The sequence below is a fragment of the Microchirus variegatus genome (assembly GCF_963457635.1).
Source record: "Microchirus variegatus genome assembly, chromosome: 11".
NCBI lineage: Eukaryota > Metazoa > Chordata > Actinopteri > Pleuronectiformes > Soleidae > Microchirus > Microchirus variegatus.
The window spans coordinates 6317480-6420970 of record NC_139812.1 but is presented as its reverse complement, the minus strand read 5'-3'; the positions used below and the strand labels follow the sequence as shown (position 1 = coordinate 6420970).

General features: G+C 41.9%; 2 protein-coding genes across 2 annotated transcripts in view; both read left to right on the top strand.

The window, feature by feature from the left end:
* Nucleotides 1-3707: 3707 nt before the first annotated feature.
* On the top strand, nucleotides 3708-54458 carry zswim8 (zinc finger, SWIM-type containing 8; the record flags this gene model as incomplete). Its single annotated transcript, XM_083898227.1, has 27 exons — nucleotides 3708-3885; nucleotides 22901-23054; nucleotides 23803-23897; nucleotides 24939-25111; nucleotides 25755-25862; nucleotides 25946-26027; nucleotides 26416-26536; nucleotides 29331-29532; nucleotides 30431-30606; nucleotides 31178-32501; nucleotides 32959-33090; nucleotides 33437-33616; nucleotides 34277-34460; nucleotides 36009-36107; nucleotides 36230-36354; nucleotides 36882-37194; nucleotides 40740-40895; nucleotides 42321-42543; nucleotides 43571-43860; nucleotides 43944-44167; nucleotides 44374-44871; nucleotides 46249-46359; nucleotides 47443-47620; nucleotides 48387-48560; nucleotides 50283-50402; nucleotides 50913-51091; nucleotides 52312-54458. The coding sequence occupies 27 exons, from the start codon at nucleotides 3708-3710 to the stop codon at nucleotides 52513-52515; spliced, it is 6003 nt and encodes a 2000-aa protein (XP_083754353.1). The 3' UTR covers nucleotides 52516-54458.
* Nucleotides 54459-85141: 30683 nt separating this feature from the next.
* LOC310934444 (bifunctional heparan sulfate N-deacetylase/N-sulfotransferase 2-like) overlaps nucleotides 85142-103491 on the top strand; it is a gene marked incomplete at its 5' end in the record, with an annotated part of 22914 nt that continues 4564 nt past the window's right edge. Inside the window, 12 exons of the mRNA XM_083898172.1 lie at nucleotides 85142-86215; nucleotides 88257-88344; nucleotides 92211-92365; nucleotides 93413-93598; nucleotides 94306-94434; nucleotides 96628-96810; nucleotides 97496-97592; nucleotides 97688-97811; nucleotides 98768-98942; nucleotides 99034-99204; nucleotides 100718-100827; nucleotides 102393-102495. Coding sequence (XP_083754298.1) covers nucleotides 85142-86215; nucleotides 88257-88344; nucleotides 92211-92365; nucleotides 93413-93598; nucleotides 94306-94434; nucleotides 96628-96810; nucleotides 97496-97592; nucleotides 97688-97811; nucleotides 98768-98942; nucleotides 99034-99204; nucleotides 100718-100827; nucleotides 102393-102495 — 2595 coding nt within the window. The remainder of the gene's footprint in view (nucleotides 86216-88256; nucleotides 88345-92210; nucleotides 92366-93412; nucleotides 93599-94305; nucleotides 94435-96627; nucleotides 96811-97495; nucleotides 97593-97687; nucleotides 97812-98767; nucleotides 98943-99033; nucleotides 99205-100717; nucleotides 100828-102392; nucleotides 102496-103491) is intronic.

Sequence of the window (103491 nt, the reverse complement as noted above, 5' to 3'; positions counted from 1 at the left end):
CTTAAAACTGCGTTCCGTGACACAGAAAGGTGTTTCAACAACAACAGTCTTTCTCTCTCGGACGCCATTGCTCACTGTTGCCAAAAGCACAGTTACCTTGCGCAGCGACCCCCTACTGATCGGGCAGGAAATTGCAGCGTGTATCCGTCCACGACGCAGAAGTATGAAGGCTCGAGGGGTCTCCGTGGTTACGCAGTCGGAGAAGTATAATTTATATTGTGGTTTGAACTGTAGAGTTCTGTTTTGAACTGTTCCCTCGGTTTTGGAGATCCGTGCTCTCGGATTTGACCACATTCTAACATATGGCGCCTTTAAACTTAAGAGCAGGAGAATCTCAGCGTTAGTTGAAGAAAACCTGCCAGCGAGCAGGTTAGGTTCACAGAGTATGTAACCAGGGTAACTGACTCTTAAGTTGACTGTTAAGCTGAACTGGCTTTTTGAAACCGAAAAACCAGAGTTTCCCTCATCTCAGGGTTAAAGGTGCATTATGTAATACATCTAAAGCAACTGGCCATAAAATCCTCCTAATATGTTGCGGAGACTGAGGAATAATGTTCAGATAACTGAACTCACCAACAACAACAGTACAGCCAAAATAAAATAAAAATATTTTGCAGACTGCAAATCATGTTTATGTTATGAAATCATGTTTTGGCATGAGGCGCCACCTACCGCTGTCCACCAGTCATTGCAGTCAGTAGAGTCTCAGCTGCCGAGCAACCACGGATTGCCAGTTACGTAAGAAAACGAAACCTAAAAGACCTCAGTATTTTGAATTTGAATGTAGTAACCGTTTTTGGCCACATTCTTACATATGGCACCTTTAACTAATTCAGAGTTTTCACTAAACCTGCTTTCTGAAACAGGCCCCAGTTCAATGACTAGAAAATAAGACTTAAGCGCAACACAATTTAGATATCTAAATATATCTAAAGATATCTAGATCTATTTCATATGTTTAAATGTTTTTTCTCCACACATTATTGGCACGGTTGGTGTGGTTAGCACTTTTGCCTTTGCAGCAAGAAGACCCGGGTTCCTGGGTTCGAGCCCCGTTTGGAACAACTTCGGAACAACTTCTGAACAAGGGCCTTTCTGCAAGGAGTTTGCATGTTCTCCCCGCGTGTGCGTGGGTTTTCTCCGGGTTCTCCGGCTTCCTCCCACAGTCCAAAAACATGCGATATGGGGATTAGGTCAATTGGTCACTCTAAATTGACCGTAGATGTGTGTGTGAGTGAATGGTTGTTTGTCTCTATATGTGGCCCTGTGATGGACTGGCGAACTGTCCAGGGTGTACCCCGCCTGTCGCCCAATGTCTGCTAAGATAGGCACAACACCCCCGCCACCCTCTGGTGGAGGATAAAGCGGTAGATAATGGATGGATGGATGGACACTATTGGGGGCCTCCTGGTGATGGGAACATAAAAGGGTTGGTTTTTCCCAGTACGTATTATTTTGTTTTAATATTCTGTATAAACTTTTCTCTCTCTCGCTCTCTATCTCTCCCTCTGTGTGTGTGTGTGTGTGTGTGTGTTCTTGTACTTGCGGCATCCTGGGGACCAGTGAGGGTTTTTAACCGACAAAGTGAGGTCATTTTTACGGAGTGAGGACATTTTGGCCGGTCCTCACTTTGTTTTCATTGAAATCACTTCCTAAGGTTGCAATAACAATGCTATACTCAATTTGTCAAAAAATATTCAAATTTGAGGCGACATAGTATAGTATGACTTTTTTGTCAAATTTTGGATCAAATTTTTTTTTTCACATTTTTTTTCAACTTTTGGATGACATAGTATATAGTATGACGTTTTTGTCAAATTTTGGACCAAACATTTTTTGTCAAAGATTTTTCCAAATTTTGGACGACATAGTATAATATGACATTTTTGTAAAATTTTGGACCAAAAAAAAAAAAAAAAAAAAAATCGAAAAAGTTTTCCAGCCCTTTTTTCTCTGGGGCTCTACCTGGTACTGCAACCAGTAGATCTTTGTAGATGTCATTCATGAAGTAGATATTTGTAATTGTGTTGATTTATAAAGTGGAAATGCTGGTCCTCACTAGCAACCCAGTCCTCAGTATGCAGCAAGTACAAGAGTGTGTGTGTGTGTGTGTGTGTGTGTGTGTGTGTGTGTGTGTGTGTGTGTGTGTGTGTGTGTGTGTGTGTGTGTGTGTGTGTGTGTGTACGTGTGTGTGTGTGTGTGTGTGTGTGTGTGTGTGTGTAGGGTTGGCAGCCGGAAGCTGTGATCAGCTGATGGAGGAGGAGCTGGAACAGAGGTGAGCCATCTTCCCCCGGCAGATTGATCCACTGTGTGTGTGTGTGTGAGAGAGAGAGAGCCTGGGTAACAAAGATAAGGGACATTATCGGGAGAATCCCGGTGTCACTTGTAGGCAGAGACGGGTGGAGGACAACCAGGACAGCGGGTGTCAGTGTGACAGGATTATACATGCGAATGACTCAGCAGAGCTGACGGAGGACATCAGCAGCAGCGGCGGCGGCTTTTACCGTTCCACACAGGACTACGATACAAAGAAGGGGGAAACACTGAACTGGCACTGATGATTAATATCAGCATGTAAAGCGTCTGTGGGCTGAGGTCATTTCAAAGTGGAGAAGGTAGAAACACGTAGAGACACGCGCGTTATTTCTCCAGACAGAGTGGAAGCTTCTCATATCTCAGTCAATGTAAACAAACAGCTATTCAAGCTAGCCCAAGTTGGCCGATACAGGGGTTAGCTTTCCACCGTTAGTACGTGCAGCTAGCGTCAAGTAGTGCGTAAAAGCGGACGTAAACCAAACTGAAGTGTTAATATATCGACTTGAAATCGACATTTAAATGAAATATAGCACTGTTGAGCGAATGACAGCTATATTTACTCCCTAAGTATGCAGCTAGCCTCCATGCTAACATCGGCTAGATGTTATTTGCGTTAGCATGTACAACCTTATAACATTACAAGTAGCACGGTTCGTGTGAGTTGAACGTGGATGATGTTCGTGGATGATGTTCGTGAATAGCGACACAGCGTGTCTTTGTCCCGACTGTGGAGGTGATTAAACACTTGAATTCAACAATAGAGACATCATCTTGTATCCAGCTTTAGAGCAGCTGATTGGCTGAACACACGAGGACGTAGGGATGAAGGGAAACAACTTGGTGGATTATTCTTGTTCTTTCTTCAAGAAGTGATCGCATCGCTGCTCCACAGCCTGCTTTGCTGTAAAGTCGGTACTGTCCTGCGTCTCTCACCCTCGGTGTGTGCTGGACAATAGCTCTGTTGTCCCCTCAGCAGTTGGTGGAAAATACAACCAAGCTGAGGAACAGGATCTTAACACTACACATAAAGCACAGCTCAGCATGGACTGGCTTGTTTCATCGATTTAGTTGGTAGTTTGACTTACATGTGGGGGGGGGGGGTAGTAGTTTATGGACACCTGTTAAATTTAGAATATTTGTGAATATTTTTCACCTCGTCAGGGTTTGTATCAGATTATCCCGGGTGTAAATAACTAAGTCAGTAAGAAAGGTTCTCAGCTGTGTTTTGGTTGCTCCCCTCCCCCAGTCCAGCAGTCATCTTTTCAAGAGTCCCTCAATTCTCTGTCGACTGTTTGGACGACGATCGTAGGTTTTTTCTCCCCACTGCGAGCAAGAGCCGTGGGCCCTTGTCACAGTCCAGTGGACCCCGGAGCAACTCAACATTGGATGTAATGGAACTGATGTTCGCCGAGTGGGAGGACGGGGAGAGGTTCTCATTCGAAGACTCGGACCGGTTCGAGGAAGACTCTCTGTGCTCCTTCATCTCAGAGGCCGAGAGCCTCTGTCAGAACTGGAGAGGATGGAGAAAGCAGTCTGCTGGACCCAACTCACCCACTGTCAAAATTAAAGGTGAGAAACCACACTCTGAAAGTCCCATTCACTTTCAATACTTTGATTTTTCCATAATGCTCGTGGAAATAATAGCAACAAAGTGTATTGACATTAGCAGAGCTACATGTTGATGGGGACCTGTAGCCAATCATGAAACAGTGCAAACTTGTTTTAATTCTATACAATATCAAAACTTTGTAATGAGATAATGTCGCTGTAGCAAAACCATGATACTAAGGTGACATGACTGATAAATAATATATCTGGGCTCATGAAAAGTTTGTGCTTCTCAAAGGAAAGTGACAGTACACTGTAAATACACTCAAAAATACAATATAATCTGCAGTATTATGTGTATTACGTGATCTTAAAATACACATTACATTGAATTTCAGAGAACATTATTTATTTGTTTTTTTAATGTTAAATGAAGGATACTGACATGTATTAGAAACAACAAAATTGCCTATAAATGTGGTCAAATTCTGCTACAACAAATAATTAGGCTTAAAAATGTGTTATTTTGTGACTTTTAATCAACATATAATAGTTAGTATATTTAACAAATGTTTTCTTTTAAACCAGGAAAAGTCATCACAGATACTTTATCACGATATGATGATGTCCAAAATCCAAGATTTTGAAGTCTAATCCAGTAGAGTCTAGTAGAAGTCTACTATAGTGAAGCTTCTTTACTAAAGCACAACTCAAATCTTTCAAAGCCATCCAAACAAAGCAAATCAGCACAAATAGGGAATTTTACTGGCCACATTATACTTATCCGTCTGCGTAACCACGGAGACACCTCAAGCCTTCACACCTCTGCATCGTGGTGACAGATATGTGCTGCAATTTCCCGCCCAATCAGTAGGGGTCGCTGCACAAGGTTGTTGTGCTTTTGGCAACAATGAGCAATGGCGTCCGAGAGAGAAAGACTGTTGTTGTTGAAACAGTGACTGTTTCTAACTTTTCTGTGTCACAGAACGCAGTTTTAAGATAATTTGAGGTGAGAAATTGGCCATTTAGAGTCTAAACATGTGCTGTGTGTGTTAAGATATGACATATTTATAGTTTGGCAGCGACGTTGTCGGCGGTGATCAGCTCCGCCTCTGTGGACAATCGGTGCACACTGTGAGCCGGCACAGTGCAGCGTTATCTCGGCCTGTCCTCAGGACCAATCGCAGCTCTTGCCGTCTCCGTTGTCCCTTGACGGAGTGACGGACACTTAAAAAATATTTTGTGCAGTCGGAGACGACGCAGAGGCTCTCTGACGGCCTCTGCGTCGACGCAGAGCATGTTACGCAGGAGTATAAATTGGGCTTAATGGCAATGTTCCTGTACTTAACTGTAAATGGTAAATGGTTTGTATTTATATAGCGCTTTTCTAGTCTTGATGACCAATCAAAGCTGTGTAACCGTGTACACATATTTGTTCTTTATTTAAACTATAAGTCAATATGTTTGTAACTGTGTGTACCATATATCAACCATCTACTTTTCTTAATACCAATAACTGTGTTGTTCCTAAACTCATAATATCACAAAATAATATTTTTCTAAAAAATCTAAAATATTACTAGTAGTATTACTGACCACTTATAAAAGTAGTTAGTACTTATAAAAATAATGTCACAATGACGCATGGCAGTTGTTATCAGACTGTTTGTCCATAAAGCTAGGGGTGCTTAATGCTGGACTTTTTGTCGATATGCTGATACATGTTTTCTCTGTGCTGTGAGTATATTTATACACTCATTGACATGTCTTAGCAACTGTATAATGTATATACATTTTCTTCTTTGTGCAAAATACATAAACATGTAAAAATTTCTGGTGGAGGGGATGGCAACATGAAGATTCAAGGAGGTAGCAGCCAATCCGCAGTAGCAGCCTTACAACCGATAACGTAAATAAACCAATCATATTGTGCATTGCTACACAAAACCACAGTCAAGTGGTAGTGAGATGATCACTGTTTATCAAGTGAACGTTAGTCTCTATGTACAAAGCTGATCATAACGGTGAAAGCCAACAGGAAGCAGCAAATATATTCCCAAGATATTAAAGATTTATACTTGTATAGATTTTAGAAAGGTGACATTTTTTGTTAAGTGGTTGAAAGTTTTTTTTGCTGTGTCCCTACTGGCATTCATGTTGTCACTGAGAATGTGTCTCACACGGTGCCTATGGTTCTCTGCCCCAGGGGTCAGCATGTGTCAGTGCCTCATACAACCATACTTGAACTATTCCTTTAACATTTGTTAGAGTTTTCTCTCTCCATTTTCTCAAAATTCTTGCAGATCTGCTGTTTACTTGGTGCTTAACACTTAAAAGGAAAATACAGTTGCAGTCATTTCTGCATACCTGTTGAATAATTATGTGTGACGTCATGACTGATCAACTCCGTACAGTAGCTGAAAAAACAAATTTAAGTTCACGTCTCACTGTCATAGGTTTAAATTGATTGCTACCCCACCACTGGGCTTAGGGTTAGCTGCCTATGTTTCAAAGAAACCTAAAAAGGGAAGGGTCTGAAAGAGAGTCAGACAATAAATACACAGTAAAACACATATTGTTGTGTATGAATCAAGTGTCTGTTGAGTGATAGTAAAATCTAAACCATGGCTCAGATGCACTGTATATTATAATTCCTAAAATGCAGCTTGAAAGTGGGATGGACATTTAAAGCTTTTGGCTTCATACACTTCAAACTAGTAATCTATGTCAAGTAGAAGTGAAATGTATGGAAAAAAAACAATTTTAGAGATAATCAACGTTTGTAATTTGCAAGGACAGGTGTGTGAAGAGCCTTTCAGCCATCTGCTGAGCAGCTGCAAAGCGCTTTTTTTAAAATAAGGTTTGTGTTTGGACAGTGGGGACACGTCCCATATTTGGAGAAAGCCAACTTGTCCCTACCAAGATTAGGAGCGAGGACAAGTGTCTATGTGTGTGCAATTCTGTGAGAGGAGACGAGAGTGAGCAAGTCGACCATCGGTGAACGTATCACAGCCGAACAGAAAAGTCACTGCGAGACACAGAGGAGACGAGAGAGAGCGAACACAGGTGTTCTGACAACTTTTTACGACTGTCAGTCCAGACTTTAAGCACACAGACACATCTTTTTGGCCAACATGATCAGGCAACCATTGTATTGGTTTAGCTGGAATTGGAATTAGGAAAACATCCCTTTTTACCGCCACCTTCTTTGGGCCTAATGAGAGCGATTCTAAAGTTCAATACTGTGGAGTTTCATCAGGTGAAATGCATCATATATATATAAAAAGATGTTCTCATTCCAATTCCGACAAAACCAGCTGGTGCCTGAACTGGTACTTTTTAAAGTACAGTACACATTCCAACAGTATTAAAGTATGTCTTCTTCATTTCAAGGGGAAATTTGAACTTTAAATATCATGACAGTCTATATTAACTTTTTAAGTCCATAAAACGTACTGGCCTGGCCATGTTTAACCACATTTGTTGTCTTTTTTCTGTTGTCTTCTTCTTCTTCTCTGTACAGGCTTATTTTATTATTCCCAAGTCAGTGATCCAAAACTATTCAGTTTTGATGATTTATTTTTTATATGGAGCAAAGAAAGCAGAAAATAATCAATGGAAAGTACTTGATGATTCATTAAATAGTAAATAGCAGCCTTGTATTACATAACATTAAAATTGCCTGTGTTCAAGTTGCATAAAATTCCAATAATCTGTTAATTTTCATTAATAAAGAAGCACTCATTCTCACTTTACCATTTGTAATACCACATTTATACTGCAGTATTGCAATTTGACCATTCCTCCAAAATCATGCAGCTCAAGTAACTTCAGAGCACACATATCCACTTAATTGATTCATTGGTCGATTGATCAGTATTTATCACACTGCACAAACACTTAACTTGTATTGTCCTTATATTTTATGGAACTAAATCTACATGCCACATAAAGAAAGCAGAGGATCTGGGGAAGATTATACACTGAGCAGAGCACCACAGGTACATCAGCTTACTCATGGTGTGCACCCTGTGGAGAGGCATGGGCAGTGACTGAGCTGCTGATCCACTAATAAAAGAGGAGTCCTTTAAGCTGAGCTAGCTACAAAGGAACAGCTTTTGTAATGGCCGTCCCCCTGTGCTTGGAGCTTATTGGTGGATAGCTAGCTGTCATTCTCCCGCAACAGCCAATCCTACAATGGCCACATGAACTCTGTTACTACCCAGCCTCCTCTCTTTCCTCAGGCTCTAGCTCTTGGAATAATAACCCTGTGCACAACCTACAAATGATGGTAGCACATGTTTCTGTTTTTAATGCATAGGATTTAGCAGTGTAGAGGCTAAGCCAAATACTTGAAGTCTCTCAGGGGTTGCTAGACAAGCACCTGCCTGACGCGCTTAACTTTATCCACTTTGTACTTGTTTACGGAAATAAAACAGTCTTCATGGCTTATACTTCGGTATATTTATTGCAGCTCACCGTGATAATCCACTTATCCACTGTTCACATTGGTTTACTCGTATTCATTCACATTATACCACGACAGCAACAACGCGCAACAAAGCAAAGTTAAAGGGACAATGTGTAGTATTTATGGGTTTATATAACCCAAAATCCACTGTTTTATGCATATTATGTGCTCCTGCATTGTCTAGTCACTGTATAATAGTTTTTGTTTAATTTTTGTAGTGTTTCAGAAAGTCATGTAAAATAACATGGTCGCGGGCCACGGTTGCATAGCCACTGTTAGCAGCGAGACGCCATGTTTCTACCCGGAGCCTGTAAGGACAAACGTGAGAGAACAAAACAAGCGTCTCTTTACTTGTAGCGGAAGTCCCGCCTCCACTCTCTCGGTCTCTCACTCTCTGTGCTCCCCTCCGTCCAGCAACACCAGTTACCTGAACGGCAGTTCCCACCTATATTGACATGACCCACAGTTACCTCATTATGCCACCTAGCGGCCATAAAAAGCTAAACAGGGAAGAGGCCAAATGGCTCCTAAAAAGCAGTATTAGCAGGAACTTCATTAAGACATCTGGCGATGCATGGAAGTCAAATTAATGTTTACAATAATATCATCAGTTTCCTAAGACTGCACATCGTCACGTAATTTCAGCAGTTTCCACCTCTGACCTGTTGCAAAAAAGATTTCCCTGCCGTCATTGGCAGTTCAGACCTGGCATTAACATCCATCCTGAGAGATCTGATCACATGCAGTGAACACTAAGTATAACTGTTCACACCTGGCATTAACATCCTGCCTGGATGTGTCTGCTGTGTTGTATTAAGACAACAACTTAATGAGTCTTACTTTACAGATGTGTCCGTTATCAATATGTGCAGTGTGTGTTTAAAAACAGTGTAGAAATGCTTATGAATATGTTGTTACCTGTATGTATGTTATTAGCACTATGATGGCAAGACTAGTTATCAGACTTGGTTACAAGTCTTTAGCCTTAAGACAGGAATCTCTAACTCGAATGACCTTGGGACCACTGAGTATCAACACTGCTCAGTAGGTTTCTGGTAAAGTGGAAAAAAGCAATTGTTCAGTAGGGGTGGGCGATAAGACTGGGCGCACACATGCATATGCATCAGCCATTTCAGTGGGGAAACAGACGTAATATTATACATGCATTAAGTAAGTTACTGTTAAATGCACTCCTTTCGTATTTGTTTCACAATCAGTCATACACATAGTACTTTTTATCCGTGGACTCTGTATTGCATTTTTTCAGAACGTGATAGAACCAGGGGTCCGTTAACCGTGAAATGAGGGAAACTCAGAGTTTTCCGTTTCACAAACGGAAGTAAGTCAAACCAGAGAAAGAGGGGTAACTCTAGCCTGTTTCACAGAGAGAGGTAAGTTAAGCTCTCAGTCAGTTACCATGGTAGCATACGCTATGAACCTAACCTGGTCGGGACCATGTTTTCTCAACAAAACTCGAGTTTCTCTCCATCTCCGCCCTCTTTCAGCCACACACAGCATTTGATTTCCTCATTCATTCAGTCAGCAGGCGAGTTTTGGCGAAGTATAGTTCTGCTGTCTGTTCTGCGGTCTACATTAGAAGTTATATTAGGTGGCGACTATTTTCACTACCATGGCATGTCCTTTTGACAATGATCCCGTGGATGAAGGTGCAGCATTACTGCGCAGAGAATTCAATATTCGTCAGGAGATGGTTATCAGACCGCGCATAAAGGTTCTTGTATTTCCAGACACTTATCTTTTTTTGAGTGGTACCGTTTCACGTCACAGTCCATCATTTACATACACATCCTATCCTAATCCGTCCTTACATTTCCAACATTACCAACCAAAGTCATGCTCTCACATCCCAGCAGAAGAAGCAGAGCGTTTCTTTGCAAATGAGGGTTTTTGATACAATGTCGGAGGTGCAGAGCACTTGAACATGATTAAATGAGAAGTCATTTATGTGTGTGACGATACAACTGTACAGTCCAACAGCCACTTAATATTTACTTTACAATGTAAAACATAATCAAAATGAGTTAATCCCATGAGATTATACCGAGATCTTACCTGTTTGAACAATGTTTTTATGTTTCATCTTAAACAGCAATGTTCTCCCACGCTGTCTCCCTCTCTTTTGCTGCTGCAGCGGTGTTACACTTCCTTCTAAAAACATGCTCAAACTCACCGTATTAATATTTCCAACTCCAGTGGGGTGAAGAACGTTGCCCTCCGCTTCCCCATTGCCATGGTGATTCGTTTAATCGGGGCTCCATTGATGCTGTCTTTTTATACTTGTGGTGCACGCGCTGAACTTGAGGTGAAACTACTCCGAGTTGAACAAACTAACTCAAATCAGCTGTTCTGAAACCAAAACAGTTTCCTATCTCAGAGTAGATTAACTCTGAGTTAACGGTTAGACTCAGTTTGTTGAACCTGCTTTGTGAAACGGACCCCTGGTGCTTTATTTAGTACCTTCTTTGATGAGATTCCAAGCGAGCTGAGCCGATACTAAAATGTGACGTCACCGACCACTGATTGGTCAGTCAGAGATGATGTCACTGGAAGAGTCATGAGTGCAACTACACCCCGGGTCTGAGGCTAACTCTTGCGAAGCCAGAGTGCTCTGCGTAGTTCATTCATACAGCCATCTTGAATTAGCAACCGATCAGAAAGTAACACTCGCTGTTGCTAGGTAAATACACTGGTTGCAGTATGGACGTGCAATGCACGATGAAATATGATGTGGTGTCGACACGGGATCTTTTATTCTGAAAAGTAAACTGGATGTTTTATTTATTCAATTCCGCTGAATTTATGCGGCTCTGCTGCAGCATCCACCAGAAATAGAAGTTCTGAGGATCCACTCCGACCCCTCATATACTGGGGGTGTGGCTAGAGGAGGACGGTTGGTGATGAAGCACCCCCACATCAAGGAGGTATTATAAAGCAATGGAAAACTATGTGCCTGATACTAAACGGTGTAGAGTGGAGTCGAGCCGAGTAGTGCTCATACTCCACTCTACACCGTCTAGTATCAGGCAGTATAATGGAAAAGAACAATTACTATACTCACCCTTAAGCCCAATTTATACTCCTGCGTAAATTGCTCTGCGTAGGTTATGCAGAGCCTGTCGCAGAGCCTCTGCGTTGTCTCCTACTGCACAAAATATTTTTTAGGGGTCCGTTACTCCGTCAAGGGACAACGGAGACGGCAAGAGCTGCGATTGGTCCTCAGGACAGGCCGAGCTAACGCTGCTCTGTGCCGGCTCACAGTGCGCACCGATTGTCCACAGAGGCAGAGCTGATCACCGCCAACAACGTCGCTGCCAAACTATAAATACGTCATATCTTAATACACACACCACATGTTTAGACTCTAAATGTCGCTCGCTTCAATTTATCTTAAAACTGCGTTCTGTGACACAGAAAAGTGAGAAACGGCCACTGTTTCAACAACAACAGTCTTTCTCTCTCGGGCACCATTGCTCACTGTAGCCAAAAACACAACAACCTTGTGCAGTGACTCCTACTGACCGGGCAGGAAATTGCAGTGCGTATCCGTCACCACGACGGAGAAGTATGAAGTGTCGAGGTGTCTCCGTGGTTACGCAGTCAGATAACGCATTGCGCAGTCGGAGAAGTATAATGTGGCCTTTACTTTAAAGAGGGCAGTCTCTATGCTGTGATGAAGGGATGAAAAAGACGCACTTGATTCTGCATAAAGGCTTTTGAGCATACACAGAACTCACTGTTTTGTACTGTATTAGCCAAATGTATCCTTTTTATTAAATCTTTTTGTTTAATACACTTAAAGGTAGCACCCAAAACTTTTTTGTGCCTTCACTCACACTATAGATTGTTTCACTGATTTTACACACATAAAATGTGAGTGATGCCTTGACAGATTTCCCATGACCTATAGCCATCCACCGCTGAGCCACCACACGAGTGATGGCATATGAACATAGCTCTTCCTCCATATATGGTAAACAGCAGCATAAGTAGTGGTTTGGAAATGGGCTCTGTAATCTGAGACCCATCACTTTTCTTCTCTCTGTGGCACACCACTGTACACTCAATAACAGTCCTGTTTTTGTGCTTATGCTGCCCTTTGTTTCACTACACACACGTATACACACAAACACACCTTCTTCATTGGTCACAGTTCTTGTATTATAATGGCAGCAGTAGACAGGAGTTCCAGATGTTATCATTTTTTTTACTGACAAAAATGGATAATCGATGAAATATGTCATTGATAAACTATGCTCACTGGCCCCGTCTAGTTTTGTTTTACTCTGGGTCACTTTCCCTATAAATCTTTTATTTCAAACTTGATTTTTGTTTTTGTTGTTTTTCAACCCAGAATATTTATCTAGAGGCAAACTGTGGAAATTCTTTGCCCAACAGACCATACTTGATGTGCATATAAATATCAAAAATGTTTTACCTATTAACAGATGAGCTGAACCCCAATGCCATTGTTGCGGCTTTCCAATCCCTTAAAGTCGCTTGAGAGGTAGAGAATAGGTCCTGTATATTTGTATGACGCGCTGCTGCCTAACATAGAAGCACGCTGAGTCCAGGTACGTTTTCACTTGTATTTATTAAACGAAAAGAGCTACAGCGGCCTTCCTATTGCACTCGCAAACGTGTACACTGTTGGCGTGTGTATTTAGACAATCATCTTTTGAATTGACGGTCAACAAAAATTACGGCTACCTCCCTTCCTCTCTCCTCTCCCGCTGCAGGTGAATCAGCCCTTCTAAGTAACTTCCCGTGACCATGTGACCCAAACCCCACATATCACCGTGGCAACCAGACCAAACAAATCGAAACCCGAACAATCCTCAGCAAAGCAATGTGGCTCCTACAACACCAGCCCCTAATTATGAAGTTCATCTAAATAATTACTCACATACCAAATAGGACACATAAATGTATGAAAAGACTTTCAACAATAAAGTTCAACAATTAATGTCCATCAATAATCCACACTCAACTCTTCTTTCTTCTTGAATCATATCAATATGACTCAAAGGTCCACAGTGTCACTGGTCAAAAACAGTCAAAATCCAGCAAGGTGAGGCTGGTAACACTCTAGAAATAAAAGTCAAAGAAGACACAACTGAAGTCAGTATGTCCTCAAACTGCTTCAGCCTCCTGCAGCAGGCAAACCTTTGTGATAGGCCGGTCCAGGCAGCTGCTCCGGGTTTTAATCCGCACCTGACGAACAAATCCTCTTCGGTCTGGGAAGGTTTGTACCACTCGTCCCACAGGCCAAGAATTTCGAGGTGCCGTGCTGTCCATAATGATGACAAGGTCTCCCACAACAAGATTCCTCTTCACTCCTGTCCATTTCTGACGCTCCTGTAGCTGAGGTAAGTATTCCTTAACCCATCTCCTCCAAAACAAGTCAGACATATATTGAACCTGTTTCCACCTCCTGCGTGCATACATGTCTGATGGTTCAAATATTCCTGGTGACAATATAGGTGAGGTCTTCAGCAGTAGCAGGTGGTTTGGTGTCAACGCTTCCAGGTCGTTTGGATCCATGGAGGCTTGAGTGATTGGTCTGCTGTTTATTGTAGCTTCAATCTCACAAAGCACTGTGTGAAGACCTTCCTCATCCAAGTTTTGTACCTTTAGGGTTGAGTTAAGAACCTTTCGAATAGACCGTATCAACCGTTCCCAAGCTCCCCCATGATGTGAGCCAGCAGGTGGATTAAAACTCCATTGGATCCCCTTCTGAAGCATGACATCGTGAATCCGCACCTGATTCCACTGATCGATGGCCTTCCTCAACTCTCGTTCTGCTCCTACAAAGTTCGTTCCATTGTCAGAGCGTAGCTCCCGAACTTGTCCTCTTCTGGCAGTGAAACGCCTGAGTGCGTTAATAAAAGAGTCGGTGTCCAACGATGATGCAACTTCGATGTGAACTGCTCTAACTGCAAGGCAAGTAAATAGAACACCATACCTCTTTACCATGCTCCTTCTACTCTTTACCTCAAAAGGTCCAAACAAGTCGACTCCCACCCGGGTGAAAGGTGGTTCATCTGGAACAATTCTTTCACGAGGCAAATCTGCCATCTGCTGGTGAACTGGCAGAGCGTTTAGACGGCGACAGGTGATACACCTGGCTAGCACTCTCCTGATGGCTGAACCCACACCGCCTATCCAGTATCTCTCTCTCAACTTAGACAACATATGGTTACGACCACCATGTCCCACTTTCTGATGTACATGTCTAAGTAAGAGCTCTGAGATGTGGAGATCTTTTGCTAGGATAATAGGATGTTTCTCTTCCACAGGCATAGACAATCTACTGAGCCGACCACCAACTCTCAGGATTCCGTCTTGCAGCTGTGGACAGAGCTTATGGAGGTGACTGGACTTCTTAACAGGCTGCCCTTTCCCCAAATTGAATAGCTCTTCAGGAAATCTCTTTCCCTGGCAGAACTTGATGACAGCTAGCTCAGCCTGGTCCAGGTCTTTCACTGTTAGACTCCTATGCACCGCTGTCCTCTTAAAATCCTTCATCTGTCTTTTCACAGAGGATGCCTGTTGTTCCTTACTGATGTCAGACTGTGCAAAGGTCAGATGTAGCTGTCTTCTTTTCTTTACACAGGACATGAGCCATCTTCTAATCCTCAAGAGCCATGCCACTGATTTCTTTAGACTTGTCCAGGAGGAAAAGTACTTAATCAGAAGAGTTACAGGTTCTTCCCTAATCTGGACAACATTCACTGCAACTCTTTTGATCTCAAGGTCATCCAGCGAAAGGTGATTGAGGTTTTCCTGCTCAATGAGCCATTCACTCTCGGGCTGCAAAAGAAAGTGAGGCCCTGACACCCATGTAGCATCCGTGATGAACACCTCAACTTTCACACCTCTGGAGGCTATATCTGCTGGATTGCTGCTGGTGTCCACATACCTCCATTGAGCAGAACGGGAAACCTTGAGGATTTGTGAAACCCGGTTTGCTACAAAGACTTTGAACCGTGAAGTCTCGTTCCTGAGATATTTCAGAACAGATGTGCTGTCCGTCCAGAACACAGAGTCCAAAAGATCCATCTGTAATTCCTTCCTCCACAGCATGTCAATGCGGCTGGCCATAGTTGCAGCGACAAGCTCCATCCTGGGGATGGTAACACATTTCAAAGGAGCTACTCGAGCCTTTCCCATCACAAATGCACTATGTACTTCAGAGTTCTTGGTTTTCAACAGTAGGTAAGTCACTGATCCATATCCGTGCTCGCTGGCATCACAGAAGTGATGTAATTGGGCTGAAGTAACTTCTCCAAAGCCTGGTGGCTTCATACATCTGCTAACCTCGAATCTGTCCAACAGGTGCAGCTGCTGCAGCCACTCCAGCCATTTTTTAGAGACTGACTCAGGCACGGTGTCATCCCAGCCTATACCTCTCCTGCATAGGTCTCTCAGCATCTTCTTTGCTGTTAAGACCACAGGGCTCAGCATTCCAAGGGGATCGTAGATGGAACTGACAGTCGAGAGGATTCCTCTTCTGGTGAGTGGTCTATCCTTAAGCAAAATCCTGAACTTAAAGGAGTCTGATTTAATGCTCCATTCCACACCCAGCACTCTCTCTACACATAGTGAGTCCAGCTCCATATCCAACCCTTCAATGCCTTTTGCTCTGTGATTCTCTGGGATGACTTCCAGCACTCCAGGCCTGTTACTCATCCACTTTGTGAGAGAAAATCCTCCCTTGGCACACAAAGAGACCAGATTCCTGTAAAGCATCACTGCTTCCTTCTCCGTGGCCACTGACACAAGGCAATCATCCACATAAAAACAGTGCAATAATTTATCCACCGTTTCCTCACTGAAGCGGTTCCCATAGTCCTCTGCACACTTCCTGAGTGCGAAATTGGCACAACTGGGAGATGATGTTGCCCCGAACAAATGCACCTTCATCCGATGCTCCGTGGGTAATTGTTTCATATCCCCCTTTGGCCACCAGAGGAATCTGAGGAGGTCTCTGTCATCAGGAGGGACCTGTACCTGGTGGAACATGGATTCGATGTCAGCCATGATCACAATTGGTTCCTTTCTAAATCGGGTCACCACTCCAATCAGAGAGCTGGTAAGATCAGGGCCCTGCATAAGTTGAGCATTCAGTGATGTTCCTTGATATCTTGCTCCACAGTCAAACACAACTCTGATCTTCCTTTTGGTGGGATGGTAGACTCCATGGTGTGGTATGTACCACACTTTTCCATCTCCACGGTCCAGCTCCTCTTGTGGCACCTTCTCAGCATAGCCTTTAGCCAGAAGGTCATTTATAAAGAGATTGTATTCAGTATGAAAAGTTGAATCCTTCTGAAATCTTCTTTTCAAACAACACAAGCGCTGTTCAACAATTCTCTTATTATTTGGCATGCTGATGTCGATGTTCCTCACAGGTAATGCAATTTGGTAATGCCCATCCACCTGTTTCACTGAGCTAGCGACAAACTCCAGGAACCTTTGATCTTCTTTTGACATCGCTGGTTGCTCATCAATGCTGCTTTCGGGGAAGTCATTCTTGAACTGTTGCTGCCAGAGGTCATCCAGGTTCACGACTGAAACTCTGTTAACAGTTATTTGTGAATGCTCCCAGTTAACAGTGTTGACATGGTTTCCTGTCAGTGGACCATTAACAGTCCAGCCCAGCAAGGTTCGGATAGCATATGGTCCATCATTCACACTACACACCACCTCCAGTGGTTCCAGTGCTTTAGGAACATTTGTTCCTATAAGTAGCTCTATCCCGGCATCAATCTGAGGTAAGTGAATGTGTTTCAGATATGACCATTGTTTAATATCTCTTTCAGTAGGGATATTTCCTCTGTGCACAGGCATAGTCTCTTGTGTGTAAGCTTTTGGCAGCTCGAGGAAATAATCCCCCTCCAGTGCTGCAACCTCCAGTCCTGACACAATGTTACTGCTTACTACTTTCTCCTGGCCCATAGTTCGAAGGAGAATGCGCCCCTTCCTCCCTGTGAGGTGGAGCTTTCGCATCAAACTATCGGTGCAAAACACTGCAGTACTCCCTTGATCCAAGAAAGCATAAGTGATGATGGTTCTGGTTCCTTTATTGGATTTAACTTTGACCGGAACAATTGGCAGTTTGCAGTCCTGGTCTCCAGCCCCTGTAAGAACACTTGACATCAGTGTGTTGTCGACATGTAGCTCTGGCCTCCTCTCCGTCTGCTCAGAATCATAAACGAGATCCTTGTGAAGTACAGTGGGATGTTTAAGGCTACACCTTGAGCAGGAAATCCTTTTCCGGCAATCTTTACTGATGTGTCCTGTACACAAGCAGCCAAAACAGATGCCATTTTCCTTTAAGAAGCCTATTTTCCTCTCATGAGGCATCCTTCCCATCTGTACACATACATCTAATGCGTGTTCTCCTCCACAGCAGATGCATGATTTCCTTCCCGTTTGTTTAATTTCCTTTTCTTTCCTTGCAGACTGATGTTTGTTCTCCATAGGGCCTACAGTGGTAGCAAAGCTGCTCCCTCTATTTCCAGGACGAAGCTGTGGCTTGGGTTTAATTGTTCCTCTATTTATGGTTATTGGTTGAGAGTCTTGTATGTTGCCAAACACCGGATCTGTCATGATTTTCACTTGCCTTTCAATGAAGTCAGCAATATCTGAGAACTTAGCTCTCCGGTTGTGTCGTTCCTGCAACTCACAGGCACGGTTTCTCCATTTGTCTCTAAGCTTGTATGGAAGTTTTTTTATGATGCTCCACATGTTGGAAGGTACATCCATATCCCCAAGATACTGCACCTCCTCCATGGCGTTACAGCAGGCTCTAAGGAACAGACTGTAATCTTGCAGAACTTTTACATCCTCTGCTTTAATTTGGGGCCATGAGAGGGCTTTATCCATGTAAGCAGAGGTGATCTTGTGTTCGTTCCCGAACTGCTCCTTTAATAAAGCTTTTGCTTTTACATATCCTCGTTGTGGATTTATGTGTTGACAGCTTCTCACAAGCTCTTTGGCATGACCTTTTGTGTATTGTTCTAAAAAGTATAAACGATCACAGCTGTTAGTTGTGTTCCTTTCAACTCCATTCTCAAACGCTTTCATGAATGTGTGATATTTCAATGGATCACCATCATAAATTGGGATCTCTCTCTTAGGTAGAGCTGAGAGGCATTGCTGTTGCATTAGTAATGTTGTTATTTCGTTTTGTTTTCTCATGAGGCCAAGAACGTCATTTCTGGTTTCAGGATCCACTGTGTTAAGTCCTTGTTGTCCATGTGAATCTTGTGTGTCAAATTGGTTCATATGAAATTGCATTTGGTCTTGTTCATATGAAGTTGTATTTATATTGGTTTCAATTTTACGAATGAATTCGTTGGCATTGACATTGAGTACCTGTTTAGATTGTGCCTTTCCCAAATATGAGTTCATTCCATCCGAGGCTTTTGATGTCCTTTTTCCACTTGTTGTGCTTGTTATCTTGAGAATTTCAAGTTTTGCCATTTTTTCTGCAATTTCAGTGTTCAGTTGGAGCTCTTCTCTTCTTTTGCGCAGGCGTTGCTCCTCTTCTTCCAAAGCATGCTTTTCCTTTAATAATTTGTGCCTCATAGCTAAAGCTGCCAGCTCAGCTTCTGCCTTTAAACGTGCAGAAGAAGTTGAAGAGCATTGTGACTGAGATGTTTTATGGCTTTCAATATTTGAAACACTGTCACTTGGGTTAATGTCGTCCTCAATTTGATTTGCTTCATTAACTTCCACAGAGTGCAATGGGATTTCTGGTGAATCTTGTTGCTCCTTAGAGATGTTTTGTCCAGCTTCAACAATCCATTTTTGAATGTCCCTTTGAAATGTATTGCTGTAGTTCATTACGCTTGAAAACCATTCCTTTTGTTTATTGAGTTCATCCACAGGGAGTAGAGGCAATAATTCATTATGTGCGTTTATGGCATTTTCACATAATGTGTTTAAATTCTCCAAACATTTTTTCACCTGAGACACATTTTCCCTTTGTTTCATGAGCTCTTTTATTCTTGGTATCAAACTTTTAATTTTATCAACAGCATGTTTGCGTTCACTTTGCAGTTTTTCCATTTTATTCACCAGAGCCTTTTCAGTGAGTTTCCTCTCCCTTTTCCCAGACTCCATGTCATAGCACGAGGCAGCGTCATTTGTTTGACTCATTTTAACCCCTTTTCATTCAGTTTTCAGTGAACCGCAGCATTTAAATCCATCCTCAAAGCACAGCAGCATCAGCATTCCTCCGTAAAGCTTCGCATATACAAGCGACAAAGTGCAGACGTCATTTAGTGCACAGCGCAAACATAAAGCACAGACAATGCATATCCGACCAGCATTCCTTTATTCAAATGTTCCAAACGGAGACACTTCTACAATGCAATCCGGATTCCTTCTCCACACACATACATGAGCAGGTAAGCTTACCTGTCCTCCATGACAGATGTATGGCGTACGCCTTGTCTTACTTTTGCGTGTCACCGCTGCACTTACTGGACGTCTCCCCGATTCCTTTGCGCTGCGAGCGATCGCTTTCGTTAATGCCTTTTTTGTTGACAAATTGTTGCGGCTTTCCAATCCCTTAAAGTCGCTTGAGAGGTAGAGAATAGGTCCTGTGTATTTGTATGACGCGCTGCTGCCTAACATAGAAGCACGCTGAGTCCAGGTACGTTTTCACTTGTATTTATTAAACGAAAAGAGCTACAGCGGCCTTCCTATTGCACTCGCAAACGTGTACACTGTTGGCGTGTGTATTTAGACAATCATCTTTTGAATTGACGGTCAACAAAAATTACGGCTACCTCCCTTCCTCTCTCCTCTCCCGCTGCAGGTGAATCAGCCCTTCTAAGTAACTTCCCGTGACCATGTGACCCAAACCCCACATATCACCGTGGCAACCAGACCAAACAAATCGAAACCCGAACAATCCTCAGCAAAGCAATGTGGCTCCTACAGCCATGAAAGCAGGCAATAGCCCAGAAATGGCACAGTACCTAAAGCTGCTTACAGATCTGCAATGAAGTCTGGATATTTTCCTGAACCTGCTCTCAGGGGTTGTATAATTCTCAATAAATTATAATACCTTGGAAAAGTTAATTTATTTCAGTAGTTCAACTCAAATGAAGTGAAACCCTTTATTATATAAATTATATACACCCAGACTGGGGTAGTTCAAGTCTTTGATTCTTTTAATTGTGATGATTTTGGCTCACATTTAACAAGAAAGCAACATTCAGTATCTCAAAAAATTAGAACCATAAGATTGGATTCAATTGGTTTTACACAATACCAATTGAAAAAACAACAACAGTTGATTGTGCATCTTTTTCCTTCCACTCAACTTTCTGTTAACATGCTTGGATACAGCACTCTGTGAACAGCCAGCTTCTTTGGCGATTAATTTTTGTGGCTTAGCCTCCTTGTGAAGGGTGTCAATGATTGTTCTGGACAACTGTCAGATCAGCAGTCTTCCCCATGATTGTGTAGCCTTTGTTTTGAATTGATTAGTTGATTGGCATGTGAACGTTTTCACCACCATATTCAAGTTTTTTGAGATACTGAATTTTGGGTTCTTGCTAAATGTGAGACAAAATCATCACAATTAAAAGAACCAAAGACTTAACTACTTCAATCTGTGTGTATTGATTGTATATAATACACAAGTTTCACTATTTGAGTTGAATTACTGAAATTAATGAACTTTTTTTTTTATTCTAATGTATGTTCTGTATGTGAGATCACAAGTGTCAACAAAAGTGGTCCTGGGCCTTTACAGGCACTCTAGATAGAAAGATGGATTTCTGGACACTCTCTCACACTCTCTGTGAATGTCCTGCTACATTCATCATATGTAAGCAGGAAACTTCTTTTTGTCATAATCTCAGGAAAATATCTTAACATGATAGTTTGTCTAAATCAGGGGTCTCAAACCTGGGGACCACATGAGTTTAAAGTCAAGTAAAAAGCATCTGTTGGGTGATATATTCCACCATGATGTAGCAAAAACCAAATTTTTGATGATATTTTGCATAATTTTTAGAGCTGTCAAAAGATTAAAATTTTTAATCAGATTAATCACAGGGTAGCTGTGGATTAATCACGATTAATCACGATTAATTACCATTGGTAAATATGCCAAAAAAATTCTAATTTATTCTTTATATTGTTGTAGGAACGGAGACATAAATAAAGTATGTGAAAATAAAAATGTAAAGAACAATAAAATACTGTAAATAACTTGTAAAACCTGTACAAACTTAGTAAAAAATAAACATTAAATTGTAAAAAAAAAAAAAACACATTATAAGACAATATAAATAAATAGAAAAAAAATAAAATGCTGTAAAAAACTTTAAAAAAAAACTATACATTGCACTGTAAATAACTCACATTATAAACAAAATATAAAGTATAGAAGTTAAATAGTTTTCTTGGGGGAACTAAACCCACAGCAGGAGAAGCACTGTTAGCTGCGGTCTGTGTCCCCGTTAGTTAGACAGTGACTGTTAATGTTATGATTATATCATTATCTACGCCAGCAGCGCCACTTACAACTTTGTGTCTTTCTTTTTTCTTCATCCTCTTTTTTTCTTCCTCTTCTAACTACCTGATTGATAACTCCTCTTCATTTTCCTTCAGCTTCACACAGGTTAACGTGAGGAGACGTGGGGCCCCTTTAGGGAGGTTTCCTACTGAGATGTCATTGCAAATCAACCCTTGTTGTTTAAGGGAGACGGGGATGTGGCTGGTCACTGATGCATTTAGGCTCCGAGTGTCGGGAGCCCCCCTATCGGCTCGGGGCCTCAAGCAGTTGCCTTGTCTTGCCTGTTCATAAACTGCACGTCTACCCGTAGCGCGATGAAAGTGAGACAGTGCGTTAATGCGTTAAAAAAAATGAACGTGTTAATTCCACAAATTAATCATCCTGCGTTAACGCGTTAATTTTGACAGCCCTAATAATTTTTTTAATAAAAGTGGTAATATTCATACATATTGTTCACAATAAAACTCCATAAAACCAGCCAGGGGGCCACATGGCCCATGGGCCATGAGTTTGAGAGATAGGTACAGCACCCCCCGCGACCCTCTGGTGGAGGATAAAGCGGTAGATAATGGATGGATTAAATGCATGAACAGCAAAATATGGATTATTGCTTTCCATTTTGGAGTCACATGGGGGTTGGGTCTCCACAGGACTTCTTTGGTCTTTGGCCCCCAAACCTGATTGAAAGAGACTACAGCATGTCAACTGTGGTGGATCTGCACATATTCAAATAGGGGGAAAATTGCTTGAGCAACACAATTCTAAGCCCATTTGTGCACTGTTTGCCTCCTGGTTGTGGTGATGGTGATGCAACATGAGATCAAATTTGAGAAATCTACATAGGTGCACTGAGATGTTACTGCATTTAATTTATTTTCAAATTCTTTGTCAGTGATATAATGTTGGTGAACCTGTGGGTTTACTGTATGTAAGACTATCCCATGAATGAACACAAGTACTTAACCGTTCTGACTAATCCTCCATTCTGTTTCCCTCCTCAGATGGTCAGGTCATTCCTCTGGTGGAGTTGTCAGCTAAACAGGTGGCGTTCCACATACCATTTGAGGTGGTGGAGAAAGTCTATCCCCCAGTCCCTGAACAGCTTCAGCTACGCATCGCCTACTGGAGTTTCCCTGAAAATGAGGAAGACATCAGGTGAGATCACTGATCACTGAAGTATGCTTATCACCTTCTGCAATATTTTTTCCCCATTTACCAAAAAAAGGGATGGTTGGGTTTTTGAAGTGTACTGACCACAACTTACTGCCATGTGCGTGTGCCCCCCTGTGCCGTGAACCCAAAAGGCTTGCTCTTAGTGAAAACATGGCTGTCAAATATAGGGATGAGCCGATACGATACTCAGTATCCGATACTGGTCAGAATCACTGAATGGGATATCGGCAGCAGAGATTGTTGATAAAATGCTATGCTGATATCAACTTTAATTATAGCCTCTGGGTGGATCCAGTGTGTTTGATTTAAGGTTTTGCTGGTATAAAAGGTAATATAATATGCTCTCTTTTGCTGCAAAAAATATATTGAGTGTAGTGCAGTGGATTAATGAGAGCTGGTTCCTTTGGAATTGCTTACAAATATTCTACATAACAAAGTAGACCAGTGGTATGTTTGCTGACTGTGACGTCCTGTAACGTTCTGTTGAAATGACGTGTGTTCTGTTTTGTGTGGTGTGTTCTTGTAAAATGGAAAAAAAACCTAGTTTTAAGTCTACGCTATCTTAAGAATATGTTTGATGCTTTATCACACTATAAGACAAGTTTTTCCAGCAGGAAACTGAAGTTTATGTTGCTTTGTAAACCACTTTGTTTAAATATATTCAATATAATGATCACTAATTAAGTCATCTGCCCCTTTTTCTCTCTCTTTCGTCTTCCTTCTGTCTCAGGTTATATTCCTGCCTGGCGAATGGGAGTCCAGATGAATTTCAACGTGGAGAGCAACTCTACAGGATCAGAGCTGTCAAAGACCCCCTTCAGATTGGTGGGTTTAAAGGCAGTTTCGCAGCATAGGTGGCTTAGTATGATATAACAGTCAAATAGAAGCTTCAGGTGTGTGACGACGTCCACAATACAACTATAACAACACTGGCAAATGATATTGCTCAGATCACATTCAGAGTGATTTGGTCAATGATAGACACACTGACAGCCAACAGACTTCCATCCAAAATATGGTGCATCACTTCTGTGAAGGTTCTTCTTCTGTCATTGTCAGGAGTTAGCTGTAGGCAACTGGAATTTCTTGAGTTAAGTTGAAGACGTTTCACCTCTCATTTAAAGCTGTGTTTCTAGTGAGTGAAAAGATACGGTTTGGTACAGTATAGTACACATTTTTTGCACTTCCATTGAGAATAATACCAGAATAACCAGCTTCAACCGTTCCATTTTTGGCACCTTTCTCTTGTGGTACCAGAGTAAAATAGTACGGTACAGTCTGAGTGGAGCTATACCGGCTTCACCTACAACAATCAGCTGATTGGGCGACTCTCTTTTGACACCAGTGTTTTTCAACTCAGCTCACTGTCTGTTCTCGTACCAAAGTATGTTGAGACAAACAGCCACAAACCGAGCAGGAAGAAAGAGCTGCTGGATGATTGATGTCTGTTGTGTTGTCATCTTTCATTGACGTCACACTACCATACCAAGTAAAGGTACTGGTCTGAGTTGTTCATGTAGAGGCAGAGGATGTTTCCCACTCCTCAGAAGTGAGCCTGCAGAGCTTTATGAAAGGCTTCTGCCATCCCTCTGTCAGTCGTGATGTAAAACATATCACTCTGTGGGCAGTGTGGAAATATCACCAGGCGACACAAAAACAACCAGTGCTAATGTTGAGAAACTTTCGTCAAAATAGAAATGGTTGTGTGGCGGTGACAGACTTGATCAGCATTACTTTGGCAAAGGTTTGAATGTGACACAAATTTGTTTGTATCTAAAAGGTACATACCATAGCTTTAAAGGTAGTACCTTTGATTAATAGAACATAAATATCTCTTCTCTAAATATTCTCCTCTCATTTACCCAGGCTTCCATCTCAGTGCCACAGTGGTGACCAGTCAGGCCGGTCAGTCAAAAGGGGCCTACAATGTGGCTGTTATGTTTGACCGGTGCCGCATCACTTCCTGTAGTTGCACATGTGGTGCAGGAGCCAAATGGTGTGCCCATGTTGTAGCACTGTGCCTCTTCAGGATCCACAATGTGAGTGTTTGTATCCACACTAAGCGATTCTATCAGATCTGTCAGTCACATAATAAAAATATAAATAATCTGACAACCTCTACATACATTCACACTACAAATATTTTCTACCCTGATGTGGACGAAGTTTTAATAAACATGCTGAAGACTCTGGGACTTTCTTATCAACAATATTTATTATATTTTATCTAGATGATTTTTGAAAAGGTTTTTAATGGTAATGGAAGTTTTACATTGTTTATGTTAAGTAGTGGGGATGTATTGGAAAACAGATTTTAGCCAACTGACAAAGGGCTTGCACTTATATTAGATTATGTTTGCTGCTTTATCTCACCTTTTAAAACAACCTTTTGTAACTACAAGCTGAAGATTGCCTCACAATGGTGTAAAGCACCATCTCCATCCACACAAAGGATGAAGAGAATGGAGAGAATCTGTAATTTTACATCACGTCACACAAGAGTTGTTGATCCGCTCCATCACTAGATCCAAATGTGTTATTTTTGTTACTTCAGTGTTAGACCAGCAACTCATGGGTCCCTACCTCATGAGTTCCCCTGCCACTAACACAACACTAACTTATTTTTGTGTGCGTGCGCGTGTCTGTGTGTGTGTCTGTGTGTCTGTGTCTGTGTCTGTGTAGGCATCAGCAGTTTGTCTTAGGGCTCCGGTCTCTGAGTCTTTATCCAGACTGCAGAGGGACCAGCTCCAGAAGTTTGCCCAGTACCTCATCAGTGAACTGCCTCAGCAGGTGAAATTCTCGCTCCTGATGGCAATTTAAGTACATTATATTTCTATGATTTAGATTGATAAATGGTGACTTTGTATCTTCAGATCCTACCCACTGCTCAAAGGTTGCTGGATGAGCTGTTGTCTTCTCAGTCCACTGCCATCAACACTGTGTGTGGAGCTCCAGGTACAGTAGATTTTAGTTTACACTGAGAAAACAAACTTTGAATTGTCATGATATTACAACCAGAGACTACATAACTTCAATCAAGTGCATCACATTCAAGGCATATTATTACTTATTTCCATAATGCATATTCACTTTGACTACAATGCATATTGAAGAAAACCAGCCACTAGTGATTGAGAACATTAACTCCTCAGGAAAATGTTAACTGGCACTTTTCCCTGCATGCAAACCAGGGGCATTGCCCCCTGGCTGCCATTCAAGAGAATACAGGTTTCCATGGCTTTATTTTGCAGAACTGGTGGCGTGTACATTTCCTATACTTAAATTCACAACTTGTCTACAGTTTGCTGACTGTTAATGTTTGTGTATTTGTGTCCACGTGTAGACCCGACAGCAGGCCCTTCAGCTTCTGACCAGAGCACTTGGTATTTGGATGAGTCGACTCTCAGTGACAACATCAAAAAGACTCTACACAAGTTCTGTGGGCCCTCACCTGTTGTCTTCAGGTACCCATTGCCTATTTTCTCCCAAACAGGACACTCAAACACTTCAGCAGTACTATTCTAAACCTCAGAACTGTATTCAACTACTTTAATATTTACACGTATGTCTTTATATGGTGCCAGTTTAATATTTTCTTCATCGTGACATCGTCAGCGATGTACTGCTGCAAGTGCCAGGCCATGCGTCCCTGCAGCAAACAGTGTGCAGCATGACTCGCATCTCAACGTTTACACTCTTGTTAATATAAACAGGCTCAGTGTTTCCTCCATTATTCATTTGGTGCAATGCTTGTTTTATTTCAGGTGATTGTGTGTTGAAGCGTGTTTCGTCTTCATTTCTCTCGTCTTTATTTAACCTTTATTTAACCTTTATTTAACCAGATAAAAACACATCGAGATCAAGATCTCTTTCACAAGGGTGACCTGGCCAAGAAAGGCAACAGCACACGTCAGTGTTCTGTTGTAGTTAATTAGTAAACAGGGCGATAACACTTGCAAAACAAACATTGAAATATAAACGTGTAACTAGATAGACATATAAAGTGCAGGAGTTGTGGTTGCAACGATTTAAGAACACAGACACAGATCAATGGATTTCTGTTATCTGTCTTTTAAGATGGGGCAGAAAGCTCCCAGTGAAATAAATGTTGGCAATTTAAGTTCAGTTAGGATAGTATTTCAAGCAGAGGCCAGAGTACCTGAAAGCTTTTTTTCAGGCAGACGAGTGCAAAATGTCATTCTCTCACGTTCTATTCACAGTGGCCTTCAAAATAAGAGCCACTCCTTTTTTTAAGAGACACTACTAAACAGCGTTCTGAACAGGGCTGTTTTGGCAGGGTGATTGAACTGCTGTGGTGCTTCATCCTTATGGTATTTTGACCAAAGCATGTCACAGACATGTTCATTAGGACACCAGGGAACTAGTTTAACTTGGAGAAATAGGGTATATTATGGGACCTTTAATAAATATTGCTACTGATACCTCTACAAAAGATAAATAAAAACATTTAGATAAAAGTTTTAATGTAAAATTCAAATCCAAGGACCAAGTGTATATATAAGAAATTATAGCTCCCATAGACTGGTCCTATTGCACATATATGTGAGTTATGGCGGTCTACGTACATACATTAACTTGTTTTTATGGTCAAAAACCTCCTTGTTGCTGTAAATGAGCCAATAGAAATCTCTCCTCACTGAAGCTCTCGTCAGTCGCGCTGTTTCAGACTGAAATCTCAACCCCAGGAGACAGACTGTGTTATGATTGGCCAGCCAGCGTAGAGCCTTCCCAACTATCTTGTAATACCTGGAAGTGACGTAGTTGGCACACCAACTCTCAGAAGCGCAGCTCCCCCTCTGGAAAGGTGGATGCACTGCTACTCATTATCAAAACATTGTTTTAACAATGTTTAAAAATGGCGTTAGGACACAACTCCCCGCCACAGTCCCTTTACGCCTTTGACCCGGAGTTGGACACAGAGACAGAGGACACTGTCGCCCGTGAAACAACTCCACAACGGAAGTTCTTCTTCTTCCGGGGTTCAATGTACAGTACACATTGTAATGTAAATGGTACATCTGTTCTATGGGAGCTTAAAAACCTGTGTAAACCAAGAAAACATTTTTAAAATGACACAAATTGCCAAAAAAAAATTGCACATGGCAAAATTACCAAGAAGTGTGTGCCCAGTATGCTGCCCAGTATTCTATCTCTGTAGTGTCTTTCCAACTACATGCTGACGTGACATATCAAACCAACATGCTGACATGATATGCAAACTCAACTTTGCAAATTTCATACATATTTTTTTTCCCTGTGTTCATTCAGAGTAAAATGCTCCCATACCTTTGATATTTTTGGGTGAGAAGGTGTTGGATCAACAGCAGTCATTTCGCTCTAACATAACTCCTCCAGTGGACAGAAACTTGTATCAGCTTTAGTGGGGACCAAAGCAGGAGAGCTTCTCTTCAAGTTTGTTGGCCAGGAAGTTTGATGCTGAAGCATTTACGTTAATATGCAAGCAATCGACCTTCACAGACTTGGTTCCCACTAAAGCTTACTGTTCACGTCTGTATGCGTGTAAGTGTGCATTTGACTCTTCCAGTGGACACACCCCCAGTGTTTCAGTGCAGAAAATGTTGAAGGATTATACATTTTAAACCAAATTTTTAAACACTTTGAGACTTTGTTTAATCATTCAAATTCAGGAAGGTGGTAAGTAACACATTATTTTTCTAGAATAGATATTTTTCATCACTTGTTTACACGGTGTTTAAGTGGCTAAAATGTTTTTCCTGCTGTCTCTCCTGGCAGCCATGTTACCACTGAGAGTGTTAAATTGTAATGTCTATGAATAGTTTAGGGTATATTGTTTAATTATTGCTTGAAAAAAATCCCCTGCTGTATCGCAATAGTCTATGCTTGTATATGAGCCTGCCATAAATCACATCTAAACCCAGAAGTTCCATATAATCATAGATAAGTCCATAGCTGTTGTTGGAGACATGGCCCACGTATTTTTCTGGATAAGTAGAACAGTGAGTCTTCTTACAACTTTAAGGTCAGGAGTTTACATGTTGATGTGTCCCTGGGCAAGACACTTACCTTAAGTTGCTCCGAATGTAGTGGAAAGCAGCTTTAGATGGTTATCACTAGAAAAGCGCTATATAAATACAGACAATTTACTAGAAAGTTATCCAGAAACTAAAAAAACCCAAAAACAAATAAAACCTAAATGGCTAAAGATGTGTTATTTAATTTCAGTCTTGAAGCTCTTTTTGTACATTGTATTTACAGTGATGTAAACTCCATGTATCTGTCATCCACGGAGCCACCCGCCGCTGCTGAGTGGGCGTGTCTGCTGCGACCACTGAGGGGCCGTGAGCCAGAAGGCATCTGGAACCTTTTGTCCATCGTCAGAGAGATGTTCAAGAGACGAGACAGCAATGCAGCGCCGCTTCTTGAGATCCTCACGGAGCAGTGTCTCACCTATGAACAGGTACATCCTCACCGTGTGTAATTCACTCGTAAGACGCAACTCTATCTAAATCTACTGAGAATGATGACGAACCAATGAATAAGCCACATCTTTAGAACTGTAATACATTTTGCTGTGCTGCAGTGTGATTTTGGGTAATGTCTAATAATTTTGAGGTTCACTCAGGACTTGGCTGACTCTGACGTCCCAGCTGAAAAGTTCTTGTTCATGGGTGCTCTAGTGCTCAAATGCTTAAAAAAAGGGAAGGTTGTGTTTTATTTTTAGGACTGAACATTTACATAGCTAAGTGGTAGCCTTTGCCCAGCAAGGCGTCATGGGGTCAATGGTGCGATTTCCAGCTCCTGGGTAATCCACCTATGAATGGGCCATGTGTGCCCATGCACACTGACATGGGTTAAAGTGGCAAGAAAAGAACCATCATACAGGTGCATCTCAATAAATTAGAATATCGTGGAAAAGTTAATTTATGTCAGCAATTCAGCTCAAATAGTGAAACCCTGTATTATATAAATTCAATACACACAGACTGAAGTAGTTTAAGTCTTTGGTTCTTGTGATGATGTGGTGATGATTTTGTCTCACATTTAACAAGAAAGCAAAATTCAGTTTAATTTCCTGAAAATGCCATCCAAATCTGTCCAGGACTTTGAGTTATGTTGCTAACTAACAGACAAAGAAACAAACTCCGGCGAGGTAAAGCGGAGGTAAAAAAAAACAAAAAAAAACAGCATTGCATGAAGTACTCTACAATTGTGTTTTTTTTTTTTGAAAAATGACTAAAGAATAGAGTGGGAAACTGAAAAGGCAAATCAGTATTAAACATGTCTCTTAATCAACGCTTATACTGTATGTTATATTGTAACCCACCTCACTGAGTTGTCTGCCTGAATGTGTTCAGATCATCAGCTGGTGGTACAGTGTCCGGACGTCAGCCTCCCACAGCAGTGCCAGCGGCCACACTGGACGCAGCAATGGCCAGTCGGAGGTGGCGGCTCACGCCTGTGCCAGCATGTGTGATGAGATGGTGGTGCTCTGGAGGCTGGCAGTACTCGACCCAACCATGAGCCCCTGCAGGTCAGACCACTGGGCCACTGGCTGACCATGGGACGATATGATGATTTCTTTGTAGCAATTATTCAGACAAAAATAATAACCATCATGATATAGTTGGAACAATCATAAAAATATTTTCTTTCATAAACGAACATGGCAATTTATGAATGCCTGTATCTACTTGAAAGCTTAAGGATACAGAGAAAACACTCAAACCACTAGTTACTAACTTTTATTATGATACTTGATAATACGTGATAATTCATTCATATATTCATAATTCAATAATAGTTCATATCAGCTAGATAGCATTTTTAATTCACTCGCATAAAATATCAATGATTTTCCCCCATTCACGAATATCGTGATCATTCAAATTCACCACAATCGGCACACTGTGAGTGATTTTCTACTCGATATGGGATGAAATAATATCCCTACCACTGACACCTGGCCATACACTGCATATGGTTACAGATGTATTGTATGTTTATATCGGCACATTTATCACTTGATCATCAGAAAGTGCAGTTAAGATATCACTAAACATGAACTCCAGTGAAAAATAAAGGCTGTGTTTGCTTTTTCCCAGGCGTCTGGAACTGGCTGTCCAGTTGAAGCAGTGGCATCTAAAAGTAATTGAAATTGTGAAGCGGGGGCAACATCGGAAATCCTTGGATAAACTGTTCCAGGGTTTCAAGCCTGCGGTTGAGTCCTGCTATTTCAACTGGGAGGTTGCATACCCACTGGAAGGCATCACCTATTGTAGTGCCGATAAGAAGAGCGCCAACTTCTGCTGGTCCAGAGCAGTGCAACATCAAAGAGGAGTCAAAGCTGCAGGGGGAGGTGGAGACGCTGAGTCGGGGGGAGGAGGGAGAGCTGAAGGTGGAGATTTTAAAGGAAGAGGCAGCAGTCACTTATCTCAACAGGAGGTGGCAGTGCGACCCAAGGAGACCATTCTGACAAAGAGGAAGGGGCTGTCTGTGAGTGGAGGTGGCGGGGTGCTGGTCCGCCTTGGGGGCAGCGTCTCTCTTTCCCTAGACGATGGAGGTGTGAAGTGCATGTACAAAGGGCCAGGCTCCTCCTCTGGAGGAAAGCTGAAACTGACTCCTGGAGGTGTAAAGGGTGCATCTGTTGGAGGTCCTGGAGGGAGTGGCGGTTTAGGAGGCGGTAAGCATGCCGGTGCCAAGCGGAGAACCAGCAGTGAGGATAGCTCCCTGGAGCCGGACATGGCTGAGCTCAACCTGGATGATGGCTGCAATTTGGCTCTGGGTGCTGAGGCTAGCAACACTTTTGAGTTCCTCCCTCCGCCACCAGAGATGGTGCCCTCTCCAAGCCCCCTGCTACGAGACTCTCGCAAGTACAACAGCAGTGGGGGGGACAAGGTTTTTGAAACTAAGCGCATCGGCCATACCGCTGCTGTACTTCCTGCTCCAGAGCCGACTCACCCCTGCTTCCCCTCCAAAGATACGGTTGTGGTTGTTACGGACACGCCCAGTGCTGCAGAGAAGGAGGCAGAGGTGGAGGTACAGGTGGAGGTGGAATCTGTCCAGAACAAAGATGAAGATGTGGACTCTGCTGACAGTAACCATCCATCCACCTCCAGCACAACAGTAAGACCAGGCACCGCTCCAGCATCTGCAAAGGCACCGCGTGGCCACAGAGAGGTGGTGCCTGCCGGAGCTGCAGTAGCAGGGGATGGGGCAGCGGCTGCAGGTGGACCTGCCGTCCAAGGTGGTGAGGCTGCAGCCGGACCTGCTGGAGGAGAAGCTGTGGGTGAGGACGACTATCAAGCATACTACCTGAGCGCTGCCTCAGAGGAGGGAGCAGAGAGGCAGCTGACAGACAACCATCAGGAGGAGGAGCCAGACATCTTTGCAGGAATCAAACCTCTGGAGCAAGAAGGACGCATGGAGGTGAGGAACACTGGTTACATTGTGCTTTACAGGTGTGGGTGTATATCATACTTGTAAGGTGCTATAAATATATTGGCAGGAGATCACATGTATAATTTCAATACTTTACACTCAACTGTGAAGATTTGCACGTGTTTATACCTGGAAAAAGTGCTTTAGGGGTTTAGTTACACTTAAATAGCTACAAAAATGGCCATTTGTCATAACCTTGTTTATGTTTTGCATTTATGTTTTTTAGGTACTAAAGCTTCATAATTTAACTATTATAACTCTCACATTACCTCATATTTTCAATGCAGAAGTACATTTTCAAAAATAAATCACGTTTAGTACTCGGGTACAGTAATTATTATATATATAAATAATGTTTCTGGTTAAGTTTGTGGTTTTCCCAGTATTCCATAAACCACAGCGACGTAGATTCTTACTGACGTGGGTACTGTGGCTGTGTTTGCAGGTTCTGTTTGCGTGTGCCGAGGCCCTGTACGCCCATGGTTACAGTAACGAGGCGTGTCGGCTGGCAGTGGAGCTGGCCACTGACCTGCTAGCGAACCCTCCAGACCTGAAGGTGGAGCAGCCGCAGACCAAGGTAGATATTGTCACATGTCCCAGCAGCCTGAGACACTTTCTCCTATGACCTTTGACCTCTTTTCTCTCCTTCTGTTGTACAGTCTCAATCTTGCAAACTCAGCAGTCAGCATCTTGAAATGTGTAGTGGGATATTGAGCCTTTCTTCATGAAGGAAAGCCATCAGACTCTTCTAATATCAGTTTTTCTTTTCTTTATATGGTCATGGTTACCATGGTGCCACTTTGTAACTCCAACAACAAATATTAACCATAGTGTGAATCTGCTAATCAGAGGTTTTAGTTACACACACAATCATCATTATAATTTATTATTACCGTTATTATTTTCTTTGTTGTTGGGTTTAGGGTAAGAAGAGCAAAGTGTCAACCACCCGTCAGACACAGGTGGCCACCAACACGCTGTCCAAAGCTGCTTTCCTCCTCACTGTTCTCAGTGAAAGACTGGAGCTCCACAACCTGGCCTTCAGCACCGGCATGTTCTCCCTGGAACTCCAGAGACCCCCGGCATCCACCAAAGCTCTGGAGGTTGCATTTATTCATTATCACTATTTGTTACTTTGTTATTTTCAAATGATGTTCTGGCTGCTTTAAAGTCATTTGCTCAGAGGTTATATGAGCTCACAAAATTTGATTATGCTTCATAGTAGTAATAAGTACTGTAAGTTTATTCAGCCAACACATTTTCCCTGATTAAAGCTGCAGTAGGCAGGATCATCAGAGCAATTGTTGTTTGTTTAGTTTATGGCTGCATATAGTGATGTTTTCATTATCAATTCCTTTGTTGATGTTTACCAGTCATCGAAATGATGACAAAATGAGTTTTAATGATTTCCTTGTTTTATGGAGCAAAGAAACCAGAACATATTCACATTTAAGCTGAAAAGGCAGAGAGCTTGTTTTAATTAAGAACACTCAAATCAAATAGTCGATTGACTGGGCAATTGATTGATATTGTATCTATATCAAGACATCGGACAATATATGGTCTACAAGGTTTTGGATTGTTGTAATTTCACGATAAAGTATCTGTGATGACTTTTTCTGGTTTTAAAGGATGTTGCATTGATAATCATCTAATGTATTATATTCAATACATATGATGCATTTTGTAAAATACACTAAATATTAAAAAGAAATACATGCAATCATATAATTTTGTGTGTGTGTTTTGGGATGACTGACCAGGTGAAGCTTGCCTATCAGGAGTCAGAGGTGGTGTCTCTGTTGAAGAAGATTCCTCTGGGCCTGGTGGAGATGTCAGCCATCCGAGAGAGAGCTGAGCAACTTAGAGACGGAAACTTCTGTGATTACAGACCTGTGCTGCCACTCATGTTGGCCAGCTTCATCTTTGATGTCCTCTGTACCCCAGGTAAGTACCAATAATTGGTTGGTTATTCAAAAGTATTCTCCACCTTTACATAGTTTACACCTTTAAATAGTTTTTTATACATTTTAAAATACAAACCCATTTGCTTTTCTCTTTGTAGAAGATGTATCAACTTGGAATATTACATTCTAATGTTTTGCTTTTTGTTTGTGTAATAGTTCAGTCAATAGTGTAATATACTGACTTCTTGATTTTGAGTGAGTGGCAGTGGAAATTACAGCATGTACTTGTTATGATGTTAAAACTGACTGCACAGTGTCATTTTGACCATTCACATTTATTGGTTTCACTGTGCTTTTCTCTTTGTCACTTGGATGATGTTTCCATAGAAAAACTGTGCACCCATTGACAACACAAAGAAACTGCGTTACTCCACATTCAAAACACTGTTTACCTGATATTTATATAAAGAGGTGTTTAATGTGTCACAACATTAAAGTTGTCCTACTGCTACTATTATTTATATGACATTTTCATACATAAAATGTAGCTTATACTGTAAAAAGATAATTAAATATCTAAACATGCATAAGTAGATAAATAAGAATTTAGTAGTGCTTTGGTGTGCAGGGACATATGGGCTCCCCATGGCCATGTTGATAGGGAACTCGTAACCCTCCGGCTTGTAACCGGAGGGCTGCCAGTTTGACTCCCCACCAGGTCAAAAAAGGGCTTGGGTACCCTGAGCAATGTACCCAACCCCCATTGCTCCCCGGGCACTGCTCCTAATTCTGGGAAGGTTTCTAGGAGAGGAGAGGATGGGTTAAATGCAAAGAGGGAATTTCCCCTGCAGGACTGATAAAGGACTAATTTAAAGCTATACTTACCTTTCTTGCATTTTTACACTTTTCTTTTGTAATCTTAAATTAAAATAATTGCTCCTAATAAGTGTATGGCACTCTAAAATGTAAGATAAACCCACCAGGTTTTGAAACTCATCATTATTTAATTCTCATATTTTTATGATAAAAGTATGACCAATTAAATTATTCGGACCGAATAAAATAGTTTGCCAAGCTACCTGTCTGACTTCTGTTGCGCGCCTCGTCTCTGTCATCTGTCGCGCGCCTCGCCGATCGGTGTCACAGCTTGCGAGTCACACGCATCTCTGACAGAGCAGTGTTGCCAAGATTGCGACTTTACCGCTAAATCTGCCGACTTTTTGTGGTGGAGAGTGTTTGAGACTCTTGCGTGCAGTCACTGTGCTCAACAAGCAGCGTGTTTTTGCCAGCATCACCTCCCAAAGCACAGTAACCTCTGCAGTCCCAGCCTACAGTCAGAGCAGAGCGGACATCCTTAGCATTCTGTGACCAGGCTGCTAATGAATCCTGGAGGGCGGAGGTGTTAATGTTAAAATTTTTACTAAGTGACATAAGACATGCAAGAAAGGTAAGTATAGCTTTAACTAATTTAAAAAAACATGAAATGGAAAAATATTGTGTGACAAAAAAAAATTGTCTGTTGCCTTATTGAATTTTGAACTCAATGAAATAACATCCCTTTTCACTCTTCTCCATATTGTTTGTGCAGTGGTGTCTCCAACAGGGTCCCGCCCACCCAGCCGCAACCGTAACAACGAGATGCCTGGTGATGAAGAGCTGGGCTTCGAGGCAGCTGTTGCTGCATTAGGTAAAAACATAATTTCCCCTGACTTCACTGTTCATGTTCCCGTGTGTCTTCTGTCTGGTCTTGGGTCCTTGTCTGCTGAGCCTTATCATGTTTTCTGTTGTAATCGCTCTGCTCATCTCCAGGTATGAAGACGACAGTCAGTGAGGCAGAACATCCTCTTCTCTGTGAGGGAACCAGACGGGTCAAGGGTGACCTTGCTCTGGCCCTCATGATCACTTACAAGGATGACCAGAGCAAGCTGAAGAAGGTAGCCATCAGTAATTTGATCACTCATCATTTTCTTTAAGAATAGGTTACTGGAAACTGTAGTTTGTATACCACTTGCTCCCCTCCACCAAAGTCCATAGAGAAAATCTGATTTTTTTTTGTTTAGGTCACTGGGACACAGGAGCTCATTTGGTAATTTTGTGTCACTTAAATTCTAAGTAAAGTTTTAACATACAGTATGAATGACACAAATGAACACACTTGAGCTGTTAGACAGCTGTTGAGTTTCTAGTCAGAATAGGCTTTCTAACAATAAGAATTTAACAAAAATAACAATTTGTATGTAATTTTTGGATTGCAGTTTCAAAATAATTACACATCCATCTGACACGTCGACAGACATGGGGAATAATAATCAATATCAAGTAGTTAAAACTCTAATTCTGTCACCAAAAGCTAATTCTGTCCAACTATAGTTTAATAACTGAAGATCATTCTCTACTTCTTTTTTTTGTTCTCTGTTTCTCTGTTTCTCTGTCTCTCCCCCACCTCTTCTCCCATCCACAGATACTTGATAAGTTATTGGACAGGGAGAGTCAGACCCACAAGCCTCAGACTTTGAGCTCCTTCTACTCCAGTAAGCCAGCGGCTGGCAGCCAGCGTAGCCCATCCAAGCACACTGCCTCTAGCCACAGCGGGGTGGGAGGAGCTACAGGGGGAGTTTCCAAACACACGGCTTCATCTTCCTCTTCAGCGCCCACTGTGTCAGCCTCTTCCTCTGCTGTGACACTGGCTGGAGAAGAGGTGGCTCATCAGGCCGAACTAAACCCAGTGCAAAGCAGTACAGCAGGGGAGAGCACTGCTGAGACCAGGGAGCATGGTGAGAAACCCCAACACACACACACAAACATGTTTATGTGCTTAGTTGAAATTAAGTTAAAGGGATAGTTCAGGCTTTTGAATTTTGGTTGTATGAGGCACTGACACTTTGTCAGAGCTGACTCTGACAACCTCACTTTCATTGAACACGTGACTTCCACAAAGAAAATTAGCCAACTCACAAAACGCCTGCCTAATATAATCTATGGTAGAATAAGTGTGCGCCATCTTAAGAATAGGTTTATCACTTTGTAAACTACTTCCCCACACCATAATCAATGGATAAAATCAGTGATTTTATCTTGTGGGATTCGGGAGTCGCTGCTCGGTACGTTTTCGAAGGTAAATCCATCACACGTTTGAACATGCTGATAGAGGCAGCAGTGGATCGACAACTCCTGTGTGACTTGATTTCCTAATGAGTTAAAATTGCAAATGTTCTAAATGGATTTTTGTGCAGGGTAGTGAGCAGTGTACATACATCAGTTTCTAGCTGAAAAAGACTGCTTAATGTTGAGAAAAAGCAGCAAACATTCTTAAGAAATCACAGTCTCACTCAGCTGTGGATTGCATTAGGTGTATTAGGTTTGGTTAACCTCTTCAACATGCTGCATACACACAGAAAGGTCAGAAACTCAGCTAAAAGCTCACAAAAAACATCCTTATGTTCACCAAACAGAGTTTAAACACCAATTGATCAAACCAGCAGGAGCAAATTTCACAGTAACGGTGTCAGTGAATCAGTGTGATTATGTCAACAAACAAAAAAAACAGTTTCTGCTGGACACCAGAGAATCCACAGATTCCAACAATAATGTTGTCTTACCTTTGCCATTTATCAAAATAAGTTATTTTCACTGAGAAAAAAAACTACACCTCCCAGCATGCTTTGGGGACTATTCCCGGCCTGATTGGTCATTCCAGAGCAACATTAGATCGTTCTTAATAGAGAAGGGCGAATGTCCGTCAAATTGCGTCCTACACATTTTTGTTCTTTTAACTCGCTAATGGAGTGGGAGACATGCATTTGCCCTAACCCTAACCCATTCTATTGGTTTAGAGGATTAAAGCGAGCTGTCAAACATCCAAATTGGCCAATGTAAGCCAGAGTTATGGCCCTGCGTAACTGTAGACCAGGGGTGGTCAATGATGATTTAAGGAGGTCCGGATGGGTAAAATGTCAGTAAAGGTCTGCACCATCATCATGTTTAAGATCATTATAATTACAATTCATTTATATATATATTGAAGTAGCATTGTTATTGTATCAATATCTGTATGAAGTCAAGGACTCAACTCAAATGAGGAAAGAACGCCATTTAAACAATATTTATTTTCAGTGCAACTCTGGAGGATTATACATTAATAATAGATACAATAAATATCAGAAGTAAAATCAAAGTAAATTGGAAATTCAACTGAGAACTATAAATAATAAGTACTTTCACAACGGCAACAACAATAATAATAATATTAACAAGTTTGTGCTTCGTTTGGTAGGCCTTTCACTTTCACTCTTATAACCACTGCCACCGTCTCAGAGAAAATGAGACACAGCGGTGTCGAGCTTCCTAAGCGAAGGATGAACATAAGCGCCTCGTTCCATTCCGGATTAAAAGCCCGGTTTTCTACCTTGCGCCATTTCGAACAAGCCATGGTTCTCTGACTCACACTTTCACTGCTTTTCTCTCTCTGTCTTCTCAATCCTTCATATTTCTCTCTTCCCTTAACTAACCTGTCACAAGACTATTCAATGAAGTCACGCCCTCCTCTGCCTGTAATTGGCTGACTAGTACTGGTCAATCAGAGATGATAGAGCACCGCCCCCTCTACCTTGAAGACAATTTTGTCATGGTGGCCACACTAGGTACTGCAACAAAAAAATCCCATGGGGCCCAACAAGTAATTTTCCCATTGACCACAAAGAAAAAAAAAAAAGAGACACTATCACTAACTCATTGATGTATTAATGAGCTGCTGTGTGGATTCATTGAGACGTGCGGTCACTTCACCACTGATTCCCGGGGAGGCTGTTTGCCTTAAGGCGGATTTCCACCGGGCGTGTTACAGCAGCGGAACGTCAGTGCCGTGGTTTTGCTTCGGGCGCGTTAAGGCAGCGCAGCGGTGCCTTGGGAGCCAGAGGTATTCACAGAAGATCACGTGATAATCCTGAACTTACGCGAGTTCTCGAGATCCCGCGATAGACTGTGTGAATAATGGAAACGACAACAACACAGCTTCTTTCATTCTTCGACGTGGAAGAACTGTTGATCTGGTGTCATTAATGATTTTATGTTTCTCCACTTCAACAATCAGTCTCTCGTCGTACATTATGACTCTCCGAGACGCTCTGATTGATGATTGATGATTAATTGACTGTTGACCTGGTAGCACCGGTTACGACGTAATGTGGATGTGAAGTTGCGATAGGCTATATGACCTGCGTATTGTGTTTTATTTTTGAAAGGGGGGCCGAACTGTTTTACTTTGATTCTGTGTCGGACTTGCCGTCTGGTCCGATCTGCTCTGTTAAAGTTGGCGCGACACGGCAACTGAAAAATAGAACTGCTGCTTGGCGTGACTCGGCAACGGCAAAAATAGAACTGCTACCTGTCGATAGTGCTGTGGCGAGCCGCTTCTGGGACGCTGATGAGACTTGCCGCAATGCGTCTGGTGGAAATGCTCACATTAATTAGAATGGAAGCGACCAGCAACGGCAACCGCGCCACTGACGTTCCACTGCTGTAGCACGAAATCCAGGGTTATCGTCACTATCAGTTCATAAAGTTACTGTTAAATGTGATGAACATGCGAATTACAGTTGAATATAAACGGCTTGAGTGAAAGAATCGGAAGTTATAAAACTACTTTTAACACGTTGTTATTGTTCCTCATAATAATTCTACAATTATATAAGGGAACACAACATGATTCACATGTGTAACACATATAAATATATTTATTTATATGTGTTACATGTGTAACACATATAAACTTAATCGCCACAGTCAATTAAATAAACCACTTTTATTGATCGTTTTAATCTTTAACTACATCATTCACTTCACTATCGTTGGATTTGCATTTATTTACAAATCCATGGTTTAAAGCCGAAGTTAACGTGACCTAAGAAATCTCAAATGGTACAGATGGTGCCAAACTGTGCCAGAACACCTATGAATCTCTTTCCTAAAACCTCTGTCATTTTACCCTGCTTCACTGCAGCAACGTCAGACTTTGCACAGCTCATGTCCACATGTTAAATGACTTCCTTGAGTTTTTAAGCTCGTACTGCATATTAGGTGATATTTACTTTAAAATGCAATATTCTTTACAGTGATGCTTACACTTCTGGTGGAATCTCACATGTGTTATCTTCTTTTTGATGCCAAGATCATTCACATAGAGCTTGTAATTGCAGAGATTTACTCTATTTAGTTTGGGTAAATCTGTTTGTGAAAACTAAGACTTCCTTTGCTTCCACACACTTGGGGATTGACTTCATTGTAACACAGACAAACTTCCCTCTGTTTTGTGACCTTACAGTATCAGATGGGCCTCCCTCATCCAGTGACCAGCAGAATGAAACGGCTCCATTTAAGCTGGAGGTCACTGTTCCCAGTCGACTAGCATTGGGCGCACGCTGTGGTTACAGCCAACGCTGCTGGGGCTCACCTGTGCGGCAGAAGAAAAAACACACTGGTACAATAATGCCAATATATATTTTTTTATCAATCTGGACATTAGCTCTGCAGATAATTAATTCATCTGTTGATTATATTATCAATTATTTGATGAGTTGTTTGGTCCACAAAGTTTCAGAAAAAGTCTAAACATGTTCATAGTGTCCAAAACCTCAAAATGATGATGTTCTTAAATGTCTTGTTTGTTCACAAACAAGACAGTAGCGCTGCAACAACAAAGTTAAAATTAAAGCATTAGAAACAGTCTAGCTTCAGACTGTGGGTGCTGACTTCAGTCATACAAAGCTTTGGTTTCCACCAAGTGGTCCTGGTGCAGTTCAGCTCACCAGAGCATAGTTTGGACTAGTTTTCCACCACAAGTTCAGTTAAATGGCAAAAGCCCATCAGCTTCATAAATATTGGAACATCATACCAACTTGAAGAATTAAGAATTAAAAGAAGAATGTGACTGAAAATAGGACTGGGCAATATATGGATATTATATCTACAGTATGTCAGGACATGGATAAAGGATATCTGTGATGATGTTTCCTGCATTGATAATTATTTTATTGAATACATTTATGAAATACACAAATTATAAATTAAATATTACATACTAAATATTGATTAAAAAAATACATGGACGAACTTAATGAAACTTAATGAAACTTTAAATAAAGAATAAATAAATTAAGCTTAATTATTTGTATTAAAGCACAATTTGATCATATTTATAGTCATTGTCATTGCCTCTAACACACGTAAATATCCTTCATTTAACATTAAAAAGCCAAAGAATTAAAGCAGGTATTATCTGAAAGGTAATAAGTGTATTTTGAGATCGACATAATCAGTAGATTATATTTTAGCGTGCATTTACAGTGTATTGTCACTCATTTCATGAGTACAGAGAAACAACCTGTGAGCAGCTTTATATCCACATACATCTCTTATATCAGGATACAGCCTAAACATATCCAGATCTTATTTCTAAGCTATATTGACGGGCCTTACAGAAATCTATTCTGTTGCCCAGCCCTAAGTGGAAGAGCAACAATGGACGACATTCAGGGTGAGAAACCCACATAAATGATTTCAAATTTTAAATAATTTCTGTATTGTAGAGCAGTGTTTTTAAAATGTTCATTCCCATTGTCACTTTGTCTGTCAACAAATCACTGTACTGCAGTGTGTGGAGCTTCATCCTGAAGGTGGTGGACTGTGCTTTAATACCCCACCAGAAGGTTGAACAAAACACTGGAATGGAATTGAATAGTTGCTACTCTCAATCTTTTGACAATGAAACCACAAATGATCGCTTAACAGACAAAAATTAAATGAACTGAAACTGGTTTATGTGGCTTTTCTATTCATGCAACCAATGATGTACCATATTGTGAATATTCATGTAAAATGTGATGTGTATATTATTTTTGCTTAGGCATGGCAAGTATCGACAGCAGTGCTCCAGAGACCACCTCGGACAGTTCCCCCACCCTCAGCCGCCGGCCGCTCCGGGGTGGCTGGGCTGCAGCATCGTGGGGCCGGGGCCAGGACAGTGATAGCATCAGCAGTTCATCATCAGATTCGTTGGGCTCCTCCTCCTCTAGTGGCTCTCGTAGGGCGGGGGGCGGGGCCAGAGCTAAGAGCAATGACACCAGCAGGTAAATAAACTCATATAAAGCACATTATCAGGGTCAGTGGGAGGACTAACATTATCTGCTCACCAAACTCGAGGTCTGCAGGTCTTTTCTGTTCCTCCATTGACACAAGAGTTTTCAGGGCTGTGAATGAAAGTGTGACTTTAACACCTTCATTTAAATGTATCAGGAAAGTAGCAGCAGTGCAAAGTGTCTCAGTTCTGTTTCCACCGGAGTATCCCTCTTCACATATTCACATTTTAGAGGGTGAAATCACACAACTAGTTTAACTCTTACTCTCTCTGATATACCCTCTAAAGGTATGAAGTTACAGGCAAGGGTGAGCTGTAAATAGAGATAACAAATGGTTATAAAATGAATTTTTATTATTATACCATTCAAAGCTGATTTACACTACTGTTGTGGAATTATTGATTAATCGTCTACACCAGCTATAACGCCTTTATTCTGCTCCACCTTCTGCTCCTCCAGCTCAAGGGTGTTATTATTTAAGAAGTAAAGGTGCTGTAGAAACAGTCGGAAGCTACACTTTAGACACACCTTTCTATGCAGAGCTGTATAAACTTGTTAGATCTTGTCTTACTATACAATCAATCGTCTGCTCTTTATAATGAAGATTTTTTTGTTTCTTTGCTTCATATAACAAATAAATCATTAAGACTGTGTATGTGGACCAAACATTTGACATTTGAAAATTTTATGGACAATAAATCAAGAACAATTAGTAGGTAACTTTTATCAAATGTATTTTTATTATTATTTTATTATGAAATTAATTAAGTTGCAGCATTTAAGTCGCTCCAAAATTTCTGTGGAAATTAGCCTGCCAGCTCCTTATGTTTATATACAGACGTGTCCACAGTAGCTAATGCAGCAGGAGCAGCCTCAGTGAATCTCCCACTGCATTTTAGGTGTGAGCAGAATGTCCACACCCAATTCTCCAGAGCTCATGCCTGGCTGAAATGGCTTCTAAATGGCCAAAGGTCCACCTTTGTTGAGCAGATTTTACTCTTCTTCTCCCTATGTCCAGGTACAAAGGGCGGCGCCCGGAGTGCCACGCACCCCATGTGCCCAATCAGCCGTCAGAGGCAGCAGCACATTTTTACTTTGAGCTGGCCAAGACGGTGCTGATCAAAGCCGGGGGAAACTCCTCCACCTCCATTTTCACCCAGCCCTCAGCCAGCGGGGGCCACCAGGGGCCCCACAGAAACCTGCACCTGTGTGCCTTTGAGATCGGCCTGTACGCTCTGGGTCTCCACAACTTTGTCTCCCCCAACTGGCTGTCCAGGACCTACTCCTCTCATGTGTCCTGGATCACTGGTCAGTGACTGTGCCTGCGTGCGTGCGTGCTGGTAACATGAAGCTCCAGATTTTCTGATCTCGTGTGTCTTTCCATGTCTCAGGCCAAGCCATGGAGATTGGCAGTGCTGCTCTCAACATTTTGGTGGAGTGCTGGGATGGTCACCTGACTCCTCCAGAGGTGGCGTCCTTAGCAGACCGAGCATCGCGGGCCAGAGACCCCAACATGGTCCGGGCAGCAGCAGAGCTGGCCCTAAGCTGTTTGCCACATGCTCATGCCCTAAATCCTAATGAAATCCAGAGAGCACTGGTACAGTGCAAAGAGCAGGTACTGTGGGAGTGGGTCACCGCTCAGAACAGAGTGGACATTTGTTTTCCATTATATGTAATGTTATTCTGATTATTGCAACAAAAAAACACAAGCAATTTCAGGATTTGATTAAATTATCATGATACAATAGAAAGTAGCTTGTTGTTACACTTAGCTTAAATGAAAAGTCCCATGTGTCTCACTCTGTCCCCATGTCTCTCCAGGACAATGTGATGCTGGAGAAGGCCTGCATGGCAGTCGAGGAAGCAGCTAAGGGAGGAGGTGTGTATCCTGAGGTGCTGTTTGAAGTGGCTCACCAGTGGTACTGGCTGTACGAGCAGTCTGTGGGTGGGGGCTCGGCCCAGCAGCGGGAGACTTCTGGGCGCTGCGGGGCGAACGGGGGTTCGGGCAGGAGGTCGCAGGAAGCCACGTGCGTCGTCCTCGACAGCGGGGTCAACATGGAGTCTCAGGGGACAGCAACGGTGACAGCCTCGGTCACTGCGGCAGCCGTGGTGCCCGTCATCTCTGTGGGCTCCACCATCTACCAGTCCCACGCAATCCCGGGCCAGGCTATGGCTCACCCTCACACCCAGGGCCTCCACCCCTACACCACCATACAGGCCCACCTCCCCACTGTGTGCACCCCACAGTACCTGGGACACCCTCTACAGCATGTTCCCCGCCCCACTGTCTTCCCTGTGACTGGAGCTGCATATCCACAGGTCAGAGGTTTTCTTCATTCATTATTTGTTCAAATATTAAGGGCTGCTTAATTTTTCTTTATCATGTACAAACAGGATGCATTTTCATTTAAAACTTGCACCCTCAGTCTTCTCTAAGCTTTTAAGAGATTTATACACATTTATATGGTGCAGTGTATTCTCACATGAACCCGCAACCAGTCAATACAAGCTTTCACATCAGTGACAACATTTTGTTTGGAACTGCAGCCTTTAGTTGTTTATGTTTATTTAAGTCGCACTTGTGCATTAAAAATGCTCAAATGTTTCAAATGACTTACAAATATACTGTTTGACTTTTCCTTAGTGTTCTTTGTCATTAATAATATTTTCTGAATATAAGCAAAAATCTGCTCCCAGTTTATAGAAGTTTAAGGGATGGCTGATTCAGATTGTTTTTGTATTAAAACGGAGGACCATGGACTTGGACAGAGTAAAACTGAACCTCTGAATATGGTCTGCCTTTTATAAGAAATTGTTATTTAAATGAATGGTTGAGATCATAAATGTCAGAGTAACTGTTCTCATCGCAGGCTCTTAAGGGTTAACTAAGACATTTTTATCTGCTCAGTTTTTATTTTTTTATTTATTTATTTTTTCTCTTTGAAATATATATATATATATATTTGTTATCCATCATTGTCTCATAAGTTGCTGTTTGCACTTCAACTTATGCACAAGCCACACAGGGGCACTGGTGCGACATTTACCAAGACTCTTTCTGGTTTTCTGACATAAAGACACAGATAACTATTGCCATGTGCTCTCTGTTACTTGTTTGTTTACAGTGCTATGCAAAAGTTTGGGCACTCCTGTAAATTTTCTTGATTTTCCTTTATAAATCATTGGTTGTTTGGATAAGAAATTTCAGTTAAATATATCATATAGGAGAAAAACATATATATATATATGATATTTGAGAATTTAAATAAAGTTTAGATGATTTACAGAAAGTGTACAAGAATGATGTAAACAAAATTAGGCATGTGCATAAGTTTAAACATTGTGTGCATCCTCCTTTTGCAGAAATAACAACCTCTAAACACTTCCTATAGCTCCAAATTAGAGTATGGATTCTGGCGGAAGGTATTTTGGACCATTCTTCTTTACAAAACATCTCCAGTTCAGTCAGGTTTGATGGTTTCTGAGCATGGACAGCCCGCTTTAAAAATCACACCACAAATGTTCAATAGTATTCAGGTCTGGGGACTGAGATGGTCATTCCAGAATGTTGTATTTGTTCCTCTGCATGAATGCCTTATTAGATTTTGAGCAGTGTTTAGGGTCGTTGTCTTGTTGAAAGATCCAGCCCTGACACAACTTCAACTTTGTCACTGATTCCTGGACATTGTTCTCCAGAATCTGCTGATATTGAGTGGAATCCATGCGACCCCAACTTTAACAAGATTCCCAGTCCCTGCACTGGCCACACAGCCCCACAGCATGATGGAACCGCCACCAAATTTTACTGTAGGTAGCAAGTGTTTTTCTTGGAATGCTGTGTTCTTTTTCCGTCATGTATACTGCCCCTTGTTTTACCCAAATAACTCTATTTTAGTGTCATCAGTCCACAGCATCTTATTCCAAAATGAAGCTGGCTTGTCCAAATGTGCTTGAACATACCTCAAGCGAACAGAAAAGGCTGTTTCTGCATTACTCTTCCATACAGCAGCTCCTTGTGAAACGTGTGCTGAATAGTTGAACGATGCACAGTGACACCATCTGCAGCAAGATGATGTTGTAGGTCTTTGGAGCTGGTCTATGGGTTGAATGTGACTGTTCTCACCATCCTTCGCCTCTGCTTATCTGAGATTTTTCTTGGTCTGCCACTTCAGGCCTTAACTAGAACTGTGCCTCTGGTCTTCCAATTCCTCACAATGTTCCTCACAGTTGAATCTGAGAGCTTAAATCTCTGATATAGCTTTCTGTATCCTTATCCTAAACTATGATGTTGAACACTCATTGTCTTCAGGTCATTTGAGTTGTTTTGAGGCTCCCATGTTGCCACTCTTCAGAGAAGATGCAAAGATGAGAAACACTTACAATTGGCCTACTTAAATACCCTTTCTTATGATTGGAATCACCTGTGTATGGAGGTCAAGGGTCACTGAGGTTACCAAACCAATTTTGACTTCCAATAATTAGTGCTAAAGGTATTGAAATCAATAAATCACAAGTGTTCCTAAATTTAAATTTAATTTCACTTCCCAAATATCACTGTGTTTTTCTCCTATATGATATATTTAACTGAAATTTATTTTCCAAACAACCAATGATTTATAAAGGAAAATCATGAAAATTTACATGGGTGCCCAAACTTTAGCATACCACCGTATTTAGTTTCAACTTCTATGTATGTATGGTTGGCACTGTTGAGAATGAATTGCCTTTTGGGACTAATACATTTATAGATATAAAACATGGCTTTTCCACTATTGCAGCATTCAGACAGTTAGTGTGTTATGTCCTATCATCAGATGATCATAGGAAGTGTTTATTTAACTATTGTTAAAAATAACTACTGTTTTTGCTCTTTATTTGTTCCCTCTTCAGGGAATGCACCCAGCGTTTATCGGGGCCCAGTTCCCATTCTCCGTGGCCACTGGCCCGCAGCCACCTATGGCAGCCACAGCTGTGACCTTCCCTGGTGTCCCCGTCCCATCCATGACTCAAATTGCCGTCCATCCCTACCACACTGAGACTGGCCTGCCGCTCAGCACCACTGTAGCAGGTTAGGACTGCACTATCTCTGTGTCAACTGTCAACCTTTACTAAATGTAGGACAGACGAGGAGTAGAGTGGGCAGAACATCTTACTTTTAATTTAGGTCACCCCTTTTAAGTAACAGATCTGGGGGTTATTAAGTGTGGTTGTATGAGGTACTGACCCACAAGCCATTAAAAACAAGTGTATATGTATATTACAAATTATATTATTTATTGAAAATTTCAATGGCAAACTTTAAGTAAAAACAGCAGCAGAGCAGCAGCACAGCCTTCACTCACTGCACATGTGGTCCAGACTAGAGCTTAGATCGGGCCCAAAAAATCAAGCCCGACTCGAGCCCGTGCACGCTGTGTCTGAGCCCGACACAGCCCAACACATTAACTGTAATTACGAGCCTGAGCCCGATTTAAACCAGACAATTTTTTAATACGTGAGCCGTAAATGTACACGTACGTCCACGTCCTCCCCACAGCGCGAGCTTGTTGTACCTGCTGCCACAGTCTAATTTACAACAATAACAGAGCTGCTGAGATGTGTTGCTAATGACAATATGCTTTCTGGTTTTTAAGTGATGCGTTCACGGTCGCAGGTTTTTATACCTTCACACAATATGATGTGCTATAACATATTACGCGAACACGACAAGGGAGAAAAACCACAAATGCTTTATCAAGGGGTCGGGCATGGGCTTAGGCAGAGAATCTAAACTCTAGTCTAGCTTGTTGCTGAGTGATAAACCCTACCTACGATGTGTTCTGTCTGTTTGACAGTCGCCGGTGTCCATGCGGGACCCACCATCCAGACTATCCAGGGAGCATCTATGCCATCCCTCTCCTCACAGCCAGGCTCATTGGTCAGCACTCCTTTCCTGGCAGAGGAAGAGCAGCACAATCAGCCAATCAGCCAGCAGGGCCTGCACCACCTGCATTCTGCCTACAGAGTTGGTAAGAAGCTACTCCTCCCTCACCTCTGGTTCTGTACCGTCCACTCTTAAATCTGCTGCTCTTACACCTATACTTAAGAAACCCGGTTTAGACCCCAGTGACTTCAACAACCTGCGACCGATCTCCAACCTACCATTTCTCTCCAAGATTCTGGAAAAATCAGTGGCTTCACAGATACATGCACATCTCCATAACAATAACCTTTACGAACAGTTCCAGTCTGGATTCTGCCCACGTCACAGCACAGAAACAGCCCTCCTCAAAATCACTAATGACCTACTGTTGGCAGCCGACTCCGGACTATTATCCATCCTCATCCTCCTCGATCTGAGTCCAGCCTTCGACACAATCTCCCATACTACCCTCCATGACAGATTAGCAACTATTATCTCTGACACACCCCTGGACTGGTTTAAATCTTATCTCTCGGGACACACTCAGTTCATCCAGTTGAAAACCTTCACATCCCAACCATCTCCCCTCTCCTCTGGTGTTCCCCAAGGCTCTGTACATGGGCCCCATCCTGTTCATCATCTATCTCCTCCCCCTTGGTCAGATCTTCCGCAAATTCAATATCCACTGCCAATGTTATGCGGACGACACCCAGCTCTACCTTTCTTCCAAACCCACCTCCACCTTCCTGCCCTCCTCTCTCTGTAACTGTCTACAAGAAATCAAAACCTGGTTCTCTTCTAATTTCCTGAAACTGAACAGTGACAAAACCGAACTTCTTCTCATAGGTTCCAAATCCCCTCTCGCCAACACTCCAAGTTTCACCATCCCCATCGATAACTCCTCTGTTTGCCCCTCCCTACAGGTTAAGAGTCTGGGTGTTGTCCTTGACGGCACTCTCTCATTCCAAACCCACATCAATAACACTACTCGGTCAGCCTATTACCTTGCTATCCTGGTCCACTCCCTGGTCACATCCTGCCTTGACTATTTTCTCCCTTCTTATTGGTCTTCCCCACAAGTCCATTCATAAACTCCAATTGGTTCAGAACTCTGCTGCCCGCAGCATCACCAGGATCACATCTATCAATCACATCTCACCTGTTATGAAACAGCTTCACTGGCTCCCGGTTAAATTCTGCATCGATTTCAAAATTCTGCTTCTCACCTTCAAGGCCATCCATAACCTCTCTCCTCCATACCTCTCTGAACCCTTTCCCGGACACTCAGACCTGCCTGTCTGACCACCATGGGGGCCAGAGCCTTCAGCCGCTCTCCCCCACCGCCTCTGGAACTCCCTCCCCCCTGGCATCAGGAACATTGTCTCATTACCCATCTTCAAATGCCATCTGAAAACCCACATTTTTAAACAGGCCTACTCCCTCTAACTCTCTGCTGTTATTTTTTGTTGCAAATATAACGCATTATTATTATTATTATTAGTGAACCTGGGGGTATTCTTTGGCTTGCGTATCTCCTTCATTCCTTCACTTGTGTCTACTGCTTTGCATCTTAGCTCCTTATCAGCAAGAGAGAGACACAAGGACAGAGAAGACTAATAACAAACAACATTTTTAAATGTTTTCTATACATTACGTAGGATTATTACTGTATTGTTTTTAATCAGCAGGATTTCAGTGAGGATGCGACTATGCCAAGTTATATGCGATTAAAAGTAAAAGATGTTGTGACGTGAAGAATATTTATTTAATCTTCACTTTTTGTCAAATGAAAATCATTGCACCTCCATTTGTGTGCGTGTGTGTGAAGGCATGCTGGCGTTGGAGATGCTGGGCAGGAGGGCTCACAACGACCATCCCAACAACTTCTCCAGGAGCCCACCTTACACTGAAGACGTCAAATGGCTGCTGGGACTGGCCGCGCGGCTAGGTGAGCCTGCCTTTTCTCTGTACCCCTGTAAAAACATGGCTGCCAGCAGGGAAAGCTGGGGAAAACACATGTATCCACTTTACTAAAAGGCTAACTTTATTAATTATTTGCCAGATTAAGTCTACAGTATTTGAAGATTGTGTTTGCCACTTGTCTCACTGTCAGACAGACAAATTGATTTTCACTACCAAAGTCCATAGAGACATGTGAGTTGCTAGTCTAATGTTGGCCTGTTTAGTAAGTTTGTGTCACTCTGTCAAACCTGGTTAAAGGATTTAAACTCTGAAGTCACAGAATAAAAAATATTTGAATGTACTGATAGAGGCAGCAGTGGATGAACAACTCAACATTTACTGCTGCCTCATTTGATGTTAAACTGCTGAGTACAACTATCCCATAATTGTGATAGGTTGGGTAAGTATTCTAAACCTTGCCTTCACAGTCTCCTCTTTATGGTACTGTTAATTCAATGCTTCTCTCTCTTTCTTCTCTGCCTCTTGGTCCTGTCAGGAGTCAACTATGTATACCAGTTCTGTGTGGGAGCAGCTAAAGGTGTCCTCAGTCCGTTTGTCCTGCAGGAAATCATCATGGAAGCTCTACAGAGGCTAAACCCCGCCCACATCCATGCCCACCTCCGGACACCTGCTTTTCATCAGCTTGTCCAGCGCTGCCAACAGGCCTACCTGCAGGTAGGACACGCCTCCATCATCACTGCAGCCTCACCTGCATTCATAATCAAATAGACAACAGAAGTGTCAGACTTTTGTATTGTTCTCTAGAATCATACAGTGTTAAAAGAAAATACTTACAGTCAACACCTAAAGTGTCAAATTGTCTGTTTTTCTCTAAATTTGAACAGGATGCTTCGTGTTCTATGAAAAGGATAAAAAGGGCTGAAAGGAGTGGTTGTCTGTTTACTGTTGCTTTAAAGTGTGACTTAACCCCAAAACCACCTTTATTGTGTTATTTATTTGTCATTTGTTGATCCAGGTGCAGTTTAGTTTAAAGTGTTGAAATCGTACATGTGATAAAAATCTGCAGCCTTTCTGGTCACCAAACACCAGCTACTGCATAAACAATTTTCCATTCGCTTGATCGAAGGATCATCGATAATAATAATTAAACAAATAATAATGAATTGCTCCTTCCTTTTTTGCCTTTATCAGCATACAAACCACAAGACTGCGTCCAATTACATTTACATTTAAGCATTTAGCAGACACTTTATCCAAAGGGACTTACAAAAGAGGAATAAGCTCCATAGAAATAGCCTTCTAAAGAACTCTAGATAGGAACAGTAACTGATAGAGGGTGAGAGTACTGAGGTGGATCCAAGTGCAGGGGAGGGGCTAAGGTCAGTGCTAGGACAGATGCTCTTGGAAGAGCTGGGTTTTCAAGAGCTTCTTGAAGATAGACAGACCCTGTTCTGGTAACGCCTGGTAAGTCATTCCACCAGTGTGGAACAACACATGAAAAGAGTCTGGATTGTCTTGTGTGGGGAGTTGGCACTGCCAGACCACAATCCTTTGATGAGTGGAGTAGTCAGGGGGTAACATAAGCCTTTAGGAGAGAATTTAAGTCGGGGGGGGGGGGGGGGGGGGGTGTAGCCAGTGGAGCTCAATGAACAGACGGGTGACGTGCCCTTTTAGGCAGAGCAAGAGCTAAGCAAGAGAGAGAAAATGATGACGTGATGGGTTAGGGTATCACGCATCAGCCCAGTGTCCGCCCACTGCTCCATTGACTCCCAGAGAAGCTGAACTTCCTGTCTTAGAACAATTCCCTCTGTGGCAGCTTCCTGTGGTTCAATTGCAGGGCTCTTTATTGAGCTAATGGTTTTGAGCATGTGCTGTCAGAGCATTGTCCCTGTCGTCTGTACAACTGTTACAACTGTCTGCGTCTCTGTCTGCAGTACATCCACCACCGGCTCATCCACCTGACGCCTGCAGACTATGACGACTTTGTCAACATCATCCGCAGTGCGCGGGGAGCTTTCTGTCTGACGCCTGTGGGCGTGATGCAGTTTAACGACGTGCTGCAGAACCTGAAGAGAGGCAAACAGACCAAGGAGCTGTGGCAGCGCATTTCCCTGGAGATGGCAACCTTCTCACCCTGAGCCGGATCCTGAGGCTGAGGCCAAGCTCGAGGATCCCTCCCCCTCCATCATCCTCCAACACTGCTACTGCCACTACATTGAGCCGGCCATTCTTCTGCTGGACGAGCGGCGTTCCCCTGCAATGTGGACTCAGCAAACACAGCACAGAGACAGGACAATCAGCTCTCAAAGCCCTCACCCACAGACTTCCTTTTTCTTTTTAAATGGAGACACCAGGCCTCCTCCCTGCTCTCTTCTCTTCTCTTTTCGACTGACTCCTCCTCACTCGTTTTTTTTTCTTGGTTCATGTTGGTGTAACTGTGGAAATTAAAAAGTGTACTCCTTCCTTTTTGCATCTAACCGTCTTTTCCATTTCCCCCACACTGAAGACATTTGACAGGGATTTATCTGTCTGTCACTCCTCCATCCTAACTTTATTTCCAGTGTTTCCTAGTTTTTCTATAGTTGTGTTTTTGGATGAAAACCACCGAGTGCGAGAGTCTTGTTTCAACATTCCTGTCCAGAGTGATAGGTGCTGTGAGGCCACATTCACTTCAAACGCTCGTCGCTGTGGATGTGAATTTTTGCAGTGTGGGAGAAAAGGAAGACGTACAAGAAGGAAAAAAAAAAGTTTAATATGAGAAATTATATTGTCAGTACAGGTGAGGATTTTTTCAGTATTTTGTTTAATCTTTTTTGATATTTTGTATAGAATATGACATGAATGCAGATAGAAATGGGAAGAGAATGAGAGAATATTAAAGGTGCTGTTGCTGTGTGGGATCCACATTGACATTTCTGCCTGCCTGAGGAGCAACATGGGCACAACTTCAGAGTCCAGCAAAGCAGGACCACCCAGAACCTCTGTGTTAGTACATCATCAGTCAGGTCCACCATCTTTTTTTCAATTTTTGGCTGAAGTTGTTTGAGATTTAACGACAGTTATGAATATACCTGCTGCTTTATCTCATTGTTAGATGGCCTTTGTTATCCTCACACAAAAGTCCATAGAGAAAATCTGTGTTTTTAGTGCACAGGGAGACAGGAGCTGCAGTGTGTTTTAAATCAGGAAAAGGCCGTCTAACATCAACGAAAAGCAGCAACCTAATATATGCATTGATTTTATTAGCAAGCATTGATTTATTTATTTAAAAAAAATGTTAAGTGGCAAAAATCAGTTTCTCCTTGCTGGCAGCCATGTTTTCATAGAGAGCTGTTGGCACCACACTTAAATAAAAAAAACTAAAGAACTGAACAAGCCCTTTTTACAAAACACATTTGTTGTATTCAGTTTGTAAACTGACTGAGATACAAGGAAAAAAGTTGAATGATTAATGGACGACTTCAACGATTCCATATGTAATCCTAGTCTATGCATTTAGTCCACTGACTAGTTTAGACTATGTCGACACTGTGTGTGTGTGTGAGTGTGTGAGACAGAGCCACACTTCCCTCCCAAAGCTGCTCACTACTCTTTGTGGGACGTGGTGAAGTTGACCACATCTTCCATATTGGTCCCTCAGTGGTCACAATAAGGGGCAGTAACAAAACCACTGTGGTCACAAACCAACAAAAAGAAGCCACACAGCGATTCACTGTGAAGCATGTGCCGCTGTCACAGACACACACACTGGATGAGCGGGTGAGTGCGTCTCCATGCTCTCACATCAGCAGTGAGTGAACACTTGCATGGAGAGGAGACGCTGTAGTCTGACTGTGGAAGGTCTGGCTTTGCTGAACTCGATGATGCACGCGTCCAAACACCTTTACGTGGGTCTGTGCACTTCTGTGGTGCTGTTTCTTTCCATCTTTGTCCAGGCACATACTCTGGTTGTGAACATACCTCTCTGATTGGCTCGGGGGCCTCACAGGCAAAGGGCGACTTCGTAGAAAATGTACTGTGATATTTTTGTATTCCTCAACCAAGTGTAGCTTGATTGAAAAGTTCTATATGTGACGATTGCTAAAGGTTCTAAATTAGAGTGAAAAACTAAATTAAAAAAACATAAAAGCAATACTGAATGTGTAGAGTTTACTTAATAAAGATATTTCAAAATGCTAACGTGTTGTGACTCTTGTGTGGGGTTTTATGACAGGTTGCAGGTGTCGTGCCGTGTTCCTTTTACATTGGAAGTTGGAACTGGGAGTAACGTCACGTCACCCCCACAACTACCACTGAGTTATGGTGAAGCTAATAAAGGTAAACATAGCAGGGTTTGTTTGCTCCAAGTAAATCCTGACCTTGGTTCAGATTTCCGACTACAAATGAAATATGCCATCACTCTACAGCAGTCTCAAACTGGCGGCCCCCCAATCGATTACATGCAGCCCCCCACTTAATATCATGTTATAATGAAAACATGGCCCACGACCTCACCGTCTTTTAAACACAGTGTGTAGCTGAGGCACAGCTGCCAGCGAGGTGATAGAATATAATATATGTTTGCTAGCAATGTTTTTATAACAGTAATAATCAGACATTTGGTCATTATTATCCCATTATTAAATGTATCATATACAACATTCAATTACATACATAAATACACTTGTTAGGGCCCAAGCCACGAATGGCAGTGGCTGAAACAGCTGCTGGTACGAATTTTAATTACGGTTGTCCACACTATTATTGAATAGTGTAATTTTTTAATGTTTTGAATATTAATACATTAATGTTGCATCATAAATAGTATTATTAAGTATACGTGTGATATGATGATGCAATATTGTGAACAGTTTTTTTTTTCTCTAGGCCGGCCCCCTCTTGACCACAATAGATACGCATTGGCCCCCAGGTCTTTGAGTTTGAGACCCCTGCTCTACAGTGTAGAGTGGAGCTGGGGCCATTGAGCTACAGGAGGAGTCAAAGGAAGAAAAAAAGTCCCAACTGTATATATATACAGTATATATAACTCCATTATAACAGTATTTTTGATGATATCAAAGAATTTCAAAATAAAAGTGTTCGTTGGGGGAGGGGGAGCACAAGGTCTCGCTGTTTGCAGAGGATTTATTAATATATGTATCTGACCCGTCTAAATCAGTCCGTGTAATATAGTCTCTATCCTTAACACATTCGAACAAGTTTCAGGATATAAATTCAATGTTAACAAAAGTATATTATTCCCAATTAAGACAGTAAATGACCAAAAACCTTTTGAAAACTAGCCCTTTAAAGTCTCAACCCAGTTTAAATATTTAGGAATCAACATTACCAAAACATTCACAGACCTTTATAAAGACAATTTTCTGTGAATTACTAGACACTATAATAGTAGACTTGCTAAAATGGTCCTATATCCCCATATCACTGCCTGGTCGAATTAACATAATCAAGATGACCATCCATCCTAAATTTCTCTTTTATACCAGTGTATTCCCATATGTATCAAAAATGGCTTCTTCCAAAACATAGATAGAATTGTCTATTGATTATGTTTGGAATAAGAAGAAAGATTAAAGGCGCCATATGTAAGAATGTGGTCAAAAACGGTTACTACATTCAAATTCAAAATACCAAGGTCTTTTAGGTTTCATTTTTTGACGTAACTGGCAACCCGTGGTTGCTCGGCAGAGACTCTACTGACTGCAATGATTGGTAGACGGCGGTAGGTGGCGCCACATGCCAAAACATGATTTCAAAACATAAACATGATTTGCAGTCTGTAAAATATATTTTTTAATGCAAATATTTTGGCTGTACTGTTGTTGTTGGTCAGTTTGTTATATGAACATTATTCCTGAGTCTCTGTGACATATTAGGAGGATTTTATGGTCAGTTGCTTTAGATTTATTACATAATGCACCTTTAAGGAAAGCTTTCCTAGAAAGACCAAAATCAGTAGGGGGAATGGGACTACCAAATTTTAAACTATTGGGCAAGCAACATCTCCTCCTTGACCTGCCACTCCTCCTTGAACTGCCACCTCCTCCTTGAACTGCCACCTTATCGTGGTGGAGGGGTTTGAGTATCCGTATGATCCTAGGAGCTATGTTGTCCGGGGATTAATGCCCGTGGTAGGGTCTCCCATGGCAAACAGGTCCTAGGTGATGGATCAGACCAAGAGCAGTTCACTACCCCTTATGAGGCAAAAGAACAGGAAGACGTTTACGTTGCCCGGATTGGCGTCACCGGGGCCCCACCCTGGAGCCAGGCCAGGGAGTGGGGCTTGCAGGCGAGCGCCTGATGATGGCTCAGCCCGAACGAGCGACGTGGGCGCCTCTCCAAGTGGGCTCACCACCTGCATGGAGGGCCATAAGGGGTCGGGGCTGTGTGATTTGGGTGGCAGTCGTGGGCGGGGGCCCCGGCGGCCCAATCGCGGGACAACAACTCTAGCTATGGGGACATGGAATGTCACCTCGCTGGGGGGGGAAAGAGCCTGAGCTTGTGCGGGAGGTGGAGCGGTACCGACTAGAAATAGTCGGGCTCACCTCCACACACAGTCTGGGCTCTGGAACCCAACTCCTTGAGAGAGGCTGGACTCTCTATTACTCTGGAGTTGCCCAAGGTGAGAGGTGTTGTTTCGGCTTACGGGCCAAACGGCAGTGCAGAGTACCCGGCCTTTTTGGAGTCTCTGGAAGGAGTACTGGAAAGTGCTCCAACAGGGGACTCCATAGTTCTGTTGGGAGACTTCAACGCCCACGTGGGCAATGACAGTGTGACCTGGAGAGGCGTGATTGGGAGGAATGGCCTCCCCGATCTAAACCCGAGTGATGTTTTGTTACTGGCCTTCTGTGCTAGTCACAGTTTGTCCATAACAAACACCATGTTCGAGCATAAGGGCGTCCATCAGTGCACGTGGCACCAGGACGCCCTAGGCCGGAGGTCAATGATCGACTTTGTGGTCGTGTCATCTGACCTCCGACCGTATGTCTTGGACACTCGGGTGAAGAGGGGCTGAGCTGTCAACTGATCACCACCTGGTGGTGAGTTGGATCCGCTGGCAGGGGAGGAAACTGGACAGACTTGGCAGACCCAAGCGCGTTGTGAGGGTCTGCTGGGAACGCCTGGCGGAATCACCTGTCAGGGAGGTCTTCAACTCCCACCTCCGGGAGAGCTTTGACCAGATCCCGAGGGAAGCTGGAGATATTGAGTCAGAGTGGACCATGTTCTCCACTTCCATTGTGGACGCGGCTGCTCGAAGTTGCGGCCGCAAGGTCTCCGGTGCCTGACACAGCGGAAATCCCCGAACCCGGTGGTGGACACCGGAAGTAAGGGATGCTGTCAAACTGAAGAAGGAGACCTATCAAGCCTGGCTGGTTCGAGGGACTACTGAGGCAGCGACGGGTACCGACAGGCCAAGCGGACTACCGGTCGGCCTCAAAGAAATTCTGGCAAACCATCCGACGCCTCAGGAGGGGAAAGCAGCACTCCGCCAACACTGTTTACAGTTGAGGTGGGGAGCTGTTGACCTCGACTGGGGACATTGTCGGGCGGTGGAAGGAATACTTCGAGGATCTCCTCAATCCCACTGACACGTCTTTCCTAGAGGAAGCAGAGGCTGGGGACTCAGAGGTCGACTCATTCATTACCCAGCTGAAGTCACTGAGGTAGTTAGGAAGCTACTCAGTGGCAAGGCACCGGGAGTGGATGAGATCCGACCTGGGTACCTAAAGTCTCTGGATGCTGTAGGGCTGTCCTGGTTGACACGTCTCTGCAGCATTGCGTGGCAGTTGGGGACAGTGCCTCTGGACTGGCAGACCGGGGTGGTGGTCCCTCTTTTTAAAAAGGGGGACCGGAGGGTGTGTTTCAACTATCGGGGGATCACACTCCTCAGCCTCCCGGGTAAAGTCTATTCCAGGGTACTGGAGAGGAGAGTTCGGCTGATATTCGAACCTCGGATTCAAGAGGAACAATGCGGTTTTCGTCCTGGAACACTGGACCAGCTCTACACCCTTCGCAGGGTTCATGAGGGTTCATGGGAGTTTGCTCAACCAGTCCACATGTGTTTTGTGGACCTGGAGAAGGCTTTCGACCGTGTCCCTCGTAGTATTCTGTGGGGGGTGCTCCGGGAGTATGGGGTCGGGGGAATTTTGTTAAGGGCCGTGCGGTCCCTGTACGACCGGAGCAGGAGCTTGGTTCGCATTGCCGGCAGTAAGTCAGACTTGTTCCCAGTGCATGTTGGACTCCGGCAGGGCTGCCCTTTGTCACCGGTTCTGTTCATTATATTTATGGACAGAATTTCTAGGCGCAGCCAGGGGCCGGAAGGGGGTCTGGTTCGGGAGCAACTGGATTTCATCTCTGCTCTTTGCAGATGATGTGGTCTTGATGGCTCCTTCGAACCAGGAACTCCAGGGTGCGCTGGGGCGGTTTGCAGCCGAGTGCGAAGCAGCTGGGATGAGAATCAGCACCTCTAAGTCTGAGGCCATGGTTCTCGACCGGAAAAAGGTGGCTTGTCCCCTCCGGGTCAGTGGAGAGATCCTGCCTCAGGTGGAGGAGTTTAAGTATCTTGGGGTCTTGTTCACGAGTGAGGGAAGGATGGAGCGTGAGATTGACAGGCGGATCGGGGCAGCGGCCGCAGTAATACGGTCCTTGTATTGGTCTGTTGTGAAGAAGGAGCTGAGCCGAAAGGCAAAGCTCTCGATTTACCGGTCAATCTACGTTCCTACCCTCACCTATGGTCATGAACTTTGGGTTATGACCGAGAGAACAAGATCCCGAATACAAGCGGCTGAAATGAGTTTTCTCCGCAGGGTGGCGGGGCGCTCCCTTAGAGATAGGGTGAGGAGCTCTGTCACCCGGGAGGAGCTTGGAGTAGAGTCGCTGCTCCTCCACATTGAAAGGAGCCAGCTGAGGTGGCTCGGGCATCTGTATCGGATGCCCCCTGGACGCCTCCCTCTGGAGGTGTTCCGGGCATGTCCCACCGGGAGGAGACCCAGAGGAAGACCCAGTACACGCTGGAGTGACTATGTCACTCGGCTGACCTGGGAACACCTTGGGGTCCCCCCGGAGGAGCTGGAGGAAGTGTCCTGTGAGAGGGAAGTCTGGGCATCCCTTCTCAGACTGCTGCCCCTGCGACCCGGCCCCGGATAAGCGGAAGAAGATGGATGGATGGATGGATGGCAAGCAACATTTAGATGATGTCTGGTTACAAAAAATCCTCCAATTTGGGTATATATTAAAAAAAAAACGTGTTGTTTTCCCTCTTCCCTTCCAGCTAGGTTATTTTCAACTCTACTCACTGTCAGCCCTGATTCAGTAGCGAACCCAGTCGTCTCACATACACTCAAGATTTTTTATTTTTTTATTTAACCAGATAGCAGACCCATTGAGATCAAGATCTCTTTCTCTTTTAATTTAATGGTTTTTGTTTTTAAATCCTTTCTTTTATTTAATGCAATATGTGTGTATATATATATATATATATATATATATATATATATATATATATACAGTATATAGATACAGTATATTTATTAATATTTTATTTTCGAACTTAATCTTTCTTTATTACAATTTTAAAAGATTTGATTTATTTCTTTTTCTTTAGTATATATATATACCCCCTTGTCTTGTGTATTGGTAAGAGTGAACGTATGTGAGGTTTTTATATGTCTGTCTGTACTGTATTGGTTGAAATGTCCGCAAAAATTAATAAAGAGAGTTAAGAAAAAAAAAAGTGATGTGACGTGTAAAAATTCTGAATAAATCATAAAAAACATATTTATGTTGCGAAATGAATCTATTAAAAACATTGTAAATTGATACTGAATGGAGGGCCACATGTTTGACAATAGACTAGAGGTTTCAGAACATTTTACTGCCTGTAGACCAGAGGTTTACAGCAGAGGGCACAAAAGCTCCACAGAGAGGCACGAAGCCCTCATGATTTTTGAGGGTGTAATAATGTTACTATGTAAAATTTAAAAAATGATTAATCAGCGTGTGTAATTTGTATTTGTGATGAAAGAAACACTATTAAATTAGTTAGGGACAGTTAGGCATTTTTTTGGGAAAATCTGCAAACAAATTTCTTACCAATAGCTTTTTTCCCCCCAATTTATCCACGGCTAAATCCTCGTAGAATCATCTGGAGAGCCAATAAAAGTTTGGGTGCCCAGAGGGCCTGGGTAAAAATAGTGAAAATATAAATATTTTTTTAACTAATATTAGCTTTTAAGATATCACGTCTGTTGACACCATAGTTGGATGGTTGGAGGAAGTCAACCATACGGGACAGGAAAACCCTGGTGTTTTCTCAACGGGGTTCAGCAGCACTCTTGGGGACTCAGTCAATGCTGATCAGGCAGAGGAGGTTGGCAGAGACATACAGACCAAGATGAATGAGGAAACTGTTTTGGATACAATGGAAACCAAGTACAGGGTCAAGTCATTGGCAAGCCTAATCAGAGAGAAGCTAATCACTGACTCACTCAAGCTCTTCAACCGCCTCATCATCATTAGTGAGCATGAAGTCAAGACCAAAGAAGCTTTGCGCTTTGAGTTGACACCAACACCAAGGTCTCTGTTTGAACAGAATCAGAAGTTGCGAAAGCGAGACAAGGCTGCCCAAGCATGGGCATTTTCAACAGGCATTTGTGGAGCCTGCTGAAAAAACCCCTACACAAGCTCCTGCACAGTGTCAAATGGAAGGATAACCTCACATGGAAGGACATGGAGGGACATTCCCTGCTGGCTACACCAGAGATGCCTGGGGAAAATGGCAAGTCTCTTGCCTGGCTGCTCTGGACATAGAGGATGTCGAAGATGTGTACATATTCACATTCATGATAATTTGAATGTTATCCTTGGCATGTGGAATGTACATGCTATATCGTAAGCAGAAAAAGGCCGCCACGGAGCAGCTCAATACGAGGGTGGACAATGCCACGACTAAGAGTGCTGTGATGGGGTTGCGCACTGACATCTCTGCAACACGAGACTGCGTGGGGCAACAACTCGAGACTGTGATCGCTCGTGACGGTTCGATAAGGACACATGTACGGACGTGCATGTAGTCTGTTGACTGCCTTGAGATGAACTGCAGCCTTATGCCATTGTTGCTGCGACGTCAATATTGTCGAAAGTTAAGACAATAAGAAAAAAAATAAAATAATAATAATTTTCTGTGTAATGTGGGCGGGACTAGATAAGCTTTGCTTCTCCCGCTGTCCCTTTCGGTCATGTGTATGAATTTAAATGCGGATGTGTGCAGATGTTGATTACTTGTCATGCCCGAAATAAACGATTCATTCATTCATTCATTCATTCATTACTGAATGCCAACTCCAGTTTGTGATGTCCATGGTTTGCCAGCACTACTCCTAAAAAAAACTTTGTTCCACAGGAAAAGTTCCTTGACAACAAGCACCAACAAGGTCCAGCTCATTCTGCTCCTTGCTGGGACCTTCCAACGAGGTAGGATCAGTGTACAACAAAGCTCGGACCCTGCTGACAATTCTATTGTGTGTGCAGCACTAAATGAGGCAATAAAGTCCTCTGTTGAGATGAGGGCTGAGGACACAGACGTCATGGTTAAACTGGTCCATCATAGGGCAAATCAACTGGTATTCCTCACAAGAGCTAAAGACACGACCCTCCCCCCTGACACAGTTACAGTTACAATACCTTATCTTCCTAAACTATATGTTTGGGAGATAATATTATAAATTGGATGGACAAAGGCAGCAGGCAAAAACTAAAAATAATCTATTCAAAGCATAAGTTTCATCAAATAATCAAAGGACCGACGAGACTCACAAAAGTCAGTCAAATCCTTACCGACTTGGTCTTCACTAATAGAGCACAGAGTCTGACAAAGACATACAATTGAATCACAGGGCCTGTCTGACCACAATATGGTATTGATTTTTAGAAAACTAACTAAAATCCTGGTGCAATGGTAATCCTACAAAGGAGTATTAGGGCCAACCAAAAAAAAAAAAAAATCGGTCACAACAAAAAATAAATGTCGGGCAACAAAAAAAAAATGAATTGGCCATGGCTGCCTCTACAGACACGTCGATTAAGCAGTACTAAGCGGTGTGGTGATAAGTATAAGGACGCTGAAGAGACTGTGTCTTGGTTTGTTCAGGAGGATAAACCATACAAACTTGGAGGAGGTGGCCGCATTCATACAAAATGAAATAGCTGGAACGGGGCCGATGCAGGGGTACCAATGGTTGCACCTGCGTGCGATCCAGAGAGGGTTTGTTGTATCACAAGATACAATAAGGCAACTGATCAAGTTGTTGATCCTGTCGGTGTGGAGCTCAGACAGACGCGGCGTCTGAGACGCAGACACTATGTAACAATGTAATGTAAACACCTGCTAAGATACAACAATGAAAACATTTACTGATCAGTAATGGAAACAGCCATGACGTTGCCGAGCTTTACTGTGGTTGAATAAGTATATTCACCAACTAATGAAGAAAAGAGATCTTGCACTTAAACAGTCATTGGTAACTCAAATTCATTTAGTTACACTTATTTTCAAAGGGTTAAGAAATAAGCTAACCAAGGAGCTGTGTATGGCAAAGAAATTGCTGACTCAAAAGGGAAAAGCTCAGTACTCTGGAAACATCTAAATAATTTGACTAATCGAGCATCAAATATGAAAAGATCTAATGCGGAAATGAATATAAATGGAACAGTTAGTAATGATAAACTGGAAATTGCAAATTAATTTAATAAATTTTTCATTAAATCAGTTGAGGAACTGGCGGCTAATTTCTGATCAGTTGAATTTGAGGATAGAAAACTCTCAACTTGTTTTCATATTAAAGAGGCAAATTGTTACCTCACTGAAACTATAAAATAGTTGTTGGATGAGAGGAATGTAGTGGTGGCAGTATTCTCTTGGACTTGGAAAAAAAATGTTTTATACTGTCAACCATGAAATTCTCCTTAATAAGCTCAAAATATTTAATTTCTCATATGAGGCAATTGCTCGGTTCCATTCTTATCTTAAACATAGAGAGCAAATGGTTAGATTCGATTCTACCCCAAGGTTCAATATTAGGCCCTTTACTTTTTAGTTTCAATATTAATGATTTACCTGACACTTGCAAAAGAGCCAGATGCCAAATGTATGCAGACGACACAGTGGTATTTGTGTCTGGAAAAACTCCTCAGTTGACAGCCAAAACTTTGTCAGAGGAGATGACTGGTGTATCACAGTGGCTCAGAAACAATCATGTGACTTTAAAGGGACACTGTGTAATATTTATGGGTTTATACAACCCAAAATCCACTTTTTTATACATATTATGTTGTTGTTGTTGTCGCTGTATAATAGTTTTTGTTTCATTTTCGTAGGGTTAGGGTTCAAAAAGTCATGTAAAATAACATGGTCGCGGGCCACTGTTGCATTGCCACTGTTAGCAGCGAGATGCCATGTTTCTACCTGAGCCTGTAAGGATAAACGCGAGAGAACAAATCAAGCGTCGCTTTACTTGTAGCGGAAGTCCCGCCTCCACTCTCACGAACCTCATCTGCTGACGCGGAGAAAGACAACGAGGACGACATTTGACCGGCTGCGGACACCGTATCGCTCAGGGAAGGGAGGGGGTGAGCAGAGGAGCAGTTCTTTGTTCACATGGATCTATAAAGGTACAAAACATTTAGTCACAAGTATCTGGAACTAAATATTTCAGTATTTCACATAGAACTGATTTTTACGACAAATCTAGGTAGTATTCCTGAAACTAAAGAAGATGATACAAATGAGGGAATGACTGTATAACGCCACAATTCAGCCACTCGCACGGCTTCTCATATTGTTGCTATGCTGATGATACCCAGCTGTATCTGTCATTCACACCTGACACCCTGGTCTCAGCATGAATCTCAGATTGTCTCTGTGACATATCTGCATGGATCAAAGCCCCTCCTGCTAAACCTCTCGCCTGGTCTTCAATCAGCCTAAAAGGGCACGTCACCCGTCACCCATCTGTTCATTGAGCTCCACTGGCTAACTGTACCTACCCGCATTAATTTCAAATGACTGATGCTAGCCTACAAAGTGCTTCATGGGTCTGCTCCCACTGAAATTCTGTGCAACTCTCCCAGTGGGCAGGGGACTGAATCTTGTAAATTCTCTCCTAAAGGTTTATGGTACACCCTGACTACTCTGCTCATCAAAGGATGTTTATCTGGCAGTGCCAACTCCCCGCAAAGGACAATCCAGACTCTTTTCGTGTGTCGTTCCACAGAAGCTCTTGAAAACCCAGCTCTTCCAAGAGCATCTTCTGTCCCAGCAATTACTTTAGCCCCTTTCCCTGCACAAACTCCTTCTGCACTTGGATCCACCTCAGCACTCTCACCCTCTATCAATCACTGTTCCTATCTAGAAGAGTTCTTTCCAAGACTATTTCTATGCAGCTTATTCCTCTATTGTAAGTCGCTTTGGATAAAAACTAAATGCTTAAATGTAAATGTAGTTCATTATGTTCAATGTAGGGTTAACATCATTACTTCTACAGATAGGCAGGGGATGAACAGGCAGACACTCAGGTGATCTGGAAGAGACTGAGCGTTTATTTCTCTCAACACATATTTACCCCACTTCATAGTGACTATGTCACGAGGCGTCAGTTATGTTAGTGTTTTTTTGTCTGTGTAGTCTGTTTGTTAGTTGGTTTAGAGTCACGTTAAGTTCATGTCTCCTTTTTGGTGTTGGGTTTGATTTTCACTTCCCCTTTTATTTTGGTAATGTTCATGTCTTCCGGTTACGTTGTCACCTCGTCCTCCTTGACACATCTACCCTAATTCCCTCATGATCAATATCTTCTAGCCATAGTGTTACGCTTTTTGTTGTTCCTTTTTTTTTATCTAGCCGTAGTGCTACGCTTTTTGTTATTTATCTAGTCATAGTGTTACGCTTTTTGTTGTTCCTTTCTTTATCTAGCAGTATAGTGCTACGCTTTTTGTTATTTATCTAGCCATAGTGTTACGCTTTTTGTTGTTCCTTTTTTTATCTAGCCATAGTGCTACGCTTTTTGTTATTTATCTAGCCATAGTGTTACACTTTTTGTTGTTCCTTTCTTTATCTAGCCGTAGTGCTACGCTTTTTGTTATTTATCTAGCCATAGTGTTACGCTTTTTGTTGTTCCTTTCTTTATCTAGCCATAGTGCTATGCTTTTTGTTGTTTATCTAGCCATAGTGCTACGCTTTTTGTTATTAATCTAGCCAGTGTTATGCTTTTTGTTGTTCCTTTTTTTTGGTCTAGCCATAGTGCTACGCTTTTTGTTGTTTATCAAGCCAGTGTTACGCTTTTGTTTTGAATTCTAGAGACTTAAATAAAGACTCTCAAAACCTTCCAGCTTGCCTCCAGTCTCGAGCATTTGGGTCCAGCTGTGTTCTGCCTTCCTAACAGACTAATGTTAACTCGTACACTGGGTTCTCTTTTCACACACATAGACAGCGTTGCTCGCTCACTCTCTCTCACCTCCCATGCCTGGCTCTTAAAGGTACATTTTGTAGTATTTCTGGGGCTATATTAGTGAAAATCTAATTTACTGTCCATAAAAGAAACACCTGTGTTGTATAATAACTATGGTATGATTTTCGTGGCGTTAGAAAAAGCAATTTATAATAAAAAGTCACAGGCCGCTAGGACAGACGCCATGTTTCTACTGGAGCCTACAGTGGACAAACACAGAGTGTCACGCTGGGAAAGCCAACTGGGAGCTGTGGGGTTGTAGTTTTACACAGTTGGAACCTGGCCTCAGATTTTCCTCTCCTGGGGCCTCATGTATAAACCGTGCGTACGCACAAAAAGACGGCGTATGCTTGCTTTCATGCACACAATGGCATTTATAAAAATGTACTTGGCGTGGAACCTTGCGGACTGCAGCGCAAACTCTCGAGCTGCCGTGAGAATTTGCGGAGCGCTGCGCAAACTCTTGTCAGGTGGAGATGCTGCAATATTAAGCTCTGAAACTTATCACAGTGTTTCAAAATAATATTATTAATGTGTCTACAGTGACAAGCATGCATTATTCTGTGACGAACAACAATGATACACCATCGTACGTTTGAACATGTGTGGATAAGATCAGAGGACACTGAGGACAAAACTGATCCCGCACGCAAACACACACTTCAAACGTGTGTGTGAGTGAGTCACACTTTTCTCTCAGTCTTACTTTGAGCTAATAATTGAAATTGATTTAACACAAATTAATATTTTTTTTTATGTAAATAGACACAGCTGCTGACGTGAACGCATGAACACACGTCAGTTTTAAACGCTCCAAAATAAAGTTACAAACTCATTTGTTGTAAGAAAATGGGACTTGAACGTTGAGTAGAACATTTCCTTATCCCATTTCAATCCATACGATAACAAAATAACTGCAAAAAAGTTATTCCACCACCGCTGCGCCTTTTATCAGAAGAGACAGCTGATGCAGGTGCGCGCTCGTAAGCCGCTGGAGACACCGGCACACCTGAGACATCGGCACACTAGCATCTTCTTCCACCCTCTTCCTCCCTCCCCAGCGTCCACAACACAATCAGTGACAGTAATGAATCATTATATGCAGTAATTCAATCAGCTCTATCTGCTTATTCTGTGAGTAATGCGTGTGTGAGTAACTGGATGATGACGCGTGACACTGACAGATTTATAGATTGTTGAAATGATCTGTAAATTCAGCTCACATGGATAAGTCATGTCTAAACAAACATGTTACATCAGAAAAACACCCCGCAGAATCAACTATCAATGCACAGCCAGTTTTTTAAACGTACGTACTTTTAAAATTTTGTGAGTACGCCCTCTTTCAGTATGATTGGTCTGTGCATACATATTAGTCATAATTTTCTCTCCTGGTTTTCATGTAATCTCTCTACGACCGTGAACACACTCGCTCCTCCCTCGTTCAGAATGATAAAATACAGTAAAAGGCAATTACTGCTACTTTTTTACGATTACGTTGATAACAGCTAGCCCATGGTTAGCGCACAAATGCCAACAGGATATGAAAAAAATTAAAATAAGTTTCGATATCACATATGACTATGATAATATACACAAGTAAAATATATAAACTGACGAGGAGGGCATTTGATCAGAGGGGCTCAGGGCCTCTCCCTTCCCTGAGCGCTATGGTGGCCCCTCTGATCAAATGAGCAGAGGAGCAGTAAATTTCAGCCTCTCCTTGAGATGTCACCAGAAACTACTTACTCCCCCTTTAAAGCTGCAGCATTCTTACAACAGTAGTTTACGGGCAGTATTGGACCTTCTGGTGGGCCGGTTCTGGCCTACAGGGCATAGTTTGACACCCCTGGTTTAGATGCAGTAGTCAGCTATACTGCATCCTGAGGGCATCAGAGTGGTAACAAGTATCCTCAAACTACCTCCTTATGTAATTTCTGTGATTGGAACTGACAGATTGGGAGATTTCACTCCTGAATTTAGTAATGTCCACAAGATCACTTAACCATACAACCATACATGTCGTCGCCTTAAAATGTAATAATTTACGTGATAGCTTTTGTCCCCATAAAGAAGACAGGAGCCCATAATGCGACACATGAGTGAACACTCACGGTGCTTTAGGAGAGGCGTGTCTAAGACTACACCTGTGTCAATACACACACACACACACACACACACACACACACACTCACTCGCACACTATTTAATGTGTCATAAACCGTAGAGTCTGTCACTTATGTACATTGCTCTGTGAAAACAGAGATGTTCCATGCGGTCACGTTTGGTTTTTAACCCTCGCCCCCCCCTTTCAAAACCCACCCCCGGTATTTCCAGATTTGGTCGCGTCCAGGTTTCCAGCAGAACCAAGATGGCGGAGGAAGCAGCGAATCGCTGCTGAAGTTGATTTTATCTCCAAACATTGGGACTAAGGCGGCTCTCACTCCTCGGAGTGGACCGCTGCCTGTCGAGAAGCGACACTGGTGAGCCTGAAACCACTGACACATTCCTCATGTAGTGAACGCTGTTGCGCAGCTGCATATACTGCTTTGAGTAGTTGTGGTAGCAGCTGCGGTAGCCTCCGCACCTAGCTGTAGCCTCATCCCAGTGGGCAGGGGACTGACGTCTGTACAGGGGGGAAACATCATCATCGTCACACGGATGTGCTAGCGGCACCGCACCGAACGAAGAAGACAGGAGGCCGCAGGTGTGCTCACGGACACAGGTACAAGTTAGAACACCTCCATGACTGTTAGCTATGGGAACATTAGCCAACACTAGTGTGGCGAGAATGTTGCTCTACAGCTAGCTGTTAGCATGCTAGCTGCAGAGCGTTGCTGGCTGTGAAGAAACAAAGTTTCCCCGGTGTCTTTTGTGCTGCTTTCCTCTTTGGCTTCACGTAATGACACCATTGCGTGCTGACTGTGTGATATATCAGAGGCAGTGTTTTGGTGTGTGACAGTGGGAGCCGTGTCGGTGAGTTGTGGCCACTGGCTGGAGACAGTGTTGACTCGGGCAACACCGATCTTAAGCGTTATATGACACTTTTCCACCTTTGGCTTGATATTTATAACTCCCTGCTACTGTCTAACGGATAAAGAACGTGTCTTTGTGTAACATAACTCTCTATAAACCATGTAGACTGCACTGTCTTTGCCTCTTCTCACTCAGCTCATCTTTTTTCTTTTCTTTTTTTTACATCATCTTGAAAATGTTAAGTTGAATAATTTGCAGAATTTGCTTCGATTAATCACATTATTTGCATTTATTCAACTTGATATTTGGTTTAAATGTGAAATCATCATGTTCATGTAGAATGAACACAAATGAACCATATTTGCATTGAGATACTATTGTTTAAGTTGAGATGATCTGCTGTGAACCATAGATAAGCATGTATGTACTTGCAGGCCACATGCACTCCTTACCACAGAAAAACAAAACCCAGGACAAACTAAAGACTCGTCAAGGTCATCAAAAGTATGTAGATGAAATCATTTTTTTGTGGACATATGTTATTGTGTTGCCACTCCACTGATTTTTGCAGTTAATACAAACAACCCTCTCATGTACTGTGACCTCAAGGTTTTGATGTCACCCATACAAATCTGCGATCCTGGTCTTAGGTCTTGAGATTTGCAATTTGAGTGGTACCATATTGAGGCTTTGTAACTTGAAGTTAACAGATGTCACAAGCAACAAGGCTCCTTCCTATTGGACTATACCAGCTGTCAATCACACTGGTGTCCACTCATGTTCAGAGCTGCAACTTAGAAGTTTTCTTTCTTTCTTTCTTTATGACTTGTCTGCGCCATAAAATGTCAGAAATTGTTGATCAGTGTTTCCCTAAACCTCAAAAATAATACGAAATTGTTTACTGACGTTATAAAGAAAAACAAAGTAAATGTTCATTGCCCCATATTCCATATACTACTATTTAAACTGAGTACTTTCTGCAACCAGCTTAATCACTTTTAGTATATTCTAACTTCCTGGGTTTTTTTAACCATTAAACTGAAGGTTTACATCCAGTTTACATTTTAATTTTTTAATATCAGTTGGCCCTGATTTATAGATATTTGCAAGAAATTCACAAATGCTCTTGGACCAAGCACTTCTTCTTGACTACTGATATTGAAGTGGTCTTAAACTACACATAATAATCTTATTGCTGTAGTCCAGGACAGGAAGCCAGCTTTGATTTATCAAAATTTATTATTATTATTATTTTTTTAATAACTTCACTCAAATTAGACAGGATTAACCCTAGGGCTAACCCTAACCCATGAGGTGGTCTCTGATCTGCCAAATACAAATTGTGTTCATGCTGCTTAGGAATGTGACCACATGGCATCCGCAAAACCTCTAAATTAGTTTTTTGTAGTTGGATCTGAGGACGCATTAGGGTCATTCAGACCTATACTTAGTGCGGTCAGGATGTGACGTTATAACCAGCAGTGTAAACACAAATGTGTCTCAGGCCCCATTAAGATAATATTGATTCAACACCACCAAGTCAGAGATGGAAAAGGAACAAACGATGTATAGTAATAGACATAAACAGTAAAACAATTAAAAAAAAAAAAATGGTGAGCAAACAATGAATAGAAATTCAGGTAGGATCAAAATAAGATTAAAATAATTTCACACTTCTCAGTGTTTCCTATTAATCGATTAAGTATCACCACATTAATAACACTAGCTGCCACATATTGTTTTTTTTTTTTTGTTTTTTTTAAATAGTCGCAGGAGATGGGCTGCATTTGAATACTTGTGTGAAAAGATACAGGGATGTCCACATGGAAATGAGTCGAGGTGAATCCATTTGAAAAGTGTGATTCGAGATGAAAAGCTTTGTCCACATGGAAAGTTGGAAACGTTTTTTTTTGTGCAAACGCTGGTATACAGTGAAGTGTATACTAGGGCTGGCACGTTTAGTTGACTAGTCACGATTATGTCGGCTATTAAAATCGTCGACAACTAATTTAGTAGTCGACGTGTCGTTTTTGTTTTCTCTCTCAAAACTGCTGCGGCAAGGTGCCGTGTCTGCCTCTCTGTCCGCCTCTCTGTCCGCCTCTCTGTCCGACTATCTGTCCTTGACAACATGCAGTGGTAATCTGGGTCAGCCATGATGTCACAGGAAGTTATATCAGATGGGCTCGCTGGTGTCAAGGTGACTCGGTGGCAACGGAGCTCAAAAGTGTGGGAGCATTTTAAGAAAAAGGAAAAAAGTGTGCAAAGCAATATCTGCAAGACAGTTTTGGTGTAACATTGCTACAGTGCCACTTACAGGCCCGACGTGTGTACTACAGTGTTTAGAATCATTTTTGCGGATTTCTGGAAATGATGCCGTGTTTACGGAAAACATTCAAAACGACAAAGTAAAAGGTGGCTTACTTTCTTTCAGTTTCTGACCAGATGTGGCTTTAGTCAGTGCTGTTTTTTTCAATTTTGACTGGAAACTGAAGATTGTGTTGCTCTTTGATCCGCCCTCTTCCCCACTAAAGTTCACAGAGAAAACCATTGTTTTTTGCTCACTGTGACACAGGAGTTGTCCAGTGATTCTGACCACTATTGGAGTCATAATGATACTGTGTGTTGGTCAGGTCATATCTCGTTTTTCTAAAGGAAAAGAAGTTTTTACAATAGCAGTTTTCAGTGCCTCAGGGAGAACAAGACTGCAGGGAGTGATTTACAACGTCTAGGATTCAACAACTATTTGTGGGCCAGCAGCCACCCATTCATTATCCAGGTTTCAGCCAAATGTTTTATTTTTTTTGTATTAAACAACTTTATTGTGTATTAGTTGGGGCAGAATCAATTTAGCGGATTTGTGAACGGAGCTTGGTCTGAGAGATAAAGTCAAATTTAAATTCTGGATTTATTAACCTCTTCTTCCCTGATGGGGCAGCGTTGTGCGCAGCGACAAACACGTCATAAAGCCATGTCTAACCTTGATAAACACATGCTGTATACCCACAGAAATGTCAGAAGCTCGGCTAAAAGCTCTTAAAACCATTCTTATGTTCACGAAACACAGGAGCAGAAAACAGCGTATGCATTGAAAAGTGGCACCAGCGTGATTATGTAAACCTTTCCTGCTTATAAAAACAAGTTATTTCCCCTGGAACAAAACTGCTAATGAAAAACTACACTTCCCAGCATGCTCTGGGCACTATTCCCAGTCCGATTTGTTAATTCCAGAATGACATTAGATTGTTCTGAATAGAGAAGGGCGAATGAGCGCACATGAACAAGTTACATCTGTATTGGCAAGAGCAATATAACTAGGGATGGACCGAAATGAAAATTGTTGGCCGAAACTGAAAACCAGGAAAGGAATTATTATGCCAATCCTGTAGCATTGTTTTTTTTTTTTTAAATCCAATATCTAATATATCTAATTTTGTTGTTAAGGCTAGGACTGTGTGTACTTACCTCGCTAAAGTCAAGACATTACAACCCACGTGCCCCTCATCTGGTACAGAAAGAGGTTTTTTTTTTCTGCTCGTGCGGACATTCGCCGCTCCTGCACTGTGCGCTTCTCCATCTTCAATCAGGCTCTCCGTATCCAACGCAGCCTGGATCATTTCTCGAGCTTTATCCCCACATCCAAATAATGATCTTTATGAAGAGGATCGAGTGCAGTTGCGATGAAATGCAGGGTATCCGAGTAGATCTTACTGTAGTGTGGTGAATGAGTGGTGTGAAGTGAATGTCGCGGGGAGTTCATAATCTGCGCTGTATACAGCCAAGTTTCGCTATTGCGCGAATAAACTTTCCAGCATTTAATAGGTGCTGTTCCACCGTGTACTCATAACTTGTTGGAACTGTTTTTTCGGTGTTCTGAACTGATCTTCTGGCCTGGGGGCCAATTGCGGCCCATTTTCAAATTCTCATCAGCCTGCAGCCTGTTATAAAATCAATGATATGTGGCCCGCCAGCACTGTTGACCTGAGTATTAAATGCATGTGAACAAAAAACACAATTTTTTTTATTTCACCAGGAGATGGCAGTAGCCCTGCGGCCGCACCCTTGCCACTTGGTCTTTTGTGATCATTTCAACCCAGCCCATTTGTGACGTGGGGACCGTACTAAAAAAAAAGGAAAGTTGACAGCAAGGGCTGCCGCTTCCAGGCTGTTTCGGGATTTTGCAGCTATGCAGTTTTAGCTTCTCTGCTTTTGTACGGTTCCTCTGGTGTGAAAGCAACAAAACGGTTTAGTTTAATGAATTATGGATAAGAGATTAGATACGGGATTACCCCAAATTTCCATCGCAATGTCAGCGCCGCGGTTTTGCGATGTCCTCTGCCCAGCGTCAATCCCCAATGGCAGGTCACGGCAACGCTGCCTTGCGAACCAGCCGTATTCAGCGAGCCATCGATCAGCTCTGGTGATCGTGGCCGGTGACGCGCACAAGGGAAATCGGGGGTTAGTCTGGTTCCGGTGCCAATGGTCTTTGCGGTCAATTTGGTTCGTTCATGCATATGTGAAAGCAAATTCGTACCCACGTCTGTTTCCTACATTGTAACATTTTCTGACTGGTTCGGACCAAAGCAATCAAACTATAGGTGTGAAAGCACCCTAACTGACTCTCACCTGTGTGCCGTCTTCGCATTAAAACCACTGTTTTTGAGCCAGAACTGGACTAAATATTGCGGTCTAGATCTCAGTACCACGCTTCACATTAGTGCAGACATGATTTGTTTAGTCCTCTGAGATGAATAAATTCTAAAATCTTAATTGATTTTTTTTGATGATCAAAATCACTGTTTTGAATGTAGAAATTTACAGTGAGCATTAAATAGTAAATAATATGTAATGTTTCAAATGAACTGAGATATGTTTAATATTTGCTAAAGTGTTTCTTTCCCGACATACTTTTTCTTAATTTTATGTGGTGTGATTTGGGTAAAAACTTGAAAATGAAGTATGTCATTTGCAATAAAAATGTCATAAAATAGATAATTTGAATCTAATGTTATTGGTTCAAAGAATGTCAGGCTGAATGGTCGGCCCCCACACATTTTCACCTTACCAAATCTGGCCCTCTTTGCAAAAAGTTTGGACACCCCTGTTTTGAAGTTTATACTCACGCGCGACACAGCAACGATGGGCTCAGTACAGCAACTATAAACTACACCACAACTACTATAAACCTCGCTTAAGCAGGAATAGACAGGCGTGTGCTGGCCGCATTTTTTGCACCCTCCATCGCAACATCGTTTCGGTGTTTAAAGTTTTTTGGCTGCAGAATTTTCGGTGCATCCCTAAATATAACATCTTTATTAGCGAGAACAATATAAGAATATAAGTAATAGTGACGTATTTGATTGTGCGATTTGGGGTTTAATCGGCACCTGGCTCGCCGATTACATCGGGGCACATTGCCCTTGTGTCCAGGTTTAGAAAAAACTCTGCGGCTAATTTTTATCTCATTGAGCGAAGTTACTGGGGGAAAAGAAAAAATAGTGCGTGTTCATATGTTCACATGTTGTTACATGACCTCCTACTGCATATTTTAAAGGTGATATTTACTTTAAAATGCAATATGTTTTAGGCGAGGGGAAAAATCCTTCATTTATGCTGGATTCCATGTGCATTTACTCTGACACAGTGGCATCTACAGTGAATTTCACAAGTGTTATCTTTATTTTGAGACCAAGATAATTCACACAGAGCATGTAACTGCAGAGATATACTCTATTTAGTTTGGGCATGCCATTTTCGAGAAGGGACTCTAAAAAGAGGGTCAAGGAAGAAGAGGTTAAATGTGTTTAATGAAGACTATGAAGGTGATGATTAGATAGAATGGTTTTATAATGCTGCAGAGAAAAGATGCAGTGGTGTAAACTTCTAAGCATCTAAGCTGGAGTCGAGCCAGCTAGAGGTGCAGCTGTGGCGCAGCTTCTCAGATTGCTGCTATTTGGAATATGGTCTTAGATAGGTTTCTATTCATGAAGGAATATTTTAGGGCTGCAACGATGAATCGATTACAAAATGATCAGTCAAATATTTTGATAACAGATTAGGTTCCCAGTAGGTTAAAAAAAATTGTTAAATCGCTACTACACGTGTCCTCATTTCTAAATGACAACGATTGTTGAAAACCCTGGTGTTAGTGATGAGAATCACACAAACAAAAATATATATGCATATATCTTGTTATTTTCACATTTTAAATAACTTAATTTATTATTTATTTTTCTTAAAATATACAGTACCTTTTGGAAAATTGATATATTCAAGCAGTGTAGAGTGGTATACACACACATATGAGTGTGTGTGTGTCCATATTATATTTAATTACTTATACAATGACAGTGCGACATTAATATAAATCTAAAATTCAAAGTTAAAATAAATAAAACATTAATAATATACAAACAAAAAAAAGCAGAGGTAACGCTGCTCTGTGCCGGGCACCGAGTGTCCGCAGAGGCGGAGCCGATCACCTCCGACAACGTCGCCAAACTATTAATACGTCATATCTTAATATCACAAACCACAGTTTTGAATTCTAAATGACTAATTTCGCGCAAAATGCATTCTTGGATACATGGCTTTCCCAAATATGCCAAGAGTGTCTTATTTGTGAATTGTATTTCTGACAGCGTGTACTTGCTGTACACTCTTGGTTGTACATGCCCAGTCATGAGACGAGAGTGCATGAGAGGAGAGGCTACAGGCTGCAGCCATACCCGCCTCAAGCTGTTGCTAAATACACCAGACTCCCCTGTTAAATGAAGAGATTTTAGACATTTATTTTGTTAAATGTTATGAAATATTTACAAAAATAATATGACTTAATCACAAAACTAATAAACTCGTGCAACACAAAAAATAAATAAATAAAATTTTTCCCCACCATTACTTCTACAACTGTGTTTAAACATAAAATATATTTTATGTATTTATATATGTGTTCATATACCAGATATGTGTAAATATACCAGATTTATATGATGTTTTGTCTGATTCGAGCTTAAATCAACAGTCAGACTTCGAGGGGCAGGAGTACTATGATTCAGGATTTTGAACTGTAGAGGACAGCGTTTAGCCTCTTGGTGTACAGCCTGATGAAGAAGAAGTGGGAAATGTGTGTGTTCTGTGAGTTAGATCATCTCATTTGAACAGCGCATCACTTCTGTCTCCTCCTGAGTGATAGGGTTAGCCACATTATCACCTGTGAGGTAACATACAAGTGCAAAGATTTTCTGTTTTCATAAAAATAAAGACAAAACAGAAATAGACTGAACACTGCACTCACTGTGCTTCTTGCACTCTTATGCACTGGACATATGTTGGCAATAGACCTTATTTTCTGACTTCCTGTTTATGTGTGGCTCTTCTGGTATGTGTGTTTTGTTTGAAACTCAGTTTTATTTACACAGCTATAACAACTGTTACTTGGGACACTGACACTAACAACACTTAATCATTTAGCTGTGGTTTTACCTGCGGCTGCTGACCCACATTTCATAGAGTAGACTCTTGTTTGGTACTGGATGATCTTCGCTAGGTTTTATTTCAATAAAGTAAAACGAGCTGACGTGGTGGTATCTATGGTGGCTTCTTTAAATTCAATGTTTTCAGACACAGCACATTTGCTTATTCCTCAGAGGAGGAAAACAGTTTGTATGGGGTTTTCATCCAAAGTCCTGTCTTATTTGTGGCCTGTGTTTAAAATATTCCCATTCCATTAAAGCCTTTCACTTTAACCAACCCCACACAATACCAGTTTTCCAGAGGTCATATTATCTGTCAAAGTCGCTGTCCTGCCAACTCCTGACTGGAAATGCCAAACCAGAAGTCCCTCACACAAACAATGACAGACACCTACTTGCATGTTTGTGCTGAAAATGTGGTCTATATTTATATTTTGCACAAACACCATCAACTGTAGTTTATGTAAACTCCAGTTAACGTGATGTTCAACTGCTTCACTGAGTCCCCACTTAAAGCATAGCATTACAGTAAAGGTCAGTATGTGTGTGTATGCAGCTGTGGACACTCAGTGACAGGTTCACAGTTCACTCATTGCTGTCTGTCTGGTAATGCTTTATTGGCAAAGTGTGAGCATGCAGTAGTGAAATGACACACTTACACTTAAGCAATACATGCATTCTGGAGAAGAATGCACATTTCTCATGTTATTATGAGACTATGCTGTGGCAAATTACATGATTGATGGAGAAACCTGAACAAAATGAATAAAGGCACGGTCAAAAGCCCCTGTTTGTAACTCCATTGGCAGATGCCACTCTCTTTGTGTGAACTCGCCACAATCTTAATAAGAGAGGCTCGCTGATATTTCTTATCCCTCTGATCTGTGGTGTGAACATTAATGATCTTTTAACCACAGGCAGAAATTAAGCTGACGTAACAAAGAGAACCAGCACCATGACTGTGTTGCTTCCCTGACCCTTCAACCTTTTTATTGTTAAACATAAAACTTCCTAAAGGACCTGCCCATTTTGCTCCACACCACATAAACAGCCATATAACTGTGGATCTCCATGTCTATCATTCTGCTGGTTTTGTGCTGGTGCTGCAGATTGCTGTTCTGTGGGGATCCCAGTGGAGTGTTCAAGCTCTATTCATCAAACAAGTAAACACAGGCTCCCCGCACTCCATTTATTATCTGTTCCTCCCCCTCATCTACCTCACCTTCCAATAACCACACACATCAAGAGAGGGCATCCAGGCTTACAACAGCTATATCAGTTCAGCTTTATCTTATATTGTAGTGGGTTGCACGTGTGTGTGTGTGTGAGCATGAACGCGCATATGTGTATATGTGCAGGTGTTGTCATTATATGTGGTTGGTATCTGAGTGGGGGACCGAGTCATTGTCCGACCAACCCCCAGCAGCGAGCCATTAAGGATCTTGACGCCGGGCAGGAGAGGCCTGTGTACACCGCCCCCCAGGATAGCCACGCATCCACTCCGCAGACTGGATAATTTCTCTACATGCAGTTTTAACCCTACAACGCTGCAGTTAAGGGAATAACCGATGCATCAGATGAGCCGATGTCTTTAGTTAACTGTTCAAAGAGAGAGAATGTTCTCTGGTGGAAAGTAAATGTCGTGGGGTGTTCATAAGTTTCACTTTTACTTTTGCAATAACAATATAACTATAATAATAGCGTATTTGATAGTGTGACGAGTTTCAATCGGCACCTGGACAAGGGGACCCTCGCCGGTTACATGTGAGCGCAGATCACTTGTTCGCGGGTTTAGAAAAATCTGTGGTGTATAAAAAAGTGTATATAAAGTAAGTAAACAAGCAACATGCACTGGGCGAAACCCTGGCCGGGTGAGTGCTTGTGAGGAGATGCACGGGTGGTGCCACGGATGAGTGGTCCTTGGAACATTTCCCCAGACAAACATTCCTTGTCCTCACGGTGACAGCATTTCAGTCACATTATGTCAATTTCCGTGATATGCCGCGTTTAACATTAGATTCCGTTTTTATTGGCCAATTCCGCGATTCTGTTAACGTGGAAATCATAGGGCCCTATGTATATATTTTAGACACCATGTTTTAAAAAAATTTTGATCATTGGAGGTAATTCTAGGTCTAATTTACTAGTTTTAAACCTCACCTGGATTACAGATTTAATTTGTATATAATCAAAAGATGAGTTGCTGTTGATGCCATATTGTTCCACAGAATTCTGAAATGATAAGAATTTATCTTGGATAATTTGTTCTTGGTGTCTTATTCCTTTTTCATGCCATGATTTTAGTTTTAATGTTTTATTTCGCAGGATGTCTGGATTATATTCCAGATTGGGGTACATTTACATGGGACATGTGAGGACCCAGTGAGTTTAATAAATTCCCACCGGGCTGACAGGGAATTGTTTATGTTTTTGCTTTTAAAGCACTGATGCTGTTTGATGGTTTTGCCTATGAATGGCAGATCGGGGATCATAATTTCTTTACAGTGTTCCTTCAATGTCTAGCCACAGGCTGTCCAGTGGGTTGGGTTTAATCAATTTTTGGACATACTGAAGCTTCTTTGCTAGAAAGTAGGGATGCACCGATTGCCATTTTTGGGGCCGATTCCGATTGACGATTTTTCAAGAAGTTTGACCTGATGAGACCGATTTTTGCCAATTCCGATTTAAATTTTTTAAACCACTTTACAGCATACAGAAAGATATATATTTTTGCATATTTTCTTTAATAGAACATTTTAACATAGAAATACAATCAGTTCACATCCAATATCCAACTAAAAATACAAAAACGAATCACTACCTGTATGTGTAGTTTATTTAAGTTTAAACATATTTCACAACATATTACCTACACAAAAATAAGTAAATGAACTAATGACCAAGAGCGCAGAGCTCACTCTCTCGCTCGCTCTCTCTCTCCCGCTCCGTGCCAACAATGCCTCGCACTCTCTGCGCACACAGGTTTAAATGACAAACAAACAAATGCTGAGTGCTGATCAAAAGTTTTGTGCAAGTGATTTAAGGTCCCGACTCTTGTCCCAAATATGACATGCTTCATTCAGTGATTGAAACAATTATATAAACATTAATGAAACGTTTACATGCAGAGCGTGCTCACTCGCAAATCAGACAGCAGCGTATATTAAAAATTCATATCATAACAAAAAAAAAAACGGTATTCGGTGTGAACCGGTATACCGCCCAGCCCTACACTCTACTACATGTGCGTGTAGCCACGTGCACGTGGGTTGCTGATACTGCGCGATGCAGGTGCATTTGACCGGCTTATTAAAATGATGAATATTTCTGACTGACCGGCCGGTCGCCGATTGCGGCCGATCACGTGAAAATCGTCCGGTTCCGGTCACTGGCCGATTAATCGGTGCATCCCTACTAGAAAGTAATTGTGGAAGTTTGGAAGTTCCAGACAACCATAGGCTTTTCTTTTTTGGAGGGTTTTTAAGCTAATGTGTGATGGTTTGTTTTTACAGAGGAATTTAGTTGTGGCAGAGTCTAGTGATTTAACCAGATTGGTCAAGGTTGGTCGGGGATCATCTAGAAAAGGTAATTGATTTTGGTAAGATCTTCATTTTTATAGTGGCAACTCTTCCCATAAGTGATATAGGTAAAAGTTCCATCGTAGGAGGTCATCCTCTATTGATTTAAGTAGTGGAGTATAGTTTGTGTTAGTTCTGGCAGCCTGGAGGAAACATGTATACCCAGATATCTGATGTTTCCTGATTTCAGAGGACTGGATGGTGATGGCAAACAGTGACGGAGAGAGTGGACAACCTTGTCTGGTACCCCTCTGGAGGGAGAAACTTGGAGAAGTTTGATCATTTGGTCGGACAGTGGTGCTGTGTGAACTGTATACAATTTTGATCCAGGAGATAAAGTTTTTTCTGAATCCGAATTTTTGCATTGTAACGAGAAGGAATTCCCAGTTTACTTTGTCAAATGCCTTTTCTGCATCTCGTGAGACCACTGTTGCTTCAAGTTTATTGACTGTGCAATAGTGTATTATATTTACTAATCTGTGTGTGTTAGTAGTTGAATGTCTATCCTTGATGAATCCTGTCTGATCTGGGTGGATTATGAAGGGGGTGATTTTTTTCCAATCTCCTTGCTAGGGCTTTGCAGAGGATTTTAAGATCTGCGTTTATGAGTGAGATTGGACGATACCTGAATGTCATTATTATTATCATTATTAAGTTTATTAAGATGAATATAAGTTTTTATAGAAATCTCTAAAAATGTATTTCTTCCGGTGCATGGGTTAATTTACCGTCTGAGTCTTTTATGGAATGAATAGTTGTTTTTTCTTTATTTAGTCTAAGTTGGTTTGCTAGGTATCTACTGGATTTATTGCTATGTTCAAAATTTTCCAAGCGTAAGCTCTCCAGTTGGAACTGTGTTTTTCTTTCTATGACTTTGTTTGATTTAAGTTTTACTTTTCTTATATTGTTCAGAAGGTGCTCATCTTTGGTTGTAGCATAAGCAGTCTCTAGTAGGGATCGCCCAATTATCGGTCTGGCCGATAATATCGGCCGATATACGCCGTTTTTGCGATAATCGGCATCAGCCGTTTTTTTCACCGATATAATTAATTAATGTATTTTAAACCACTCTCTTGTAACAATGTCCTGCCCACAACCCTCACTGATTGGCTACTTGGCGCAAGTGAGTCAGTGACAGCCAATCAATCCACACTGAAGCCTCTACATCTGTAGTCTCAGACACGCGGGGGACGATATTTTGTGGCCCCCCACTGGATATCAAAGTTTAATGTAAGTGCGGCCCGCACTGACGATAAGGAAGAACGGCACAAGAGGGAGAGAAAAAAAGCTGCACACTGTAGCAGCTGCTGATTCAAAACAGCAGTTATACACACACACACACATCTATATCACAGCATCTCAGCTAGGGGTGGGAAAAATAATCGATTCTTCGATGCATCGCGATTCTCTCTAGAACTATTCCGAATCGATGCAGATAAGTTAATAATCGTTAGTTAAGAATGCTGCAACATTCTGTTCGCTTCACTCGCTGCAGAGCCAGGGTTTCCCCCAGTGTATTATAAGCCAAGCGGGCCGCCAGGCTTTGCGTTGCTTGTTTATTTATTTAAAATAGATTTTTTTATACACCTCAGCTTTTTCTATACCGGGGAACAAGAGCGCACGTTCCCCCATGTAATCCGCACAGCGCAAGCTTGTCCAGGTGCCGATTGAAACCCAAGTCACACTATCAAATCGTCATTATTATGGTTACATCGTTCTTGTCAATAAAGATATTATATTTAGGGATGCACCGATAATTCGGCGGTCAAAACAGATCGAGTTCACGGTGGAACAGAGCCTGTTAAACGCTGGAAAGTCTCTGCGCAAAAGTGAATCTTGGCTGCGTGCGGCACAGATTATGAACTCCCCGCGACATTCACTTCACTGCAGAGAACATTCTCTCTCTTTGAGCAGTTAACCTAAAGACATCAACTCATCTGATGCATCTGTTATTCCCTTAATTACAGCGTTAAAACGTCTTCTTTCACAAAGATTAAGACCACGGAGTGAAAACGATGAAAAGTGCGCTCTGCTCTTCAGAGTCTGTCACCACTCAGTTTCACTCGGATCACCTGCACTTCATCGTGACTGTACTCCATCCTCGTCATAAAGATCATTATTCTTATGTGGGGATAAAACACGTAGAGAAATGATCCAGTCTGCTTTAGATCAAATCAAAATAAAATGAGCGACGAACGGCGCAGGAGAGGGAGAAGAGAACAGCGCAGGGGCGGTGCGCTGAAATAAAAGGGCTGTCTGCACCAGATGAGGCAGATGAGGGGGCACTACCACATTTATATTTATGTTGCTTTATCTTACTTTTAAATGAGTAGCAAAGTATTAAAGTAAAAAATTGTTGCGTCGAGATGCATCGATAATCGGTTTAGAATCGAATCGTTGATCTCTGAATCCTAATCGAATCGAATCGTGAGGTGCCAAGAGATTCCCACCCCTAGTCTCAGCTGTTGTCAAGTTACTATAGCAGCCTGTATGTGATTCTGTTTTCACTTGTACGTGCGTCCGCGCATCCTCAGCGGCTGCGCCGCAGGTTCCAGGGAGAAGATGTCAGTCAACACTCAACCAGGATAAAACCGCGGTGTTCAACAGAGTCAATGGCCCGTTAATGGAAAGTTCGAGGATAAGACGGTGACTGTGGGATTGTGGTAATATGACGAAGACAGGAGCCAAGCGCAGGACGCCCTAAAACACTGCGGCCAGCACGCGCCTGTCTATACCTGCTTAGAGTCTGTCCAAGATCAGTTTGGGACATCAATAAAACGATTGCAACAAGATGTGAGCGCACGGTGGAACATCCCCTATTGAATGCTGGAAAGTCTCTTTGCGCAAAAGCGAAACTTGGCTGCAGTGCAGCGCGGATTATGAACTCCCCGTGACAGAACTCTCTTCTCTCTCTCTTCGAGCAGTTAAATAAAGAGATCAGCTCACCTGATGCATCTGTTATTACCTTAATTACAGCGCTTCCACACAAAGATTGAGATCGCGGAGTGAAAACAATGAAAAGTGCGCTCTTGAGAATCTGTCAACAGTTTTCTATGATCTACTCTGATCTGTATTTCATCGCGACTGTACTCGACCCTCGTCATAAAGATCATTATGTATATGTCATATATGGATGTGTGGATAAAACTGAACGTAGAGAAATCATCCATTCAGCGTTGGAAACGAGAGCCGCTTGGAGCTGCGCACAATGCAGGAGAGAGAAGAGCAGAGTCAGCCGAGTCAGCAGGGACGGTGCAGAGAAAAAAAAGGCCCGCACCAGATGAGGGGCACCCTCTAGAATTGCAATGCCTTGACTTTAGTTTTGTAAGTACACACAGTCACAGTCATAACAACAACATTCGATTAAAATTTGCATAATTAATTTTGTTTTTTCCTATTTTTCTCCACTTACTTCATGAGTCACCATAATGGTCTTTTAAAAAGCCTCAGAATGCCCCATTTTGACCTCAAATTTTCAAAAGCTCTGCATGCTCCGCATTTACTTGAAATATTTATTTTTTTGGGTGGGTGGGTGAATGCGGCCCAGCCTCACCCAGACTCTAACTCATGCGGCCCCCAGGCAAATTGAGTTTGAGACCCTCTAGTGTTTTTAATTACAGTGGTATGCAAAAGTTTGGGCACCCCTGTAAATTTTCATGATTTCTCTTTCAAGATCGGTTGTTTGGATAAGAAATTTCAGTTAAATATATCATGTGGGAGACAAACACAGTGATATTTGATAAGTGAAATAAAAGTGAAAGTGGGTAAGAAATATTAAAACGTAAATTTTTGCATAAATTCAGGCACCCTTTTTATTTTATTGATTTCAATACCTTTAGCATTAATTATTGGACATCAAAATTGCTTTGGTAACTGCAGTGACCCTTGACCTCCATACACAGGTGAATCCAATCATAAGAAAGAGTATTTTAGGAGGCCAATTGTAAGTGTTTCTCGTCTTTGCATCTTCTCTGAAGACTGGCAACAACACAAGTGGAGTTGTGGATAGGTAATAAGGTGTATTATTTGATGGCTGGATGACAAGAGAGCCAAGCATCACAGACCATAGTCTTTCATGTGTTATTTAAGTGTTTCTGTTGATTGCCAGTTCTGTGTTGTTCCTGCCTTACTGAGCCTATCAAGTTTGTTAGGTTTCCCCATGACGACTCGCTGAAAATACTCGTCGATATAATCCTCCAGATACTCTAGTCTCCCTCGTTTGTCCTCTTCCCAAGTAGAAGGAAATACGATTGAGAAGTGTTATTTTCTCTTAGTTAGAGATTGGTTGGCGATGTTTAGTTGTTTCCGTTAGATGCGTGCCGCCATTTTTGATTTGCACAAGTCTCGCTCAGTCTGACGATACTACCACATGCCTCCGTTTGTCCTTTGTGTTTTAATGTTTGAACAGTTTGTGGAAGACGTGATTGATTAAAGTGCATACCATGAGCTGCTGCAGCAGATCCCTGGTTCAACTCCTGACCTGTAGACCAGTCATACCCATCCTCTCATCTTATACTTCTTATCTCTCTTTACTGTCATTACCTCTGCTACAGAGGATTTGCTTTTTTTTTAGCAGAACTCATGAAGTTAAAGACAGATTTTGATGACATTTTCTACAAATGGAAGTTATTACCCTTTTATTTTTCCACATCCCCTTCACCTTGTCTTTTTCTTCTTTCATCCTCCAGGTGTCTTTCTGGGATGTCCAGGGTAGGTGGCCAGAGGGGTTCAACCCCGATGCAGAGACTACCAGCAAAGACATCCCCACTGCTGAGACACTACCCAAGCTTCAAATTACTCTACACAGGGGCATATCCACATCTAGAGTCCCTGGCTCAGCTGCTTGAGAGAGAGCACTGACCCAGCCACAAATGTCCCAGGCTGAAATTTGGACCAGATAATTTTGACCTTACTGGTTCTCAGACATAAATTAGCTTTTTTCAACTAACTTACCTTTCTCCCTGTTGATTCTCCTAATAGATTACATTCCATCCATCCACTAAGCATATTTTCTTTGCTTCTATTTAGTCACCTGAGAGTTTTCTGCTCTAGCAGAACTAGAAGTGTAGAATGGCCATGGTGACCTAGAGTAAATGGCTATTCCTCAGCACAGCTTAGTGCCAGTATCTATAGCTCAATTACCCTCTTACACTCCCCCCTCCTCTCACCTTTACCACACCACACTGCCCGTTTCCCACTGCTGCTTGCTGTTTAGTTCCACCTCCCCTCTCCAACACCATGGTCGGTGCAGGCTTGGGTGTGTGGAAACTAATGCGAGGTGTCCGCCAGCTGGAGCTTCACCGCCTCATTCTGGCACTAATCATCTTCTGCTTACTGTCCATGGCCTTCCTAGCATACTATGTCTCCAACAGCCCCAAAATCAAGGAGGCTCCCCCTTTGCCCTTTAGTGACTGTGGTGGAGGAGGGGGGATGCCGCCAGGAGCTAGTACCGGGGCCACTGGGGGAGGGGCAGGTGTACAGAGGGCACCACTTTTCCTTCCGTTGCACCAAGGCCGACTACGACAGGCGAAAGCAGTGGACAATTCTAGGACAGAGCCTGTCGTACTGGTGTTTGTGGAGAGCATCTACTCCCAGCTGGGCCAGGAGATTGTAGCCATATTAGAGTCCAGCCGCTTCCACTATCGGACACAGATCGCTCCTGGTAAAGGTGATTTGCCCACACTGACGGAGCATAACCGTGGACGCTACACACTAATCATCTATGAAAATGTTTTAAAATATGTCAATCTGGATGCATGGAACCGTGACTTGCTGGATAAATACTGTTCAGAATATGGAGTTGGTGTCATTGGCTTCTTCAAAGCGAATGAAAACTCCCTTCTCAGTGCACAGCTCAAAGGGTTTCCCCTATTTCTACACTCGCACCTGGGACTCAGGGACTACCGCATCAACCCCAGTGCTCCCCTACTCTACATAACCAAGCCCAACCAGGTGGAGCAGGGCCCTTTACCAGGAGACGACTGGACCATTTTTCAGTCCAACCACTCTAGTTATGAACCAGTGCTCCTGGCCAGCACCAAATCCTCTGAGGCACTGGCACACTTTGGACCCACTCACCTGCGGGCCCTCCATGCCACAGTGGTCCAGGACTTGGGACTCTACGATGGAATTCAAAGAGTTCTCTTTGGAAACAATCTCAACTACTGGCTTCACAAGCTGGTGTTTGTAGACGCCATCGCATATCTGACAGGGAAGAGACTGTGTTTGTCCTTGGACCGCCACATCCTCGTGGACGTGGATGACATATTTGTCGGTAAGGAGGGAACCCGTATGAAGGTGCCAGACGTGGAGGTGAGTGAGCCTTGCTGCACACAACATTGAAGTATAAACCTTTATACTTAAAGTAGGGCTGCACGATCGTTTGAGCATCGGCTCCTCTGGGCCTTGACCACCACGGACCCGACTAATCTAGGACATCTTGGCGCATGTGTTGTAAGGGTGTCAGGGGTGTTTCTAGTAGGGCTGGGCGGTATACCGGTTCACACCGAATACAGTTTTTTATTTTCGTTATATGAATTTTTAATATACCGCCATACCGGTGTATTTGATTACACAACATCCGTGAGTGAGCGTTTCATTAATGTCTATATATTTGAAAAGTACTGTGATATACATTTTTGGTCATACCGCCCAGTCCTAGTTTCTAACCGACGCGACCGAGCGGAGGCGTGGTGTTGCGGAGTGGAGCATTTGAAAATTTTAGATACAAATTGGGCATTCTGAGGCTTTTTGAAGGACCATTATGGTGACTCATGAAGTAAGGGCAAGTAACTCAAAATGGGTACGTTACCGCAGACGCAGAACATTACAGAACTCTGATTACAGAAAATATGTACTTTGGGAAGCAGCTGGGGGAATGCATGAACAAGAAATGTTTGCATCTTTTCTCTTTAATAGAACATTTTAACAGAAATACAATCAGTTAACATCCAATATCCAACTAAAAATACAAAAACGAATCACTATAAAATAGAAGTATATATAAAAATACAAAAACAATTGTCATGATACATTTGAACATGCTACCTTGGAACAGTGGTAACTTTTTGAACAGATTACCACTATAAAATAGAACTAAATAATGCTGTGGAATATTCACACACATCTTAAAAGTGCAGTGTTATGGAACGAACTAACCAACTAAAAATACAAAAACAAATCACTACCTGTATGTGTAGTTTATTTAAGTTTAAACATATTTCACAACAAAGTACCTACACACAAATAAGTAAATGACCTCACTCTCTCTCTCTCTCGCGCTTGCTCTCTCCCTCTCCCGCCCCGTGCCAACAATGCCTCTCTGCGCACACAGGTTTAAATGACAAACAAACAAATGCTGATCAAAAGTTTTGTGAAAGTGATTTAAGGTCCTGACTCTTGTCTTAAATATGACAGGCTTCGTTCAGTGATTGAAACAAATATATAAACATGAATGAAACGTTCACATGCAGAGCGTGCAGCGCCGTGGCTGCGCGGATGTTGTGTAATCAAATACACTGGTATGGCCGTATATTAAAAATGTATATCATAAGGGGAAAAAAAATGGTATTCAGTGTGAACCGGTATACCGCCCAGCCCTACACTCTACTACATGTGCGTGTAGCCACGTGCATGTGTGTTGCTGATGCTGCGCGATGCAGGTGCATTTTGATCGGCTTATTAAAATCGGAATATTCTGACTGATCGGCCAGTCACCGATTTTGGCCGATCACGTGAAGATCGGCCGATTCCGGTCACTGGCCGATTAATCGGTGCATCCCTATTCTTAACAGTGCACTTTTCATTGTTTTCACTCCGTGGTCTCAATATTTTTGTAGAATATGCCTTAGTTTAGCTGTAATTAAGGAAATAACAGATTAATCAGATGAGCTGATGTCTTTAGTTAACTGTGAGCAGCGGCAATGTGTGGTGTCTGTTGCTACCGTGACATCCGGAGCCGGGGCGACCAGGATTCTGCGTAGATCCCGCCATGACAAGTTTGCTGTCACTCACGCTGATTGACGCTGAAGGCAGCTGCGCTGCTCTGCTCATGTCTCTGCTCCCGAGTGGATCTAATCACGCATCACTTGTTGTGTATTTTAATACATTTTGACGGACTGTAACGTTCCGAAATACCGTTGTTTGCTGTTGTGTATTGAACTGAACAGGGTGTACCGAACTGTTAAACTGGTAAAATACCGAACACCGTTGCATTCCTAATATGTATGTATGTGTATATATGTATGTGTATATATATCTGTGTGTATATATCTGTCATTTTGACCATCAGCAGAAATTATAAATAATAATCCAACTGTTATTAAAGGACATATTTTTCTTTGTCTTTCCACAGGCGTTACTCAACACTCAAAGCAAACTCGGAGCACTGGTCCCTAACTTCACTTTCAACTTGGGATTTTCTGGGAAGTTTTATCACACAGGTATGTATGTATGTATGTATGTATGAACAAAAGTTTTTTTGTTATTGTTATGAAAATATAATACTACCAGCAGAAATTACACACTGTGTTGAGCGTTTAAAAAAATAAATAATTTTAAAATATTAATTGAAATGTGCACTATCCAAGTACAGGAAATCAATCAAGTGCTAACATGAGAATTGAAAAACAGCTCTTGTGTTTGTGGTCTGGGACCTTGTTCACATCTGGTTGAACATCCAATCTGAGAGATCCCATACTTCCTTGATCCGTCCCATGACTAGTTGTGATCGTATCCCACATTGACCGATTGTATCCAAGTACACATGGATGTAATTTATCTTTGCAAGAAAAAAATAATTCTGTGTTTGTGTGTATGTCCATCGATTAAGACAAGTGATGGGTGCACAGAGAAAGGAGTCTGTGTGTTAATGCTGTTATTATTGTTACAAATGACTTGTTGGTTGATTAGGGTTGTCAATTCTCGTCAATCATCGATTTGATTTTAAATTTTAAGGCCATGATTTGATTCTCAATCTTTTTTTCTCTCTTTTAGCACAGATGGGTTGGACTTTTTTATACTTGTATAGTTTAGGCTACGATTGTTGGTTTTATGTCATGATAACTCATATAATTGTAAAATTCCCATTTGAGTGTTTTGCTCCAGCCAAACTTTCTGGTTTATCCTCGTCTGCAGACTAAAAGTTCATCTTTTTATAATACTAGGACACACTGTTTATTTGAATGATAAATAGAATTGCATAACATATACAGTATTACCATGTGGATAAAAAAAAACAGTATTACCTCTGATGGCTGCCACTGTAACGCCAAGGCTTTTTCATTTTCAAGTTGCTGAATTTGACTACTCCGCATGGAGCTTTTGCTAGAGCGCGGAACATTCATATTCATAGCCTAGGGCCCCAAGACTTCTTCCACTCACGTCAAGCCAGGTCTTCCTCTCCACATCCACATACAAACACCAACTCAGAGGAGAGAGCTTTGAACCACAATATATAAAACATATGATCTAAAGAGGGTTCTGATCATAGCCTCTTTCACGTTTCAAATCAAGGACTGTTTAAATCCACAACTTTAGAAAGGACTGGAAATCATTAATCATGTGAGAAATGATGATGATGATGATGAAAGAAGAGTGTAGAGCAGCTAAATGATAGATGTTATTGTAAAGTTTAAGTCACAGTTACAGTTTAATGTAGATTAGGGCTGGGCAATTAATCGAATTTTAATTGTGATTTCGATGTGTATGTAAATTCCTATGCTATAAAGACACCTTGAATGCACCAGTGTTAAGTGCAGCTACAGCAAGCATGTGACTTGTGTGTATCAATAATATGAGGAGCGAGCGATTGAAAACATGGCAGAAAGGTAACAAAGGTAGGAAAATATGAGTTATCTGGAAACATTTTGGCTTCAATGTGACGGACATTGAGCAAACTAAATTTTTTTCAAAGTTTCTCGCGCTGTCATGTCTGCTCCTGAAGGCAACACGACCAACTTCATTTCAATCCCTTAAAGTTCAGCCATGAAGTGGTCTATGACCACGCGATAAAGCTCGTCAGCCAGCGCCACCGCAACACAGTCCTCTATTAAGGACACTCTTTATGATGTGTCCCATAATATCCTACCACATCCCACAGACATCAAGAGATAGTGGAGGCTGTGACGTTAATTAAAAAAATATGGTAGCAAAGGACATGTAGGCATCAGTACCGTAAGCAACCCAGGATTCAAGACGCCTGTTAAGACTTTGGACAAGCGTCACGTGTTGCTGTCACATTTCAGCAGTTGCTCTGCCAGCCTTGTATGATAAATGTTGTGCTGAAGAAGCAAAGGATGTGCTGAGGGAGTATAGCATTGTTTTGTTTTTTGAAACAGAAGAGCATTTTGATTTGGTCCCGTGTTATTAGTGATGTATTGTTTTTATTGCTATCATTATTTTAATTTACTATTATTATTTTACTTGTTTGTGTTACTAATTTATTTCTGACTGTTCTTTTAAGTTATATTTAAATTTGAGTTTTGTTGGTTCAATAAATACTCAAGTTTTGAAATCAATGAATAATCGTGTTTATTAATCGTGATTTCAATATCAATCAAAATAATCGTGATTATTATTTTTGCCATAATCGCCCAGCCCTAATGTAGATGTCGATACATGAATTTTAAAGAAATTATCTGTCAGTCTGCTTTTATCAATGAGCAACAAGTTGAACTGAACCAAATCAAAGAAACTTGCTTGGTATTGCCCTTTGCTGAAAATAGTACAGTGATATATTCTGCTTCAATAAAACCACTGGATCGTAAGGAATGAAGTCGACAGGTTTCTTTTATTAAGTCAGTATTAAGTGTAGTACGTAAAGAGAGATAATTGAATAATAGGGATATATTCATTCCACTTGGTTCTATTTGGATGCCTATGAATGAATCATAATGGGAAATAATTGAGAATATTATGGGATGTGTGAAATATGGTAAAACAGAAAGTTAAAGATACTTCCTGAGTGTGCTGTTTAGAGAGATGGCTAAAGATAAGTAGAATAATAAGAGGAATAGTGCAATTTTGAACCTTGTTCCAGCATTTGTATTGTTTTTGCATTCATTCTGCAATTTCCTCCAGCTTTCTGCATCTAATTTCCTTTAGCGTTTAGCTTCTAATTTCCTTTAGCTTCCAGGTTTCCTTTTTTACTTTTTACATTCAACTGTTTTTCTTCTTTAAAAAAAAAAAAAAAAAAAATTATTTCAGTGCAGTTGTTTAAAGTGCATTTTCTGTCTGCTCAACTTTATAAGTTGTACACTTTGTTGGATCTAAGCTTTCAGTTTAGTCACACTGAGATTGCAGTGTGTGTCTGTCAGTGTGTCTGTCTGTTTGTCTGTGTCTGTGAGCGAGAGAGATAGCGGGAGAGAGGAGGTGGAAAATCTGTAGCTTGGGTTGGAAGCCAGGAGAAACTAGGACAGTTCCAGAAAGCTTGGACTTATCTGCCCTTGGTAGGTGTTGTCCAACTGAGACGTCAGTCACTGTATCCAAGCAGGTTTTTGAAGATCCTCACGGTCTCCTGCTCCCAGTATCAGCTTATTCCTCTCTTTTTTAGTTACACACCAGTCTTTCATTTGACTTTTCTTGTCCATAAAACTTCAGAATCTTCTTAATTGGTCAGCACTCATTCTCCTGCTTTCATTCCACCTGCCAGCTGCATTTGTTTGTTCCCTCCTCCTCCTCAGCTCTCAGGTGTGACCTATTTATCAGTTCCCTCCTCCCTTTACATCCTGCTCTGGTGAAAAATCTGATTGACCACTCCTTTCATCTTCCATCCTCCCTACTTGTTACAATATAAAGCATTTGACCTTTGTCCTTCAGTGGGAAAAGGTTAATTGTTGATGAAAATAATATGCAGTAGTCTACGGATGCATGAAGTTAATGATTATGCTCAACATTGATTCATCTGTCCGTTATTTTCATGAGTAATTAATTGTGAGATGAAGATTGTGAAAAAGATCAGTGTTTTCTAAATGCTTATGTCTTTGAATGTCTTTGTCTACCACAACATTTTTTCTTATGTATTATACTTGTAATTTAAGTATCCTGTTTTGCACTGAATTAATTATAGATTTGTGAATACTACTTGTACGTGAAGTATAAAAAATTACAAATATAAGAAATCAGAAATGTTTTTAGAGCTCTGGTTTGAACACTACATGATTTGTTTGTTTAAACAATTTTCACACTAAAGTGATATCCTTCATGTTGTGCAGCTCATTTTTAACAAAATAGAAGTTAATCAGAGTTAATGGATTAGGATACAGGTATTGAGTTTTAACCATGAATTTTTCTGTCTGTGCTTATTCAGGTACTGATGAGGAGGATCGGGGGGACGACATGCTGCTACAACACAGGATGGACTTCTGGTGGTTCCCCCACATGTGGAGCCACATGCAGCCTCACCTCTTTCATAATGTCAGTGTCTTGGCTGAGCAGATGAGGCTCAACAAGGTCTTTGCTCAGGTAAGCACTGATGTACTGCACACATGGAGGGTTTACAATTTCTGCCTGTATTGGTTGCACTACGGATAGGCATTTCCAGAGAAACGCTATTTGAATATTCAATGGTGTTGAACTAGTGAAAGTAATGCCGGGTAAATTTCATCACCGCTGCAGCATCTATAGCATGTTGAGCTTAAAGGAGTAGCTTTGCTATTGAGCAGCTCTACTACCTCAACCTCCCCCTCTAAAAGACTGGTGGAAGAGCTGAAGATGCTGAGTGACGTGCCATTGGGCACAGAGTTTATATTTTATGTGGCTGTTTATATTTCTAAATAACGGCCATGCGTATTTTATTGTTGGACGTACATTAATCTTAAATAGACACGAGCTCACACACAGAAAAAAACAATTCAAAGAAAACGGTGTCATACAAATATAAACATTTTGTCTTGTCATTAGCAGAGATGCATGCAAAATGATAGAAAATGCATGACGCAGATTCAGAACTATATCGATGCTTAATTCTTTAATTGGTCAACAAAAACATGAATGCTAAGTTATTTTCCTGACAAAAAGTGGTGACCTGTGGGTGTTTTATCACAGTCAGCCATTTCTGACTGAACGTGAGATTGTTCTGCGAGAGCCGTACGTGACCAAAGCATTTTGTTTTTCACACGTGGATAGGCAGAGGATGTTGCCACGTTTTAACATGTATTTAAAAATATATATATAAATAAATACACATTCCAACAGTAATTACAGCACTCGATGATAATAATATTAATAATGTAATGTTCTTTTTCTAATTATATTCGACTCATACCCATTCACCCAGTGATTGAGGAATAGCATTGATATTCATCTGTATTTGCATCAAATGTGATTGTTTTAGCCAAGACTGTGCTGCAATATGTTATTTAGTTTGAAAATGTTCAGCCTATTCCTGTTGATTCTCATGGAAGCTTTTCCATTTTGAAAATGCATGGAAATTTGCAACCCTATTCCTACCATGTTCCTCTTCCTCATTTGCTCACACTGTGTCCTCACTCCACATCTCCCTCTCTCCAGGAGCATGGTATCCCCACAGATATGGGCTATGCAGTGGCTCCACACCATTCTGGTGTTTACCCGGTTCACAGCCAGCTCTACGAGGCTTGGAAATCCGTGTGGGGCATTAAGGTGACCAGCACAGAGGAATACCCCCATCTGAGGCCAGCCAGATACCGCCGTGGCTTCATCCATAATGGGATCAAGGTCAGGCTCCTGTGTTTCATCAATATGAGCATTCCAATGGTGATGCCATGGTCCCCATGGATAAACAATTAAAGTCCAGAATTCACATTTTCGGCTCCTCTTGTCTGTTAGTGTGTGAGGGTAGGTAGGCTATGGCATAAGAGGAAAGCATTATATTTTGGTGATGATGGTGAATCTGTAAGTGCATTATCTCATTTTTAGAAATAGAAGTGGAAGTTATAATACACTGCAGCTTTACACAGTAAGATGGCTTAGGTGTTGTCAGTGAAATATCTACACAACAAGTTTTGCAGAGTAACCTGTAACAATGTGTCTGAGAAATGAAGGGAACAACACAAATGGAGACATTTTTCTCCATTTTGTTAATCTTTCTGGTGAAACCAAATAGAGACGGACAAATGGGCTAATCTCACATGCAGAGAGGAGCGCCTCTTTAAAGGACCACTGAGCTGAGTACATTTCGGTGATACAGTAAATGTTCACTTATAGTATTGTTATTGTACTTTTTTATTTTTTGCATTTTATCATAGTGTAGTAATGTCTGCTCCCATCCCTGCTGTTGTAACAAGTTAATTTCCCCAGTGTGGGATCAATAAAGTCCAATCTAATCTTAATGTGACATGTAAAAATGTGTACAAGAGAGACTAAGAGATGAACAACGTAGATAAATATAGTCCATAAAACTGATGCATATGTTTGTGTTTCAGGTGCTACCCAGGCAGACATGTGGTCTGTTCACCCACACAATTTTCTATCATGAATATCCCGGAGGCTCAAAGGAGCTGGACAAGAGCATCAGAGGAGGAGAACTGTTCCTCACTGTCCTCCTCAACCCTGTAAGAAAACTCCTCCCAGTGCCGACACACAAACATGAGCACATATGCAGTCACAAACATATTATTGGACTGTATGTATGAATTTTATTATTCATGTTGCTGCTGCTGCTATTTTTGTGTTAATCAGCAAGAAACTTGAAGTTATGCGGATGAGCTTCCCAAGAAATTGTTACAGTGACTAGGGGAGTAAACCCCTGGGCACAGTGGCGGAGTCGACAGACCTCACCACTAGCAGCCCCCTGCATATCCTACCAGACGAAGGTCGTCATGAGTCCCCTTATCCACTGGAGGTTCACCTGGTAGAAGTGAAGATGGTTGGAGTGAGGACTGTGCACCCACACACTCACCATAATCCTTTTCCTATACGCAAGCTGCCCCCCAAAGCTCTGTGGCGATGGGCACAGGCCAAAATAGGCAATTCTGGTTTTAGGCCAAAAGGCTTTTAACACAGAAACGACACGACAGAAAGAGGACGTTGTGATGCCGCATGCAAAAACCTTCGCCATCACACGCAAGTCTATTCCCGCTTAGTCTGTCCAAGATCAGTTTTGAACACCAATAAAATGGAAAACGGCACCTATTAAATGCTGGAAAGTCTATTTGAGCAAAAGCGAAACTTGGCTGCATACGGCACAGATTATGAACTCCCCATGACATTTACTCGAATCCCCTGCACTACCATTAATGAGAAAGAGACTATGCATTGCTTTGTGGAATATCTGCACATGTTGAATGTTAGATCTGGATGAAACTCCTGACAGGCCCCACCGCAGGACAGCACTAGTGGCCCTCGAGCTCGCAAGATATAACATCGACATTGCAGCTCTCAGTGAGACCAGAATACATGGAAACGACTCCCTGACAGAGGTTGGTGCAGGGTTCTTTTGGAAAGTGGTTACTGAAGGCACTCGCCGAGTTGGCCTCGCCAGTGCAGTGCATACTGGAATCCCCCATCAACCTCAACAAAAGACTGATAACATGGTGCATTCCCCTGCCAAATGCGCTTTGCTACATTCGTCTGTGCTTATGCACCGCCTCTTGATGCCAAGTACAACACCGAAGGGGATTTCTACAGAGCTCTTGATGCCACACTACAAAAAACTTCTGCGATGTTCAATTGGCCAATCTGGTCATTGGCTAGCACGGTATGGGGAACAATTAATAATAATGGGCTCCAGCTCCTCTCCCTCTGTGCAAAACACCAGCTGGTCATCACTAACGTCATCTTCCAGATGAAGACAAGAATTAAGACCACCCGGTAGCACCGACGCTCAAAACATTGTCATCTCCTTGACTATGTGATTATCAAAAAGACAGGCTGGCTTCACCACCCGTTTCACACACTGCGCTGAGTGTTGGATTGATCACCTCATGGTTAGAGCCAAACTCCTCCTGAGCATTCAACCCCGTGGTCCCAGGTCAGCTCCTAACAGAAAACATAACTGTGTAGCACTGAACAGCCCCACCACCAAAGACGAGCTTCGACGGCTCCTTGCTGGACCAGGCCATTCATAGCACAGCTTTGAAAACGGTTAGCCAGTCAAGGAAACGACCGTTTGACTGTAACTCAGCTGAGATACAGTCACTTCTAAAAACCAAGTATGAGGCCCACAAATATTGCAGACACAAGCACTGAACGTAAACCAACAGACATTATTTCCCTTTCTTCCCCTGGCTCATTTAATTCTGCTGGTATATCTGTAATGTTAATGTCTTATTCTATGTTTCTGGTGAATGTTACAGTGCCACTTACAGTGCTGTCATGTGCACTACAGCCTGTGGAGATATTTCCTGAATCTGTGCCGTTTTTTACGGGCAACTTTTAGAAAAAAGCAAAGAAAATGGTCCATGGGTTTTTTTCCGACTTCTCAACTGGACCGTGGTGAACTCAGGGGTGATGCGACTCCTAGTTCTGATGAAAATGTAATACAGCCTGGCCCATTGAAATCCAGGAAAGCCAGGAGGAGAATAAACACCAACATCTGCTTGGAAATTGTTTACATTATCATGTTGTGTTTACATTTTTTTATGAAATGTTTAAAACCTGCTTCTAAATGCTATTCATGGAACATCACAGCTAGTGTTTTTCTATGTTCTGCATGATACCATGGTCTATGTCATTTCTCAGTTGGAGCTGTTGGTCTGAACAGTAGTTCCAGTGGATTTTAAACTTGTTGTTTACTCTGATTTCAGATCAGTATCTTCATGACCCACCTGTCTAATTATGGCAATGACAGGCTGGGTCTCTACACATTTGAGTCTTTGGTGAAGTTTGTCCAGTGTTGGACTAACCTCCAGCTGCAGACGTTGCCCCCTGTCCAGCTTGCTGAAAAATACTTCCAGATCTTTCCTGAGGAAAGAGACCCACTCTGGCAGGTTTGTTTGTTGATTATGTTTTCAAAGACTCTCCGATTTTATTAAGTAGAAAGCATCCATCTGCAACAGCTAGAGATGCACATTATCATGAATGAACATAATATCTCAGGGAAAGGGCTGTGCCCAGTTCACATTTGAATCAATAACAAGATCTTTAATTCAGTACTAGTTCCCAACAGTGGCTTTTTTCTAGAACTTGACTGTCTTTGTAGTTTAAAGCTTAGTTTCTTTCAGTTTAGAGAGGTTTCAGGTTATGCTCCTGTGAAGGTTTTCAGTTATTTCTTTTATAACCACGCACCTTCTGTCAGCTCTTTCAGTTACCAGTTTACATTCCAACACCTTCATTAGTACTGTCAGCTCTGTACATTACATTTTCTTTTTGGATTTAATTTGTCAACATAATTAAGAAGGAAGAAATTTTGAATTCATCTTTACTGAGAGGAAAAAAAGGGAAAAGGAACAGAGGTGAACAAATCACATTGCGAAACAAAATAAAAGTTGAACTTTTTTTCTCTGCACATTTCTGTGGCTCAACACAAAGTGTTTAAAACAGGCTTCAGTTTTGAAAAAGAAGTCCAAAGCTTTACCTGTGCAACTATGCAGTGATAATTGTAGATGATAATAATCCTTTGTTCAGTAAATAATCAGTTATGTGAAAGGTTTTTTTTGCCTGAAATGTTTTCAGAACCCCTGTCATGATAAGAGACACAAAGATATCTGGTCTAAAGAAAAGACCTGCGACAGGCTTCCCAAGTTCCTCGTCATTGGACCACAAAAAACAGGTATCGGGCTCTGTCCATCTCCCAATGTCCATGTCTTACCTTTGTCTGTAGATGTGTCTGTCTCCACTATATAAATGTGTTGTCTTTACTCTCAGGCACTACAGCCCTTCATTCATTCCTGAGCCTCCACCCAGCAATCACCAGTTCCTTTCCCAGCCCCATCACATTCGAGGAGATCCAGTTCTTCAGTGGAGCAAATTATGACAACGGAATTGACTGGTAGAGTCTGCACAACCTCATTCTTAACACTGCCCACATAAGGTCCTCAGTATTCAGTCATAGTCATTAATAGAACAGTTTTTATTTTATACATTTATGTTTGCAGGGATGCACTTCTCTGTGCATGTCTGGAAAATGTCCTCACCCAATTCTACCTATGCTGTGTTAATGTAAATGAATCTTTTTAAACCGATAATTTATTAAATTAAATAGTTCTGGAGGGGTGGGCAATATGGCAAAAACATACTATTTTTCTACAGTAAAATCATGATCATGATTTGTAACATTTGATTGATTTGTATTAAAGAACATACCCCTAAAATCATTAAAAAAAAAAGCATTTTAAAAAGTTTGTACAATGGTTTTTAGCAAATATGTAAGTTCAGTCAGTCTCTGTTCTGCTTAACTTAAAACTGTTACTTGAATTTTAAAGGTAAACAACAGGGCATGTGATTGTGCTAAAGTAATGTGTTTGAGTCTACATTGACCTGTTGGTGTGACCGCTCTCCTCGCTGCTTCTCTCTCAGCATATTGTTTACAGCGCTGTGTCCTTACTTGGTTGAAAAGGTTTGTTGTGTTGCCATCTGACGAGCAAACCTTGTCTGCGCAGACTATGCCAATAACTGTTGTTTGAGCCTTTTCTCTTGGGGGAAAAGCCAAACCAGTTCCACATAACAGAAGTGGAGTTCTTTTTAGTGATCAAGTCTATTTTGTTTTCCGCCATGGCTTCCCACTACACTCCGTGGACTGCCCATAGTTTGCTATGATCGCCTTTTCTCTAAGTCGAGCATGAACAGCCATGGAAAGAATGTGCCCTGTAGATATCTCTGCCTTGGCAGATCGTCGACACCTTCTGATCCTTCACATCTATTACTGTCATATCGCCCACCCATACGTTCTGTGATGTTTTTAAAGACACAACCTAAAGGAGATTGTTTTTTCCGTGTTCTCCTCAGGTATATGGACTTCTTCCCGTTCCCTTCGAATGTCAGCACAGATTTCATGTTTGAGAAGAGTGCCAACTACTTTGACACTGAGGTGGCTCCTAAAAGAGCTGCTGCCCTGTTACCCAGAGCCAAAATCCTGGCAGTGCTCATCAACCCATCAGACAGGGCTTACTCCTGGTACCAGGTGAGACATAGTCACACACTCTGCAATGTTCTCCACCCTGCTGCAACGTACATAGTCGGTGTCTAATTAAGTGTGCTTTTATTGACCACAGCATCAGAGGGCTCACCAGGACCCTGCAGCGCTCAACAACACTTTTCATGTAGTGGTGACAGCAGGGCCCACAGCATCCAAGGACCTGCTGGTCCTTCAGAGACGCTGCCTTAACCCTGGAGCCTATGCTTCTCACCTGGAGCACTGGTTGCAACACTACCAGCCCAATCAGGTAAAACATGCATGCACGCACGCACACACACACACACACACACACACTCATCATACTGCAACCATTGGTATGTTTGACACCCATATACCAGATGATTATTTGACTGGAAACAGCGTTGGGTATCGGCGCCAATTGCCTAAATTTATTAGATTCCAATCCACAATTTAATTAGGAATATTTCAGTTCCAATACCACTCTTAGGGCCTGATTTACTAAATCGTGCGCAAACTGGATTTTACGCTTAGATTTGCGTTGATGCTGATCTACTAACAGGGTGCAATGAGGATAGCGCCTTTCAGACAGGCAAAATAGCTCTCGCAATCCATTTAGCGGTCTTGCCTTAATGAATATGCAATGTGGGGCGTATGTTATTTTAGCACGGGCAACTTATTGCAGTTCTTATTTTTGTGTCTATAATTAGCAAGTTTGAAAGGCAGGTCTTAACTTGCACAGCCATGTGCACAAATGGCTGCAGTTACGTACATGCTTCTACACCCCTGCTGAAGCATAATCCTCTGAGAAATCCATAAACAAAAATACTTTTTGGAAATCAGGAAATTATGCTTTTCCAGAGCAAGTTCAACTACACGTTCAAAGATGACGCACATGAATTTCTTATTTGGTATTTTTGAATAAATTAAATAAAGATATCCATAGGAGAAATGCGTGTTTGTACTGGTATGGGCTTACCTTGGTCTGCAGTTTGTGGTTCAAGGAGGGGTCGTACCTGTGTTCCCTTCTTCTTTTTTTTTAAAAGGTCATATATTCCATATTCTTTAACGGGTCTACTCTCGGTGCGCGGCGAAGCGCAGGTGGTGCAGTGGTAGTTTGGCTGAGCGGTGCACCGTGCGCAAACGTCACTAAAACCTCACAGGCAGGTTTCCACAGTTCCAGGCACATTTAAATGCAATAAATAATCGCAACAATCACTATTTAATGGAACTATCTGAATCAGCAAATAGTAGATATAATTTATATCGATTGTCCTGTAGCATCTGACGTCAGATCAAAGGCTGTTGGCACGCGTAATGGAAACTCGGCCTGACTGAATGAACACAGATGAAACCAGGGACGGACTGGCACTAAAAAGCAGCCACGGCTGCTGTTGTGATGATCCGCTTTATTTATTCATTCATTTATTTTTTTATAATTATTATTAGATTTATTTTATTAAATGTATTTCACATGGAAATATGCAAGAAATCTGCTTTTAGCTTATTGAAAGAACACTTTTGAAAAAAATGTAAGTAAGGCCTGGCGGCCCACCAAGCTTATAATGCTGATCATCGTCACAAATTTTTATCAGGTTTATTGTACACGTAAGTAACAATAATTATAACAAAATTTATTTTTATAGGACTGCTGCTCAAAGTGCTTCACGGTAAAAGGAAAATAATATTTAAAAAGTAAAGCAATGCAAATACAACAATAAAACACAACACAGGGTGGAATGAAAAGGAGAAGTCTAAAGTAAAAAGTAAAAACCCTGTTTATTTGTCTGTGTTTATTTTAGTTGCACATTGTGGATGGCGCCCTGCTGCGGACCAACCCAGCACTGGTGATGGATGGGATCCAGAGGTTTCTTGGTGTCACTCCCGTCTTCAACTATACCCAGGCTCTAATGTTTGTAACACACAATCACACAAAGTAATTCCTGTAGACAACCTGTTTTCAAAAATAGAACAAGTTTACAGGGATTCAGGGTTTCCCCCAGAAAACCTGCTAAGCCGGGTGGTAGGTCCTCTCGGGCAGCCCACCGGTGGCCCACAGCGGTTTTTTTATTTTTTATTTTTTAATTAAAAGTTCACAGGAAATTTAAAATTTTGACTATTATGTGTTATTGTAAGACATTTATTAACAATACTTTTACACCAAATATAGAGTCTTACAAAAAGACACACTCTTGAAATTAAAACAATCAATCTTTATTTGTATAGCCCACAGTTTACAAAACATAGTTTGTCTCACAGGACTTCACAGGGTTGGTAACATCCTCTGTCCTTAGACCTTCGACCAGGGTAAGGAAAAACTACCAGGGAAAAAACCCTTGTAACAGGGAAAAAAGGTAGAAACCTTAGGCAGAACCACAGGTGAGGGATCCACTCCTTGGACGGACAGACGTGTAGTAGATGTTACCCAAAACATACAATACACAATTACAAAGACTAAAAAGTGAAAAGTCTTTGCCAGGATCCATCTGGAAATAAATAATATCATTTTCCCTTAAGTTAAATACTAATTATGTAATTGGCCAGTGAATCTTAAAACAAGCCATGCAATGGTCACATTTAAAAGTAAAATAAATCAACATAAATTAAAAAGTGGTAGTGCCCCCTCATCTGGTGCAGACAAACAGCCCTTTTACTTCAGTGCACTGCCCCTGCGCTGTTCTCTTCTCCCTCTCCTGCGCCGTTCGTCGCTCCTGCGTTCTGCGTCTCCAAGCAGTCTCTTCGTATCCGAAGCAGACTGGATAATTTCTCTACGTGTTTTATCCCCACATAAAAGTAATGATCTTTATGACGAGGATCGAGTACGGTCGCGATAAAGTGCAGGTGATCCGAGTAGATCTGAGTAAACGTGGTGACAGACTCTGAAGAGCAGAGCGCACTTTTCATTGTTTCACTCTGTGGTCTCAAATCTTTGTAGAAGACACTTTAACGCTGCAATTACGGGAATAACGGATGCATCAGATGAGCTGATCTCTTTAGTTAGTAAAGAAAGAGAATGTTCTCTGGTGTGAAGTGAATGTCGCGGAGAGTTCATAATCTGCGCCTTATGCAGCCAAGTTTCGCTTTTGCGCAAAGAGACTTTCAAGCGTTTAACAGATGCTGCTCCACAGTGAACTCGCTGTGTTAACGGACAACAAATTATCGGTGCATCCCTGAATATAACATTTTTATTGACAAGAACAATGTAACAGTATTAATGACGCATTTGATGGTGTGACTTGGGTTTCAATCGGCACCTAGACAAGCGTGCACTGCGCCGATTAAATGGGGGTGCATGCGCCCTTGTTCCCCGGTATACAAAAATCAATAAAAAAAAAATAAAATAATATTTTAAATAAACAAGCAACGCTAAGCGTGGCGGGCGGCAAGTAAAGCCTGGCGACCCACCATAATGCACTGGGGGAAACCCTGGCAATTGTAACCCAGCATTGACTCCTGAGGTTTACCATGTTTGTGCAGGTACGACGACAGCAAAGGTTTCTGGTGTCAGCGGGTGGAAGGAGGTCGAGCCAAGTGTCTGGGGAAGAGCAAAGGGAGGAAGTACCCAGAAATGAGTCCCGAGGTATGTTTACACTTCACTCTCTCATCTCTGAGCTCCTAGTTCTATGACTTATAACGTCAGAATGTGTGTGGGTGTGTGTGTATATATGTGTATGTTATGTATATGTGTGTATGTATATACAGTGGTATTAGGGCTGGGCGATATGGACCATATCATGGCAAATATATCATATCTCGATATATTTTGGTTGAATAACGACATACAATATATATCTCGATATTTTTTCCGCAAAGTGAGAGCTGTGAAATTAAATGTTCAGTCAAAGTCAAAGCCAAATATGAGTAGTTTTATTGAAAACTACTCGTATAATAATAAAATGAAAACATAAACACTGTATAACAGGAGTGCCTTTTATAAAATCAAAGCTCCTTAAGGTGCACATTTAAATAAAAAAAATATCTTAAATAAAAATAGCCTATAAAATAGGCCAATCTTTTTCTGAAATAAATGTGTATATGCGAAAAGTACAATATCAAAATTTTTATAAATGGCTTTTGAAAATCAAATTACAGATTTTCTTCTCTTATAAAAGAACAAAATATGAAAAACCCTAGTAAAGGACAGCATTTATATATAGAGACAACAAAATAAAGTGCTCATTTTAAGAAAAACATTTTTAAACATCGGCTTCAGATTTTCCTTTTTGTTAACTTATCTGAACAGTCTCAACCAGTTGCACAAGAAACAGAGCAGCAACTCAATAAACATTTCCCCCTCTTTTATTTTACTTTGATAAACAGTAGTGCTGTCACATGTGCTGCTTGACCACATATCGCTGGTCGGTGCTAAATGGGTGACGTTAGCGAGCCGGTTTGCAAGATTGTCTGACGTCACATTTGCGGCAGTGCTTCTCGTGCACAATAGTTGCGACTGGGAAGCTCATATCTCGGGTCCATCGTTTTCATTAGCTGTCTTTGGCAATGTGAAAGGACACCGCTTTTGTTATTGCACACCACTTGTCTGGAGTTTTGTCGGGTTGTGGACGGCTTGCGCCTG